The sequence below is a fragment of the Ictalurus furcatus genome, chromosome 17, assembly GCF_023375685.1.
Source record: "Ictalurus furcatus strain D&B chromosome 17, Billie_1.0, whole genome shotgun sequence".
Lineage (NCBI taxonomy): Eukaryota > Metazoa > Chordata > Actinopteri > Siluriformes > Ictaluridae > Ictalurus > Ictalurus furcatus.
In genome coordinates this window covers 17,110,224-17,254,402 of record NC_071271.1, presented here as the reverse complement: position 1 = coordinate 17,254,402, position 144,179 = coordinate 17,110,224, and the positions used below count along the sequence as shown (strand labels likewise).

General features: G+C 39.0%; 2 protein-coding genes across 3 annotated transcripts in view; both read right to left on the bottom strand.

Annotated features, from left to right (window-relative positions):
* The window catches only part of npas1 (neuronal PAS domain protein 1), a 45,852-nt gene extending 21,596 nt beyond the window's left edge, over positions 1-24,256 (bottom strand). The window contains exons 1-3 of the mRNA XM_053647201.1: positions 22,854-24,256; positions 14,416-14,591; positions 10,217-10,455 (exon numbers count right to left, since the gene is read on the bottom strand). Coding sequence (XP_053503176.1) covers positions 10,217-10,455; positions 14,416-14,510 — 334 coding nt within the window. The 5' untranslated portion in view covers positions 14,511-14,591; positions 22,854-24,256. The remainder of the gene's footprint in view (positions 1-10,216; positions 10,456-14,415; positions 14,592-22,853) is intronic.
* Positions 24,257-71,522: 47,266 nt separating this feature from the next.
* On the bottom strand, positions 71,523-143,648 carry arhgap35a (Rho GTPase activating protein 35a). Of its 2 annotated transcripts, XM_053646385.1 has the most exons (8): positions 142,838-143,648; positions 131,193-131,293; positions 97,883-101,999; positions 91,064-91,205; positions 81,546-81,623; positions 78,521-78,652; positions 73,247-73,352; positions 71,523-72,217 (listed from the first exon to the last, which is right to left on the bottom strand). In XM_053646385.1, exons 3-8 carry the CDS (start codon positions 101,612-101,614, stop codon positions 71,791-71,793), a joined length of 4,617 nt encoding a protein of 1,538 aa, XP_053502360.1. In that variant the 5' UTR covers positions 101,615-101,999; positions 131,193-131,293; positions 142,838-143,648; the 3' UTR covers positions 71,523-71,790. The 2 variants fall into 2 exon arrangements, with proteins under 2 accessions (XP_053502360.1, XP_053502359.1); XM_053646384.1 differs by lacking the exon at positions 131,193-131,293.
* Positions 143,649-144,179: the final 531 nt, after the last annotated feature.

The following is a 144,179-nucleotide window of genomic DNA, read 5'->3' as shown; positions in this document are numbered from 1 at the left end:
AACTTGTGGTAGCGAAAAAGTGAGAGATGATACAATCCATGCAGTCGTGGAATAAAGGTCTTCTCAGTAGCCCAGCAGTGGCTCTTTGGCAGTCTTTGGATTTGAACTCACAACCACAAGTGATCAGAGTAATGGTCTGGTCTGCACTTATATAGCACTTTTTTAACCTTAGCAGTTCCAAAGCGCTTTACACTGGTTCTCATTCACCCATTCACACACACACACACACACACACACACCAATGGTAGCAGAGGTGCTAACTTGCCATCGGGAGCAACTTGGGGTTCAGTGTCTTGCCCAAGGACACTTCAGCATGTGGAGTCATGTGGGCCGGGAATTGAACCTCCAACCCTACAATTAGTGGACAACCCGCTCTACCACCTGAGACACAGCCACCCATCTTGGAGCTAAAATTGCCACCTGATGCATGGCTGAATGGTGAAATGCGTTTAAGATTACAATACAAATTATTAAATCAGTAAAATTAGGGATGCACTGAGCTTATACTGAGTATCAGAAATGAGATTGTTAATAGGTTTGACATATTTTTCAATCTGCTGGTTGGATTGATATGGATGATATTGACTGACATGACATGGATCTCACACTTGAACATAAGACATAAATTGTGTTTTTGTCATCAGCAACAGACGCTCATATAGGTAGTCGACTCACTCACTGAGCAGGTGTCTGTATCAGTTCAGTACTGGCTATCAGCAGATATTCAGAGCTCTGTTATTGGTATTCTAGTGAAAATATAAAAAGGTGGGATCAGTTAAGATGATAAGAAAGCTGTTGTTTTCACTACAGGTTAGTTTAATTTGATGGAAGGCATGTTAAAGCATTTTTGAACACTTTTTTTTGTGCACAAGTATGTGCTAATGTAAGTGTATGCAGCCTTAAAAGGGCTAAATGTGTGATGTAAAAGGTTTAAATTCCTTCATGAATGTTCACTGGAAGACAGGCAATTCTCAATAACCTAAAGCTTACTTGGTTTTTGCCTAAGCCATTTAAACTTTAATCACTTTAATCACTTTACTAGAGTTCACTCTCACTACAGGCTGATAAGCCTTTTCGTAAAACACTTCACACAGTGCTTAACCTCTAAGCACAAATTTCCTGATAAACTCGTTTGGGAATAAAAAGGGATATAACTGAAAGTCAGTAACAGACTGACCTGCTCAGGAGAAACAGTAATGAGTTTTTTCTATTTTTTTTTTTTTTTAATTCCCAATTTTTCTATCACTTTTACAGAATGAGGCCAAATGTAAGTTTCTATATACAATAAGATAAAAAGAGACAACCAATTGGATCCTTTTTGGATACAAAATCCAAATGTGGCAATGTTATCTCAAGGCAATTTGGTGGGTTTATGTAAAAATTTCATACAAATTACTATAAGTAGAAATGTTATCAGTGCTAATCCTAGAAATAAGCCCAAGCTTACATCTGTAATATTTCATGCATCTTTGAAAATAGCTACAAATTTGCTAATGTCAGAACAATCTGTCTTTTCTTACAACTCTATTTTTTTTATTTTAAATCAACTTTGCATTCGTCCAAATATTGCAAGTGATCTGGTTGAAGAAAGAAATTTTACTCATGGTTTTCTTCATGAAGAAAAGTCACGTTACCAGTCAGTACTACTATACACAAATGACAATGTTGTTAACTGCTGTATAATGGAGAGTCAGTAGAGACTAAACTAAAGATAGCGGCGGATTTAAAGTAATGATTACAGGATGAGTGTCACCTAGAGAGACATTCCTCCAACCCTTCCTCATTCTGTATTCATTCTTTTAAATCCACCTCTAGCTTTAGTTAACAATGTGATCAGCTGTGATTTGAGAATGACAGGCAGAATTATTTTTTTATATATGTGGTTTACACAAAATTCTCTGAATGAATAGAAATGAGAGTAAAGATCCTTTTGAGGAATGAGTTTTGAAAATGTTCTTTATTTTGATTCATTCATATCAAAGTGTGGTGTATATTCTGTAGCCACTTTACACTTTTTCTTCTTGCAAATACAAAATAAAGAAATACACCAACAAATAAATAATGCAATTTTCTATATACAATGCCCTCCCTTAAGATTGGCACCCTTGGTAAATATGAGCAAAGAAGGCTGTGAAAAATTGTCTTTATTGTTTAACCTTTTGATGTTTTGTTAAATAAAAATTCACAAAAATACTCAATACTTTGTGCTACCTCCCTTTGCAAAGATAACAGCTCTGAGTCTTCTCCTATAATGCCTGATGAGGTTGGAGAATACATGGCAAGGGATCTGAGACCATTCCTCCACACAGAATCTCTATCTTCAGATCCTTCGAATTTCGAGGTCCATGTTGTTGGACTCTCCTCTTCAGTTCACCCCACAGGTTTTCTATGGGTTTCAAGTCAGGGGACTGGGATGGCCATGGCAGGACCTTGATTTTGTGGTCAAAAACCATTTTTGTGTTGATTTTGATGTATGTTGTGGATCATTGTCCTGCTGGAAGATCCAGCCTTGGCCCATTTTAAGCTTTCTGGCAGAAGCAGTCAGGTTTTCATTTAATATCTGTTGATATTTGATAGAGTCCATAATGCCATGTAGCCTAACAAATTGTCCAGGTCCTCTGGCAGAAAAACAGCCCCAAAACATTAAAGAGCCACCACCGTATTTAACCGTGGGCATGAGGTACTTTTCTATATGGCTACCTCTCTGTGTGCACCAAAACCACCTCTGGTGTTTATTGCCAAAAAACTCTATTTTGGTTTCATCTGGCCATAGAACCTGATCTCATTTGAAGTTCCAGTAGTGTCTGGCAAACTGAGACATTTGAGATTGTTTTTGGATGAGAGTAGAGGCTTTTTTTCTCGAATCCCTTCCAAACAACTTGTGGTGATGGTGACTTCAGATTGTAGCTTTGGAGATTTTCTGACCCCAAGATGCAACTAACTTCTGCAATTCTCCAGCTGTGATCCTTGGAGATTTTTTGGCCACTCGAACCATCCTCTTCACAGTGCACTGAGACAATATAGACACACGTCCAATTCCAGGTTGATTCATAGCATTTCCAGTTGACTGGAACTTCTTAATTTTTGCCCTGATGGTGGAAATGGGCATTTTCAATGCTTGTGCTATTTCCTTATATCCACTTACCATTTTGTGAAGCTCAACAACTTTTTGCCGCACATCACAGCTATATTCCTTGGTTACCTCTTTGGGTACTTCCTTACCCACTGTTATGAATGACTAAGGGTTACCTCATATTTATACCCCTGTGAAACAGGAAGTCAATAGTTGAACAATTTCCTGTTCCTAGTCACCCAGGTGTACTAAAATGTTTTCAAAATATCAATGGGAATTTACTTAATTTTTTCTCATATGAATTCAGAGGGGTGCCAATAATTGTTGTACACCTATATTTAACAAATATATATTTTTGGATAAACCTGTGTTTTTGTTAACAAAAGATCAAAAGGTTCAACAATGAAGACAATTTTTCACAGCCTTCTTTGCTCATATTTACCAAGGGTGCCAATATTAGTGGAAGGCACTGTATTCTATGCAATTCTATAAATTACATCCGACATACAAGAGTGACACCAGCACACACAACATGACAGCTGTGTTTTTAGCTAATCAGAGCAGTGTGGAAAATACAGCTTATGGAAATTCATATGAAAAGCTTATACTTTTTTATGAATATTTCACTTTGAGAAACGGTTTCATGCATTTGGAGATGTCTTGTGTCTTTTGAAAGCAGACACACTGAATCCTGAGTCAGAATCTTATTATCTATATATAAATAAATATCCACATGAACATATGTGTACAGTGAAATCAACAAACGGAATTCTATACATCTAATATTTTCCCTCTTATCTTCCTCGTCTATCATCCCCTCTAATCTCGTCCTTAACTATCTTTCCACTGTTCTCTCTCTCTCTCTCTCTCTCTCTCTCGCTCTCTCTCTCCCTCTCTCTCTCTCTCTCTCTTTCTCTCACTTCGTGTGAAGGTCATGCAATTGATTTTCCTCTGTCTATTCATTTTTCAAGACTGGCTTTGAAACGTGGGAAGCAGACAAAAGCCAGTCCCCAGCCCACCTCCCCCTCCTCTCTGCTGCACTCTTTCTGCCCCCTCCCACCTCGCCTGTGTGTGTGTGTGTGTGTGTGTTTGTGTGTGTGTGTGTGTGGATGGTGTGATGAGGTTGATGGGGGATGCCGCTACACACATCACCCCCCAGGGGGCTACCGGGGCTATGCTGCACCCGATTCCACATTCCTGCAGTGGAATTACAGCCATGCATCACGCTCAGTCCCCTCTCAGCTGTGCTCTGTCATGGTCCTCCATTGTGTCAGGCCAAGAGGAAAGTCTAATTACACACTTATGAGCTAAATTAAAGGAATACTTCACCCAAAATTACTCAAGCTAACAAAATCACTGAAAAGGCAAATTTCTATCAATTTTCTTGAACCTCTTAAGAAGGAAAAGAGTTCTGAACAAGAACTACACACATCCTGGACGGGTTTTTGGTTTGTATTGGCACTGTACTGCAGGAACCATGATGATTAAGTAAATTAACAAGTAACACAACTTGTAACACAAATAGCAATACAACAACGTATTGTAACTGTCTGCAACCGGAGCTGTTCTTTATTGTGTAGGATGTTGTATAGGATATTAAAATACACATATCATAGTGCCATTAGATTCTTGATTTTCCTCACAGGCTGTACACTCAATGGCCACTTTAATAGGAACATCTGTACACCTGCTCATTTGTGCAACTACCCAATCAAAGAATATCCAATCATGTGGCAGCAGTGCAATGCATAAACTCATGCAAGTCTAAAACTTCAGTTAATATTCATATCAAACATGTGATCTCAGTGTCTTTGACTGTGGCATGGTTGTTGGTGCCAGACAGGCTGGTCTGAGTACATAAGAAACTGCTGATCTTCTGGGATTTTCACACACAACTGATCTCCTGGGACTTTCACAGAATGATGCAAAAAAACAAACAAAAAAACATCTAGTGAGCAGTAGTTCTGCAGGCATAAATGCCTTGTTGTTGAGAGAGATCAGAGGAGAATGGTCAGACTGGTTCAAGTAGACAAGAGGGCTTTGTTAACTCAAATAAGCACTCTTTGCAACAGTGGTAAGCAGAAAAGCATCTCAGAATGCACAACACACCGAACCTTGAGCTGGGTGGGCTATAACAGCAGAAGACCACATCGGGTACCCCTCTTGTCAGCCAAGAACAAGAATCTAACGTTATAATGAACATAGACTCAGTGAAACTGGACATTTGAAGATTGTAAAAAACATCTCCTGGTCTTTTCCTCGGGCAGGAATTGCATGAAAGAGCAGGTGTACAGGTGATCCTAATAAAGTCATCTGTGAATGTACTAACTTCCACACGGACTTGTATGGCAGACACCCCACATAAACAGATTAAAACATATACACTGTTGCTATGGTGATGTTTTCTGTTTGTTTAGCATTTTGTGGAGGAGTTTCTATTGTCAGCTCTTTGTAACAGTCAGAGATAAAGCTGTACATTTAAAGTTGTGACTACACAGTAAAATCCCTAGTGTTGATTTAACACCCAGAGTGTTTATTTGAGTCCAGTGGACTTATATAAACACTGTAGGGTGTAAATACAACACTGTGGGTGTTAAATCAACACTGTTGATTTTGCTGTGTACAAAAGAACGGAATGTATGATGTGTGTTTCTTTAATAAATAAAAAAAAGGTTAATGTTGGCATATACCTGTGGTATAAGATGGATAAAATACTTCTGGTACTAATAATCAAAAATCAACTATAATCAACTTTGGGGTCGTAACAGTAATCGTGTCAAGCCAAATCACACCACCACGTTGTTGATTATTTTCCAATAACAGCATGCCCTATTATACTTATTGAACTTACCACTTGTGTACATTTCTGGATTGCAGAAATGTTCAAAAATGATGGTTGTGCTGTGCTGCATATTATATTAAGAAAAAAAGGCTTTAGAAATTAGCTAGATTAGCTAGATTTTAAAACGCTGAGTTAGAGAATTGACCAGTCTGTGAAACTAGAACTTGACCAATAAACAATGTTCACTATAGCTAGCTCTACTCCAGTGTTTGACAGAAACGTACTTATTCTGGAGCTGTATGTTTCTAGTAACTATAGCCGAGAAATTAAACTTGATCCTGCTTCCTTCGGTGGAACATATTGGAAGTTCCTGAGTTCCTGAGTTCCTGAAAAGATTCCAGTGATGTAAACACACCTCCATTTAGTGGGGACCATAATTCATAATCTTATCTGCATTCTGCTAACTGGCCTATGTTAGCTTTCATAAAACAAAATTGTAAAGAAACACAATGCGTTTTTAACAGGCCAAGATCCAGACTGATGTGTACGTTCTCAGCATCCTCTTTTTTCTTTACTTGACATTACATTACATTAACTGTGGTTTTCTTGCCCTATCCAATATTGTCTATATATTACACTGTCGATAATTAAGAGCCTAACGTGTATCAGAGACCAAAAGAACGAATGCTTTCATTTATCAAACTGGGGTCAGAGAATGAAAAGAATTCATCAGGAGTGTTCCATTTGTTATAACACTCCTACACTACACTGCTGGCAAATCTATGCACTACATCACAATACATCACCTCAGAGTACAAGTACCCAAGTGCACTTAACAGCATGGGGGTAAAGGCCATATCAGCTTAAATCCTACTCCCTTTATCTCAGAGCAGTCCTAGGTGGGGTCTCTGCACCTCTGAAATACTAATATCATAAGATTTTAGAGAAATAGGCAGATGTTGCACTATTATTTGAAAATAATAAAAAAAATGTGCTGCCCTGAACAGATAAGCCTATCACACTCACACAATATACAAATGCAGCCAAGTAACACACGAAGCAGGTGAGTAAATGAAAAGTTGGGGGCTTTTACAATTTGCATATTTTTTCACGAGGGTTAAACTAGATGCCAAAAATTTGTTAAGGTCCAGTTACATAAAAGTCCTTGCTTACCAAAGACCACATAAGCAGCTAACATGATTGAGTTGTAGCAGCATTTACCTTTCAGTTCTTAACCATTAATGATTAGTTTGTGGCTATACATTAGACAGTTCGTTTCATAGTGGTGCTTCAGATGAGACATTTCTGTCCGTTCGTATTCACAAACAAACCACGCCGTCAGTTCACTAATCAGACCAGAGAGGGTAAATAAAATGAAATATCAATGAAAGTCTGTGAAAACTCTCCCCTTCCTGACCTAATGTCTCGAGCCCTGTAGCTGTCTTCAGATAAATAATTTACAAAAAAACGCCACAACATTGGATCTGCTACAGAGTTGTGCTCGAGCTACAGAGTTTTTTCATGTTATTAGGCTCTGCTACAGTAATTTTCCAAGTACTCCGTTCGGTCTACTGAAATACTTTGCTGGCTGCACATCTGGACCACAGTCTGCCATAGGCTATAGGCTGCTGTAGGTGCTTCTTTATCTTTATCATCTATGCAATGTCAATTATTTTTTTAGCATAGAAAAAATCATATGGTCCTTTGGGTCAGTATAAGTATAAGATTATCATCTCTGTGAGTTGTTCTCCACAGAACGGACATTGTATTGGACAAAGAAATTGAACAAATGTGACTGACAAATAGGGAAGCTTTAAGAATAATAATAATAATAATGTCTGTGGTAGACTTAAAGCCTTTCAGCAGTTGAATTACTGACTTTGGCTAGACCATGAATGAATGAATCTGTTAAATCGGAGATCATGTATTAGCCTAGGCATGTATACCTCTGGCGTTTCAGCCAGACACCAACAGGAGAAAATGTGTTTGCTGTTGTGGCAGTAAACAATAAGCCATTCTACTGTTTTATTCAACTGAATAACTGAAATGGGCCAAGTGGCATGCTAATTTGACAGTATGCCTGGTGCTGAAATTTTGCCCCCTATGTACTGGAACCATCTCTCTGTCCCTGTGTCTACATGAAGCGCAGCGTGATCTAATAGTGACTGAGATCATGCGGTCCTGGGTTTGGCTCTTTAAGCACGCCTTCCTGTTTCTGTGAGATCAAGTGTTGGTAGGTATGTGATAATGAGGATAAGTGAGCCACCACTGTTAGCTTACTTTGTGTTTTTAGTCAATCGTCCAGGCATGCATGAAACACACACACACACGCAGTCTCACAGTCGGGTTTCCCTCTTTCACAAACACTAGAATACACACCCATGCAAGCGCACTACTAATTGTAGCTAAGCTGTTACACCTCTGTAATAATAGCAATTAAGCAACCCTTGTAATTATGCTCTGCTCATTACATAGTTAATGTCGGTAATTACAAATTGCACAGATAATTTTGTCCTCCTTTGGAGTGCTGTCTCTTTCTCTCCAGTCATTTTGTTTGCATAGATACGACGTATGTGAGTAAGAGACAGAGAGAGAAAGCAACGGCTGGCTATTGTTGCAGCTGTGTGGAGCTTTAATGCGACAGACATAATGAGGATCACACACAGAGTAAAACAGAGATGTTGCACATAAATAGACTCCTCTGGTCCAGCCACTTGTTAACAAGCTTCAGTGAGGACTCTACCTCTTTTGTCCAGCTCAGCCGGCTCTGAGAAATATCCGCCCACAGGAAGCGGTTAATTGGCTCTTAGATATATTGTTCAATTCACATTTGTGATGAGCTTTACAGAGCATGAAATGAACAATAAGTTGAATCGGATGAGCCCATGATGCCAAATGGTCTCAGAAATGAGTCCTCAAGCACAAAAAAAAAACACAACATGAAGGTGACTGTAGTTTTTGTTCCTCAAAAAACAGAGTTAGATATATATTTTTGTGCCACCTAAAGTTGCGAGTGAACCAGTAAATGCATTATTTCAGATGAGCCGTATTTAGCTCCGCATGACTGCAAGTGATTACTCCTGTGGCGCAATCTCAATTACTTTTCTTACTCTGTGTGTGTGTGTGTGTGTGCCTGAACGCCATCTCCCCACTCTACATTCTCTGCAATTTTTAAAGTGAAAGTATCCCCAGTGACATACACAGGCGACCTATAAGACAATAATAGCCTATTCCATTTAAATTCATAATTTAAATTAATAACGCATTTGTATTCATCGACAGCCTGCCACTGTCATGTTAGAATTGAGTTTGGCTGGAGCTTGCTCTCAGCCACCTCCGCTGTTAATAGCGCTCTCGTATGTGAATGGCTCTCTGATTGATGCTATTGTCAATAAGGGCTTCATACAAATCACAATTTCAAAGCAGATATTTAGAAATTCGCTGTGTATTTTCCGCCAATAATTCCACTGAAATATTTACATCTCAATTCGTTTCCCTACACTGTGGCACACAGAGAGATTTAAGTGAAAAAAAATGCACATACAATGCCAGCACATACAAATAATTCCTTACCCTTAATTCTTCTCAAAAACTAAAAGAAAGATTAAAGATGACAGACAAAATAAATTCCTTAAGATAGTTCAAAAATGGCTCACAGCCAGGTTCTGACCACTGAGGATGATGGATGGATGATGGAGTTTCAGACTGACAGGGAAATCAGCTACATAGATGCCAGTGGATGAAATGCATCTGAACATGACTTCAGGTGGTTTGAGCAGGTCTGTGTTGAAAAAACAGCATTTGCTGCCAGTGAGTTTATCTAATTTAAGATGTTTTTTTAAAAAAAAAAGAGCTTTTATATATATATATATATATATATATATATATATATATATATATATATATATATATATATATACAAAATGACAAAATATATAGACAAATATAGGCAAAATGACATTTAACATTTTTAACTTTTACAGAAACAGATTACTAGTTCTGCTTTTTCTGTATCAAATGAGATTAAGGATCGAGTTTGGATGCAGTTAGTAGCCTTTGAGTAAAATTTAGTCAGATTAAATTTAGATGAAGCTGATAATCTCGCAGGAAATTCTGGATTGAACATGCGACTAACAAGTGTTATTTCATCATAAAATCGATTTTTTTAAAAAAAAACAACAACAACAAACTATCAGGTTTCAATATGCCTTTGTAGCAACAATTGTTATAAATTGTTATATATAAAAAAAGGATTTTTGGATTATTGCAAAACTGTCTAGTTCTATGGTTTTCTTGTTTTTTACATTTTACAAATGTTATCATTGTGAAAAGCAGAGCTGTGAGTTGCAGTCAGTGCTCACCCTTGTTGCAGTTATTGTCCCCCTCCAGCAGGGGGCTCCAGGGTGGGTCTCCCTGACTGGCAAAATGCCTCATGTGCAGGTAGCTGATGGTCAGGCGGATGACCGAAGCCTTGTCCAGCTGGCTGGTGATGGCGCCAGGGAGAGGCAGCATTTTGGCCAGTTCAAAAAACTCAAAGTTCTCTTTACCGCGACGAGAGCGAGCCGCATTTCGGGACTTCTCCTTCCGCAGGTTTTGTAAACTGAGAGGATGAGAAGCATGGACAAAAATGATTAGAGAGTGTGAGAAAGGGTACGATTAGTTTGTTATATCTGTGAGTAGAAGGATGAGATCATACTACTTTTGTATACAGTCTACTTTTTTCAAACAAATGTTAGCAGTTTTATTTTATTTGAATTAGTTTCCTAAAAAGAAAAAAGAATCATCTTAAAAAGAATAATCTGCCTTGTTATTTCTCTAAAAGAAAAAGATTTCAACTTGAAATGTGCTCATCAATTTCGTTTCACACTCAGGACTTGCCATGGCATTTTCTATGATTTAACCAAGATTTAACAAATATTATTTGTGATGTTTGCAGGCTTTAGATGCTATTTAATTTCAATTTATATTCAGTTGGTTCATATACCCTCCCCCAGCTCAGATTTAACGGATTGTATAAGTAAATAAACAAACAAACAAACAAACAATCTGATGCCTAAACCAAGTAAATTATTCTTGTCAGTCTCACAAATATTTCAGCCCATCTTTCCCATCTAATGAGAAAATATGCTGAACTTCCTTGGAATATGTGGAACTTTTGAGTCTAAGAGCACTAAATTTCTATAAGGTTTTTAAGTGTGGTGAGAACTTTCCTACAATGTTTGCTGCAACTATTTAGGTCTTCTTCTCTTGCTAGAAACATTGCATGACCAGCCATTATGAAATAAACCATTATGAAATAAACCATTAATACAGCGGTTGTTTTTTCTCTTGAGGAAAATTTCAAGAACCGCCATCCATCAATTTTCCATACCGCTTATCCTACACAGGGTCGCGGAGGAGCCTGGAGCCTATCCCAGGGAACTCCCAAGGGGAACGAGGCAGGGGACAGACTGGACGGGGTGCCAACCCATACCGCACTGCACCGCACAGGGCACAATCACACACACACTACAGACAATTTGGAAATGCTAATCAGCCTACAGTGCAAGTCTTTGGACTGGGGGAGGAAACTGGAGTACCCGGAGGAAACCCCTGAAGCACGGGGAGAACTTGCAAACTCCACGCACAAAGGGCTGAGGGAAGATTTGAACCTCCAACCCCAGACGTGCGAGGCAGATGTACTAAGCTGGATCGTCTCTTTACATGGATGATTTAAAGGAAATTGTATCTTTTAAAAAAAATATAAAAATTCCATGTGACTAGAACACTAGACTGTATATTTCCCATTTAAGTTTTCTAAGATGTGTGGGAAGCCTGTTGCTTGTATAAATCCTTGGATTTATTTCTAAATGACTCAAGGATCACACAGTGAGATCAATGACAACAATAACAATGACAACAACATCAAAAACAAGAAGGTGCTATCAAAATGTATACCTCTCCTGCTACCCAGCTGTTTTTGAGGGTCCTTTAAAATCAGACCACTACAATTCCAATATAGTAAGGCACTCAGGAGCAGGTCAGGGGATAGAGGCTGAGAAAGCAGAGCTAACCTACAGTGGCAGCGAGGGAGCGATCAGACTGTTCACTGCCTGTTTCCATTAGCTGTGCCCTGTTCCACTCCTGCACTAACCTGAGATCAGTCAAGTCACCAGGAGGCTGCAGAAAAGGCTGGTCTTGGATCAGTTCTCTGGGGCTAATTCTCTGGAAGAATACAGACATTGAGCTCTTTTCACAGCCTGCCTCCTGGGTAGCAAGCCACAAGTCTTGATTGAGGGATCAATGGAGAAGAAGGAGCATCTGAGAGGTAGGCCAGGTAGCCTGTCACTCTGATTGGGTATCGACCTGCCCTCAGTGGGGCCTGAGTGGGGGGAATTATGTTGTCACGGCGACTTCACAATTTCTGTCTGTGCTGGAAGAAAGAGCCGACATGCCCCCCTCACACACCCATGTCTGTGACATTGATTCTCATTCTGGGGGGCTGTAGATATGTAACAGCAAAGAGAAAGGGGAGGAATTCAAAGAGAAAGGAAGTGTGTGTGCGTGCGTGTGTCTCACAGTATGCGTATAGAGAAGAAAGGAAAAATAAATGAGCCTTCAAAAAAGCTTCCTTTGTAAATAGTGGCTAGTAGCTAAAACTTCACCATATGCAGGATTCGAAATAATATAAGAGAAATAACACATCTTCCATAGGATGTCGAGTGAAACAGGATATTCAGGCAGGAAGAATTGTTAGGTTGCATTTTTGTTTAAGTCATCAGGATTTGACTGGATTGTGAAAGCTTATTTATTATTCATTGCCCGTCAGTGGAGTGTCCAGATTTTAGAGCATTGTGTGGACAGGTAAATGCACACTAAAGGGTCGTATCTGCTAACTATATACAGGTCAAAGGTCTTCTTGGTGTTGAATATAATGGCATTATTGTATTATCTTTACACTTTCTCTATTGTTTATTATTTTTGGCCAAAATACAAACTGTATAACACTACATTGACGTAAATAAACATGAAGTAGATATGAATCTCTGTGTCTGCTTATACCACAGTGCTGATGAATGCTGATTGGTTGATTCATTTTCAATAACAGCAGCTCGGACAGTAGTTTCCAGCTGAAAGATTTATATTAATGCATTTGTTTTAAATGCATTATTGTTTCGACAGTAAAAAATATAGTACATTGTTACTTGCATGCCAAATTTCTACACATAAATGGATGTTTAGCTAGTATTTTTGGAAAAAGTCTCCAGTGACAGCTGTAACTTTAACTATACATGTAACTATAAATCAATAAAAAAAATACGACGTGCCACTTTTTTAAATAAATACAGTTTCCAGTGTTGGCAAATTGCTGTGGTATAAGAGGAATAAAACACTTCAGGATGTGCTGTTATTGGAAAGTAATCAACTTCATGGCGGTAAGAGTACACACCAGCCTGGCACTGATTATTTTCATATAACAGTTTTATTCTTATATACTGTAAATTGCACATAAGGAGTAATCCTCTCAGAAATTTGATTTGAGATCAGAGCAGGGTTCATAAGGCTTATTTTACCACCACTTACATGTGCATGATAGTCTAAAAATCAGAAGACATATAGAGATGGGCATAGAAGTCGTTGCATTTTGATGGGTGAATATACTAAAATTAAGTTTTTCATGAGATTCATACTGATAAATTGTGCACATTAAACAGAACTAAGGCGAAAAAAAAAAAACTATTTCATGTTGTCTTTAAGCAATGTGTGTATCCGTGTGTGAGGGAGAATGTGTCTATTAAGCTGTCTCTTGAATCTTCTTTCAGTTTGCTAATAGCAGTTGTGCTGTGTTCTCTCACAGCCTGTAAAACAGACGTGTTCTGTGTGAAAGAGCCCTTTAAAACATCTCGTTATTACACTAGAATGTCTCTGGAGAGACACAATCAATATGGCACCATCGATTCAGAGTTTTATATCCACCTACAGACGAGGCGACGTTAATAATGCCATTGAAATTTCTTTAATGTTTAAGTAATGGAACCAAACACAGTCTGTAGCACACAGAGGCAAGTTTATCCATGCATGTGCACTATATTTTAGTGTATTGCAGCCTGACTGTGTTATGTTGTAGGTGTGTTGTAGTTAAGATTTTGTTATTCACCTTCTAATTAATATCACTGGGTTGATTAAAAATCAGGCTTTTACATTCATAACAATTCACATGACACAGTGTTCATAAAAAGTTACAAACTTTAAAGTTCAGAAGAGTTCTTAGTACTTCATTTGTATTGAACTGGAGGAAATCCAATGAGATTTCCCTTGCTAGTTCATATAAATTTGTGTCCTATCTCATTTCCCTTGAAGCAAGATTGTGTCTCGTTGTTTTAAAACATTCTGAAAAGTCTACTTTATTGTAATTACTATACAATAATAATTGTAAATAAGCTATAATTTTAGTGAATATAATTTTCCCATTCATGTTTATTGGACATGCAAATAGGTTAAAATACTATAGCAGAAATTATACAAATATGTTTATAAATGCATGATTTCTATGCATTGCATACAAGACAAACAGTCTCACCAGGGCAAGGTGGGTGGTTTAGCGAGGAGTCCTTGCAGGAAGTCCCACTCCACACTAACACACTTTCCCTCACTGACGAACGGCATGGCTGCCATCCTGTTCCGCACACGCCGCCGCTTCTAATGCAGGCTGCGATCGGCTGAGGCTATGTCAGACCCAGATCTCCCGCAGAGGGGCTGAACAGACGTGGAGATGGAGGACAAAAAGGAGGAAGAGAAGGGTTAGCTGACCAAGTAACAACCATCATGTTTTATTAATTACTTCAAAATGCATAATTGACCCAAGCAATCACATGTGTAGCAATACATGTGCAAAGTTTATATGAAAATTTGTATTATATTTCATTATATCTTATTTTATATGTTATGGGGAATGCAAACAATATTGATAGAAACAGACACACAAAACCCCTTTACGTGGTTTATATGACAGAATGTGCACCTGTGACATCTGAAAATGACCTCTTTCTCAAAATGATCTCAACATAATGCTGTAATATACATATGAATTATTTAAAATGACAGCAACCCGCGAATGACCATACAGAAAGATGCAAATACACACACATACACAGTCCTCTGGTCCAGCTTCCAGAGTTTCTAGTGCCATTTCAGTGGAATCCCCAGTGCTTGGCTAGTCTGTATGACATTTAAAGGGCTGGCTTGCCCTCCAGCAGCCTGGTGTCACCCCCACCAGTGCTCGCTGCCCTCTGGCCAGCCCTGGGTGCCACTCAGCACTATCGTTGATCTAAACCACTCTGGCATAAAGCCCTGGACTTACATCACCTCTCTGACCTTACCTGGCACACGCATAGACACACACCGACATCCGGGTGACCTCTGGTGTGAGTCGATGAAATCTATGACCTGACATTCAACCCAGCTAAACCTGAATTAGCAGCTGCTTAACGCTGGACTATCTGATTCATCGTGAGTGAGAAAAGCTTAGGGACTAAATAAGAGCATATGCATGATGTGGACTGAAATTATGTGGTTAATGATCTGAGCAGACCTGAGATAAGCTTATACACTGCTTCTGGTAGACATACCAGAGGTTTTCAATGGAGAGTTGCATGGGGACTACTGAATCTCTGTGGATGAGGAATTTCTTTGGTTCTGATTGAAGCTGCGTTCAACTTGTGTGACTAGGCAACCATGCAAATCTGTACTGCTTATCCTACACAAGGTCGCAGGGAGCCTGGAGCCTATTCCAGGGGACTCAGGGCACAAGGAGGGGGACACCCTGGATGGCACCCATCGTACACACACACTACGAACAATTTGGAAACGCCAAGCAGCCTACAACATGTCTTTGGACTGGAGAAGGAAACCCCCAAAGTATGGGGAGAGCATGCAAACTCCACTCACACAGAGTAGAGGCGGGATTCGAACCCTCAGCTCTGGAGGTGCAACTAAGCACCTAAGGTGCCACTAAGCCACCATACCCCCTGTCGTTCATATTTTAGTATTGTTAGTCAAAACAAGTCATTCTGAAAATTGTGTATCAGTGAGAGTATAGAGTATATACATGAGGTGGATTAAGAATTTGCCAGATGTTATCAGTTAAACGGAATCAGTGTGTGAATTATTCAATGCCCTTTGTGAAAGCCATTTTGCTATCTTGTATTTTAAAGTCTGCAGTTAACAAGATTCTAGCTAGAAAGTTCTTGTATGAAAGAAAGAACTTTACTTACAGTGACCAAAACAAATGTGAAATGCCTGGAATTAAAGGGGAACAAACATAGCTTAGCTACAAATAAGCGGATTGACCATGCTAGCTATGAGATATCAATTTATTTAACCAACTAATTTTAGTGGATAGCTAGCATCATATCGTCAAGCAACACTCTACACAAGTAACTGAATCTCTAATTGTGTGGTAAATGAATTCAGGGCTCTCATTCGTCTTACATGACTAAGTTAGCTAGCTAACTCACAAATATTTGCTCAGATAATAATGTTTCGCTTAACAACGAGTGAATATGTAATGAAGCAGTCAAGCTTGAAGTGTCTTTTTGACACAATAAATGAACAAACATATTTTAGCATGTACCCCAAACCAGTGTAATTGGCAGCTAGTCACAGATAGATTCTTTTAACTAGCCAAATCTGACTGTTCTTACAAAGTCTCTGTAACTATAAAGACATAATCTGTGAAAATACCAGCTATTACATCTCTTCTGTGACTGCTCATAGGATCAAAGTGAGATAAGCTACACTCCTAATCTCTCTCTCTCTCTCTCTCACTCTGTTTTTCTCTCTCCATCTGTCACATGTGTACTCATGTTATCAATCCTATCGAAGTCCTCTCTGGTATTTAGTCTATCTTTATCCTCCATCTAATCAGGTAAAATCTTTCTCTCCACCTTCACTAACTCTTTAGACATAGCGGAGGTGCATTCCACCATAATCATTTAATTAACTTTATAACCTCGTAGCTGGTTGTGTCACTATGCATGTTCTTTAAAAATGGACGTACTCATGAGCAAACACTGGAGCAGATGATCACCTATGATAAGATCTATTCAATGTAAAAAGTGTCACTTCTGAACTATGTCACTTCCATATTAGCAATATATGCACATGTTTATATGTGATTCTGATTTAGCAGCCAGCATGATTTAGTGAAGTGATACAATACAGTCAAGTGCAAAAGTTTGTGTACCCTTAGAACAAAACGAACAAATTGATATAAATCAAACATTAGGTGAGCTAGGGTTTACAGGGTCAGATCCTGTATATCAGTCCAAATAGTGCACATAGTTTATGTTAAGATATTAATATAGATTTTCCCCCTAATTTCTCTATTTGAATGTGATATAAATATTCTCTAATAACTTGCATGCCCACTCTATATCTCTTTCTGTCTTCTTCAAATCATGTCTACAGACTGAGAAGGTCTTGGCAAAATGTCTTTAAAACATTTTTTTTTTTTAGTTGATGAAAAGTCTTATGTTTGGGTTTGGTGTGTTGGTATGTAGCAAAATTTAATTTCTTTCTTTCTTTCTTTATTTATGTTAGCAATTGGGACTTCTTTCTTTTAGTAGGGGTACATTTTCCTTTTTGCCACTCAAAAAAGGTGGGGGATGCAAACTTTTGCGCTCAACTGTAACCTTTTAAACTGCACCCTGTGGGGTGGGAATTTTCATGCAGCCAACAATGTAATTTGATTAAAATGTTGTGCCATGATGTGATTATAAAACAATCGTTTACCTTGTTGTAAAATGACTTTTTCTTTTCTTTTCTTTTTTTTTTTTTACAAAATTTTATTATCTACATTATGACTTTTCTTGTGTTACCACTTGATACCTTTAAAATATATAAATTTCGCCCGTCAAGCAAAACACTAGGTGTGATATATGTCCAAAGTGTTTTTATTCAGAAATGTTTGATACAATTGATATTTTGGTAATGCATGTGCTTATGTAAATAAGATGTGCACTGATCCAGATGATACATCTAAGAATGTCTATTTTATATATACCATCACGGCACAATATTTAGACGTGGAAGAGAATAGACAATGCATTTATGCTCTTTGTTCCTATTCCTTTGGGATTTGTCCAATACAGTGTAAAGCTGTTCTTTATTTTGAAGACTAACAAAGTCCGCTATGCCTTAAACTCTTGGCCCTGAGAGCAGTAATGGCAGGTTCTGGTGGCCGATGGGTTCTCACTGTAGCTGGAACACAGAAGCACGCTGGGGCCGAGGCCACGGTTGGGGACGAGGCCAGGGTTTATGTTTGGCAGAGCTTGGGCTGTTTGTTTTCAGAGGGGATCATTAATTAGGGCCTCCAGCTGTCAGAGCTTCGTTAGCATGCTCCGCCCCACCCCTCAGAGAGGCCAAGCAAGGAAATGAACACATTAAAGCCACTTCGCACGCACACAATGCAGCAATTGAGCTTCAAACACACACACACACACACACACACACACAAATCCCAGCGTTATGCACCTCATATTTACATGCCAGATGTTACGCTGCCATTCTGTTTTTAAATGTCACACACACTCGTATGGAGATGACCACCGGATTTCTAGTCAGCTGTGTAAACATTTACTTTTTTTCAGGACCTTGACCTTCAGGTGGTCATTTCACTTTTAGCCAATTGAGTATGGGCAGGTCACATGGAATAAAGTACTTGTTTAATGTTTCTCAGTAACAACACTCTTTACTGAATCGAAAGAGAGTAATAACACTGGTGGTTACACTAAATTGTGATGAAACTCAGTGTGATCTTCTACTGCTATAGTTCATGGAGTTCATGGCACGAGATGTAAACATAGAACTAAGGCTTGAAATGAGCTTTGTATCTCACAAGCCACTGTGGCTGGTCATTATTAACATTTAGTATCCAGTCAGCAGGTTCACTAGCCAAATCCTGAATGGTCTTCCTGTTGTTGTTTTTTTAATTATTATTATTTATTTACTGTCTACTAATCACAATTGATGGTTTTCCCATATGTTTCCATTAACACCATCGGTCTTAACAAAATATTAGCCTGTTTACTGGTTCATACTCAAGCCACCTACTACAAATTGTCTATTCTCATTCAAGCGTATGCTTCTTATTTCACTTTCCCTCATCATTTTCTTGTGTGCTGTCTGTTCTGTCACTATTTAACTGGATGTTTTACACCAAATTTGGTCTAGCTAGTTTTCCATGCTGTGAGAACAGATAAACAGAAGACACAACAGAAATCACAATTTTCTTATCCAGCTGAGATAAGCTAGAGGAAGAACGCTCAGACTGTGGGAAGAGGAAGGCATATCAGAAGTGGTACAGACATTTTGTATGAATCGGAAGATCCATGTGTGTTTGCAAAAATGTAAATAACTCTGCAGCATTAATGGTCTATATGGTCTATACAATATATATTACCAATCAAAGGTTTGGATACACCAGATTGAATATTTTCAATCGCCGTAAAACATTTTTGATAAAGGCTTATAGTTGAAATTTTTAAAAAGTGTTCTTATAAAGGAGTTTTAACTTATCATTATTATTATATTCATGAAGCTGCCAAGAGTATTCAAGATCTATTAGAGATATTGAGAATTTTAAATATACAAATATTTTTTATTTATACATAATTGCATATTTCACAAACGGAAGTAAATAGTGAAAAAGAGAACCCTTTATGATGAGGTGTATCCAAACTCAGCTAACAGGTAAAACCAGATATTCAAAGAATTTCTAATGATAATTTCTCTCCTCATCTGAAGTGCATTAGGAAGTCAGGTGTAGTCTCATGTTCTCTGACTACTGATCAGTCAGCTCTGTCCATCTTGCTATCTCTCTCTTTTAAGTAGACTGTCCTCTTGTTTTTCGGCGCAAACTGCTATATTTTTTCATGTTCGACCTTGGCGGTTCGCAATCATTCCCCCTCCAAGGTTCCCCTCATCTCTCCGGGGCTGGAGCTCACAGCTTTGCTTTTCCTACACCATTAATTATCTAATGGAATCAATACACAGTTTGATTAGATCAAAATGACCCCGCCCCGCCCCTGACCAGCTACAGATATGATAAGGGTGATGCAATGGACAGCGAGAGTGAGACCCATCAGCATGTCGGGTCCCTGATCTTGTGTTTTTTCCTGCACAGTGAATGAGCAGTAACTTAGATGGTTGAAAAAATTATTTGCAGCTGCATATTCGCAGATGTTCATGGGTGACAGAGTAAAAGAAAAGCAGACGTTTTCAAACTTTGCCCATCAGTGCTTATATTTAATGCCTTTTATTAAAGCCTTCCTGATCTCTGAACGGAAACTCTTTCAAAGGAAAGCTTTCATATTTGCTAAGACATTCGAGAATATTTAGTATGTGAGGTTATAAACTTCATTTTCATACACATCGTTATAATGAATTTAGCAACAGTACAAATTTAAAGAACAGAAGCACACACATTACAAACAACCCCCAGCGACGATCACAGCAAGGATTCCCTTGAAGCACAGATAGGTTGGTGTGAGTATATTTCTTAGCATTAATACAGTACCTGTGCTTCATTATTTAATACACCTGATCCTCAATCTGAAGTTAGAATTTATGAATAAAATATTCTTTTTATTAGTTTTAATATTTATAGGTTATTTTAGATAAGTGAGCTCATTCATAAATCATGTCTGAAGACATAAAATGTGTAACACACCCATCCATCTATCTTTCCATCCATCCATCCATCAATCTATATACACAAGATATGAGACAGTTGTGTATATGTGACCGATCAGCTTTAGCCACTTTGATGCATTTCCCAGCCTCAAAACAAAGCTTCAGCTTTTTTTTTAAGAGGTTGATGTTTTGGGGGTACGGAGAAGCAGGATTGTGTATATGAAGTTTATAAAAAATATCTGTGTGTGTGTCCCTGCAGAGTGGGTTATGAATGGCAGAAGATGTTATGTAAGGGCCACAGCGGGCTCCAATGGACAGGCTGACCACAGATCAGGTCAACAGAGTGTGACACCAACAGCCTCTTCCTGACACACCGCTGACACAGTCTGTCACCGGACCTGTCCGTCCCCTTAGGTGCATATGTATATGTGTGTGTGTGTGTGTGTGTGTGTGTTGCACCGTAAACAGTCCTATTGCTCTCTCACCTCAGACTGTGTGTGTGTGTGTGTGTTTGTTTGTTTTGCACCGTAAACAGTCCTATTGCTCTCTCACCTCAGACTGAGTATGTGTGTGTGTGTGTGTGTGTGTGAGCTCATGACAGCAATAACACTCCAACAAGCCCCATGACAGTGCGTCTGTTTACATTTTCCTTTCCACTTCTGCACTTTCAAGAATATTTCCAGTGAACTTTGCATGATCAGTAGTGCTGGATATGTACACATATGATGTACCACTCCTTCACTGTATAGGAAAGCATGGAGGAAATTACATAGCAGAATACACTAAACACTCATGAGTCTATATGACCTGAAATTAAGGTCCTCTAGAAAACAGCATGTCAAAAAGAATGGCAAGTAAATACAGCATTTTGTGAATGAATACAAATATTTTTAGTTGATTTTAGGATTCAATCTCAGAAGCATTAGTGCAACCGGGATAGTTTTAAAGAAAAATACTAAAACAGAAAATGAGTTAAGGACAACACAAAGAGAACACACACACAAACACACACATCAATGAACGCTTTAATCTCAGATTAACTGCTTCAAGCTTTTTAAGTCTTTATCGCACCACTAATCTGTTCTCTAGCCCGCTGCTTTACAAAACTTTTCACCTAAGTAGTAATATTTATCTAGTATTTATCTTTATTACTTCGATCAAAGCAGGTCTGATCTATTTTTCAGCCATCTTCATATATTTCATCACACTTCATAATTCCCTGGAACAGGATTCACTTGGCAATAAACACTTATTCAGGAGGAAACTTATGAAAAAGATGTATAATGGCTAAATACTGTCACAAACTGATTAAAACTTATCAAAACAAATGGTCTAAAACATATATATATATATATATATATATATATATATATATATATATATATATATATATATATATTTGCATTTCAAACAGAGAAGCCAATCCATGGTAATCTATCTGCTATTTTTCGGACTTTGGAGGAAACTGGAGTACCTGGAGTAAACACATGCAGAGACTGAGAGAACAAGTAACAACTCCACACAGAGAAACAGACTAATAATAATAATAATAATAATAATAATAATAATAATAATAATAATAATGATGATGATGATGATGTTTGTTGTTGAACACAATGCTTTCTAGTAATGGTTTGTCTCATTATCAAGGGTAAAGTCACTTGTAACAGCAGCGAAGACTGAATCTAAATAGCTTTTAGTTTGTTACAGAAAAAAAAAAAGCACTCCTCATTCTTCAGACACTGGAATCAATCATCTCTTCACACAGTCGCAATGCTTAATAGAATATAAAAGTTCAGTTTTGTTCATTGCAAGCGGTAATATTTTAAATAGACTCGTTTAATCCAAGTGATTAAATCCACAGGCATCAGATAACAAAACCGTGTTATCCTCTCCCTCTTGGTAAGTAGCTTACACGGAAAGGGGCATCATTATAGAAGAGCTAATCCTATAAAATCCATTAATTAACAGAGACATAATGTAGAATAGCCGAGAGCAGCGGGCTGCGGTCATCACCCCAGTGTGTGTGTGTGTGTGTGTGTGTGTGTGTTCAGAAAAGTGCCGACGGTCCCAAACTTTCCCACCATCAAACCCACAGGCACATGGCTACTAACAAGTGCAGAGCAAAGCCACACAGAGACTAACACAGAAGATACGGAAACACTAAACCAGCAACACCAAGGCACAGGACTGGAAGGTTGTAATGTTATGAACACACATTAGTGACGTGCCACAACCACAACCAAGTGCAAAAGCACGTGCTTAAATGGTGTGTGTGTGTGTGTGTGTACACTTTCCAGAACAGAAAGTAAAAAGTGGACTAACCTGATGTGCATGTCCAGTGTTGAGCGGCTATGCTGGGACACACGCCTCTTTCCTTTCCTCTTCCTCGGATGCCCCTGCTTTGGACAAATACCTTACGCACGACCCGCACGTTCCAGGACCCTCACGCGCAAAGGCGCGCGCGCGCACAAACTCTCTCTCTGTCTCTAGTGGGTTACAAGGGGTCAGACTGGACGGAAAACAATCCAGATCACACAAAACACCAGGCAGGCAGACACACACACACACACACACACACCTCGCTATCCACCACGAGTATACATGCAACGCAGGGAGAGAGAGAGAGAGAGAGAGAGAGAGAGCGCGTGTGTGTGTTTGCGTCTGTGTGCGCGTTAGCAATGACAGAGACACCTGCGCGTCTCTCCCTCACTACAACTCTGTCGTTTTTCGGTCTCTCTGCACTTTCCTTCCTACTATCCAGCTCAGATACTTCTCAGATATGACTTGAGGGAAAAGAGTATACTCTCTCTCTCTCTCTCTCTCTCTCTCTCTCTCTCTCTCTCTCTCGCCCCTATCCTACCCTATCCTAGCAGGAGCTTTTTCTCTTTATTTCCTCTCGGGAAAGCAAGCTATGCACACCAGTTGTCTCTTCTCTCTCTCTCTCTCTCTCTCTCTCTCTCGCTCTGTCTCTCTCTCTCCCTCCCTCCGTTGGTCTCTGTGCCTCTCGCTCTCTTTCTTCTGCAATTGCTAGTAAATATAAAAGGCATGCTTGTACAGCCCCTGCCTCAGTCTCTCTCTCTCTCTCTCTCTCTTCCACTCACTTCTACTCCTCCCTCTCTTTCTCAGTCTCTCCCTCGCTTTCGTTTACCCTCCCTCCCTCCTCTTGACTGGCCCTTACTTTCTTTCTCACTGTCAAAGCTGCCTTTCAAATGCTGATTAGCACCCAGAGTAAAAGAGAGAGAGAGAGAGCGAGAGAGAGGAGGGCTTTGCCTAAGAACAAGGAGAGGATTCCATCACATTGAACCACAGTGTAAACCATTTCCTTTCACATTATCTCTCAGACATTACGCAAAGAAGTGAGCATCCTCTCACATCCATCTGAGGATCTCCAGACACAATCACACTCAAAAATATCAGCGAATAATCTCACTCTGGTAGTTAGTTAGCTTTTGCCAAACCTATTTCTCTCTCCTCCCCCGTTCGTTCCCCTTGCCCTCAAACACTACTCAGAATATTGATACATTGGCCCCCTCCTTTTTACCCTTCTCCATCTCTCTCTCTTTCCCTACTCCTCTCTCTCTCTCTCTCTCTCTCTCCATCATTCACTTTCTCCGCTGAATACTGATAGGCTGTCTACTTCGTGGTCTGGGTTTCAAATTTTCTCTCTCTCTCATTTTCTTAGTCTTTCTACAATCATGAAAAGGCCCAAAGAATCATAACGACTGGAACACGCAACAGAAGTTAATACACTGACTTCAACATAAATTCAGTTAAGTACCATTTCAATTTATAGACAGCTAAGATGGGTTATGAGAAGGGTCGATGAAGAAGAGACCCTGTTGACCCTGGGACAGCAAATGCAAAAAGGAGGGATGGGATTAGGACTTTAACGGTCATAAAGACAGATATCATATTTTAAAAATAATACTCTAAGATAATGGTGAGTGATATAACAAAAATATCTTATCATGATACTTGAAGATGTTTCCATGATGCACGATATGTATGATGATATATTCGGCTTGGTAACAAAGTGGCAGCAAAACAGTAGTGTTTCTTTTTAAAAATAAATAGTGAAAAACTGCATTTGATACTTTTATACAATGTCTACAAAAATAAATGGTTTAACACTATCCATCCATCCATTTTCCATACATACATAGGGGAGCTTGGAGCCTATCCCAGGGAACTCGGGGCACAAGGCGGGGACACCTGGACGGGGCGCCAACCCATCGAGGGGCATAATCTCACACACATTCACACACACATTCACACTCGATGGACAATTTGGAAATGCCAATCATGTGTTTGGAAGGGGGAGGAAACCGGAGTACCCAGAGGAAACCCCTGAAGTACAGGGAGTAAAGGGCGGAGACAGGATTCGAACCCCCAACCACCGTGCTCCCTTGGTTAAACACTAAAATGCGGAAAATGAGAAAAAAAAAAAAACGCACTGTATATACAGTACTGTGCAAAAGTACTGTGCAAAAGTACATGCAAAAAAAAAAAAAAAATGCTGTAACGCAAAGTTGCTTTCAGAAATCATGAAATTAAACATTTCTACATTTAAAAATACTATCAAGAGGAGTAAATAGTAATAAACTAAACAAAGTCAATATTTGGTGTGATTCTTTTTAGCCTCAGGTACAACTTGTGCAGTTTTATAAGGAAGTTTTACTAAGTATCTTGGAGAATCTGCCACAGTTCTTCTGGAGACTTTGCTAATCACACTTGTTTCTATTTTGCTTGCAAACCTAGCAGCCTTCATTATAATTTTTGTTTGAAAAGTGGTCTGTTACGTAATATGTTGCTTTTTTTCCCACATATTAAAACTCTTGTTATATTTAATATTTGACAAACATTTTTCAAAATGTTTTTCTCCTGACTCAGTAGTGCAGAAGTCATAAAATAAATATCTCTAACAAATTTTATGTGTGAAAAAAGAAAACAGGGTTCCTAACAATACTTTTGCATTGTATATTTAATCAGAAGTTGTAATTGTTATAAAAAAAAAAACAAAAACAAAGAAAAACAAAGTTGTAAAAATATATTGCAATATCTCACAAAAGTGTGGGCGCACGGTGGCTTAGTGGTTAGCACGTTCGCCTCACACTTCCAGGCTCCAGGATTCGAGTTCCTCCGGGGCCATGTGTGTGTGGAGTTTGCATGTTCTCCCTGTGCTGTGGGGGTTTCCTCCGGGTACTCCAGTTTCCTCCCCCAGTCCAAAGACATGCATGGTAGGCTGATTGGCGTGTCTAAAGTGTCCATGGTGTGTGAGTGTGTATGTGATTGTGCCCTGCGATGGACTGGCACCCTGTCCAGGGTGTACCCCGCCTTGTGCCCGATGCTCCGTGAGATAGGCTCCAGGTTCCCCGTGACCCTGAAAAGGAGTAAGCGGTAGAAGGTGGATGGATGGATGGATCTCACAAAAGTGTACTGTTAAATAATTTATCATAATATTAATATTGTTTTATCATATTGTACAACACACATACATACACAAATTCACACCTTGGGGCAATTTAGCATAGCCAATCCATCTAAAAGCATTTTCAGAGGTCCGAGGAAACTGGAGAACCTCTGAGGAAACCCATGAGGACATGTGAAGAACATGTGAAACTCCAAACAGACAGTAACATGATCTCAGGATCAAACTGGGGATGCTGAAGCTGTGAAGCAGCAATGCTACCTGCTGCACCATCATGCCACAAGCGATTCAATACAAATGAATTTTTTGTGGTATTCATGAGCCATCAGCTTAAAACTGCTGCAATTCCAGGTTGATGTGGGACCACACAATTATCCGCCTTAAAAATCTCAAAAAGGACAAAAGAAACACTTTCATACAAACACTTTTGATGGACAAATTTATGAGAGGTTTCCAGAATATGTGTTTTGCATAAACTCTTACTGTCTCTTACAGCTGATCTTAGACTTCCATTATGAGTGTGTTGTGAGTAAACAGGTTTGTTTTTTTAATACAGAGAAACGTATTGACATTTGTGCCTGTAGTAATCACACACAGTAGATAGAGATTAGGAAGAATTATCACAAAGTAGGCCAATCTATTCAGGTAAATGTGTATGCATGTGTGGGACAGGGGTTATGCTGATATTTACGTTTTTTGGATTTGTCTTTGTTTTTCCTTTCTTTTTGATGTAATCCATGAGTCATCTCTTTTGTTCTGAGGAGACACAAAGAGAAAAACCATGTGATTCTATACTTCTTTCTCAGCACTGCCCTTTTATTACTGCTGTCTGGAGATCTCATTATCATCTGTGTAATCTGTCTGCCTTTACCTGTGAGACACAGCAGTACATCACTACTTTTAAAACTTGCAATGTACTCATAAAAAAGCACTCATGTAGGAACTATGGTGTAAACATCAGAGTCTACAGTGTGTTCAGTTTAAACACCAATAGAACTGAAATGACCAAATTCAACAGGTAGGAATTTCCCAAAGTCATTTTAAATTGTTGGTTGTGAAGTGAAGTTGCTTTCAAACTTAAGGATGAATATATGCCAATATGAACTTCCTCCCACCTCCCGAAAACAGGTGGATTGGTGACTATAAATTGCCCCTAGTATGGGCGTGTGAATAAGTGTATGTGAGTGTGGATGGACTGGCATTCAGTGTGTATTCCTGCCTTACCCCCAGTGTTTCTATTATTGGCTCCAGTTCCACTGCGACACTGACAAGGATAACGCAATTACCGATAGACAAAATAAAATGAATGATATATGCCAAGAAATAAAAAGTAATATTCAGCACTTTTCACATATAGAGTGTATCTGTTCTTTTGGCTTTAATTTAATTCACTGTTCCAGCAGTTTTTGAAGCACAATTATAGAAACCACGCCATCTTATATACTTGAAAGACCATTATTCAAACAGTCTTTACTTTTAAAGTGACACACTTTAAACACATTGTAAATACACTCTTTTTCATTCATGTATATAATATATATATATATATATATATATATATATATATATATATATATATATATATATATAAAGGTTAAATCTGCTAGAACCCTTAAAGCTAGTCAGTTATCCTTCTAAAGGTTAAGTTTCTCATAGAACCACAGAGTTTAGTGCTTGCTCATCAGTGAGTGCTCTGAGTAAACCCATTTAGGAAGCTAGGTATTCTGAGCTATCCAAAGATCACATTAAAGGCTCTTCTTTAAAATTGTGTGCAACTCACATCAACAAATTTAATAATAACCCAATTATGATCTCAATCGTTCAGACATTAATAGACATTAATAAGCCAGTATTGCAGCAGCTGAGCTCGGTTGGCATCAGCCAAACTCAGAGGTTCTGGGTAATTCAGCTGAAAATATATGCCATGTACTGGACTGAAGTGAAATGGTATTCTTGAATGTCAAATTGAATGTCTTCTGTGACAGATGTGAACTGTTTTAATGTTTACTAAATAGCCTCACCATTGCTTTAGTAGGTCGTGCCTGGATGCTGTATATTTGTAAGAACTGCTGCTTTAATCATAAAGACTGTCCTGTGCCTATCCAGGAAATTCACAATATACTCATACTGAACATCCTTCAACAGTGCTGTATGCCTTGGCGTTTCTACACATGTATACTGTAATGATTTATAATGCCACTATATGGTACCTTCCCTTTTGAGCCTTCTTTTGGTTCCGCTTGATATTTATTTCTCATGCCATCACAGGGAGATTTTCATTGCTTGTTCATTAGGGATTTAAATCTACATCTGAATTTCTGTAAAAAGCTGCTTTGTGACAGTGTGCATTGTCACAAAGTGCAAATAAAAACATTCGCACTTTTTGATTAGTAAAAGGTCTGTGCATACAACTGAAGAATATATGAAGATTAAACAGAACATGTCCCATTCTTGCAAATTTGTAACTCATTACATGACTCAATTTTGAGAAGGTTAAGGTTAGGATTAGGGGTAGAGTTAGTATTTATACTTTTCTTACAACACCCTATCCTCATTTGTTCAAAATCATAGGCTGTTTTTTATTGAAATAATGTTCTTGGACTTATAAATAGGATGAAAACACTTTTTATTCAACATTTGTCAGCTTATCGTGCAAATAAAAAGTGAGGATTTAAAGGAAAATAAGCCGCCAACTTGACTGCTGCCCACAACATGAAAAAACGTCCATGCAGCCAAAGACAGACACGCTAAACATAGCACTTCTGCTAATTCTCCCTCTGATTCCTTTTATTTCGAATAATTTAGACCCTTCCCCCTAGTTGCACTCTCTCATTCTCTATTCAGCACTGACCCAGTGCTGTCCTGCGCCGCATCTCGTACCCAACTCTGTCAGCACAAAAAGTAATTACCACCATAATTTACTCTCGTCTTTTAGTGAACATGCCAGAGTGTGTGTTGTGCAATTTTGTGTCCGACTGTGTATGTGTGTGTGTAAATGTACATCTAAATGTGTGCTCATATTGCATGATAGTACCTGGCTAACCTCCCACTGGTCCAATTACCTCCGACCCAGAACCCCTTATTCTCGATCCCTTCATCCCCCTCTCACCTCAAGCACAAGCCCCATGTTCCCATGCGAATGCCCCCCTTCACCATTCCCTGACCAGGCTGCTCCCATGGCTGCTTCCTTACAAACCTGGTCCCAGGTGAGCTGACGACATCAGGAGGCTTATCAAGCTCTGAATATTAATGAGCTGTTTTAAATACTAACAACATGTGCAATTCAATGAGATGGCCAGTGCATGCAGACAGCGGCAGAAATCCGTCCAAATACATGACATGCAAGATCATCTCTGCTTAAATAAAAGGCACATCTATCAAATCCGTATTGATTTGTCAGCCATTATGGCGTGACACTGCTTGTGCCATCTTGGAAGAAACAACAACAACAACAAAAAAACGCACCACATTTTTGCACGGGTTCCTGTTGCTTTATTTATTTATTTATCTTGTCATTTTATGTGCTCTGACGATTGGTGTCTTCCTTCGTTCTTTCCTCTCTCCTCCCTCCTTTTCAACCCTCCCACCGTCCTTCTCTCTGTTCACCTACTCGATATGCCAGCCTTGTTCTCATGCAGTCTCCAGCCCAACTTTCTGACCCACTTCCTATTTCCTCCCTGGCCCTGTGATCAAAGCTTGCAGGACGGCATTGCCGTGGGCAGTGGAGAGCGGGAGCGAGGGATGAAGGGATCGATGGTGAAGGAGTACAGGAAGAGAGGGGTAAGCTGGGGGATGCAGAGCGAATAGAGAGATCACAAGGAGAGCAGAGCGAAGACCCAGGTGATTCCTCACTCCAAGGGCAAAGAGATGATTTCAGTTAGTCAAGCCACTGATTGGTAATTGGATGCACAACATACATGCTTTGAATCTTACTTATGGATTCCATGGAGTCTTACAGCACAGACATTCTTACAACCTGTAGCTTATAAGACACTAATAGTTCAAGTCCAAAGTGGAGCAAGTCAGTGTATTTAGACCATTGGTGCTAGAATATGGAGGACACTGTTATTAACTCCCTTTCATTTGAACAAGAACATTCTGGAATAATGATACTGGATTAGGAATTAACTGACAACAGCAGTCAGTTAACAGCAGATTAGAATAAATTGACAACAGCAGTCTTTACAATAGCTGATTCCCATTGGATTAAGCCTTTATAGGTGTTTATATACACTACCATTCAAAGGTTTAGACACACTCATTTTTTATTTAAATTTTTTTCCCCACATTGTAGAATAATAATAATAAAGTCATCAAAACTCTGAAGTAACACAAATGGAACTATTGGAATTATGTTGTGATAAAAAATCCTAAATAAATCAAAATTATTTAATATTTTAGCATCTTCAAAGTAGACTTCAAATTGTATTCTTGGCATTTTCTCAACCGGTTTCTTGAGGAATCCCCCGGAGATACTTTTTAAACAGTATTAAAGGAGTTCCCACCTACGCCGGACACTTATCGGCTGCTTTTCGGAATATTTCACTCCGAGTCATCCATTTAATAAAAAAATCTTTTTTTGTAAATAAAATGTTAGTTTTCTAATGTAAAAAATGAATATGTTGGCACGATTATATTTTTGTCTACAACACCGATTTCAAACATTTAATCATCCACCTTCAGATCAGAAGGTTTTTAAGATCATGAGAAACATTTCAGTCAAGTGTCTCCAAACTTATGACCGGTAGCGTATGTTGATGTAAGCTGTCATGAATGGATTATGTAGGCCTCATTTAACCTTATGAACACCACCCTCTAGTAAAGTATCACTGATAATGCTCCAAGGCTAAACATTACACTACAATCATGCCATTATACAATGTTATGCCAATTATGTTTTTAAAAATCTGCCATTTGACTTGATAAAAGCAGTCTATGCCAGCTGAGAACTGTTGGAATAAGCCTTCAGAGATGTTTATGTAGGTTTATCTCATGAAGGGCTTATGCTTTATGTAGGACAATGTACATTTCTCTTAAGCCAAGTTAGCTAAAGCCAATTTTCTTTTCTCATTGTTATGGCAGAAACTGGGCAATTTTCTCTGCATCCAGTTTGCCTGCAAAGTATTACGTAAATGTCAAAAAATCTTTTCTCCCTAACAGAGTTCTCTTCACTGTTTTTAAAAAGCATAAAGTTGAACATACACTAGTGTTAATGAAATGCAGCTGTGTTATTCTTATTATAGCATATTAAGAGCTGTCTTTTAGTGAAAAAAAAAAGCCATCCTTCTGTAATTGAGGAAACTACACACAATGTAGTTACATCACTCCAAAATCAGGAATTTTTTACTTCTAAATGTCACTTTTTTAATAGTTACACATCCAAGGTAGAATTCGTCATGTGTGATTCAGTCCCTTCAGGATTTTCACACAATATTCGCAAGAGCTTGCAATTTTTCAAAATTAGTGCAGATTTTCTGGCCAATATGTATCATGTGACGTCATCACAACATGCATTCAGCCAATGCCCCGTTTGAACATGAGTACAGCTAAAAGGTCTTATTTACCAACAAACATCACTGCGAAAGACAAAACAATTTAATGCAAATGCAATTTCGCCAATTCGAGGAGTTTTCTGCAAAAAAGAAAAACTTTACAACTTGCATCGCAAATTTTGAAAAAAGCCTCAGTAAAATCAAACATTTTGGCCGCAACAATCATAAAGAAACTCTCTGCAAAATCCTTATGGACCAGTATTTCAACCCATTGGTGATGAACACTGCTTTAAAACTTGCAGTGACATCGAATGGCATTTCACTACAGTTAACATCATAGTAAATTAAAGTGAAAAGGGTATGACTTATCAATGAGTTCCTCATGAAAGGTTTTGTCCTTGAGCACTCACATCTACTCACAGGTAATTGATTTCCAGCTTTTCTGTTTTATCCAAAGCCTTTTGAAGCTTTACATTTTTGTCCTTATAGTTGCACTGTCATCACATCAAAAGTCACCATACTACAATCTCACGCACATTTTAAATGACTTATATTTAATGTGACACCAATAGCAAGAAAGACAGATGAGTTTCAATTGTGTCCTTACATGGAAGCAGCATTTTGAAGGTATGTGCAGAGAGAGAGAGAGAGAGAGAGAGAGAGAGAGAGAGGAAAAGCTGAACCGGAATGAATGAGAGAGAGAGAGAAAGAAAAAGGAAAAAATAACGTCTGAGGTGAAAGAGAAGATTAGGAAGAGATAGAAAGGAGAAATAAACTTAAGTGCACTGCGCTTGAGGTGCAAAAAGAAGATATACTGTAAGAGAGAAGGAGAGGGAGAGAGAGAGAGAGAGAGAGAGAGAGAAGACTGGGCCATTTGTACTCAGGCAGAAGCAGCATGTACTTTAACATTCCCCCTGCATTCTGACAAAGAGCACTAATTATAAATAAATTAGGGACATGACACGGTGTGCCACAGGGGGACAGGGAGAGGAGCGGGAGAATGAATGAGAGAGAGAGAGAGGTGGAGGAGGAAGGGAGAGAGGTGGGGTGAAAGGAAAACAGGGAAGAAAAGAAAACAGATAAGAAAGCAGGAGGATGGGACACGGGAGCCACGGGCCTAGAATGTGAGAGAGACAGTAAACAAGACTGGAATAGCTAATAAAAATCCTGTCAATGCACAATACTAAATACACCTAAAATAATTACGTTAATCCAGGAACAAAATAAAATGTTTGAGACTGAGTGGGCTGCAGGGAGGTAATGTAATCATTTTTCGAGGAAAGAACTTGAAACAGTACTTCCACGTAATTCCATGACAAAACACATAGAGTGTAAATGGCATATCCTCAGGTATGAAGAGATACAATGAAAAAAACACTAAAGCAATGCTGTTATTTAAACATGAAAATCAGGGTTTATCTATCACACAATCTAAACACAGTAATAGAAAGGGAGTGTTTTGGCCAAAGCCACTGTCATTGCCAAATATTTACTTTCTGTCACTCATGCTTATCAGGGAAGAGAGACAGACAGTGAGAGAGAGACTTGGCGCTATCTAAATAGATCACACTTCAGGCCTCTGCAACCATTTCTCTCCACATTCGCATGTTCACAGAACCAATAAACCAAAGCGCAAGAAGCCCTTCTACAGAAACCCATCCCACTGTTCTATTTCTGATCCTACGTCACTGAAAATAAATAGGAGAAAAACTAAAGCTGAGAATTACTATCTATAAAAAAAATACATGATGTTGCTTTTATATAATCAAAACTATCAATATATATGTGTGTGTGTGTGTGTGTGTGTATTATGAACCTGTTTTGTCCTGTTGCTTCCTCTGAGGATAGAGAGGAGAGGTCAGAGGTGACAACCAGTGACACAGACAGCATAGGTCAAAAAGGTCACCTGCGTCTGCCCCCTGCTGACCTGCCCCAAGCGACCCGACTGTCACCATGGTTACTGACTCACAAACATGTATGATGTCATCCATGAGGATGGAGGAGAAAGGAGCGGGCAATAGAGGGCTGGGGGAGGGGTTGGGTGTGGAGGACAGCTTGGGCACACACACACACACACACACACACACACGCACACACACACACACACACACACACACACACTTCTTAAACACTTCTTAAATGTCTGTGTCCGCCACTGACCGTCCTGTCTGTGCCTTTAACACGGCCACTGATGGCCTCAACTTCCCAGACAGGAATAAAAAAACAGAAGCTGAAACAAAGGAATTAGCATTCCCAGAACGCAAGAGCTGTCTGGGTGCCTATGGCAGCGGAGAAAGAGAGAGAGAGACAATCACAATCTCTCTCTCTCTCTTTCTCTCTCTCTTTCTGCCAATGTCATTCCCACATAAATGGGACAGCCACTCTGAATACGTCAGACGACTACAGAGACTGCCAATAACACTGAGTCTATTGCCAAACACTGGACAACTGCTGGTAATTTATTACTGAAAACATTCAACCATCAACACTCTGGTTGTATAACAGTAAAAACCTCACTTTTATCCTATATCTGTTTGTATAAATGAAAATATAGATGCCAAAATAATTTAAGTTAAAATATGTAATGTCACACCATTGAAGACATTCACTCTGTGTATAATAATATATTGTTTGTAATACGCTGTAATATTGTTTGTAAAAAAAAAAAAAAATACAAGAAAGTGTGTGAAAACCATTTTTTCTTCCAATTCAATTCAATTGGACAAGCTTTATTGGCATGAGCGTATTCATGTACAGTATTGCCAATGCATTATATTATTAATAAACATATTAGTTATAACACTAAGTGTCCATATAGAAATATGGAGTTTTAGTCAGTGCCAGTTTTTAAACCAATATTAGTCACTGCCAGTTCACACCCAATAGCCAGTTCTCCCTTATCACACAACAGACACAAACATAAAGGCTAACGTTTTAACGTTTTAAATTTACTTACTTTACATGTTAAAAAAGAATATCTGCTGTATACATATAATATCATTAGAAATTTTAACAGCTGAGAAAAATGACCAACCAACCTCCTGAGAACAAGCTCAGTCGAGAACAAGTGCAAATGCACATTCAACTAAATGCGTAAAAAAAATAATTAAAAAAAAATACATTTACAGTAAAAATACAAGACATGAATGATGTATCAGCTAACTGAGAATGGGAGCTTTCAGCATGCTCTCTATCTACATACATATTTGTGTTCATAAAGTCAGCTAAATCTACTTTCACAAGTCAAATCTCTAGAATTCGCACATGACCAATGGCACATGACCAATCACAGACATTTTTCCATAGCCTGTCAGCAAACATAAGTTTATGCTTCACACAAAATGCAGAGACTTAGTGAAGGTTGAACATTCTGAAGGTTGGCCAGAAACATGTACAAAAGCTATCAGGCGCTTCTTATCCCATGGGCGGAGCATCTGAGACTGAGCATATCTACAATCTGGTATTTGCTTTGAATTAATGGCTCCCTCCAAGCCAGGTCTGTTGGAAGAACACAACATCTATAACATCTGCAGGAGAAGATTCCACTAGAGGCATAGCCTTACACCCATCCCCCATGCACACTCACTAAAAGGCCCCAGCTAATTAGACATCGATTGTCAAGACCCTCCAATCTCTTTTGAATATCTAGCTCATGTTAATTGAAGAATTTACTTGGGTGCATGGTTACCCTGAAGGGAAAGACAACAACACAGACAAATGCTTTAGTTCAAAGAAATACAATTAGAAACACGCAACTATGAAGCAAACAGCACTAAACACACTGAACACATCCCTTCTGTCTGATAAGATCAACAAAGCATGTCAAATATTTCACACCCAACTCTAAATATTGATTAAACTGAATTTAAGATATGGGAATTTTGTCCTCTCTAATAGAAACTACTGCAAGAAAGGACTCAGGAAAGAACATTTTGTAACATGAGTTAACTGCAATTAAGCTAATGGCTGCCAGAGGCAGGTAATACATATTCAATAAGAATGCAGTTGTGTGTCTAAAACTGTGTTCTATGCACTAAATAGGATGCCTAAATAGTATAGACACAACTGCATAATGATTTACTGTTTAATATGGTAGTACAATGTGACTATCACAATTACTTAGTACTAGAGACAAATGAGCAAAACCTTCCCTTTAATAAAAGCTTGTCCTAACATCCATCCATCCATTTTCTGTACCACTTATCCTTCAGGGTCGCGAGGAATCTCAGGGAGCATCGGGCACAAGGCGGAGTACACCCTGGACAGGGTGCCAATCCATCACAGGGCACAATCACATACGCATTCACACACCCATTCATACACTACGGACACTTTTGACATACCAATCAGCCTACCATGCATGTCTTTGGACTGGGGAGGAAACCAGAGTACCTGGAGGAAACCCCTGCAGCACGGGGAGAACACCCAAAGAGCGGTGGCAGGAATCGAACCCCCAACCCAACCCTTGCTGTGTGAGGCAAACATGCTAACCGCTAAGCCGCCGTGTGCCCTCTTGTCCTAACATTATCCGGTTAACTCACTACCATCTGCAGTTTTGTGCATAATAGATCCCTGAGTGCTGTGTTTGTGAATCACTGACCTGATTGCCAATGTTGATCTAGCTGTATTTTTATGTGCAATCAGAACACAACACAGAGAACCTAGCCTGCTAACGCTAGCTAGTTATCTAAGAAACAAGGCCTTGTTGAAGGGAAAGATCTGTCAGTGCGCTGTACATGCAGGCCGGTGGAGTGAATTTACAAGCTCTAAGTGGGTCTCTGTGTATCTTTGAGGCTGATTATCATGAGCTATCTGCTTAACATTTGCTAGCTAGCTAAAAGACAGCCTTGTTGAAGGAGAAATGCTTCTCTGTTTATGATGCCTTGGGCTCTGTGCAAGGTTGTACCAGAAATTTGGGAGCATGTCTTTGGTTTTACTTCCTTCAGGTGTGATGATGTAGGCTGCATCTAAGCTAGTATATAATAATTGTATGAAGTTGAAAGCTTCCAAATGCACACAGTGTATCTATGTAAATAACCTGTATTCACACAATGTAAATTTTAGTAATAGTATATTATATTGTATATTTTACAATATATTGTAATATTATATGTAATATTACAGTAATATTATATTGTATGTCAGCTGAATGTATGAACAGTTCTGAATGTGTATTATTATTACAGAATATCCAGAGAGACAAAGAGCAACCCAGGAACATCATGTTTTCTAGTAATTATTTTGTTGCCGATTCAATAATGATTGTATTTTTATTGTAATAAAACATTATAAAAAATGGGGGGTTTTTTCAACAAGAAAGTCCACCATAACTTCAAGTTTCGAGATTAGAATTGATCACAGAAATGCTAATCAGGGGCTTACACTTAACCTGTTGGAAAAAAGCACTCTGTCTTTCTCAGTCCCCCCTCCAACCACTACTCTTTTCCCTTTTCTCCACACATCAATCATGGTTGATCATCAGTCTGAGTGCCATCAGAAAGAGTACATCTGAAACCATGATGGATGACAACTTCCTTTTGCTTTCCTCTCTTCTGCCAGAACCATTAAACTAAAGGCATTTAACTGCTCCTCTGGATATCATTCCTCGGCCTATAATCTGTCCTATTCTACCGAGATGACAAGCAAACATTTTGACTGTGTGATTCCACAAAATACTATATATTTTGCTATAGCAATAGGATGGACAAAGCTGAGAAGTGTTGCAGTGTTTATGAGTTTTGTTGTTATACATATAGACAGTAATGGCTGCTTGTGATAATTAGACCTATCAATAGCTCAACAATGAATCTATTAGGTTTGAGCAATGCGTTATATCAAGAGGTCTCATCAGTGGCATAGCAAGAATGTTATGACACACACACACACACACACACACACACACACACACACACAGATAGGAAGCTGCATTTGTTATTTACATATATTTTTAAGTGTACATGACCATGCCATGTCTCTTCTGAATACCAAAAATGGTCAACTTTTTAAAAAAAATATTATTTAAAAATTATGTTGTTTGTCCTTTTGTGTACTTTGTTTGGTCAATGTATGCTTAGTCTATGTACTTTTAGTGTTTCCTCCAAAGGCATTTTCTTGGAGGGAAAAGGGATTCTCAATCACTGCTGAAGAAGTGTTGCAGTGGTTATGAGTTTTGTTGTTATACATATAGACAGTAATGGCTGCTTGTGATAATTAGACCTATCAATAGCTCAACAATGAATCTATTAGGTTTGAGCAATGCGTTATATCAAGAGGTCTCATCAGTGGCATAGCAAGAATGTTATGACACACACACACACACACACACACACACACACACACAGATAGGAAGCTGCATTTGTTATTTACATATATTTTTAAGTGTACATGAAGACCATGCCATGTCTCTTCTGAATACCAAAAATGGTCAACTTCTAAAAAAAAATATTATTTAAAAATTATGTTGTTTGTCCTTTTGTGTACTTTGTTTGGTCAATGTATGCTTAGTCTATGTACTTTTAGTGTTTCGTCCAAAGGCATTTTCTTGGAGGAAAAAGGGATTCTCAATCACTGCTGAAGAAGTGTTGCAGATGTGTCGGCAAAATGGGCAGAAAAATATTACATAATCTATCTAATCTATGTAATATCGATATAAATAACTAATCTAGGGGGCAATTCACTCCATGTACCTGAAACCTGACCTGTCACTGATGGGCTGCATGACTCTACAGTCTGGGCTTTAAAGAAATCTGCTCCAAACTTGCGTCTTCATACCATTCTGCATATGTTTCTTATATTTGGTGGTGCTGTTGCACTCGTTTCCACAAAAATCCAAAATTTTGCGCCATAACAATAAACAATTTTATGTGTATGCCAAAAATGAAACGCTGCTGTCTTTTTATCGTTGAAAGAGGGGGGCTTAGCCCTGCTTGCCTATTTATAGCAGCCGTCCCTTTTATACCGATGTTTTAAACGTATCGCTTTTACGTGCATATTTACTCACACACTGATGAATCAGGCCCAAAATGCCACAATAAGCATGTACAGACATAATACCGAACAGAATGGGGGACAGGACATTGCATGAGTCATTATTAGCATTGCGTGCTGTATTGTGTCTGGCTGGGATGCTGCTTTGATTGTATGTTATATGCAGCAAATGTGAATTGACATGGCTGACTGCTTAGCAATATACAAGGCAATTAACTTGATGTCCCTATCTCAGGCTAATGCTACCAGCCTGACTGGAGCGGTGACTCATACACGGAATACACATTCAGCCAGAGCACATGTAGGGGCTATTATTAGGCCATCACGAAAGAGAGGAAAGCTGTAGCAAAAAATACCATTCGTTTGCAGAAAATGATCTCAAGGTTGATTCCAGCAGAGGGAGTGAAATTTGATTTAAGTCGGCCACTCTATGGTACAATCAAATGTCAACATCACACAGCTAAGCACACTTTAATTTGTACAAGAACTCAGCCAAGCCCTTTAGGCCAAGGCTGTCTTGTTCAATAATAAAGTAAGCAAATTGTGGCAAAGGGAGACCAATTACATGCAAAACACAGCTAGATTTAAAAAAAGCTGACAAACAAATGATAAACAAACAGAAGGAGAGTAATGTTCCTGAGAGATGTGACCTGCTTTCTGCCCTCTACTCTAAAGTGGTGACTTGTTAACATCTTTCGTAGAAGAAACCACAGATACTCATAGCTGATATTCATTCTCTTAGCGTGCCCGTGAGAATGGGTTTCTGGCTCCATTACACAGCCCATAGTTCACCATTGATTTTGTGGCAATACAAAAAAAAACAACAATATGAATCTTTTCATTAAAAAAAAAAAAAACATTACTTGTTATTTTGATTGCATGGACTACATACAGAAATATTACTACAGTAAACAGTAATACAACTTACTGCATTAGCAAGGATTAATGGGGTAAAAACAGGAGTAAACACGGTTGCCCTTTTTAAAATCGTAATTAATATGAAAAGATGAATAAGAGGTAAAATATAGAATTTATCCTTTAACTGTATTTAAATGTAAATGTAAATATTGAGTATAAAATACTAAGCACTGGGGTTGTGCATATCTTACATGATGTAACTACACTGAAACCCACCAATGCCATCATCTTTCTACCCTTTAAGAAATTTTCCCAACGGTTTACTCCAGCTGTTTTTAGCCGAGCGTTTATGTTAAGAGGTTGTTGGGGGTTTTTTTACCATTTATTATTCACAACAGTGAGAAAAAAACTTGCTACCTCTTCAAATTTGATGTATTTCTTCATGAACATCTAAAATACGACCAAATCTGAAAGTGATATTCAGGTCATTCCTGGTCATTCATTTTGAGTCCCTGATGAAAACCATCTCATATTAACTGTAAGGCATAATTTCTACTTATGTTTTAAAAAGAATAATTTTTCAATGTTTAGTTGTATGTTTATATATAAAACAATTATATTAATATGACTAAATACCCAAGTGTAGAGCCGCCAGGACTGTCAGCATGGTGTGTGAATTCTGGCTTTGACAGTCCCACAACCTCAGCTCAAGTCCATAATTAAATATTAGAGATTTTAAATTATGGTCACTCGGTTATTATTTCTGTTTGTACTTGCCACCAATTTAATTCATTTTTTTTTAAATTGCTAGTTCTATTTCCCAAAATGTAAACAAACTAGTAAACTAATTTAAGCTACCATGACCAGGCAGTTACTGAGGATGAATGAATGTTCCTTTTATATGCATTTCACCCTGATCCCTGATAGGGAAAATCCACCCATCCATCCATTTTCTGTACTGCTTATACTAAACAGGGTCATGGGCAGCCTGGAGCCTATCCCAGGGAACTTGGGGGACAAGGTGGGGAACACCCTGAATGTGGTGCCAACCCATCGCAGAGCACAATCACACATTACACACTCATTCACACACTGCAGACAAGTTGGAAATGGCAAGGTCTTTGGACTGGGAGAGGAAACCAAAGTACCCAGAGGAAACCCCTGAAGCATGAGGAGAACATACAAACTCCGCATACGCAGGGCGGACACAGGATTCAAGCCTCCAACCCCGGAGGTGCGAGGCACATGTCCTAACCACTAAGCCACCGTGCCTCCCTGATAGGCAAATTCACCATTAATTTTAAATGCACAATCAGTTGTATTTCATAATTTTAAATATGTGAGATATGGATATTTAAAACAATGATCAAGGTCAAACATTATTCTACCACAATGACAAATTTTGCTGATACCAGGGCTAATTATGCTTTTGTATTTCTCCTTATTATATTCCACCCTATTAGTCTGTGCTTCCTAACTGTCACGATTTCTTCTCGCAGCACGCACTTCCGGGTTTCAGTGACACTGACTTTATTTTCTTTTGACGTGTGTGTTTTGTTATGGTTTGTTCTGTCTCCACCCCTGTATTGTCATTGGTTGTCTCCCGTATGTGTCGTCATTAGTCTCAACTGTTTTGTGTTTACCCTTGATTTGTCATTTGAACCCTTCGTGTCTCTTTGTACTTTGCGAAATATTGCATGAGATTTCCACATACCAAGCCTCTGTACCTTGTTCCTCATTTTTTTTCATAATCTTTGATCTTATTTCTGACCACGCTTTTGTTTCACGATTTGGATTTGTCTGCCTGCCTCTCTTTAATAAAGCTCTTATCTGCATTTGCATCCATCCTAACCTCCAAATCGTGACACTAATAGAGTGGAATAAAGCCATAACATCTTCTCACATCAGAAATATAATAATGGCATAAAATGCATTAACATGTTTTTTAAATATCTTGAGGTCCAAAAGGCACTGCATACAAGGAATGACCCATTTATCTAAGTCTCAATAATAAATAAAGCCTCATTTAATACACAGTGTATTCAACATAGCATTTTAGAATATAGTACTGTGATATCAGAGCCATACACAAAAAAACATTTACCTCACAAGTTGAGTATAAGCATTAATATATATCTGCCTTCATTTTCACAATATTCATGTATCACCACAGATATTATATATATATATATATATATATATATATATATATATATATATATATATATATATAAATATAGTCTATCTTTCACTGTAAAATAAAACCACACATACAGACTTTTACTTCCTCTACTACCCCATGTCTGCCCCCCCCTCTCTCTCCTGGCACTTTCTGTGTGTCAGATCAGAGGTTATGGTGTTACTGGTCCCTGGTGGTGTTTTGGCTCTGCTAGAGGCTGATCACTCTCTAAACCCCACTGATGCAGGTTTGCTCCTGGATTAAGGGGGGCATAGGACCAGGAGCACAGAGGGCATGGGGCAGGGGGTCTATGAGTTGTTGGCTGAAGGAGATTTGTGTAGTGAAGCAAGCAAGCAAGCAAAATTAACCCACAACCTAACAACACAAAATGCTCACAATACTTCAACATTAAATGGAAACTGTAAGAACTCTGAAGTTGTCCCAAGAATGAATGTTTCCATAATGTGAACTTGGTGTAATGTAATCACACAACTCTCTCTCCCCACTGACCTTTCTCATAAATAGGTCTTCTTAAAGATGGTCTGTTTATACCTTTTTATGACGTGATCCTGACTGGCCCTCCAATATCAATATATATATATACTCTATCTACATATATATTAATGGCTAATAATGCTAATGGTTTACCTCCAAAGTTCCTACCACATTATCTATGCCTGTGCACCTAGACAATTAATGGATAATTAACTTTTTATGGGGAGTAAGATTTATAAATGTATACAGAAACATTCATTTTGGAAATTATTCTAAAATACAGATTATGTTTAGCCATCAGAGAACAGTAGCTTATAATGATCTAAAATAATTACATACATTTATATAGGTTTATGAATCAAACAAGAAGGAAAGAAGGTCATTTCTTAGTCACTTCGAGTGAAGTCAGAATGATAAATAAATAAATAAATAAATAAATAAGAAGAAAAATCAGATTTTTCTTCCAATATTTAACCTACTAGACTGTGGCTCCAAGCAGGCAAAAATTTAAATTGCTTTTTGTGTTTCAAAATCCTTCTGAGATATATACAAGCCCATACTGTGCCTTGTCATAAAAGTGCCTGATGAGCTGAGTTTCTGTCATTTTACCTTTAACTTGTTCAGTATTTGAGGCTAAAGAAATACTGAAATGCAACTGCAAGGTATCTGTGAACATAATTCACTCACTTTTTATTCTTTCTGGGTGGTTCAGCAGGAAGAGGTATCTTCTATTGAAACCAGTCTCAATGTCTGGAAGAAATATACTATATCCAACACTGTTTGGTGTGACAGATGCAAACAGAATCATATTCAGATAAATGGCAAGTGAGGAAATAATAAAAATGATCAAACATATGAATGCAACAAGGGAAAAGGGGGGCGGGGGGGGGGATTATATTTGGCAAAGCTTATTCATCCGTGTCCCTAAGGACTAATGAAGAGACTTGCAAACAATATAATTACAAGCAGAAATGAAAAGAAAAGATAATACGGGATAAAAAAATAACATAAAAATAGATGACTGGTGATTCATTCACTTTTGTTTTTGTCTTAAGCATTTAACTGCTGCAAAATGAAGCAGGCTAATTAAGAGGACAAATTACTGATGTGTCATGTTGTCTCCCACTTGCCTTGAGATAACATACCTAGAAAACAATTTACACAGCAATTTGACAACATAAGCAGAAGCTAAACAAATGAGATGTATAAACAGAACAAAGGGTTTTTTTTTAAAAAATTATTTATTATTTTAATGAAGGCGCGTTTACTAGCACTTCTCACAATCTCTCAAAGTCTTGTCTGCTAATGTGGCCAGTTCTGTCCTGTAAGCACGAGCTCTTGCTTTCCCCCTGCACTCACACCTCTCTCTGCGTCTACTCTGTTCAGTGAGGGGCTGAGAGCCAGAGATTTAACAATGTCATGGATAACGAGACGCGCCCTTCATCCCCATTTACATCATTCATATGCGAATGTTTTTAGAATGCAAGACGAATGTAATGCAACATGTTTTACATGTAAAATAGTCCACGTTATTACAGCCTAGTTCTCTTGTTCAAAGTAGGTATAGTGTTCAGAAACATTTTTGATTATTAATGTTCCATACATGTCCATTATATAGTGTTATAAAAGTGATAAAAGTTATTTTAAAAAATCATAAAAGTTATGAAAAGTAATTTAAAAAGTACAAAAACACAAAAGCGAAAAAAAATCTATCTATCTATCTATCTATCTATCTATCTATCTATCTATCTATCAAAACAGATCATAGATTGGGTCTATATAGAATAGATAATCATTATACCTGGTCTCCTCCAATATGGGGGTGGGGGGGAGGGGCGTGCCACATGATAGGGGAGACTTGGGGGGGCTTTAGTTACAAAAGGTTGAGAACCTCTGCCTTAATGCCAACAACATTTTCCATTCTATCAAGGAGAATACTATGATCAATAATATCAAAAGCTGCACTAAGTTCAAGCAATACAAGCAAGGAGACCCAACCCTGATCAGTGGCCAGCAGTAGGTAATTGTGATGAGGAGGAGGGAGGGGCCAGGCTGTGAGGACGCATGCTTGACACTGAGTTGTCAAACAGTAGGAGAGAACGATAAATGAGGGGCTGGAAGCTCTGGTCCTCAGCAAGCTGGGAAGCGATCCCCCATGACACCGTGTGATGGCACTGGACTTCCTGGAGGACAGCAACCGCTCCTCCCCTTACAGGCAGACAGCAGAGGTTCCTCCACCTTTCGGTGGACAGCAGTACCTCTTCCGTCCTCCTGCTCCAGCACCACAGCATCACTCTCCCTCAGTGTTGCGATCCTCCCACAGCAGCAAGGGCTCTCTGACAGCAGGTCCCTCCTTCTTCCACGGTTTCGGCACCATTGTAACGAGCTTCAAAGACGGACAAGGAGGAGACGGGAACCGGCTGAACATCAATGTAAAGTTTAATCACGAACCAAACTCAAACGAAACAGAAAACACACAAACGAAACACAAAGCACATGTGCATCTCTCTCACTCTCCCTCTGGAGATTCCAGAACATCCATTATCGTTCTCTCCCACAAATTTGACAACTCAGTGCTAGGCGTGCATCCTGGCCCCTCCCTCCTCCTTGTCACAGTCATTTACCAATGTAACCAGTGCTGTGTCTGTGCTATGATGAGGCCTAAATCCTGACTGATACATTTCATGAATGTTATTCCTATGTAGGTATGAGCATAGCTTCTTTTCTAAACTTTTCTAAGATCTTTGAGATAAAGGGGAGATTTGATATTGGCTTATAGTTGGACAATTAACAGCGGCTGAGGTCCAGTTTTTAAATCAGGGGTTTGACAACTGCTAGTTTAAATGATTTAGGTACATAGCCAGTGCTAAGGGAAGAATTGATTGAATTTTTAGAAGGGGTTTGATTACTTCTGGAATTATCTGTTTGAAGAAACATGTAGGTAAGTGATCTAATATACAAGTTGATGATTTTGATGAGGAAATTAGTTAAATTAGTTCAGTCTCTTGAAGGGGAGTAAAACATTCTAATCGTTGATCTGATATTGTTATATTATTATCTACAGGGTTAGTTATAAAACTGTCTGGTTTTAAATTAATAGTCCAAATTTTCTGTCTGATATTTTTAATTTTGCCAATGAAAAAATTTAAATCATCGCTGCTATATAATGATTGTGTGCATTTTTCTGTTGTGGTCTTATTCCTAGTTAATTTTGCTACAGTATTAAATAAGAATCTAGGATTGTTTTTGTTATCTTCAATTAGGGTGGAGAGAGAGACTGATCTAGCAGCACTAAAAGAGTTTCTACAGATCAGGAGGCTCTCCTTCCATGCTGTTTGAAATATTATCAATTTGGTTTGACGCCATTTACATTCTAATTGCCGAGTGGTGTGTTTTAAGGTGCGTGTGTGATCGTTATACCAGGGTGCTAGCTTGTTCTCTATAATTATTTTTCTTTTTAGTGGAGTTACCTTATCTAGCATGTAGCAGAATGTTGACTCTAAGCATTCGGTCGCCTGATCAAGTTCTTTGGGATCAGACGGTGATCCAGTCATAGGTGATAACTCTGATTATTGATATTGGAGATTATTGATAAAACTCTGTGCAGAAGCTAACGTGAATGTACGTTTGATGCAGTAGTGTGGCAATGTGCATATATTATGATTACAACAAATTTTAAACGAGATGAGATAATGATCTGAGATAGCTTCAGACTGCAGAAATGTGACTATATTTTCTATATTTAATCCATATGTTAGTATAAGGTCAAGGGTGTGACCACCACTATGAGTGGGTCCTATTACATGCTGATTGACCCCTACAGAATCTAGAATGGACATAACCGCTGTTCTCAGAGGGTCTTCTGGGTTATCAAAATGAATATTAAAGTCTCCACCAACTAATGCTTTGTCTAAAGAAACAACCAGGTTCGAGATGAAATCTGCAAATTCACCAAGGAATTCAGAATATGGCCCTGGGGGTCTGTAAATAATAATTAATGGAATCGATTTGATAGACATATTTTTTGTGGCTATACATGTTATACTAGTATAAAGAACTTCAAAAGTGTTGAATTTATGACTAGGTTTTTGTGTGCCGCCTAGATTGTCATTACAAATGAGTGTGACACCTCTTCCCCTGCCAGTCAGACGGGGCTGATGTATATACCTGTATCCAGGAGGACTAGCTTTATTTAATGCTATGTACTCATTTGGTTTAATCCACATTTCTGTTAAACACAGTACATTAAACTCATTAACGGTTTCATTAACAGTAAGTGCTTTAGATGTAAGAGATCTAATATTTAACAGTCCTAACTTCAGATTAAAGGTGCTGGCTGTGCATTCAGTATGATCTAATTTTATGTTCATTAGGTTACTAAAATAAACTTTCTGAATATTTCTACATTTTTGTTTCACTTGGGGAACAGACACAGTCTCAATATGTTGGAACTTGAGTGACAAGTCAGTGCAGCTAGCAGACAGTCAGTTTTGCCTACTTGTATGCTCCCTGGCCTTGGCTCTGGATTGTCACTGATTAAGTAGGCCTGTTCTGAGACTATGTGCTATGCTGCAAGAAATGAGAGCAGTACCTTCCCGAGTGGGTCAGCCTTGCCCTCAAAACTACTCCAATTATCTATAAAGTCCACATTTTTTTCTGAGCACCACCTGGACATCCATCAGTAACCATAACCTGCTGTAAGCTACATCGCCATGTCACATTAGGATGAGGCAAGAGCATACTACTGCATTGTTACATTGCCTTTGCTAGTTAACACACCTCTACAATTTTACTCTTAGTAACCTCTGACTGATGAAGGCGTATATCATTAGCTCCTACATGAAAAACTATCTTTGAAAACCTATGCTTGCATAAAACCCTAAGATTACCTGTTATGTCTGGCACACTGGCTCTTGGTATACACCTAACTAAAGCTGCTGGAGCCCCTAAAGGCCTAGCTAATTTCACCTACCTTAGGATAGAGGCTCCTATAACTAGAGCTCTTTCAGGTTTCTCAGCGGGTGCTTCACTGAGGAGAGCAAACCTGTTGGACACGTCAAGCATGGAGGAGTGGTGCTCTCGTGGGTGAGCCTTAGCGTTAGCTTTGGCTTTGCAATTATGCCACCAAGTCATCACCCATTCACCCTGCTGTAAGAGCTCTAATTCCGGAGTTAGGGGATTGGTATCTCCGCCTAAGGCATTCAGACTACCCCCTACAGAAACTATGCTGCTCTCACTCTTACTAACCCTCTCGAGAGTCTGCATGCACACCTGTAATTCTGCAATCTTAGCACAAATAAAGCTATTACTAATGATGGAGGAAGAATGCACTCAACACACTGAACAAGCTGAACTCTATAGCTGAATGTGTTCTAAACAGATTCAACTACAGATACGAATAGGAGGTGGATTTTTTTTTTAGAAAGTTTGCCAGAAAGGTTCACAGGGCATCTAGGCCATGCCCACTTCAGGTTTAAATCCAAATCCACATAGTGGCATTGTGTTACATCTTTAGAGGAGATGCAGGTTTATGATGTGCTCTCACTTTTAAACAGAAACTCTGACTATCAACTGACATATCAAAGACAAATCTCAGACCATCAGCTTGGCCTGCAACAGAAATTCTCTTCTCTCCTACATTGAAAGTTGTTATGTGAGCAACGTTACCACATTGGAACTTGCTTTCCTTCCCCGATTTCAAAACCTTTTAGATATATATTCCTTTCATTAACCAAATATCAGGATCCATCCACAAAGACATTTACTGCCTCAGGAACAGTACGATTGATATGAGGCACCGGGGAAGGACAGATGCTCAGACGGACAGTTCCTTTTTATAACACGTTGTGAGGCATAAACAAGCTCAGCTTCAATGCCAGCAAGTTGTATTGCTGTGTGTAGTTAGTGTGTGTAGTAAGAGCACAATGGTCTTGTCAGATACAGTTACATGGACAAATTGTTGGATTGTGCACTGTATTACAGATCATCATGTGCAGGCATTGTACACTTGCTCCAGTATTGACATGACACTAGAAACTTAGGCCAGAGATTCGAAGCACATCATTACATTGTTGGATCAGTACTGTCGAGAGAGCTGATTGTCTTTACTTGATGGATGTGCTTTCAATACTCCATACAGAAGCTTTGTACAGTCACTAAAATAAAAAAATCAGCTTATGATAAGAGGACCATCACAACTTTTGGTCATTTTGTCAGATGTCCAAAGAAATCCACTATTTGTGTGGGTTGGGATCCCTCTCCCACCCTCAGAGGTGCTATTGCCCACAAATGTCATTTTATGTTAAAAAATAAAAAAAGCAGTTTATCCAGGTGGTTCAAATGCTTCTGTCTGATCTTAGTATGTAACATATAGTAATCAACATAGGCTGATTTCAAAATGATTTCAAAATCTAGCTCCAACTTTCAAAGTAGAATATTTAATGTGTATTTAATATTCTTAAGAGAAAAGGAAAACTTAGTACAGGTCCGATCATGTGACGACGTAACTTCTAAAATGTAAGAACACATCTTTTTAGTTTATTTTACCGATTTCATTTGCACTACCTTTATCATGCCATTTGATTAATCATTGCTGTCTTATAACAATCCATATTAGTGTATGTTATGTGGGCTGAATCAAGGTTTGATTCATCTAAGGTGGTGGCATCGTGCCGCTTTTACTGTGGTAATATCATATATTCAGGTAATTCTGGTCAATAGCCCTAACCCTAACTGCACACCAAACTATTTTAACACTACAATTGAGATTGAGAAGACTTTTGAATACTGACATCAAAATAAAAGACAATTGATTCAGAGATAGTAGAACGTTTTTTTCTCTGTATCTCTGAAATATTCGGGATTATTGCTAAAGTGTGTAAAAAGTGTTAAAAGTTTGATATGATCAACTTCCTGATTTCAGTAGACTAAACTGATTAGGTTAATTTCTCATTTAGAATGAATTAGAACACAGCATTACAACAGTAGCTCCTAAACTAGTTGTACAACACCAGCCAGTTTGTAAAACACCCACTAGCTGGGCATATTTAACCTCAAATTTGTAATGAACATGTAATGGATATTTAATTATGATATTATTATATATCAAAATTGATACTGAAAGAGGAATAGAAAAAATGGTAATTAGACACAATTATTGTACAGTGTGAGAGCAATGCTCCAAAAGGCATTTTGAAGACAACATATGGTGAGGTACTCAGTTGATTTTACTGGACCATGGGGAAAGCTAGCAACTACTTGGAAATGAGTTTCCATTTTAGCATTCGAAGCACAAAAATCAATCAGTCAGTATGTTGAGGTTATGCTGAATCACTCCATTTCCTTATAGGTTGTTACAAGCGGACTGACAGTATGTAATCAGAACCTGTGCTAACAGAGACTCTGTAGTAGACTTAAGGTAAGAGTGAGTTTTGTTAGGATACCGATGTTGCTCCCCTTCAGCTGGACTAACAGAATATCATTAGGCACACTTCTGCAAAAACTAACAACATTTCTGACCTTCAGGATCCTGGACCTATACGCCTCTGGAATTTTTCATCAAGTCCTTATTACCAGCGGTTTTAGGACATTTTTGTTTAACCATTTCCACTAGTGGTGCTCTTATCTTCTTTTAAGTTAACTTTCATAAAATGGTTCCAAATAATCTGCTGCTCTACAGCTAACCTGAGGCAAGGCCACAAAATCATCCTGGTCCTCCTCCATATTGACAGATGTATGAATTTAACACACAGCTGGGCCTGGTTTATCAATATAACTCTAGTGGTCTGAAAGTGGATTTTACACTCTTACAGTTTCTTGCTGTATTAACAACATGTGCTTCTTCTTATTTGCTCCCAGCACAGATTCACACAAAATGTAAGAATTCTTCATAAATAAATAAAGTCCAAAATAGCAACATTATTTTTGTCAGATTTATTAAATAGACTAGTCCAATGTACAAGGGACGTTTTTGTGATGCACAGATTCACACACAATTTGAGTGAAAATAGGCAAGAAACAGATTAAAGCAGTAAATAAGATATCCATAGTAGGTAGTTAAATATTGCCTCTAGTGGCCCTTGTGTGTGTGTGTGATCAGTTTCTCTGGTTTTTCTATTTATGAGTGTGGTTAAATTAAAATTTTTGTTTCATTCTATAAACTACAGACAACACTTCTCCCAAATTCCAAATAAAAATATTGTCATTTAAAGCATTCATTTGCAGAAAATGACAAATAAAAATGCAGACCTTGTCAGACTTTGAATAATGCAAAGAAAATAAATAACATAATACTAATGTTTTAACTTAGGAAGAGTTCAGAAATCAATATTTGGTGGAATAACCCTGATTTTCAATCACAGCTTTCATACGTCTTGGCATGCTCTCCACCAGTCTTTCACATTGATGTTGGGTGACTTTATGCCTCTCCTGTCGCAGAAATTCAAGCAGCTCGGCTTTGTTTGATGGCTTTGATGACAGTCTTCAAATCTTCCTCCATCTTCCTCTTGATCACATTCCAGAGGTTTTCAGTGGGGTTCAGGTCTGGAGATTGGGCTGGCCATGACAGGGCCTTGATCTGGTGGTCCTTCATCCACACCTTGATTGACCTGGCTGTGTGTCATGGAGCATTGTCCTGCTAGAAAAAAACAAACCTTTGAGTTAGTGAACATTGTCAGAGCAGAAGGAAGCAAGTTTTCTTCCAGGACAACCTTGTATGTGGCTTGATTCGTGTGTCCTTCACAAAGACAAATCTGCCCAATTCCAGCCTTGCTGAAGCACCCCCAGATCATCACCACCAAATCACATCACAGTGGGTGTGAGACATTGTGGCTTGTAGGCCTCTCCAGGTCTCCGTCTAACCATTAGATGACCAGGTGTTGGGCAAAGCTGAAAATTGGACTCATCAAAGATGATGACCTTACTCCAGTCCTCTACAATCGAATCCTTATGGTCTTTTGCAAACCTCAGCCTGGCTCTTCTTTGCTTCTCATTGATGAAGGGTTTTTTTCTAGCTTTGCACGACTTCAGCCCTGCCCCTAGGAGTCTGTTTTGAACCGCCCTCGCCATGCACTTCACCCCAGCTGCCGTTTGCCATTCTTTTTGTAGGTCACTTGATGTCATCCTACGGTTGTTCAGTGACATTCGAATGAGTTGGTGGTCAGCCCAGTCAGTGGAGAGACGTTTTTGCCCTCTGCCGGTCTGTAGCTTTGTTTTCCCCAGTGTCTGCTGCTTGACTTTGTTCTTATGAACTGCCGTCTTTGAAAGTTTAAGGATGGAAACAGATAAAGCCAGAATTGAACCCTTCTTTTCCTCAATCAAAACTTCCTTTTCAACTCTTTTGGCCTGGTCAATAGTTATTTTTTGATTCCAATTACTTTTGTGGCACTACTAGCACTGTCTTTGCCATCCAGCTGGTCCAATTGCAAGAGGACAGTGGTGACCACAGCAGGGGTTTTTTGTATACTTTTCCTCGTTAAATAAGATTTGGTTCAGGTGATCACCTAATCAATACCTCATTCAGTAGAATGAGGTGTGCCTGTGTTGGAATTCAACAGACACTGTAATGGAATTGCTGCCAAACACGTAGAGATGCTGATTTAAGGAAAATTAGCAGTGGTCTCTTAATCTTTTTCCAAAGCTGTGTGTGTGTGTGTGTGTGTGTGTGTGTGTGTGTGTGTGTATACACGTGTATATCTATCTATCTATCTATCTATCTATCTATCTCTCTCTCTCTCTCTCTCTCTCTCTCTCTCTCTCTCTATATATATATATATATATATATATATATATATATATATATATATATATATATACATACACACACACACACACACACACACACACACACACATATAAATATATATAAAACATATCTGTGAGTGGCAAAAGTATGTGAATCTCTAGGATTAGCAGTTAATTTGATGGTGAAATTAAAGTCGTGTTTTCAATCAATGTGATAACAATCAGGTGTAAGGGAGCACCCTGTTTTGTATAAAGAACAGGGATCTATGAAAGTCTTTTCTTCACAACAAGTTTGTGGAAGTGTATCGTGGCATGAACAAATCAGATTTCTGAGGACCTCAGAAAAAGAGATGTTGATGCTCATTAGACTGAAAAAGGTTACAAAACCATCTTTAAAGAGTTTGAGAACCCAGAGTAACTTCTGAGCAACTAAAGGCCTCTAATTGGCTAATGTTAATGTTCATGAATCCACCATCAGGAGAACACTGAACAACAATAGTGTGCATGGCAGGGTTGCAAGGAGAAAGCCACTGCACTCCAAAAAGAACTGCTTGTCTGTAGTTTGCAAAAGATCACATGGACAAGCCAGAAGGATAACTGAAATATGTTTTGTGGATGTGGAGACCAAAATATTTGTATAAATAATATTAAACCTTTTCGGTTTAAATGAGAAGTAGTATGTTTGGAGAAAGGTCTCCAGTATCATGGTTTGGGCCTGTTTTGCTGCATGTGGGCCAAGACAGCTGGTCATCATTGCTGGAACAATGAATTCTAAATTATACCAGTGAATTCTAAAGGAAAATGTCAGGACATCTATCTGTGAACTGAATCTCAAGAGAAAATGGGGCATGTAGCAAGACAATGACCCTAAGCACACAAGTCATTCTAACAAAGAATGGTTAAAGAAGAATAATGTTAATGTTTGGGAACGGCCAAGTCAAAGTCCTGACCTTAATCCAATAGAAATATTGTAGAAGGACCCAAAGCAAGCAGTTCATGTGAGGAAACCCACCAACATCCCAGAGTTGAAGCTGTTCTGAACTGAGGAACGGGCTAAACTTGCTCCAAGCCGATGTGCAGGACTGATCAACAGTTACCAGAAATGTTTAGCCTCAGTTATTGTTGCACAAGCGGGTCACAGCAATTACTGAAAACAAAGGTTCATATACTTTTGCCACTCAGAGATATGTAATATTGGATCATTTTCCTCAATAAATAAATGACCAAGTAAAATATTTTTGTCTCATTTGTTTAATTGGGTTCTCTTTATCTACTTTTAGGACTTGATGGGACTTGACAAATTTGATGTGGTTTTAGGTCATATTTATGCAGAGATACAGAAATTTCTAAAGGGTTCACAAATTGTCAAGCACCACTGTAGCTGAGGTTGAGGCCATGCCCACTTTGGGTCTAAATCTGAAAACAGGTACAGATATGTGGGACACTAAAGGGGCACAGACACCTAAACACTGTGAACACTTGAGCACAGGCAAAGTACAGATAAAAGTACAGATATACAGTATATATATGCGTTACACCGTATATATCCTTTAAAATAAATATACAGTATATAGGATGATGCTTGAGCACTATTAATTGGCACTGTCTCTTCATATGCATTGAATGGAATAAATATTGTACATCTAAGAGTGCTTACATGTAAGATTTCAAGATTCAAGAGCAGGACCATTGTACACTGTCAGAAGTTTCATTTTGCAGCAGTCAACTGTTGATATATGTGACCTTCAATTAGTTTCATACAGTGCTAACTCTTCCTCTCACTCTTCCCACGAAGAACCCAAATCCTTCAAACAGCAGAGCCCAAATTTTTAAACGAGGGCTTGAGCCTGCTTAAGATTTTACTCGCTCTCCTCCCCTCTTATTTCCTTTCCCCCACTCTCTCTTCTCACCCTCTTTCATGAATTAAAAGGTCTGCAGGGAGAAGCATAGTTAATTCCGATCAGATCTCTTCCTTCCCCCTACACCCCCCTCCCAAGGCAGCTCTCTTGGGCTGACAGACGGAGATGGGATCTGACAGTAAACAGCCAGGCGGATGCCTTGTGCGTGATTGACACGCGGGCAGGTCGCCCCACTCCTAATCCTGCCCTGTCAGGTCTAATTGGAGAGGTGGAGCCCCGTGTCACAGGGCCACTGATTGGCAGGACCCCGGCTTTGCATAGATATGAGCGGCAAATGAAGAGTAGGGTGCCCACTGTACTGCTAATAGAGATACAGGAGGTGATACGTGCACTCATACACACAGTACAAACTCACACAGAGCAGGTTAGAGCTCTTTAAAGCACGCAAATGCATTCGAATATATGCTCAGAGAGTGAAATGTAGGTCCATGACCTTAAAGGCAGCTAGAGGTTGAGAGTGGCCACATTTACAATGGCAGGGTGAGACTCTAAGAACTCTATGGTGGCCTGTTAGGGACATTAAAGAAAGCAGGTCTAGGGCAGAGGCAGAGGATGAAGAATGTTTGCGAAATCTGTGTCTCTGTCAGCATGCTCTCAATTACTATTGCATATGTGTGTTAGGTCTGGCAGAATTACGTTTACTGTTCAAATACTGTTCAGATATTCACAATATTAACTTTTTCAAAGGTCATCAAATCTGTAGTTCTGATCTCATGTTCCACTTTTATTTTCTTAACAATTATTTGAAGCTTTTTTTTTTTTTTACCAAAATGGCTAAACATCACTTGTTCATGACATGCTGTTTTTTCACATATTTAACCAAGTATACAATTTTAAAATAAAAAAATAAATAATAAGAATGTGTTGCAAAAGTGATATTACATGTAAGTAGGTAACAATTTCCAACAGGTACTAACCGGAGTCACTTTTTCGGTGGCTGGTTATCAAGTGCCCATTGGGCAGTATGTAGGTTCTGTACCACCTTTATTGTATACCCTATGTAGTGAGTACATAAAGTGAATAAGAAACCATTTGCACAAGACAATTTTGCTCATTTTGTTCTGCAGTGGGGTTAAAAAATGATTCCAATGTAATCTCAAATTAAAGATGATCAATTTGTATGTGGATCTCGTGTGAATTTGTTATTTCTTTCCTTACAGATGCAACATAATCTTCACCTTCCGTGGTTTATTCAATATGAATGCATAGTGTAGTGTTGCTAATGTTTGTCTTTGGCAGTATAAAAATGCAGGTTGATTAATATTCAAAGGCATTCAAATACTAAACCTTTTAAGTAATTAAAATGCATGTGTGTAAGCAGTGTTTGCTTTATATACTTAATGTGCTTATTTTATTCATGTTAATCACATGTGCATATTGATCCTTTAGCAACATGCAAACTGCAATATTTTTAATATACCATACATTAGTGTGTGTTTAAGTATATACTGTATGTCTGTATGTAAGAAAATGCATCTTGCCTGGACTGTGTGTGTGTGTGTGTGTGTGTGATTGACAGCTGCCACTGACCTGCACCAGTCAGAGAGCAGCGGTGGAGGTCATCAGGTCAGACAGTGCAGCGTTGCCCGGGAGACGACCTCAGCCCCTTATTTGCATACAAGCCTTCATTAGTGCAGCCACATTGCCTGCATAACAGCAGCATAAATGAATAAAGTAGATGCAGGAGAGAGGGGGATACAACATCTAATTGGACCAGGTATATTTTCAAAACTCGCAATCAGGTATGTCATACACAGTAGATTAGTTCAGGCTAGTTTGGACTAAAATGTGTTAAAAGTAAAGTTAAGAAGTTTCATAATTAGATCCTGCATTATTTTTCACTATCAGTTCTTGCATGTAACACATCTGGAGGTGAATGTGTATGTTTCTCCAAGTTCAAAGTCTTCCAGCATAACCTTGCATTCTGGTGTGTTAATGAATTATTAACATGTTAGGGGAGAAAGTGTATGTTTTTTTAGAGCACTGCAGTCTTATGCATCATCATTCTGCCCAGTTTATTTTTCTGCATTCTGCTGACCAGTAATGATACCGTATGAAAAGTATTTTTCATACATGCTTTTAAAAGTTTGCAACTTTCTGTGCCGACTGTTACACACACTGCATCACACCATGTACATATCATATAACCCAGACCAACAGTGAAAAGAATATTTCAGATTGTGTATCTTTTGTGCCTGTGTATCAATGAGGAGATTCGGGCAGTAATTTGATTACTCTGATAAGAGTCTGGTGCCTTTTGGCCTAAATATGGCCAACAACCACCTACTTTCACAGCAGGAAGCCATTTGACTAATCTTTTAATAGCCCACCATGAGTTAGTAAACAGTAGCTGATCAGCATTTATCAGATCAGAATAATCCAAGCATGTCTTCCCTGTTGGACTTAACATTGCGTGCCTGATGATGTGTTCCAGAATGATGATGCAGTAGCATTTACTGATCTGCATGGCCATAACAATTATCTCTCATGTTGGTGGAAATCCTTAGGAATCCTTACAGAAAAGTCACACAAACTTCACATATGAATAATCACTTAAGTCATGATCCACACATGAATTTTACACATTTGTTAGACATTTCACATTATGTTATGTTTTGATTATGTTTCACATGACTACATCTACAATATTCTGACATGTTAATTTTTTACACATGTTGGGCATGGAGGGGCACAGTGGCTTAGAGGTTAGTACATTTGTCTCACACGTCTGGGGTTGGGGGTTCGATTCCCGTCTCCGCCTTGTGTGCGCGAAGCTTGCATGGTCTCCCCGTGCTTTGACGGTTTCCTCCCCCAGTCCAAAGACATGTGTTGTAGGCTGACTGGCATCTCTAAATTGCCCAGAATGGGTGAATCTGCAATGGGTTGGAACCTAGTCCAGGGTGTCCCCCTCCTTGTGCCCCGAGTGCCCTGGGATAGGATCCCCACGACCCCATGTAGGATAAGTGGTAAAGAAAATGGATGGATGGATGGATGATTGATGGCCATGTGGGGTTCATTTTTCACGTGACTACATAGTAATCACATGATGTCCCATTTGGGCCAGTTCTTTCTTGTGAAGATTTGAAAGAAACACAGGGTGGAAAAACACCCTAAACTGTACTGATAATATCAAATAGTGTTACTTCCCTTGACACCTTTATACATCACCTTTTCTCATTTGTTGCATTTGAGAATGGATGCAGTATAGAACAAAGATTTAATTATCTTTCTCTGAGAAGGCATTAGAGTGGTGTTAGGCAATCTCTCCATACAAGGTGCATGAAATTTTGTCCACACAGTGCATGTACTGTAAAAAAAAAGAAAGCTCCTAACACTTCTGGTAGACTGTTGCTTAAAGTCTCAATGATATCTTAATGAAACACGTGAGTACTAATCTTAAATACATACAATAATTGCAAACGTTCTATGTACAAAGTGCACTGCCAGCTGGTACACTCTTATATACCTTCTAGACAGTGTAACTCTGAATGTAACAGAACGTAAAATTCTGATCACTCTCAGTGTAGAAAAAAAAATCTGCTCAATGAGCAAAAATCTGTAGACTATATCAGAAGTCAGTCAGAGAAGAAGTGCATAGGTACACTGCAGCTTGGAGCTATGGGCAGTGCGCTGTGCCCTGGAGGAAATTCTCAGGGCGATCGATGGTGGGGATTAAGGCCAGGCTTTGGGGCTCAAAGGCCTAGATCTTGCCTCTATCCTCCTTAGGAGCCCTGGGACCAGAGGAGGGGAAAGAAAAGCTAACCTGGAACTGTCAAGTGCATGCGTGCAAAGGGCTTTGGAAATCCAGGCAGGACATTTGCAGGGACCGCTTCAATGCGCAGTGCTGCTTGCATAAGCTCAAAACAGCATGGCAACCTTATTCAATATTCTATGGAAGGCACAGAAGTGCGAGAATCAGAACTCGAAGAAGAAGCTGTCTCAGAGAAGACTAGGTGTGCTCTCTTTGCTCCGTGCTTCTTAGTATAGCATTCTACAGTATGTGCCAGGCATCCATATTGGTGTTTTGAATATCTGGTCATTGCAATCATTTCTACTCCCAAGTCCCAAGAGTGAACTTGGCGCTCAGATTCATGGCTCATTACAAAATGAGAGTGAAATAAATAAATAAATAAATAAGCATGAGAAGACCACTGGGAAATTACAGCAGAGCTACGGTGGATCTCAGAATTAAACAGCATAATTAATCATGCTAAGAAACAAGCACATTGCTCATACACTTACTAATAATTGCATTTCTTTTCCACATCAGGAAATGCAATCAGTTAACATATTAGCAGACTGAGTAATCTGTGCCACCCAGCTGGTAGGCCAATCAGGTGGCAAAAACTACTGACCTGAAGACATATTCTATTAAACGATGCATATCAAAGTGAGAGTGTTTCGGTATAAGCTCATTTAATTAAAAGTTGTTTCTCTGTTTTTCTTAAAAGTGTAAATAAGCTAAAAACTGTGTAATTCAGATCACTTTAACAGACTATATGTCAACTGGCACTGCAAGAGGAAGCCATTAAAGGAATACTCCAGCGGTTTTACAGCTTAATCTTTATCTACTGCCTTTGTAGCTTATGTGTGATTAACATGCTCAATAATTTTGACACGTTTCTCTGTACTGAAACTCACTGAAAATTGAAGCCTGAGGAGGTTGGTAAATTCTACTAATACATATTTAAAACATGCAGCTATGTAACAAAACAAACTAAATTCATTTACAAACACCTCTGACTAAACTGAATTCATGAAAACACTCCAAAGAAAATATGCTTGACATAAATCAGGGGTGTCCAATCTTATCCGAAAGGGCCGGTGTGTGTGCAGGTTTTCATTCCAACCAAGCAGAAGCCACACCTGATTCCACCTGTTTTAATCAGTTGATCTTGGCTTTCAATAGACTCAGGTGTGGCTTCTACTTGGTTGGAATGAAAACCTGCATCCACACCGGCCCTTTCCGGATAAGATTGGATACCCCTGACATAAATGAACTGGACCTAGTGTGATTCAAGATTCAAAAAAATGTTTTTTGTCTTTCCTCCATTTAAAAAAAATGCAGTACAATTATACACTATAGTAGACTGAAAAAACTTTGAAATATTTATTTAATTATTTAAAAAAAAAAAAAAAAAAGTGCTTGTATAAGTATTCACCCCCTTGAACTTTTCAATATTTTGTAGTATTACAACTTGGAACAAAAATGGATTTAATTAAGATTATATATCTCAATTAAATCCATTTTTGAATCTACACAAAAGAACCCATAACATTAAAAAGAGGGGAAACTAATACAGTGTGAAAAATGATTTACAGTTAAAATATGTAAAAGTTGTGATGACATAAGTATTCATCCTCATTGTTGTTGAAACCCCTAAATTAGTTCTTGTGCAAGTTGTCACAAAAAGTCACATAATTAGTTGAGTGGAGCATACCTGTGTGCAATTAAAGTGTCACACGATCTCACATCACATGATCTATCCTGTGAAGGCAACAGAGTAAAGGTCAAACTTGAAAAAGTATCAATCAGGGTTTTTTATAATCCTAAACTTTGAACATCTCCATAGTGCATGGGGATGTAAAGATGTATGTAAATGTACATAAGCGCAACTGCACCTGCCAAAAGGAGGCCGTCCACCATCACTGACCAGGTAAAGTGAGGATTAGTCATAGAAGCAACCAAGAGAGCAAGGGTAATGCTCAACATGATGCTACCACCACCATGCTTCACTGTTGGAATTATGTTCTCAGGGTGATGAGCAGTGTTGGGTTTCCAGGGTTGGGTTTCCAATGTTTTGTGCCTTGGCCAAAACTTTCAATATTGGTCTCATCATACTAGAGAACCATCGTTCCTCATGTTTGCTGAGTCTCCATCATGGCTTTTGGTAAACATACGCTCCCCACTCTTCCATAAATCCTGGGTTTGTGCAGCATCATGTTTATGATTGTCCTGTGAACAGCTTCTCCGATCTGAGCTGTGGATCTCTCCATCTCCTTCAGAGTTACTCATGAGCGCTTTCTTGCTTCTCTGACTAATGCCATCTTTATCCGGAAACTGACTTTTGGTGGAAGTCATGTTTACATTTTAAAGAAATGGATATAATCATGCTCCACAAGATGTTCAAAGTTTGGGACACACACACACACACACACACACACACACACACACACACACACACAGTCTGTCTTCAGGTCCTCATTTAAAATCATGGTTTAGGCTATGCCCACTTATGGCTTCAGCAGCTCTGTGCTAAACCCGTTTATAAAGACATTCATCAATTTGACAATCTTACTTTCGAATGATCAATATTGCATCTTTTAACAGCTCTGCCATCAGTGTAGGTATCAATATCAAAAGACCACAATCACCCAGACAATCAATGGTGGCTTCAAGGCACAACAGGCTGAGTGTGATCATAGCGTTCCTGAACTTGGCTGCTCTCCTGCGTCTGAATTCAACTGACAAACAAAGTGTGAGACTAGACAAAGACAAAGAAACATTTCATGTGAGACTGAAATGTCTGGAACATGCACTGGCTGGACAATGTGATCTAAAATACAGGGTGTCCCAAAAGTCTCCATACATAGGGGACTATGTTTTTGGCAGCACCACGTCAGTTGTGCCTTCGTCAGTGGATGTCCATGGATGTCCACTTCTCAGTAGTTCTGCAACACTTCCAGTCTTTTTGAATTTGTTTATAAGTTTGTTGTGTGGTGTGTTTCCTGTTGAAGTCCATCGCAACCTTGTGACAGTTCCCCGATCCAGCCATGAAAATTTTTTCAGTGTGTTCTTGTTTAATTAAAGGCATTCTTAAAATCTGAAGAAAAAAATCTAGATAACAATATAAATTAAGAATGAAAAATTTTGTAAGACATTTTGAAGAAAAGTATTCATTTCCCATATGTATGGAGATTTTTGGGACACCCTGTAAATTATTTTAGATATTAAACATTACTGTTTAAAAGACTAGCTGACCAACTAGTCTCTGGTGGTAAGCAACATATAGGAAGTTAGTAGTATCAGATTTTCAAAATAAGAGATGGGGGCTATTTACTTTCATTTCATTTCATCACTGTTTCACTACAACATTATTTATGAAACTATTTTAATTGTGTTGCTAATATTAAGCGTATTCAGATTATCTACACCTTTGCAATACTTTAATAATAAACATATACAACCATAACTACTTGGTTTAGTGTGAGGGTTATCTAACCCTATGAAAAATGCAAAGTGAGACAATTCCACCCCTACCAGAGGAATTAATATGATACAAGTGCGCCGCCTAGTGGTAAGAGATTGTCAACACAATCCTTAGAGCTGTACCAAGCCCTAATAATACAAAAATTATTAGTTTGGAAGACAAATAGATCCCCCAGGAAAGCAGTGGAAATCACCTGCTTCTACTCACAGGTAGTTACAGGCTCCTGAATTCTTCTTCTTATTATTATTATTATTCTTTTTGGAAAACAGTGCAAATTTTTACTTTTTCTTTTAATCCTCAGGATATTACATTACTGAAAAAAATACTTCTAATTTATAAAGCAGTCATTTTATCTTCTTTCTGCAGTACTGTCTATGAGGAAGTCTACTCAGAGTAAGATGTCTACCCTGATTATTAATGCACTCATTTTGGAGGATTTTCCACTGCAAGCTACGTTCACATCAAGTATGATCTGTTACTGAATAATCAGCTTCGCATTTGAGATAGTAGTTTTCAGTACAGTTGTGCTCTCTGCCCAGAAAATATAGAAAGAAAGCAAATTAGCAAGCAAGAAAGCAAGCAAGAAAGCAAGCAAGAAAGAAAGAAAGAACAAAAGAAAGAAAAATGGATTTTTAGAAGAATCAAATTTCATTGTCATACATCAAGCTGGATACTAACAATATTTTTTTCACAGGAGCTTTTACACAAGAAATTTATTCATGTATTCATGTTGTCAAGTTCTCAAATTTGTCAGGTTCAAATCACTTATTTATTTCCATATTTAAACAAATTTTATGAAAATTTTGTGAAACTCAGTCATTTCATATTAATGGCTTAAAAATAAAGTAATCCAGAAAGAAACACATAAATTACGATAATTAGTACAAGCCATTCAATTAGGACAAAAGAAAAGGCACCCTATAAAAGGGTGTGCGTGTGTACGCGTGTGTGTGCGTGTGTGTGTCTACTGATGCATTGCAATGACTGAGCTGCACTAATGGAAGATTCATCATCTGCCCTTAGAATGGAACAAGCATGGTTTTACCACTTAGTAGAGCAGCTGGTAGTCCAAGCTGGATTTCTGACCAGGGCATTACATTTCTGTAAAAATAAATAAATAAATAAATAAATAAATAAATAAATAACAATAGCAGCAAACTTAACTTTTGTGTGATAACTTTGATATTATTATTATTATTATTTTGTCTATGTGTTTTTTGAACGCCTGAAGTAAATGTGTGTCTCCACTTTGCATTGAAAATTGTGAGATTTGCTTTTTATATAGTTTTGTGGGTGTCACTAAAGCTAAATCAGCTGTGCCCCAAGGTCATGTTTTTCTCTCAAACTAGCTTTTAACCATAGCTACTATGACTTAGACATAACTGGAGAGAAATCCATCTTCCATTATAGTTAACTACAAAATATTTCTGTATAACACCTGAAAAATAATACAGAATACCAGAATTCCAGAGTGAAATTATTCCAAGCACTGCAGCTAGCTAACACTACCATTTGGTTTACACTAGCATGCTAATATCACTAAATATCAATAAAAATGCTAAACATATAAAGAACCATTGGAAATTAAGATGATTATGATTAGTTTGTCATAGTCAAACAGTAAAAACATATGCACTGTTCAACTACTGACAATGTACTGACATGACCGAACATACTGCTCCAAGTAACTAGGTAGCAAACTAATTTAACACCTGTTATAGAGACTTTTAGTACAGAAAACCTAAGTGACCATGCAGTATTCATTTTTTTTTCCTGTTGTTTTCTCGTGATCTCGACATAACAAATTGTTTTCTTACCATGTAATTTTATCCTGAGAAAATCTTGCGCTTTGTGAATGGGACTGGTGTTACATGCACATTGGCATCTTCGCCATCATAAATGTAATAATTGCCCACTGTAGAGATGGCCTTTAACTCCGCATTAAGAGAGATGGATCGAGTGTCTGACGGTAATGTGGAAGTCGTCAGTCCTGCAGGGATGAGGTATTTTTGTAGGCCACCCCGGAAGTTAGCATCACCCTGATTCCCTCCACAAAAAGCCAACAGGATTTTAAATTGGCTTTTGGATTATTGCAGAAAATAATCTGTGTCCAACAAAAGTTTATGATTCTTACATGTTTCGTTCATTAAGGTAATCTTCACAAATGAGCACAACTTTTATGAATTTTGATGCCTAAATACAATCGCCAGAAGTAAAAGCTAATGTTAGACTATAAACGAACTACACCACGGTCGCATGACTTCAACGTCACCACACACCTAGGCTTCTGACAACTCTTTCAATCTTTATTTAAAAAACACTACAATTGGAAAATATTATAAATTGATACATCTAAAGTTGGAAAGTATGAGTTGGAATAGTTTGCAAGAGCGCGAGTATAAACACAACGAGGCTGCACTAGATGAGATTTCCTGTTCGGCGTAATGACGTATAATGTACCCGACAACCTCCGTAGTCCCATTTAGCCACTTATTAGCAACTTTTTCAAGACACGCAAAAGCTTTAAAAAAAAAATCACGAGTGAGGTCGTATAATAAAACGTAAAATTATCTTGAGCTTGTGTTAACCACAGACCTTATTTCAGGCATTTAACCAAAAACCCATTGACTTTGGGATGATGGATGTCAAGTACATAGAAAAATTAAGTCGAGATCACGAAAAAAAAACAAAGAAAAAATGAATAATGAATGGCGGCTTAGGGCTCCCGTAGCCTATTTTAGCGAGTCACTAGCGTTTTTATTTGAGGTACACACTTGGCAATGAGCGAAACAAAAAGACCAAATCTAATTAGTGTCTTTCTTTTACTGGTGTTGCGGGACCACTTCTTTTATGGTGCCTTTTGCTTTCTCTGTTTTTGTTTCTCAGCCCCAGATGGATATGTGCTACATCATAATCTTCAAATGGCACATATTTATCTGAATTCCATCATCCTTCTGGTACCATTTTAATATATATATATAAGATGTAGGGAATGTAAGATGTAAGGAATTATGAAGCAGTAGTATTAGCCAATAAAAAAAACAAATATCATGCTAAGGAGGGGGCCACATATAAATTATGTTCTAGCCCGAACCCAACCAGATATATACTATAAAATATTTATGCATATGTTATATTTTATATTACCTATTCTGATACAGACAAAAAAACTAAAACAAAAAAACAAACAAACAAAAAAAACCTTACTTACCTGGGTAAAATAAACTGGGAGCTGGAGAAGACCTGGTCCCAGTGTAGGGCCCCAAAGACTGGATAATATTCAGCATACTGAAGGAAAAAGGAAGCTCATCATGTTCTGCAGTGCAAAGACTGAAGTTATAGCATGTATATTTGTACAGGATGTGTTTTTCAAAATGTTTTACTCATATGACCAGCAATACAGTTATCTTTGATAAGCCATTGCAACGGAAGGGTTTTTAGGTTATGCTTATATCTGATCACCGTTCAAAAGCTTAGTATTAGGTTTCTGAATAAAAATAACCACACTATACGTTAGATTTGCATTCCATGAATAAAGGATAGGAGGATTGGCAGGCTACAGGCAGGCATGTCATGTGCCAGTGTTGCCAGACACTAAAGTAAAGCTGCTCGCCTGTGTCCTGACTGTAAACAAACAGAACAGGGGGACAGATGGTCATCCAAGACCTGGTCATTGTCTCCTGACCCCCATTAAGAGATGCACTAGGTCATAGCATCAGATGATGACACTCTCTGCCAATGACAGCAACTTTGTCAGAGGTACTTACACCTTTTATAGAAGGATAACTTTTTAAAGGAATCATCTTCCTTGTTTCCATAACACCAATTACATACTGTGTTGTATGGTGATTTTTAAAAAACACTTTCTGTACAAGTACACAAGATAATTATAGTTGTCTCTCAGAATGGATGGGCTAGATCATGCAATCACAATCCACTTTTCAGAGGCCTCTAGCAAGACCAGAAGATATTTGTAAGATGTTTGTTTTTGGACTAGAACAGAATATCTACTGCATATAGACAGGTTGAAGGTCTTTGAGGACTGATTAACATAGTTCTAATAGCTAATAGTCCTTACTGCAGCATTAGCATAGTGTATAGCAAATGTTATCCTGCTAGCTATCTTTTACATACAGCTAATATTTTTGGGACATAACTGGAGAAAATTATAACTATATAAAATGCTAGAGGAGCATTTTGAATTTTTAATTATTCTTTTTTTTTCAAATGTATAAATCATATTTCACTGTGCAACCAAACAAAGGACTGCAGGAATGTCTTCTTAAAGGAATGCCAGTATGTTTCAACCTATCTACTCTAGCTCTATCTACTGCATCTGTAGCAGGCACATGATTACCACAGACAAAAATCCTGACACCATTTCCTGTACTACGAAAACAGTGGGAAACCGGTTTACTTAAAACTCCTTTAAAATGGAAGTCTATGGGCAATTGTTGAGAGTCAATAAGTATTTGTTAATAATGTATTTCAATTATTCCGGTAAAGGTATTTTGCATTCAAAAATCACGTGAATTAGTTAATCTTTTCAGAGATCTGACTCCTTGCTCAGAGCAAAGAATTGTGATTATACATTTAAAAGAGTAGCTCAGGTATTCCCCAGTTGCATGCAGACACCACAAAACCTTAGGATGTTTTCCTATTCTTTTCTCAGTTCAAGGACGTGAACTGAAATTCTCACCTACGGCAATTGCACATAAATTAAATAAAATTATTAAGTGCTACTTAAAAAAAAAAAAAATACACATGCTGTATTTATCTGGATCAAGTAAGCACAACATAAATCTCCTTAATCTGAAGTGAACAAGAACTAAGTAAGCCCATTACATTTGTTAGGTTTGTTTTATTCCTTGCATAATTCAGCTAATCGTAAATTAATGAACACAGGGGAAGCACAAAATAAATATTGACATTCAGTCAATAGTGATTAGCTTGAATAGTGCTGGATTATTCATTTAATATTCCCACTTTTTGCCATTTGTTTAGTGTCATATATGCAGAGATAGTATGTTTATTTTTCCCCCTGAAAGAGCTTTATGTTTCAAAGTACTACTATGAGATCTTCAACATAATCTGCATGACCAAAACAACTTCACAAATCACTGAATTGCTATTAAAACATTTTCCCCATGTGGCATTAGTGTTGGATTTTAAACAGCATATTCTGAAGCCATAAAATAGTGCATTATAATATTTTTTTAATTATATATATATATATATATATATATACATACATACATACACACATACATACACACAGTGCATCCAGAAAGTATTCACAGCACTTCACTTTTTCCACATTTTGTTATGTTACAGCCTTATTCCAAAATGGAATAAGGGATGGCCAATACCATCCCTACAGTGAAGCATGGTGGTGGAAGCATCATGCTGTGGGGATGTTTTTCAGCGGCAGGAACTGGGAGACTAGTCAGGATCGAGGAAAAGATGAATGCAGCAATGTACAGAGATATCCTTGATGAAAACCTGCTCCAGAACACTCTGGACCTCAGACTGGGGTGAAGGTTTATCTTCCAACAGGACAACGACCCTAAGCACACAGCCAAGATCGCAAAGGAGTGGCTACAGGACAACTCTGTGAATGTCCTTGAGTGGCCCAGCCAGAGCCCTGACTTGAACCCGATTGAACATCTCGGGAGAGATCTGAAAATGGCTGTGCACCGACGCTCCCCATCCAACCTGATGGAGCTTGAGAGGTCCTGCAAAGAAGAATGGGAGACACTGTCCCAAAATAGGTGTGCCAAGCTTGTAGCATCATACTCAAAAAGACTTGAGGCTGTAATTGGTGGTAAAGGTGCTTCAACAAAGTATTGAGCAAAGGCTGTGAATAGTTATGTACATGTGCTATTTTTGTTTTTTATTTTTAATAAATTTGCAAAGATTTCAAACAAACTTCTTTCATGTTGACATTATGGGGTATTGCTTGTAGAATTTTGAGGAAAATAATGAATTTAATCCATTTTGGAATAAAGCTGTAACATAACAAAATGTGGGAAAAGTGAAGCGCTGTGAATACTTTCTGGATGCACTGCATATATATATATATATATATATATATATATATATATATATATATATATATATATATATAAATAAATAAATAAACACACACAGAGTATCTCACAAAAGTGAGTACACCCCTCACATTTTTGTAAATATTTGATTATATCTTTTCATGTGACAACACTGAAGAAATGACACTTTGCTACAATGTAAAGTAGTGAGTGTACAGCTTGTATAACAGTGTAAATTTGCTGTCCCCTCAATAACTCAACACACAGCCATTAATGTCTAAACCACTGGCAACAAAACTGAGTACACCCCTAAGTGAAAATGTCCAAATTGGGCCCAATTAGCCATTTTCCCTTCCCGGTGTCATGTGACTTGTTCGTGTTACAAGGTCTGAGATGTGAATGGGGAGCAGGTGTGTTAAATTTGGTGTCTTCACTCTCACACTCCCTCATACTGGTCACTGGAAGTTCAACATGGCACCTCATGGCAAAGAACTCTCTGAGGATCTGAAAAAAAGAATTGTTGCTCTACAGAAAGATGGCCTAGGCTATAAGAAGATTGCCAAGACCCTGACACTGAGCTGCAGCACGGTGGCCAAGACCATACAGCGGTTTAAAAAGTACAGGTTCCACTCAGAACAGGCCTCGCCATGGTCGACCAAAGAAGTTGAGTGCACGTGCTCAGTGCCATATCCAGAGGTTGTCTTTGGGAAATAGACGTATGAGTGCTGCCATCATTGCTGCAGAGGTTGAAGGAGTGGGGGGTCAGCCTGTCAGTGCTCAGACCATACGCCGCACACTGCATCAAATTGGTCTGCATGGCTGTCGTCCCAAAAGGAAGCCTCTTCTAAAGATGATGCACAAGAAAGCCCACAAACAGTTTGCTGAAGAAAAGCAGACCAAAGACATGGATTACTGGAACCATGTCCTGTGGTCTGACGAGACCAAGATAAACTTATTTGGTTCAGATGGTGTCAAGCGTGTGTGGCGGCAACCAGGTGAGGAGTACAAAGACAAGTGTGTCTTACCTACAGTCAAGCATGGTGGTGGGAGTGTCATGGTCTGGGGCTGCACGAGTGCTGCTGGCACTGGGGTGCTACAGTTCATTGAGGGAACCATGAATGCCAACATGTACTGTGACATACTGAAGCAGAGCATGATCCCCTCCCTTCGGAGGCTGGGCTGCAGGGCAGTATTCCAGCATGATAACAAGCACTGCCTTGTTAAAGAAGCTGAGGTTGAAGATGATGGACTGGCCAAGCATGTTTACAGACCTAAACCCTATTGAGCATCTGTGGGGCATCCTCAAACGGAAGGTGGAGGAGCACAAGATCTCTAACATCCACCAGCTCCGTGATGTCGTCATGGAGGAGTGGAAGAGGACTCCAGTGGCAACCTGTGAAGCTCTGGTGAACTCCATGCCCAAGAGGGTTAAGGCAGTGCTGGAAAATAATGGTGGCCACACAAGATATTGACACTTTGGGCCCAATTTGGACATTTTCACTTAGGGGTGTACTCACTTTTGTTGCCAGTGATTTAGACATTAATGGCTGTGTTGAGTTATTTTGAGGGGACAGCAAATTTACACTGTTATACAAGCTGTACACTCACTACTTTACATTGTAGCAAAGTGTCATTTCTTCAGTGTTGTCACATGAAAAGATATAATCAAATATTTACAAAAATGTGAGGGGTGTACTCACTTTTGTGAGATACTGTGTGTGTGTGTGTGTGTGTGTGTGTGTATATATATATATATATATATATATATATATATATATATATATATATATATATATATATATATATATATATATATATACACACACACACACACACACACACACACACACATTTTTACAAATATTTTTGAAACGTGTAAGACCAGATTTTATGTTTCTGTGGTAAGTGGTGGAAACTGTGGAAAAACAAGAGGCAAGAAACATATTACAAGATTGATTTATTAACTATAATACAGCTCACATAAGGCCTTACTGTTTATACACCATTCCCACTGAGACAAATGACCAGAGCAAATAATGTCATGATTTTTGTTTCTTCTCAGTTTACTTCATGATTTTTTTTTTTTAATCTTTCATTAATGCAGGTTTTTTTTTCTCTCTTAAATACGAAGAGTTGAAGGTTCCAGCTCCCAGACTTGGAGCTGAATCATGCACTACATGATGTGGCCTTTACACCATTCACAAAATTGTTAAAAATTGTCTTTTTTTTAATTATTAAAATAATACATAAAAAGAAACCTTTTTTTTTCTATCACCATTGACTACAGGGCAAATTGTTAGACCCCCTAACATACAAATAAACAACCATTTTGAATATAGTTTTGCTTGTTTCTCATTTAACTTAACAATTGGTCACCACTGTTGCAAAAAAAAAAAATAAAAAAATAAAAAAAATAATAATAACGCAGCCACATAAGATTGCTGAAACATCACATTTTTAATTCCCATTTGATGCCCTTCCTTGACTTTCACTCGCCCTTTTTGCACAGTCTTTGGCCGCTAAGGATCAACTCTGTATTGAGACACTGACATATGATTTACACTGAGAACGTGGCAAGACAGCAATCAACTGCAAAGTACCAGGAGAGCATGGATCCTTCTCCCTATTTTCCCAAAAAATACCACGTTAACTGAAAAGAGAAGAAAAATAGCTGAGGTGCGAGTCGGACTGGCTGTTTGAAATCTCGACATGTTTTCTGCCCACACTTAAAGCGCACGAGTCTGGGCAGAAAACGTGTTGGGATTTCAAACAACCAATCAGATGCTAAATGGGACTTTGACTGGCAGGGCAGAAGTAGTGGGCAGTTCAGGTCAGAAAGATTCATTACAGACCTACACTATGAGAAATGTCAATTAAAAATGTCTACTTCTGAAGTCCTAAAAATCCCTGTTTAATTCCAAAACTCAGCCTTTTGAGTAACATCAGCATCACGATTTTTTTGCAGAATTCTCTCAGACATGACAATAACATTAATGAAGTCGACAATTAGGAAGAATTGATAGTTAATGAGCCATTATCACAGCGGTGACCTGAGAATTAAAAAAAACAAACAAACACAAAAAAAAAGTAGAAGATGAAGTGCTGAGAAGTGTTGCTGAGTAAGGTTCTTCAGGATTTCTCTATGGTGATGCTGTGTGAATATGAGCCATGATTTAAAGTGCATCCAGCACTTCTATGACGGGAAGGGAGGGGGATCCGAATGGACTCCGTGTCCAAGGTAGATCATAAAACTGAAGGCTGAGTCAGTCAGAGGTGTAGTACCTTGTTGGCACAGCAGATGGCAGTAGCACACCCAAATAAGCACAAAGATGAAAACTACACAGCAAAAAAAACAAAAAAAAAAAAAAAAACAGGCACGGTCATCCCTTTAAGGTTCTCTCTTTCTTTCTACTCTCCTTCAGACAAAAAGACATTTCTGACTGAGTAACAGTCGATTCAAAATCTTTTGGAAGTCTAAATGGAATAGTGCAGCAGAGTTTGGACTGAGTGACGCAAGTGTGTTTTTAGACGAAGCAGCTTTCCTTTCAGTGTTAACACACAGACAACCAAAATCACCAGCCATATATTTCTAAACACAACCTTCACATCTCTTTTTCCCCTCCATCAAAAACCCATCCGTTGGACACACTTTTGGAAGCTGCCAAAATCTCACGGTGACATTTCACAAGCATAAAGTGTTACATTCAGGCAGGCGCACACACAAACGCATAATCGCACATACACATTTAATGTTTCAGCTCACTAGTGCATTATCTTCGCATCTCTGTTCTAAAGAAGAATCTCACCGAGATCCGTTACCAGAGTGGAGCACAACTGAACCCTGACTGACGCATCAAGAAAACACACACTTTCTTTTTTTCTTTTTCTTCCAGAACAGAAATGGAAACAAGTCTCCTAGCATGGTCTTGAGATTCTGGCTCATTGTGAAGGCAGAGAGATGAACAGAGATGCTGAGAAGACTTCAAATCCCATAATGCTGTGCAAAAAAAAAAAAAAAAAAAAAAAAAAGTACCAAAGTTCACTGTAGTCCACTGCCAATGAAACCAGATACAGTTCGTCAAGTTCTTGTTTGGGCTGTTTTCTTTAAACATGTTCCTCTGTAAACAGGACTCATTCAGACAGGGAGGAAGAGGAATGCGGCTGACAGAGTTGTCGTGTCTTCAATTGCTGGAGCAAGTCTTTAAAAAAAAATGTGATAACAATAGTGGTTGAAAGATAAAAAAAAAAAAATGCTGAGAATGCTAAGGATGGCTTCTTGCCACATTTAGCTTCATTCCTATTGGTGGAGACAGGACAAGGGCCTGGGAGGTTATGTAGAGCAGATAATTGACTGTGTGGAGAGTTCAGTTCAGATCTTTTAGTCCAGACCTCACACATCAAGTCCATTTCTACTCAGTCACCTCTCACATAAATCAGGATTGGCCAGGTAACAGGCTTCAGCACACACTCCTATTATCACATCTGTCCTGTGCTGACCCAAAGAGAGCACGCTCTCAGATCTATTTGTGCACATGTGCAATATATATATATATATATATATATATATATATATATATATATATATATATATATATATATATATATATATATATATATATATATATGCAAGAATGTGTGTATGCTTTTCAATTATATGAGTGCAGTGATCTATAACGAGGAGCACAAGATGTTACTGGAGTGTCTCACTGCTGAAGTGGCTTGACCTTCTTGCTATGTCGAACACTCTAATTCTTCCCTCACTGCATGCTCTGTCACCTGCAGACATACTTCCTCAATCATTTTCTCTAAGAATCACTCTCCATTCATGTAATCTCTCTTTCCTGGCTTCAGAACTTCTCTTTCACGTTTGCACTCTCTCTCTATACATCCTTCTCTGCTTCACAGCGTGTGTTGTTCGGTTGATGCATGGTGCGGGTGCATTGGAGGCAGCAGACTCTGGATAGGTGACTGTGGCGTTGGGGGAGGAGAATGGGGTGGGGACTGCTGAGCTTGGCTGAAGGGTGTGGCTACGTGCTGGACCGGGGTGTAACAGGATGAGTAGGCGGAGCCGGACATGGATGTTGTGGAAGACAGGGTGGCAGTGGGGGATCCTGGGAGCCCAGGCAGGCCGCTCGTGGTGTCGACCAGGGGCTGATTGTAGAAAAAGAAAGCACACTGGTAGATGAAGGTCTCGATGATTGTCTGGTAAGTGCGTGTTGCTGTCAGCGCATCCATTGTGGTGAAGTCAGGGCGCATCAGTGTAGGCCAGAAACAGATGGATAGGTTATCACTGGTCATCAGATTCACACGACTGTTCTGGCTCACCCTGAGACAGAGAAAAGCAGAGAGAGATTCAGATGGAATGTAACAGAAAATAACACAATCATATTATAGACTGTAGACATTTTCTAGGCTGACAGATTCTTTTAAAACTGGCAGGGATCCATTATTAGAACATATTTGCATATTAGTCCCTCTTCACTAAACACTTAAACGAGTGCTAAATCTGCATAGTTTATTAAAAAAAAAACTTGTACTGTCTTCTTTACTCATGTTTTAGCATCATGGTATTCTTGGACTATTCTAAGAATATTTTCAACAGAGACCTCAATGCTTTTCTGTCACAAGTTCACTCTTGAAAAGAGTATCTGCTAAATGCTATAAATGTGAAGGTAAAATTTGCCTGTATATCTTTATAGCCATATTTCATAAGGCGAAATTATATAAAAGGTGAAAATTGTGTGCTTTTCTTAAGAAAGAAAAAATCTTAAATTGTGCCCACAGTACTTTAAAACTTGCCTTTCTTAAATGTCAGCCCCCTCTGACAGTAGTAATCTGTTCCAATTTAGATGCTCACTATACATGCTATAACACACACACTATATAAGCACAACCTAATAGTACACTACATTCTTGATAGAATGCCAGTTGATATTCAACCACAGGAAAAGAGTGAAATATTGTTGGAATTTACTTAAATATAAATGTAATATCACTTTTAAGACACATTGTTTTTAATTATAAAATTGGTACAAATTTTTTATTAAAATTATGTTAAATAAAAAAATAAACGTACGACATTTCCCTGACCAGGATAAAGTTGCTACTGAAGATGAAGGAATGAACAAACTAACTAAAATAAGAACATGGAATCTTAAATATTTTTGTGCCTACAAATATGAAAGAAAATCCTAATAGTACTTATTAGGATAATAAACAGAACTGTGAAAGCTATTCTGAACACTACTACAACTCTGTTATTGAATCGTTTATATAGTGAGGAAAACATGCCGGTGTGTACGTGTTGTGCATATCTAAGAGCACGAAGTTTAGAAGTTGTGAAGTAATAACGCACTTGTTCAGGTGGCTGATGACGTATTTGAAGACATCGTAGTTTTCTCGGGGGAACCTGCGCAGCACGTCCTTCATGGTGAGGAACCGCTGCTCTCGATCATTGATCTCTGTGGGAGGTAAGACAGAGATGAGAATGAGAACGAGACACACAGAAAAAGGGACACAAAAATAGAGACACCTCCAGACACAGCCTCTTGGGACATCAACACGAGTAATGACTCGAGCAAGCAGCCGGAGGTGAAGGAGAAGAGGAGATAAGGCAGACAAACAGAAAACAGCATGACACACTGCGTGCATGCACAGTTCACCCCGTAAAGACTTCATGTTTAGCCTTCTTTCATACACACGCAAAGAAAAATACCTCCTAACATATTTGTCGGAAATTCTATGAGCTATTAAATGACAATACAGTTACAGATAAAAGCGTCTATTTGGATCTGATTTTACAGAAGTGACATGTGTGGCAATCAACACAATTTAGATCAGTTGTTTAAAAAAAAAAAAGTGTTTTAGGATGTCATGTTGACTTTTCTTAATTCACATACACAAATAATGCAAATGAATTAAAATTGCACTTGTATTTTAAAAATAATAACTTTTAATGTTGATTGCATTGTAATTTCAAGGCTATAGTTTACACTCACAGTAAATTGCAAAGAAATGCACAACCAGGCAATAAGGTAACAATTGTGCATATAAGGTACTGTCCTTGATTTATTTATTTATTTATTTATGCACGCAGAATTAATGTGTCAGGAAAATTTACTTGACATGTAGAATCCACTTGAAATGTCTGCCAGGTTTCACCAGTGTCTCGAAGCATTTAAAAATATATATTTAAACCTCTGACACAGTTAACCCGAATCCCAAATTGCTTTCTATTAACTATAAACTCACCAGACAATTTAATAGGAACACCTGTAGGCCTGCTCATTCATGCAATTACCCAAACAATCAACAATGTTACAGCAGCTAAAAGAATGAGAATGGCGCAAAATAGCAAAAGATATCCAGCAGCAGTTCTGCAAGCAGATAAGCCTTGTTGATTAGGTCAGAGGAGAATGGCCAGACTGGTTTGATCGGACAGGAAGTCTACGGTAACTCAAACAACCACTCTTTACAACTGTAAAAACAGAAAATCATCACAGAATGCAACACACATTGAAACTTAAGGAGGATGGACTACAACTGCGGAAGACCACATGAGGTTCACTGAAGCTTCACAGGTTTACTGAAACTGGACAGTTGAAGACTGGAAAATGCCACTCATTCAGTGTTGTTTGTTTTTTGCACTATTCTGTGTAAACTCTAGAGACCGATGTGTGTGAAGATCCCAGGAGATCAGCAGTTTCTGAAACACTCAAACCAGTCCATCTGGCACCAACCACCATGCCACAGTCAGACTCGATGGGATCACATTTTCTCTCAATTAAGGCGTTTGATGATGAAGCTCTTGACCTGTATCTGCATGATTTTATGCATCGTGCTGCTGCCACGCGAGTGGTTGATTGGATAATTGCATGAATCAATAAGGATAGAGGCATTGCAATTTAAGGGGCCTGCGAGTATATATGCTTACTGCATAGGCCATCATGTAATGATGTTGTAAACCCTACCTAATGCATGATATGTCCAATGAAATTCAGCTAGAGAGAGAGAAAGAGAGAGAGAGAGAAGTTTGCTCATGTCAAGCATTTATTTCTAGAGGGAAGCAAAATTTGCCAATAGAATAAGAAAACTACAAGCTTGAAATGTGTAATGTCGTCTAGAAATAGGTGTAATGATCTTATAATAAGAAATACTAGATAAGTTGGACTATATTCAAGATTTTTTCACTTACCAAGATGAGTTTTTTTTTTTTTGCAGTGTGGTTTAACTGTGTTAAATCATTAGCACAGATTTCTTTTGCCTTTGAATACAAAATAATTTAAAAAACGAGCAGTATTCAAACAGTCAAATTTGTTCCGACAGCCCTGGTACACACCCAAATGAAAGGTCAGGCGCCAATATTCTGCACTAGCAATGAGAAAGGGTGGATCCTTCTAGAACTGCATATGGTGCCTGACTTCCTATCACTGTCATCAGGGGAGACTGAGAGATGCTTTCAGGATGAGGCAAAAACCATACAGCGCGCACACACACACGTGCACACATGTGCGTCCCCTGGGTGCTGCAAGAACGATGGATGCACTGAGTCAGATCGACTTACATCAGCCCTCAGAGAGCTCTCTATCAGGACACGTGACCACTATGGCAGATGTGCTGCTCCTGAGTATCACACACAGACTGATGTCAGCATCTCACATGCAAACACTGTCAGTTTAACACTCCAGTATTCCTCACACAGACACACACCCTCACACATCCACTGATGCATCATTTAATGGAGTAACACCAGAGCAAACCTTCCTAGCACCTCATGCTGAGGCAACGCGATGATTTAATCTTCAAAAGATACTAACAGCCTGTAGTCAATCAAAATCAGATCACAACAGACAACCCTCACTGTACGCTCGTCTGCTAAGGCAATTCGTCTATGTTTAATGCAATATGTCAAACTCCCAATCTGGAAGTCCCTCGGATAACATATCCGTTATTCGAGGCCAAAGGTATTGAGTAAATGCCAGAACAATGCAGTCACTTTAGAGATCTAGCTTCACAGCCACTGACACTGAACAAGTCTGCTGCATTGTTGCCATGACGCTCGGTGACAGACGGGCAGGCCTGGAGCTCCGCCCACCACCTGCAGGGAGTGACTCTGCAATCATGTAACCTGCCGTCTGTCCATTCCCCTTTCATCATCATCCTCCCACCCAAAAAATAAAATAAATAAATAAATTCAAGAACACTACAATCACTTCATGCGTGGTTTTCTCTCGAGTGTTCAATGCTTGAAAGGTGCATATTTCCCTCACTGTCTCCTCCTGAGTGTTGGAGTAGTAAAAATCTATAAAGGCAGAAGTGCTGCATTTACTGTCTCAGCTCGACTAGCTTCTATTACCTTAACATATAGTAAGACATCCATGACAGCATAAAAGCACTGGAAGTAAAAATGCACTTAAATCCTGTCACATTGCTTGGGCTTGCTTTCAGTCTTCTACTTGGCAGAGTGATATAATGCTGGAGTGTCTCTCCAAAAGGACTGAAGAGTTTCAGAAACATGCTTAAATGCTCCCAAGTAGCAGGCTAACTACAGACATGGGCTGCAGTTTCAGTCTAATTGTTGGTGCATCCTGAGGTTGGAGGAAAGCCCAGAGCCGAGCACAGAATTTCACACTGCATGAGGATGAAGCTCAGTGCTGCGTGAGCAAAACAACTCCCCACTGCAGATAGTCTACTTCACACAAAACCTTGCCCTTTCATTTTTCATATACAGCTCTTTGAACAAGCCAGTACAGAGCATCTTTAGACCATGACTACGCATGTGGATGCAGCAGCTACGCAAGAAGCATTGTACTGCATTGCTATTTTTGTACAGATGGGGGATTCAAAATCTATGTCCATTATGCAGGGAGGGTAGAGCTCACAAACCTCACCTGCACTAGAATACCTTTTTTGACCACTTTCTCTGATTCTGTACAACAAGGAAGTTGGGAAGGCTTATAATTAGTAGCAGCAGCACAAACACAGATGGTATATTAGGCTATTAAACTAATCAGGTTATGAAAGCGAAGAGTATACTGTAGTTCTCATCCTACTAATGTAGGAAATTGGTGGTGGCAGTGGTAGCCCAGTGGTGACAATGTTGGCCTACTGATCAAAAAGGTCATGAGTTCAAATTCCAGCATTACCAAACTGCCACTGCTGGGCCCCTGAGCAAGGCCCTTAACCCTCAACTGCTCAGTTAAGTAGTAAGTAATGAATTACATAAGTCACTCTGGATAAGGGCATCTGTCAAATGCAATAAATGGAAATGGAAAGTGACTACAAGAGGCACCATTGCGTTGTTTTATATACTGCACTAACTGGAAATTAATATACAGATCTTGTCATTGAACCTAACTACAACTGCCTCAATAAACATAACCATCCATTTTAAAATCCAATATGTCTAGTATATACTATATACTGTGTGTGTGTGTGTGTGTGTGTGTGTGTGTATGTATATATATATATATATATATATATATATATATATATATATATATATATATATATATATATATATATATATATGGCAAATGAAGAAAAGCGACAAAGCCAGAGGGCAAAGAGAGAAGGAGCTATGAAAAGGTAAAAAATTTTGTTCGAAATTTAGTTCTACTGTATATTTTATAACAATTCTCCAGCTGTGATCCTTGGAGATTTTTTTGGCCACTCAAACCATCCTCTTCACAGTGCATTCAGACAATATAGACACACGTGCAATTCCAGGTTGATTCAGGTGCCAATAATTGTTGCAGATCTCTATTTAACAAAGATTTCTTTTTAATAATTGTGTTTGCAATTGTTTGATTTCCATGAAAGCAGAGTATTTTTGTGAATTTTTTGAACAAATGATCAAAAGGTAAAACAACAAAGACAACTTTTCACAGCCTTCCTTGCTCGTATTTACCAAGGGTGCAAATATTAGTGGAGAGCACTGTATACTATAGGCTTCAAAATTACATTTTGTGTAGTACAATGATTGGGGTCTCTGACTATCCACATTATCAAAATTACTGCATTTATTACTGATCATTTGAATTAAAATAATGTCAAATAATGTCTACTGGAGTCTAACGTGTTCCGTTGGTGCATAGTTCAGAAATTAAAAATGCTCTATGGCTTCAATAAATAGCCATAGAAAAATAGAGCAATAAATCAAGATATTGTTGCACATGTGGGGGTTGGGGAGGGGGTCCTTCCAATGTTATGTGACATTTATTTTACTGCAAAAAGAATTACATTCCCTGTCTTAGTGTATCAGCTATTTAGCTAAATATAGACAACATTGTCCACTAATAGCATCGCCTCTTCTGCTACATAGTGCAGGCCAAGACCACCAAATGGAAAAAAAGTGTCCAGCGCTCCACACTTAACTTTTCAACGGTCCTCTGGGCATTAACAGTACTCTATGTCTCACTGATTTCTCCAGTGTGACACCAAGATTCCAATAAAGTATGAGAAGTATGACAATTGAGAAGCAAAATGGCTGCAATGAAACTATGGACAATAATTATTTCCTTTACAAATAAATGATGAAACAAATGAAATTCAACTATTACCCACCTCTAGTACACACATGAGCTTTTCTGAAACCATACAGCAATTTTTACTCTTTAGCAGTACTTACTAAAGGCCTCCACCAGCTCCACCTGCATGTTGTAGGGCACCAGAGGGTCTGGCAGCTCAGAAAAGAAGCTCTTCATGGCTCCAGCTACAGTGTTCACAGAGAAGTCCTTTTCCACCAGGTCCAGGTTGGAATCTAAGAGTCAGGAATCAACAACAGTCAGATAATATACACTGATTTCACCATTTCACAATTCCTCACACACAACCTACATGAAAAGAAGCTGATGTGCTAATTTGAAGAAACAACCCACTGGCTGAAAAGCCATTATAAACACCACTTCTATTTCAAACCTGTTCCATTCACAACCATCGTGTCCAGTGCGGTCTCTGTAAATCGCTAAATTACCCATATACCCATGAAATACATGTTTAATTGGAGGAATCTCATACCAAGCAAGATGAGTCTGCTGTGTACGAGGAACAATAGAAACAGGGAGGAAAAAAAATTACAGACGCAAGGACAAAGAAAAGCGATCTTATTAAAACTATACAGCGAGTGTTATCAAAGCATTGGCATGCACTGCAAGAATATACTTTAAATTCTGCAGAAGGAAGAAAGAATCAATGGTGTGAAGCTGCTTACTGATTGCAGAAGGAAAAAAAAAAAGCAAAACTTAATTAAAAAGTTGCCTTTTGATTACAGTTTGTTGCTTCTCTTATAGAGAGGGAGAACAGAAGCAGTGCTACTGAGAGAGATAGAGAGGTAATGATTTTCTGGTTTTTTTTTTTTCTTTTTCTAGTGGATAAATTATTCAGTGAACATTAAATATACAGCATTGTATAAGGTCAGAATATGTCGCATGGTCAAAATTGACTGTGCATCAATATCTGTTCATGGATGTCTGCATGTTAGTGGCTACCTGTATGCTGCAGTTTCATTCCTGTATGCTAGGGCCTAATCGATTAATCTCCTATTATTACTCCGATCCACATCTCCTATTAGCTCACTCCAGACGGAACCAACCCTGACAGAACCCAGCAGTGCAGCAGTGCGTGTTTGTGCACAAGCTTCATTACCTAAACCAATACGCAAGTAATTAACTGACCTTCTCTCCCTATTCTCTAGACACAGAGGTGCCAATGCACAGTCAATGCACACAACAAATATAAACTGATGCAGAAGCAGAAAGGTCTCAAACTGACAATTAAATATCGGTACTGTATTGCATTCACACACTCAGATTAACTAGTGCATAGAATCCACATAATAAGCCATCTAGACTGAGCTGAATCGATAGCTGTACATAACTACAGGTTTATTAAGCAGAACAGCTGCACAGTGCTCTTATCGATATAAATGTGATTTGTTCAGAAGCCTTCAACTGCAGATACAGGAGATTTCAAAAATGCTTTGGTCAGATTATACCGAAGTCAAAAAGCAACCATATGCAGTGCGTGCACGAGTCATTTATTCTAACAGATCAAACTCAAGCACTTCAAATCTGCCATTGTTGAGCTGTTGAACAAGCGCCTTATCCCTCACTGCTCCAGCAGCGTCCACGGCTTCCTTCCAAGCTGTGATAAATATTTTGTTGTACGGAGCACATTTTATAAGTATAATCACAGCAAAAAAAGCTGTCTTTCTGGCAATTACCGTTTATGACAGGAGAATAGTTTTTGGGCTGGGATGATAGAATTTAACAACACTAGGGATCTAACTAAATATGAATACATTATTGGGAATGAACAGATAATGTATACTAAATGGATACAAATACAAATACAAATACAAATATGAATAAGAGGCACACTAGAAAGCTTGCCAGAATGGTTCACAGTGCAGCTGGTTGAGAATAGAGTTGCATCATTCATTCATTCATTCATCCTTAGTAACTGCCTGGTCAGGGTTGTAGTCGATCAAAACTACGCTACTAGTTTGTGTATGTTTTGGGAAACAGGACCATTTCTGGTGGGTACAAACAAAAATAATAACTGTGTGATCAGGATTAAACAAATAAGTCCCATGCATCCCTAGCTGAGTTTGAGGAACTGTCAGAGTCAGAATTCACACACAATCATGACAGTGCTGGCATTTCAACTTCTTTTTCCAGTGTTTCCAGGGGCATAGGTGTAGGGGTCATATATTGCATATACGGTACATATTCTGTAATTTAGAGGGCACCAACTCTCTTCCTTGAAATCTATCTTACTGCAGGTTTCATCTCTAAACAAAATCTAACATGCCTGTTTTAGTTGATCAAGACCTTCTTAAGACAATGATTAGATGGTCAGGTGGGCACGATTATGGTTGGAGCTAAAGTTTTCAGGAAGTTAGAGCTCCAGGAACAGAGTTGATGACGACTGCTATAGTTAATTAAAAATAAATAACTAAATAAATAAAAAAAATGCACCACTTGTGTGTTGTTTAGGGTTGTAACACAACACCACTATCTATATCTGTTTAGTGCTCCAAATATCCATATCTATATTTAGATTCAAACCCAAAGTGTGACACATTTGCTAAAAGAACAAACAGTAAAATGAAAACGTTTCAATACCCAGCCGTGTTTACTTTTGTTGCTTAAGTGATGCTGTGCACAAAGGTGAACCTATGGACATTTCCGTGCTTAATTAGCACAATGATGTAAAGTACCAAGATGGCAAGATTGACGAAAACTATAACCAAATAGATTATTTGATGCAACTAGAGGAGAAAGTCTCATCATGGATACCAGCCTTTGACATTTTAATACAAAATATATTAAGCTTACATTATAATAAGAGAAAACAATTCAGGTCACAAAATGTTATATGAGTATACTTATTATTTTTATTTGTAAAAGCCAAAACAATTGTAGGTTTCAGTTGATAGGTTTCGGCTCATAGAATACACACCACAAATGGCTATAACAGGATGCATGCTAAAAGCAGTTTGTATGACAGCTAGAGTAAACTACTTATGAGAGTCTACTTGCTCTCCCTTATATCATGTTTTTAAGGGATATTTGCAGGGCACTTTAAATCAGTTCTCTTAAAAAGTTGACTGAGAATGAACATGTGAAATGGTGAATAGTAGCATGCCTCACCTTGGTCAAATTGCCGCTGAATGCTCTCCATCTCAGCCTTGTTGCCGCTCACCCTGTAGATTCCCTCTGTGCTCAGACCTGAAAGAGAGTACAAAAACAGAGAGAAAGCATTAATTTTGCTGTGGTTGATGTGGATCTTGTTGCAAGGCAGGGATACACACTGGACTGGATGCCAGTCCATCGCAGGCAATCACACTCACTCACACCTTGGGGCAATTTAGAGAAGCCAATCCCCATACTAGCATGTTTTTTGAACAGGTGAAGAAACCTGAGGATCTGGCAGAAACCCACACTGACATGTGGAGAACAAGCAAAACTCCATACAGACCGAAACCGGAGCTCAGTAACAGACCTAAGACCCTGGAGCTACCAAGTTCTCCCCATTGCACAAAAGAAGCCACTTGGAAGGGCAAAGCCCAAATGTATGAAGCTACATCTTTTTTAGAACTCACCATGCTTGGAGAAGTGCGCCAGCTTCCATATTTTGTATACACGAGTTAACAGATACCCATGATTGGCTTCTATTGTTCTGATGACAAGGAGAGTAAAGAATTTCCTACCACTTGCTACAGCTAATCATGCTCACCTGGACTCTCGGTCACAGATAGCAATGGCATCAAATCTATTTAAGCTAGATGACAAGGCAAACACTTAGACAGCATTAATTCAGGAGTTTAAATAGCACACAGTATGCATTCAACTTCCTCCTTGTTTCTGTCAAGCACTACAGATGCTCAAGCTTCCTATTACAGGAAGGTGATACTCTAGAATGCTCCATTCCTCTAATCACAAAACGCCTGTAGTGTTTAGCCAATCAAAACGCATCAATAAAAAACATGTCAACCAAAACAGTACACAAACATGATATCATTTAGTGTTTATTCTCCCAGGCATGCACAGCCTGGACCCTCAGGTGCCGACAACACTTCCGGAGTGACAGACAGCTCAAGACAAATTCAGAAACAAGGCAGCTCGGTGTAGTAGTGAAGTACATTGATTTGCCACCTGCTCCCAATTGACTTTCAATTTCTATGGAGCCTTGGGGCAGGAAGCCTATGAGTTTGTGTATGAGCGACCTGATGGGGTCCTTTCCACACCTCTATATATCATAACAGAAGACAACGGGTAAAAATGAGTGGGGGGGGGAAGGAATGTAAGAGAGAGCAAGACAGTGACAGAAAAAGCAGTCTGAGGTGAAATGCAATGGAAAATATCAGTGTGAGTCACTGTGGCAAAATAACGCCCAGCAGGGTGAACCAACCATGACATTAAGATCTGACTGCTTTTTATGTTCATGTGATGTGATTACTAGACTGGATGCCAGTGCAGCTTACCATGCAACATGAAGTCACACAAAGCAATACATCAGTGAAAGGAAGAAATAATATGCCAGGACATAATTTGCCACAATGACTAATTCACAGTTCATTATCCTGTATTTTCATTAATGAACATTTCCTCTACTGATTCACATACTCCAGATCGTCCTGTCGAGCTGAATTAGCATTTTAACTCTTAACGTCAGCCAAAACTATTATAAACCTGAGGTGACGTGGAGAAAATTACAACAAACTCTGCCTACACCAACTGATGGTCCAAACTTTAACCATCCTTTAAACAAGTTTTAGCAGGAAATGTGGTATAACAGTTATGCGATGTCTGGGACACAAACCAAAGAAAATGAGAAAATCCCACACAAAGAATGACGCATTTAACTTTTTCTCTGCTGAATTGTCTTTTAAACATCAACCCTCCACACTACGAGTATTGTTGAGATTAAAAACACCACACACTGTCAGATTATGCTCACCAGAGTCCAGTTCAGTTATCCTGACACTGAAAGGCAGGGGTTTCATAAGTTGTTGTTTGTTTGTTTTTTGTAGAATTCCCCCTTCAGATCAAAACTCCTGTGGACCTGAGAGAGTTCTCCTTAAAGCTCAATGACCAGCCTTTCTTATATGGAAGATTAACTGTCTGCCTGCATTTCTTTACCATCTGACATGATGACATCTAGACACTCCAGCAACAAGTAAATGTGTTAGTTGACCAGTCTATGCAACCCCTACAGCTCGGCTGTCATTTGTTATCCATCTTTCACGCGTGCTTCAAGCCGTTTTTTCTCCCCATATAAAGGTCTGTGCTTCCCCCACTTCCGGATGTTGAATCTTTATTATTGAGCATGGACTGTGAGACCATAAGACTGGATTTTATACATCTCACACCACAGGATAATATAGGAACAGTAATTGTTTAAGATCAGCCTAAAACTGGGACACCTCTTCCAACAGAGAGGAATCTCATCTAGTGTGCGCCAGGCAAGAAGAGTTTCTTAACGTTTTATAAGAGAGAATGGTGTTGCAAGGAAAATTAACACGCACAAAAAAGTACTTGGCTGAGTGACAAAAATTAACCATAAACTCGGTTTCCCCCTTCTGCAGTCAACTAAGACATAGCTTTTAAAAATAAAAAAGCCCAATTCAGATGTTATAACTACTCATATTCCTCTGTATTTTCATCACTATCCATAACAATTGGTATTTCCTGAAGTTTCAGGAGTAGTTCTCAGATGCTTAACTATTCTAAAAAGTGAGGGAGAGAGAGAGAATGGAGGGGAAAAGACACTGCATCCTGCTTGAAACTGTCGGCCTGTGGACAATACAAGGAAGTCCTCCTTCATATCTCTCTCTCTTTCTCTCTGCGAGTGATTGTCATAATCAAGCACCATTATTCTTGAAATATCAGCGAATGTAAGGTCACACAGAGACAGAAGGAGAAGTCTCTGTGCTCACATAGGGGTCAGAAGCTCACTGTGCCCTTAGCACCACTGATGCACAGCTTCCTGAGCAACACATATAACCCTCAAATCGAGGTCATTTCCTGTGGCCATGTTATGCATATCCTCCTTGAACTATGCACTATACATGGCATTTCAGCAGTATCAGTGAGCAAATGCTGATAAATAAGCAGTGTGTTGGCCCATATCTGGAACACACAAAATCCACAACCTCTTCAGAAGCACACTCAAGCGTACGCCAATTCTTCATATGCAAGAGTGGACTACTTTGCCGCTTCCTTTTGCCACAATGACATCCTGCACTGTAATTCAGCCTACGTCTATGGTCCTGTTCAGTCCTGGTATTAAATCACAAGTAGGTAGCTGAGAGCTGTTTATACCTGGTATTTTCATGTGCAGCAATTGTGTCCTCTGGGATCGGATTTCACAAATAATGTTGCTGACCAGTCAATCCTTCGACATTTTCCTCTTTCCTTCATTACAGAAGGGCATTTCTTTCAGTAGCTGAATCCCAAATTAAAGTCTATTCAATATATAGTGCACTGTATACAGATTCTATAAACACCACTAAATTGTTATACCCTATGCAGTGAACATGTAGCGTGTAAAGAAATTTGGAGCATAGTATAAATGTATATGAGGAGCTACAATTAAACAAGATATACTAATCTAATTATATGCATCTAGACAAGCTGAAGATGGAAGATTACCACTGGTAAATTAAAACAAAAATTTATAATATGATTAGAATTCTCATTATTTTCTTTAGTTACAAATAAACTGTCATGGGGCAGTGGTGGCTGGGGGGGGGGGCGAGGGCACAGTGGTGGCTTGGGGGTTAAGGCTCTGGGTTACTGATCGGTAGGTCGGGGGTTCAAGCCCCAGTTCTGCCAAGCTGCCACTGTTTGGCCCTCAAGCAAGGCCCTTAACCCTTTAAGCTCCAGGGGAGCCATATCATGGCTGACCCCGCGCTCTGACCCCAACGTTCTGGCATGCTGGGATATGCAAAGAAAATAATTTCACTGTGCTGTAATGTATACGTGACTGATAAAGACTCTATCATCATCATCATTATATAAAATGATTCATGTAAACACAGACTAACTCAAATATTAATATAATTAAAACTCTGTATAAATGAGTAATGTCCTATTTTAAGTAGTCCCCAGTGGACACTTTCATACTCTTCCTCAAGTTGTTATTTGGATATCACATTTTTAAGGTAACAGTACATTTGCTTGAGAAAGGTTTTTGGGACTCTATCTTTATGTGCTTGGCTATACGATTTCCTGACCCCATCCAAAACATATTACTAAATACACCTGTACTTACCACTTGCCACTTCTGATCATATCACCTGACATGCACATTAATACAAAGTCTAAGCGGCGTCCAAATGTTATACTCTCTCAGGGTAGCACTCCCATTAGTAACAAGGTCACCATGCTGAAGGAATGGCAAAGCCTGCTGGCCTTTACGTCAGCCTGTATAAAGCATGCCAACACATGATAGAACATGTTGATAGAAAGACAGTAAATAAGATGAACTGAAGGGAAAAGGGAGGAAAAGCGAGAACAAGAAAGGAGTATAAAAAAAAATAATAAAACAGGAAGCTTTAGGAACAATTGGTAGACAAAGCCTTAGTAGTATGAAAGAGAGGGGCACTGATAACCAAAATAAAAGAAGTAAAACTGCAACACAGCTTCTCCTTAACATGTACGTCATATTAGAAGTCATATGTCAGATAAAAAATAAAATAGTATAGTCCAATCTTAGGGTGAAGTAATGTCTCAATACCAGGGTCTGTGCTTACTTTCATAATGAACTAAAAGAGAAACAGTGCTGGTGTGTGTTAAAAACAAACTTAGTCACAATTGTGACTAAGAACATCTGGCTACGAAATCCTGATCATTAAGAAAGGGCAATCAGAGGGGGTAATGTGGTTTGCTTGAATGATATGGAGCAAAACACGGGCCATAGAATTAAATGCACATTAATCATGATCTAATTTGCGTCCTCTTTAATTAGTTAATTGTGAAACATCTGAATTATTTCCTACCATATGGATGATTAAATAAATAAATAAATAAATAATTAAAAAAGTAGAAAGAAAGCTTTAAAAAAAAAAAAAAACAGCTTCACTGAACATCACTGAACTTTTGCTAAGCGTGCTGCAAATTTCCCACACAACAATGCTTTGTTTTTCTACACGCATTCATTCTGAAATGTATTCATTTACAATCACGACAGCCAGAAGGATGTCTGCTTCTGTCACAGTCATGGAAGTGCCATGAACCAATTTAAAATCCCATCTAAATAGCTTGTAGTGATATGAGGAAGATGTGGTAATTAAGAAAGCAAGGAAGTGTATTTAAGCGAGTGCGTCGCTATCACTATTACCAGTGCATCAGAGTGTGGCCGGTTGTAACAGTGGGCTCCACCCAATGACTCCAGCAATGAACTGAGACCGAGATTGGGCTCATTTCTGGCTCTCAGATATTGATCTCTATGGGGAAGCTATTGAGCAGAAAATTACAGCACAAGGCTCAGCATCCCACTACTATTACAGAAACACACACAGAAATACACATACATACACACACGACTACATTGGAGAGAAACAAAACCACTCCATATTTCTTTATGCCCCCTAGTGGTAAAAATGGCTTGTTCCAGTGGGTGGGGTTTACATGTGATTCACAGGCAAAACCACTCAAAATTGAGATTCTCTATTTCCAGTCAGAGATATATAAGGTGATAGCAGACTATAAACTATGCATGCAGCTGACATTTAACCAGAGAGTGTGGCATATCATAATAGTCTATGCGCCAACCACAAAAACACTGTGGAGCAACATTTGTGCATGGCTCGCTATTTACTACTTTATTTTAGATAGTGTTGGACATCTGCCTTCCCAAAGGAACTGCGATCTGTTCCCCCAACACAGAGAATTACACTAAAGGCCCATGTGTGTGCCAGTGAACTCATTACCCATGGACAACCCTAATCCCTGCAAGCTAACCACGCTAAAGCTACTGACCCAAATCATATCTCTGCTGTCTGCACACAAAGATGTGATTAACACATGTCCATCCCAAACCGAACGCTACAGAAACGCAGCATTACTACAGAGCTCAATCCGAGAGGATATATATCACTCAAAATCTCAGAACATCCTACACCATAATAATCAGATCTCACTGTGACTAACCACTGAATTGCTGGTAGTTTCGATCCTTAGCATGTCCATGAAACAGGTTTTCACAGAAAAAGGCTATTTAAAAGAAAGAGACCAACCGCAGGCTGCAGTTCGAGTGACGAAATGGAAGGTGACTGTGAAAGAGGCTCACAACAAAAAACAAATCACAAACATCTGGATACATCATGGCTTGCTATTATCTTGAATTCACACTGGATGCGACACGTATGCAAAACATCTGCATAGTGCAAGTGACTGTTCATCCATTTTGCACCAGCATTCTGTACTGCACGTTGGGCCAGCTGTAATTACCATACAGTTTAACAGTACATGAGATAGTGGGACTGAACAAACAGCATATTTATGTTTCTTGAGTATTTGAGATTTAAATAAAGCTTTCACTTGACCCAAGTGCACAGGTTAAAAAAAAAAAAGAAAAAAAGAAAAAAAAGAAAGGTGATTTGCACAGAGGTATAATAATAATAATAATAATAATGATGACTATTTCCACCTATCCTGTAGTTTGATTAAGTCATCGATCTGGAAGCATGAGACTTGTTATCAAACCTGGTTACTATTTTACACAACGTAATAGTCAGCCTAATATTACTCAGCATGCTAATGATTTTCACTACTGGTTTATACAATAAAATAGTCAGCCAAATGTTAATTAGGCTGTTGGCAACTTAGCTACTGGTTTACACAATAGAATAGCTAGCCTAAGGTTAGATAGCATGCTAATGGCCTTTGCAACAGGTTTACAAAATATAATGTTAGCCGTCTCACTAGTGCTTGGTTTTAATTAGACTGTATAATGCTTAAACTAAGACTAGCTAGTTTGTTAGCAAATACTGATAGCTACTAAAGCCAAATAGCTACTGCTAGCAGCATTAGCACAGTGCTCTGCTTTGGTAGTTGGTAACTTAGTTAATGCTGTTAAACAAAGGATTTGCGAATGTTAGTCATGTACACTTCTATATATTGAAAAATAGCTATACTGTGTGGTCAATGCTATTGTCACCCAGGTGCAAAGAGACTGAAATGAAAGGAGGAAAAAAAAATAAAAGTAGTAATCAGCTGCATGATGAATATCATATCCAATGGAAATGGTCTCAATTGAATGTTAAAATGGAAAGGCATTTGTTCTGTGATATGCCACATGACAAAAAAAAGCACTGTGTGAACTAGCCTTCAGTCTCTCAAGTAAGACTTCCAGTCCCTTTATTTTGCTCTGAAAAAGCTTATTGTTGTCAGAATGTTAAAAAAATTTCCTAAGGGACTGATAAAACCGGGGCACAGAAGTGCGTACACATGGAGGTACGGACAGCCAATGACATTGTAACTGGCACAGCTCTGAATATAAAGTGCCCTCGACTAATATCGGCACCCTTTGTAAATATGAGCAAAGGCAGCTCTGAAAAATTGTTTTTATTGTTTAACCTTTTGATTCACAAAAATACTTTGCTCTCATGGATAATCAGTCAATTGCAAACACAACACAGGTTTATCAAAAAATAAGAAAAATTGTTAAATATAAGTGTACAACAATTATTGGCACCCCTATGAATTCACATGAGGAAAAACATATTTGAAGTATATTCCCCATTGACATTTAACAAATTTTTAGTACACCTAGATGACTAGGAACAGGAAATTGTTCAATCATGACTTCCTGTTTCACAGGGGTATAAATATGACATAACACATAGGCCAAATTCCCTTCATCATTCGTAGCAATAAGTAAGACCAAGGAATATAGCTGTGATCTGCGGCAAAAGGTTGTTGAGCTTCACAAAATGGGAAGTGGATATAAGAAAACAGCACAACCATTGGAAATGTCCATTTTCACCATTAGGGTAATAATTAAGAAGTTCCAGTCAACTGGAAATGTTATGAATCTACCTGGAATTGGACGTGTGTCTATATCGTCTCAACGCACTGTGAAGAGGATGGTTCGAGTGGCCAAAAAATCTCCAAGGATCGCAGCTGGAGAATTGCAGAAGTTAGTTGAATCTTATGGTCAGAAAGTCTCCTAAACTACAATCTGAAGTCACCATCACCATAAGTTGTTTGGAATGGTTTCAAGAAAAAAGCCTCTACTCTCATCCAAAAACAAACTCAAGCATCTTCAGTTTGCCAGACACTACTGGAACTTCAAATGGGATCGGGTTCTATGGTCAGATGAAAGCAAAATAGAGTTTTTTGGCAATAAACACAAGAAGAGGTTTTGGCGCACACAGAGAGGTAGCCATATGGAAAAGTACCTCATGCCCACGGTTAAATATGGAGGTGACTCTTTAATGTTTTGGGGCTGTTTTTCTGCCAGAGGACCTGGACATTTTGTTAGGATACATGGGATCATGGACTATCAAATATCAACAGAAATTAAATGAAAACCTGACTGCCTCTGTCAGAAAGCTTAAAATGGGCCATGGTTAGATCTTCCAGCAGGACAATAATCCAAAATATACATCAAAATCAACACAAAAAAACCATGGCCATCCCAGTCCCCTGACTTGAAACCCATAGAAAACCTGTGGGGTGAACTGAAGAGGAGAGTCCACGAGCATGGACCTCGAAATTTGAAGGATTTGGAGAAATACTATATGGAGGAATGGTCTGAGATCCCTTGCCATGTATTCTCCAACTTCATCGGGCATTATAGGAGATAAACCTGTGTTTTGTTTGCAATTGTTTCATATCCAAGGGAGCAGAGTATTTTTGTGATTATTTTTTAACAAAAGATCAAAAGGTTAAACAATGAAGACCATTTTTCACACCCTTCATTGCTCATATTCACCAAAGGGTGCCAATATTACTGGAGGGCACTGTACATCACACAATGCAAAAAGAGAGCGTCTGAGGCTGACTGACCTAACTGAAGACATTGGCAGTGTGAGAAACAGACTCACAAATTAATGTGTCAATAAACCATGAAAGAAAGAAAAAATGAAAAAGACATGGAAAAAGAAATATATAGGTTAAGACATGAAAGGCTAACATGACATAACAGACAGGAAGAAAAATAGCTATAAACAGGTGAATGGAAAGTCAAAATCACTCCAATGAGAAACCTGACTCTGAGAGAAAGGGGAGGAGGAAATGAAATTATATGCAAACATTGTTATCCATAGAGTAATGGTCCAGCAAGTACTGTATCCTCATCTCCATCATCGTGTCTGAATGGAGTTTCAACACCATCTACTGTGTCACACTGCCTCACTAACCTTGGCAGCCTTTACCTAATCAGCAAAGTGCTAATCTCTGATATACCCTTTCATGCCTACTTGGACAAGATGCAGCTGTTCATAAATCAACACCTTGAGACATTTCTTAGAAGTTTGGAACATTTTAATGTATGATGATAAATAAACTCTGGATAACATGCTCAGCTGAGCAAAGACGGGGAAAGCCTCCTCTTTCTTACAAGCTCCATCTTTGCGGTGTAATCTTCGTGCTGTCAGTATGAGTAATGTGATTGAGCCTGCTGTTTGTGGTTGCAGTTAGGGATAAAGGGGGCTCACCAGTAGCTTCAATGTAACGGATGCACTTCTCAATGAACAGCGGGATGGGACGCTCAGCTGTGACCACGTTGACCAATGGCACACCAAAGTAGTTACTCTCCAGTTGTTTAGAAATGGACTGGCGAGGCTTTGGCCTTGTTTTCTGCAAAAAATAAAAGAGGGAGAAATGTCTTTGACTGAAATAGTGTCCAGCCTATGAGCAGAAAGATATTCATGACACAACACTAGCCAAAAGATAAATATTAATGGATACAAAAAGTACATCTGCGATATGACCAGAATTCACCTTTCTTAGTTGCACCCAACTTGTCATGCATTAGAGGAGATCAACTACCACTATATACAAGTGCATACTAGAAACTTAACACTAGCTGCGTTTACATGGACAACAATAATCCACTCTTAATTCGATTAAGACCATACTTTGATTAAGAAACTACCATGTAAACAGCAATTTTTACTTACCTTAATCTAATTAAGGTCATAATCGAATTAAGCTCTAATCGAATTAAGACAGGTGGAGTACTCCTGTTTTAGTCGCATTATGGACGTGTATTACAGACATGTAAACACCTTAATCACATTATGAACATCGTGTGAGTTTTCACCGCATTTTACGACAGGACACGATCACACACGGCAGTTTTACGTTTTACGGCGAGCAAGAGAGTTCAGCCGCGTCCCAAACCGCATACTTGCCTACTATAGGCCTGTAGTGGGGAAAAATACATGTATCTCGGCTACTATACAGACGGTAATTACGCGGTTTGAGACACAGACCACAGCTTCAAGCAGTTGTCTATTAGCACGAATAGCATGACAAATAATTAACTGCACTTAAAGCGTTCGTAAAAAAAATTCAATAAAAACACCCAAAACTGTATACGGTACCATAACGAAGACGAACTGTATGTTGATACGTGAAATTCTGAAGGGACGTTGGACAGCGTGGCGCGGTGATGTAATGAGGCGGGTTGTTAATCTAATTATGTTCTAAAACATGTAAAACGGGTACACGACAGGAGTATTCTAAAAGCGACTCATTTAAACACCTTATTCACATTATTATCTTAATCAGAGTAAGGTCAATAATTAGATTACTGCTGTCCATGTAAACGTAGTCACTGTTAACTCAACATGGACTTCTACCAATTTAGCAGCAAATTACAGCTGGGAGGGATGTACATCAATATAGTATTGATCCACCAAAGTAGTTTTTCAATTTTCTATATAATATCAATTTCAGAGCTCTGAGAATTGGTTGATACCTGATACTGATTTAATATTGACATTTTCTTAGCATACAAGCTCACTATAAATGCGTATTGAAATATTATATATTTATATACACACACAAAAAAATTGTGATCAATTAACAATATACATCACATCTGATCAAGTGTTTCAGGTCAATATTGTCTCCAATACCAAGACTCATTACCAGACTAGCAAACAGATAGAATTATAAATATTTTAGCCAACTAAGGGTAATAATGTATAGACGGAATCATTAGAGAAAGACCTAGAAAATTGGGAACACTACATAAAAGCACTATTAGAGAAAAGTGAATTAATGAGAAATAATTTTGTATAATGCTCATCGCTTTGCGACACCAATCAAATTCCATCACAGACAGACAGACACACACACACACACACACACACACACACACACACACCGTTATCTCACAGAACAATAAACTAACCATGTTACCTCTAAACCAAACATGTTACGATAAAAATGCCTTTACAAAACGATTTCTCAACAATCTAATCTCTAATGTATATAATTTGTACCCTGCCTATGACAATACGTTGTAGGAATGAACGAGTGCACCGGAAATTCTCCACCATGTTGTTGGACACTACTAAATACCACGAGAACAGTGCACTTTACAGTAAATCGGGCATCATTTTGGAAACAGTGATACTGATACAGTGTCTGGACAACACATGTTAACATCCATAGCTATAGTCAGTTAGCATTGTGTAAATTCAACATTTGAGGTTCTGCAGAGAAATGCACTGAATGTCCAGTTCTCCCTCCGTCCTCTGAACACTCTGCAGTGGAGTGTCACGGTGTGTCTGCAGCACTGTCAGTCAAAGGGACAGAGGAGGACAGAGAACACGAGAGCCTGATGCTTATCAGGCCAGAACCTGCATTAACAGTCTTTGCTGCATATCTTCTGCTCAACAACTGTGCCATGAACTGAGAACAGCCGACCCATACATCAGTGATTAGGACTGTTAATCCATTTTCATATGCACCATCAAAGAGCACTCTATGCACTCTGTTTCCTCTAGTGGTCTATGAAGTCAGTCCATCTCACGGTCTCATTTTAAGAGAACAGTAAAATAACTAGTGCAACTCCAAGCCATTATAAGAGGGGTCATCTACTTGAGGACCCAGGAAAATATTTCAGCAGACTGAACCCTCAGTTCTGAATACAGAAAATACTCTAGCAGTTGATAATCATTTTTTTCGGAGGTGTGGGGGAGAAAAAGAACGGAAAAAAACCCCAGCCCCAGTTCAGCAACTCTTTTTCGTTGTTGCAGCTTATCCAATCACATGCATTGTTGTACATTATTAAGCTGAAGGCAGCTCATCTAACTAGAGACTAGCTGCAGGGCAAAAGATATTAGTTCAGAAAGGGGAGAGTTTTCACAGTTTTTTCATGTTATTTACCCTCTCAGGTCTGATTATCAAGCTGACAAAAACAGAATTAAAAATTAATGGACATAGCAATGTGTTTATTCTCTGCTGTGTAAATGTCAAAATGGAATGCGTCTCGTCTGTGGTGCTGGTCAAAACAACCACTATAAATCTTATTTACAGCCATAAAATAAGCACTAACGGTTACGCACGAAAAAGTAAAATGTTGTCACCATTCAGTCAACTTAGTCAGTCCCTCCAGGATTTTGCGATTTCAGAAATGAATGCAAAATCAGGGTAACTCTGCAATATTCGCAGGAGCTTGCAATTTGCAGATTTTTCCCACAGGTTTGGGCCAAGACATGTCATATGATGTCATCACAATGCGCATTCAGCACCCCCCCCCCAACCCCCTGGTTTCATGTGTGTCAAACATGAGTACAGCAAAAAAGTCTCAATTACCAACAAACATCACTGCAAAAGAACATGCAAAAACAATTTCGTGCAATTGCATCACAATTTTATTTATTTTTTTAAATTGCAGCATTTTTGGCTGCAACAATCATTAAAAAACCTCAGTCAAATCCTATATGGACTGCTTAACTTTGAATCTGAACCATTTTAAGCAATACATTTTTATGTACCTAGACCATCACAGATTTAAGTTGAATAAACCTGCCTCACTGTTGTAATTCTGACTCACTGGGAGTATTGCTGGCATCATGATATAATGTAAAAATAAGGGCTGCAAAATTAATTGCGTTTTTATGGTTATCGTGATGTGTGGAGGGCGATTATTTATTTATATTTATACAAGTAGCAGTGCACTGTGGTGACTCGCACTGTTGACATGTTTGTGTGTGCACGCATGTAGACGAGTTCATTATGGTAAAATCGCAGAGTTAAATACACACACGCACACACACACACACACACACACACACAAACACACGCTATTATTTGCTATTAGACTATAAAAAGATGAGGTCAAATGCTGAAAAGATTATGAGCAACCATCATGTGTATGAGGAAGAATACTGAATCTCAGGGGCAAGTCTGTAATTTGCTTTTAAAGGTGAAAATCTCTGTTACAATTAAATAATTAACTTAAGCAAATAAGTCAAATAAATTGTATGAGTAGTAGTACGAGTATGGAGAGTACATTTTGCTCTTACTTGAGTCAATATGTACATAGCCTATATAAAATGTACTTCAGCCATGTTAACATTCAGCTCTTTTTCCACGACTGTTTTTCTGTGGCTGAATCTCAAATGTAGTGTAGCTACGTAGGATGTTCAACACCATTATTTTATACCCTAGCATGTAAATGTTAAAATGCAAAACGTTTGGGATTTGCCTAACTACACTGTTATTTAAATAATAAAAAGACCACTCTGTGAAACCTGTTGGTGCCTTGATGACGTTTTTATTATACACTTTGCACTGTAATTTTGCTTTCTGCTTTAAAAAGATAAATGTTAGCATTCATTTTCAGGATTTGCATCACATCCACATGTGTAAGACACATTAAAATAGTTTAGTCTTAATTTCTCACATATCACATCCTCATTGTGATATCCAACAACTAAGCATATGGTTTTTATTGTCCATATTGTGTAGCCCTAGTAAAAAGTGTGTTTACAGAAAACAAATATCGAACTCGATGTTACAAGATCATGAAAATCACGCAGATATTCAAATCTGGCACATTCCAAAAATTTGAATACATTTCTGCAGGGGTGAGAAAGTTCACTTTTTAAGGTCTCTCAGCTGCAGCCATACTAATGGGGAATTAGTGTGGAACAAGGAGATGCAGGAATTTAAAACATTCCCCTGGCTGGGTGAGGAGATTTTAAAGGGAGCGAGAGAAAAGCAAACATTTCCGGCCTATCAGGAGGGAGATTAAAGGGGGGGGGGGGGGTTGAGTGAGCGAGCAAGCGAGCAAGAGCGAGTGTGTGTGTGTGTGTGTGTGTGTGTGTGTGTGTGTGTGTGTGTATATAATGACAACCCAATACAGGAAAGGGCTTAAGGGGATGGCTGAATAGTTTAACCCAGTACAGCTCTCCTTAAGGCTACTGGCCTTTTTTCCATAGGGTATTGATGCAACAAACACGATTTAAACAGTGGCTCAATTATAACCCCACTGAAGCAGAATCGAGGAGGAACTGGACATTACACTGTTCTTGGCCCTCTTGTTATCACCAAGGCTCACAGCTATATGAATCATTGCCATTTCTTTTGGAAAACACAAAAGATATGACTGCAACAACATACACATTATACTTGTAACCGAATTCCATCATATCCCAGATGAATGGAGGGCACGTCGTGTCACAGCTGTTTCAAATGATCTCGAAAAATAAAATCTGCTTCGAGCGTCAATAACCATTTTTGAGTTTTGTATACAAATTCAATTGATTCTTATTCAAATCACTTCACTCTTCCTCCTCATTTCATTCAACTGATCTCCTCAGGCAACCTGAAGCATTGTCAGAGTAACAACTACAACACAAAACCAGGGCTAGTCATACAATGCTCACCACACTAACAAAACTTCAAGCCAAGCCTAGAGAGAGGCTTGACTGGGCTGGACACAGGCACAAAGTCTGTCAAACCAGTTCTAGCATTCAAATGTGTTCCACCTTAGGGACATTTAAAATGGCAGTTGGTTTGCTAACGTAAATTTGGAGGGAAAACCATCAGGCTACCGCTCCAGGTTTGTAATTTGTGATTAGAACATGGGTCAAAGCTTCGCCTTAATCCAGGATAAAAGCAACACAGTTTTGTGTGTGTGCGCGCAAGAGAGAGAGAGAGAGAGAGAGAGAGAGAGAGAGAGAGAGAGAGAGAGAGAGAGAGAGAGAGAGGCTTGCGTTTTAGGGGTGTAACAATACAGGCTTCACAATTTGATTCAATTCTATTTAGAACATTTGAATGAAGAAAATTATGAATGAAATCATAAACAATGCAAAACTACATACATTTATGTCTGTTTAAAGTGTACCATTGCTTTAACTGTTATAACCATTGGGCTATCTGTCACTTCACAAGTGAAGATGATTACTGGAAATGGTGCAGGCTCTCGATGAAAGAAGGCAATCATGTGACCAGCACGCACTCTATATATTATAACTCTGAGATGTCCAGATTGAGACCATTCATGTTCAAACAGTGCAATTTTATTAAATGCATAATTAATAAAATGCTAATATTGCACATTGCCTATGTTTTTGCACTGCGATGTCTCACTACACCCATACTGCTTTTAGTAAAATAAATATGAAAAATAATAATAATTTTAAAAATGTATTCATTAAAAGAGTTTGGTATTGTTGGTCATGCTGGCAGAGCTGCATTTGAAAAGCAGAGTTCAGTAGAGTGACCCAAACAGCTAGATGTCATCATGATTATTTTTTTAAACAATTTTTAAGACAACAAAGTTTTAGGAATAATGATACATGTTAAAGATATGCAGCTTTGCCCAGCATTTTTCAGGGCAGATCCCTATTTTATAAACATGACTCATGATTATTCAGGCAGAGTACTTTAATGCATAAAGTAAATATAAGCCACTATAATATGAATAAGTGTTCATGTCATAGACTAGGAAATTAACAAAGGGAAATTAATTTTTATCACTAGACTGTTAACAGAAATGTTTAATATTAAAACCTGAGACACTAAATCTACTTATATTTTTGTTAATTTCGCTATGAGGCTATGCAACCTGAAACTGCAAACTGTAACTTTCTGTATAAGGTAATGAGTAAGGATAATGCCTTTTAATTCAAATATAATGCTAGCATTAGTGCACTCAAAGCCAATATCCAGATTCCTGAGGGGAAGGGGAAAGCATTTAACCTCGTCTTTACTTTCATGTAAACTCATAGTAGAAATGTGTCTCGACTCAAGCTTAGGCTAATGAGAACATATGGAACAAAGTAACTGATTATGTTGGGTATTATATGATACAATTTCCATTTCAAAGCTACAAATTGATTTCACCAATGTTCAGAAAAATACCTGGCTTAATACAAGCTGCTGCAGTGTACAGCTTCATCAAAACAAAAGGAAACATGGAATGTTCTTCTCATAATGGCAAACATTAAAGAGCAGAACTCATTTATTCAATCATAAAAAAAACTCCACATATGCAGGTTGAAACTTACTTTGCCAGGTCTGCGCAGACTCCTCAAAATTTTGTTTCTCTTAGGGTCCTCACATTCTTCATTCAGAGAATTGTCCCCTTTCTGTATCCCCATCTCGTCCTCTTTGGTTTTGGGTGGACCTCCAAGCTCATCGTCACTGCCAATGAAACTTGTGCGGAAATTACTGAACTTGCCCAGTCGCTTAGAGCGATCACGGTATAATCGTGGCTTAATTCCAACAGTAGACAAATTGCGCCTGCGCTCTAGTGAACTGTTGTCTGCCTCACTGTCTGAGCCATTTCCCCCACCATTAGAATGACTCTTATTTGCATTGCGAATGGTAATGATTTTACCCTGGGTGCTATCGTGTGGGACTGAGTAAATGTTTTCCTCTTCTGTGGGGCGGGGCTTAGGCACAGCGTCCACTGGCTCAGAATAATCAGAAGGATCATATCCACCATCACTGCTTGGTGGCCATGTGACTGAAGGTAATGAACGTCTGTTACCTCCATGGTCCATGTAGGAGCCAAGACTAACTTTCCCAAATGTAACTGTAGGCTTGGGTCGCACCTGTGGTGGAACTTTGTTGTTAAGCTTGCTTTCAAAGGTGCTGATTTCAGAAATGACACTGAAGGTGTCGCTACTTTCCAGGTCAGAAAACTTAAAGCCATGAGTCAAAGTGCTATCATCTCTATACATGGGGCAAGGTGGTGAGGGCTCGACATCATCTTCAGAGTCCAGCATGGGGACACTTGGTGACCCGCAACGAGGCGAATGGACACTCTCATTGGTACTGCAGGCCTCTGCTACATTGTCATACATATGTGTGGCCTCTACAATGGTCCTTTTTTCAACTACCTCCTTTAAAAAGGGCTGGAAGAGATCTATTCGATGCAAACCACCCACTACCCCACCAGGTCCACAGACAACAGAACTGAAACGGCCCTCAATTTCATGAGCCAACTCCTCCCCTTCGACCAGTTGATCACGGGCTACCTCCGATTCTGTTAGCTCTGCTTGAGTCTCCCCAACTGCCAGCAGCTGCACAGGAATAATGTCTTGCACTTCACAAAGGAAGGCGCAAAGTGTTTCTAGGGACGCCTTGCGTTTTGCCGAGTATACTGCAATGTATCCGTGCACTAAACGGCTCTTGCGTAAAGAAAAAGTAGAATGATATGATAGCACAGCTAGGTCAATGGTTTGCCTTTGGCTACCAATAGTAAGGTCTAACAACACTGATGTGCCACTAGATAGGTTGGCAGAAGGTCTACAGTGCTGAGAATGTAAAAATGGTGATAAAAGTTGGTCTACATCATAAGTATCTCCACACATGATGCACATAACAACATGTAAATCAGCCTCTGAAGTTTGTTGAGCATGAGAGTCTCTAAAACGGGCACGTGGAGCCGGTAAAGGAGGGGAGCTACTTCCAAGACTGCCAAGAGGTCTCTGTACATCCAAGAGGCTTTTTAGGACTTGGTTGATCTGCTTTTCATTTAGATTGCGTGCATAGCCTGCACCTGGGGAAGCAGGATCCAAGTAAGCGCACTGCAGTTTCCCAGCAACCTGCTGCCCTTGTATTATTAAACTTTGGGCAGTTTCTCCCCCAATATCCCCAATTGATCCAACTCCTCTCTTGGTGACCAATAGGAGTGACATGGGGAGCAGTGCTAAGCTGTTATCCCTTCGTCCAATGGTTGATTCTCGAAGTTTCTCAATGCTTTCAACAACATAGGACAGCGATTCTTTAGAGTTGTAGAGACACAGGCATCCGTGTGGAGTAAAAGTAGGTGTGTGAAAAGAGTTAACTGGTAAACGTACATTGCCTTCTATAGGCCGCAGAGCCAGCTCATATGTCTTTCCATCCAGTGTATATCGGTCATCACTGGTACACATTGCTCTGATCTCATTGGCTAACTCCCTTGCAAGTCCATCTTTTCCAAGGATTACAAGATTAATCCTATCTACTTTTCCCTCACCATACTGGGACTTCAAAGTGCCATCAAATGCATACCGAGTAGGAAATCTTGTGGCCAAGATTTGCTCAATCTTGCTGTCCACACAGTAAGGACTATTAGGACAGGTCTCTTTTGTTGGGTGGTAGACAAAATGTATATGCTTGAGAACTAGTGCATCCCTCTCTGCTTGAAGTTTTTGAAGGGCCTTAAATCTCTGTTCCTCTCCAAGAACCTCTTGAATGGCACCCATTTTTTCTTTACTGGGTTTAGCATCCACCTCAAGCTCATAGAACAGCTCAGAGTACTCCAGCAAAAGCTCCTGGAAGTCCTCCTTGGCTTGGTCAATAATCTCCTTCTGATGCTTGTTGTACATATCCAGATACTCTGGTTCCTCCAGCCACTGGTAAAACTCCTCATTCATTATAAAGCTGCGGGCCTCCTCCCAAGGCTTGCCAGGAGTGACAAATGGTGATGCAACCAGTTTCTCTTTGAATTCTCGACGCATTTCTGCTCGTTTTCTCTCATTCCTCAGGTGCTCTAAATGACTTTCATAAATGACTTCTGCAGCTGGGGTTTCCAAAAGATCCTGGGGTATTCGCTCATCTTCCATGTTATCTATATGTGGAGTAGTTTCCCATGGTGTGTCATCTAATATAACAAACCACTGTGAGAACCCACGCTTTGTCTCCAGAACCTTCTGTACCCCTGACCAGCTCAAGTGGTCAATCTCGTCTAAATCTGGTACCAAAGTACACAGAGCCTGTGGAAGTGTACTTAGATAAATCCTGCGCCGTTTTTCTATGTGGTCCTGTTTGAGCCTGTGCACATGTTGTTGAAATAATTTCTTGGCTTTGGAAGTACCCTCAAGGAAGACGTAGTCTTTGTATTCAGGGGAAGTTTGCATTCTACGGTTGATGTTGGGCCATGTTTCATTGTGGTTCTTCACAATGCAACTGACAAGCCACTCATAGCGGTCCTTAGCAGATGCTATCTGCTGACTCTGCTGCTTCAGAGCCTCAAAGTAGGGGATGATCTTCGGTTTTCCTCGACTCTTATCTATCAGCTGCACTAGGGTGAGGAAGGCAAGGTCAACATTCACATTAGAGCGTGCTGAAGTCTCAACTACCTGCAAATTTTTCTTGGCTAGAGCAAAGGTGTGAGAGTCCTTAATATATCGCTCAACTCCCTCATCACACTTGGTCAAGACAAGTACAACTGGTTTCTTAGTCTTTGCTAACTGGTTGTACAAGTTGGAAACAAACTTCATCTGGTCATCAAAATTACGGTTCATTCCCCTGCTTACATCAACACAGAGAAGGAACCCATCTACAAGAAGCTTTCCTTCAGGCATTTGTTTTTGCTCAAAGTCCTGTTCAAGACCCAGCTGATCGGTACAGAAATACATCAGCTTTTCAGCAGAGGCCAGTTTGGTCGAAGCTGCCCTCTTAATGTAAGGCTGAAGTGCAGTGCTTCGATGTGGCTGAAACGTTTGGTCATCAATGAACTCCGTCTGCTCCACCACATGCATTCGGCATTCAGGTCCCTCCTCCAATGGTCGTGATGCCTCACCCCAGAACAAAAAGTGGTCATTGTTTACCACTCGACCACCAAAGTCACTAGTGCTCAGAACCGAGGTGTGGTCCAAATAAAAATCATCAGCGCTGGGGCGTACAAAGCGATTACAAAGACAGGATTTTCCTACCCCACACTGCCCTTTCTCTTTCTCAGTCCCGGACAAACCTACTACAACCAAGTTGTAGGTTGGTGCCCGAGCATCATGTTTTTTTGCCATCATTATCGTTTGAAGCCACTCATCTTGCCATTCCCAGAAGCTCTAGTTGGAAAGCTACTGGGTTGCTATTCCATCCAAGCACATCCAGGACTTAAAAAGGTCCTCAACTTCCTAATTTTTGAGGATGGGGAGTGTGTATTCAATACTCTTAGAGGCCAAATCTTAAATACAGAGTCATTTGTGCACTTAGCAGAAACACCTCAAAATGCAGAATCTTTGTAGGGCAACAATGCAAAGGGTCTGTAGGTGGTTGGCAATTTGGGAGGAAGGATAAGGTCTGATGTGAATTTAGAAAGGTGTGATAGCGGCAGAACCATCCCAGCCCATCTCTTCTCAAAAGTTCCGTAACACAAACAAAGTCTTGGGTTTGTCCACCTGGAATATATTCCTGGAAGAAAGAAGAAGAAGAAAAAGTATGAGTAAATTTTCATCATGCTGTCTTGTTTTGTATGATAGTGCTGCTATTAACCCAGAAGGTTCTTGCCATAATCATAAAAACAAAAATGAAATGAAGAATACTAAAAACATTGAATTGATGCAAGTGTGTAAAAGATAATTAAAAGACATAGTCATGGCTGTTGTGAGGAAATTTGTTATAGGCTTTGAATGGTCTGTGTATAGAGTGCATACACACATACACTGATGAAAGCTTTCATAAGCACTTTAGAACTAGTTGTTAATTAAGCGAGGGAAGCCAAATGGCTTTTCAAAAGGCAGCACTGAACACTGGATGCTTTACAGCATCTGAACTCAAGAATTCATTTTCAGTAAATTCTAACAAATGAAAAAGTAACAGCATACATCATATGTGCACCAAACTATCTGCAAAACTAAGAATGTAGTGTTATGAAATTAAAACTATGTTTAAATTTAAGGAAACATACAGTGCCCTCCAGTAATATTGGCACCCTTGGTAAATGTGAGCAAAGAAGGCTGTGAAAAATTGTCTTTATTGTTTAACCTTTTCATCTTTTGTTAAAAAAAAAAAATATATATATATATATATATAGTGCAACAATTATTAGCACCCACTTCCCATTTAGTCAATACTTTGTGCTACCTCCCTTTGCTGAGCTCTGAGCGTCCTATAATGCCTGAGGTTGGAGAATACATTGCAAGGGATCCAAGACGATTCCCCCATACAGAATCTCTCCAAATCCTTCATATTTCAAGGTCCAAGCTGGTGGACTCTCCTCTTCAGTTCACCCAACAGGTTTTCAATGGGTTTCAAGTCAGGGGACTGTGGCAGGATGGCCATGGCAGGACCTTGATTTTGAGGTCAGTAAACCATTTTTGCATTGATTTTGATGCATGTTGTGGATCATTGTCCGGCTGGAAGTTCCAACCACGGCCCATTTTAAGCCAATTTTTCACACCCTTCTTTGCTCATATTTGTCAAAGGCACCAATATTAGTGGAGGACACTGTATTTTCTGAAACCACTAGCAACAGTATGTGTTTAAGATAATGCAGTTGAATTTGAGCTCTCTACAAAAATTAGAAGGATAGATAGGGAAAAAAATACGTAAATGTAGGTAAATGTCATTAAAATATTCCAACCCAATTCTTTTCTTAAACAGAGTCCTTTACAACAATCCTAATGTGTATTTCTACCATCTGATGGGATAAATGGAAAAGGTTCACCACAGACATCAGCAATGGCGACAAGTTGATCATTTCTCTTCTAAGTAAACAACAAATGAAAATATGGTACAATACGGTACACAACCAATTCTTAACAAAAGGAGGCAGTACCTGATCAGATAAGTTATAGAGTTACAGAATAAAAATAGAATAACAAAACCTGTGCTGTGAACATCAGAATGACTGTGGGGAAGTTCAAAGTGCTACTGAGCTTGCAGCACCATCTCTAAAAATACAACAGACAAATTACCAGGAACCAACCAACTCTGAGCAGCAACTGGTTGTATGTTTAGCCTATGTATAAACTTTTCTTATTGTCTACTGAGTTTAATTTAAATTATGTGGCACCATAATTTCACTGGAATTTCCACTAAAACACCGTTTGCCAGTTTTGGTCCAGCTCAGCACTAATACAGTTTGCTTGGAGTTAATATTTTTGTAGTTCTTATGTTGTTTATGATACACTTCTTTGTGATACAAGATACAAGAGTTACTTACTGCTGACAGTCATCACATGAGCTTTCCATGACATAAGTCTAAATCTCAAAATCAAGAGAGTTATGAAATATGAAAAACCCCATTGTTGTAGCACAGCTTTACAGATGTGCAGGTGTTCGTATAGATTAGGGCTGGGCGATAAAACGATATTGATATTTATTGTGATTAAAAAAAACCACGATATCGATGATAAGCTTTTGAGTAGTTATCAAAATTTAACCTATATTCTACCTTTAGACAAACATCAGCGGAACCTTTCTTCAGCGTCATCATGCACCAGACAGACTGCTTTTGCGGGTGAACCGCCTTCTCGTTTATTGCATCTTATCAAAGTAAACAGATTCCGCGGTTCTCCCACGAGCAGGCACTCGGTCGGAGCCCCCCCCCCCCAGGTTGCATATAAACCCGTGTTGCCTATTTTCCCCCCACACGAGTGGACATGATATTCTGCATAAGTTAACGTGGTTCCAGAGCGCCTTTATACCATAACCTTCCTCCCTTCTAACTTTAGCTTTACTAATAGTTAGCTTGTTACGAGCCTTTCATAATAAACAAAGAGATTATTTGTTCAAATTGCATGAAAATTATTCAGGAGATGTCATAGATGACAAGGAAAGACAAGAAAAATTACTACAGTAATAGATAGTCATGTCTTTCTCACTTCAAGTCAAAGATAAAAATGGACCACTCAAGCTTTTCTAAATTTTCTCTCCCCTGAACTTCAATACAGTATCATTCCTCTTAGCTTCTTAGATATCTGAATGTAAATATATCTGAAAACATATTCACATACTAGACTGCTCTTATTAAGCTTTAAAACGTTGATCTTATCTTTTAATAGTCAGATCCAACTGCACTCGATTAACTCTTTTTAAAAAAAAACAAAAAAAAACAAACACACTTTTTTGGTACACTTCAAACCCCATTGCTTTGACAGTCTCTGGGCCCACAGTGCAGTTCTGAAGAGACTGTCCTGACTGTTTAAGATTGATCTTTCTTTTTAAAAGAACTATGGCTGGCAACTTGGAAATTCCAAAAAAAAATGTGCAATGTACAAATGTAAATGTACACCATGATAAAGATCGATATCAGCTCTAGCATAGATCCCTGCATTTGTTTTAAAATCTCGTAATGTGTGTGTGTTTAGTTTTTTTTGTGAGCAAATCATTCATGTTCAGCCTGAATAGGCCTTTATACGACGGCTGAAGTCACAACAGCCTCCGAGCTCAACAAAAAGCTGAACACCACAGACAAGGGGTATAATCACTGAATCACTGAGTCACACAGAATCAAGAATCTATACCCTGTTGATTATTTGTTTAGTGAATATTTCATTAAAACCGCTGTGGATTCGTGATGCACCGAAAGGAAAATTCTGGGCCGAAATCGAAAATTCAGGACGTAATTCAAAAAGTTTTTTTGTAGAATTGTATTAATATTAGACTCTTTTTTTTCTTTTTACTTTTTTTTTAAAAATCAAATCAATTCATCACCACTTGTATGCACGCGTTTCTCTGGCACACTTTGCTCTGTGCTGCGTGTCGATCCTTCAGAAGATGTATTCATCACCTCCAGCTCTGCCTGCATCACTTCCCACGGACGCCGCTTTTTCTCTGTGTCAAAGTAACGTTCTTTAAATTGCGGCTCTAGTAACGTTGCAATGCATCGATAACCGTCGGCTAGATCGAGAGTGAAATCCGAGCGCTGAGCACTGAGGGGCGGTCGCGGTGCCATACATTTTCTATACATTTTGTTTTCAGCCTTTCTTATCTTTCGAAATTTCGGTGCATCCCTGTGTCCATCATGAATACAGCTTTACAATAGGAACTGATGGTTCAGAACTTAAAAAATAATAATAATACACAAAGTAGAACTGTGTGTCATAAGCATTCATCTCAGAATAAAAAATGTAGGTTGGCTCGACAGTGAAAACAATTTAAAATCTAACATCCATATTAAAACAAGCAAAAAACTTAGCTGGGATTGAAATTTTGGAACCCTGCTGGAAACCGGAAGAGAATTTCTTACACCATAATAAATTTAGTATGCAGTGTAGACATTGCTATTTATAGAGAGTACTTCAGTGCAACAGAAAGGAAAATCTATAGCAAAAGCAGCCACTCAAGAGTTTTGGCATTTATATGCACATGAACCAAAAAAATTTAATCAAACATCCTGCAAAATATTGACAAGCCCTTTAACAAACCATGGCAATCTGCAGGTCAATTCCAGATTTGTCTAAGGCGAAGGGATTCATGGTTTATTCACACAGGCCTCCCAACAAAGCTTTTTAGCAGTCTTGTGCTGCTGTGCAATCAATGAGCACTGAGCAAACACAAAGTAAAGCTTTCGCGGCCTCACCTGCAGAAGTACGACTGAAGGCCTGTAAATGCAGTTCTACTGCCTCCACCCACTCCCTGGAGAATAAAGGAGAGGCACTTCCATGTGGTGCAGTATCAAGGGCGGGTCAATCCAGTGTTATCTTAAGAATGCAGGTGGGGGAAAAAAAACCCTGTATGAACGCGACTGCTGACAATTCAGCACTCTAGCTTGTCTGGTGAGAGATTCATGAAAATACTAGAAATAATCAAAACAGTCATTGTTAGCCCTGTTATAATAATTGCTGGTCCTTTTATAATCCTTTAACTGCCACTTGTAGGTTTTTTTTTTTCTAAATCCTAACCTATTTGAGCTCTGGTAACAGAAAGAACACAGCAAGCTAACATTTAAATCTGTTCAGCTCAATAACCTCCTGCCACTGAGACCACAAATCATATCAGTGCCCATTTTCTTCTCTCCCCTACACAACATGACCCACTTCTGATCCACACAGAGACTGCATTTCATAAATCATTTAATTGTGATCACAAATTTCAGCTTCCTTAATTAATTAAGCACAGCCCGCTGTGTCGCGGGTGCGAGCAGTCGAAGTTATCTAATTGGTTAACTAAATATCAGTGTTTATTGATTCTGACATGTTAAATCACAACCCCATCATACTTGTGTTTATGCTGTCTAACCAACACAGTATGACAGTTTTACAGTTACGGCAAAACTCAAGCTCACCAGACAAGTACGCATGACCTGCAACAGCACTGATTTCCTACTGTGTTGATATTTGAAAAAGAAAAAAAAAAATTACAAAATGATTAATAAGACTAAGGATCCATCTTATTTTGAATCAATAGGTTATACATTTGAAGGAGTTTTATAAATATGTTTTCGTTAACTTAAATGATAAGAGAAAGTGCAGTAAAACTATTTAGTTTCCTAATTTGGCTGAATAATAGGGATGAATATTTATGATTATCATTTTAACCATCAACATGCAGCACTAGCAAATATATTTCATAAGAATTCCATGTTTATCCATTACTAGGCATTAAGGATTTGATTATATCATCTAGACAGATTGAGGGCACGGAAACGCCCTATTGTGTGTCATTTAGCAGGAAACAGGTGGCAGCGCTGCCACTGATTTAAGAGATGTGAATAATAATAAAACACGTATAATGAATCATATGAAAACGCCTCCATTATTATAGTGAGCTCTAGCAAGAATGACACACTAGGAAATGGCTACAGCTACTTGACTGCAGATTGGCATGGTCATGTGAGCAACACACACACACACACACACACACACACCCCAGCTTGTCGGCCCAGCCTAAATATGAGAGCAGTCAATTAGGGCAGCCAAAGCAGCAATCCATGCGATGCTCACAGGTTCACAATTAATCGAGCAAGTCATTTGTCTAATTAACGAACCCCCTCTTAATCATCTGTCATCCACAAGTGAGGTTCGGGAATGCTTGTTCGGTGTATGCAAGCACGGTCACATCTGGTTGATCACTCCCAGTCGAGTGTTTGCACGGTTTTCTGCAACGTTCATACTTGGCATCCAAAGCAATACTCAGGAAATTTTATTAAATGAGTGCCAAACAAACATCTAGGATCCTTTATTCTGTTTTGTTTCCACACAAAGACAGTAAGAAACTTAAAGACACAATTCTATCGGGAAAATTCCACAATAGGAAATTAATATCCAGTAATACTTCGAGTAATTCTGAATGATCTATTGTTTGAAGACTTGCATATGCCTTAGTTCTGTTAAATGCATATTTTGTGGATTACTATTTGGATATAGCTGAACTGTATCTGGCCAGCCATAGATAGGCTGACAGGCAGCTGGCTGACCTGAGGCTTTTTGAGTGTCCAACAACCTCAGACACGTCTGCTAGCGGATGACAGTAGCTTTGGGCTAGCAAACACCTGCAGCTCACCTGCAGAGCAGCAAAGGGAAAGGGACTGGAGTGTTTCACATTTCTGGCTGGACTGTGTCCCTGGAGAAAGAGCCTTTGGACAAACTAGCCACGTGTGGCCACAAGCAAGCTGAAAACCAGAAATGACGAGTAATAATAGTGAGGCGAGTTTGTGCTTAGCACTGGGCATCAGGATTAATAGGTGCTAAAATTTTGAGAGGAAAATTTGACGCAGGATCAGTGCATTCCATCAGGTTCATCAAAGGAACCACTGGTGTTTAGGACACAATAAAGACTTGATCATAGAGACAACTCCGGACGGCCTTTGGAGCCTTTGGCTGCTCTTAAACACGGGTCACATTCCATACGCCTCAGCCTGGCCTGCACATGTGCATGAGAGCTGTGAAAATGGCCGAGGCTAGTGGAACAGAGGCTGGAATTTGCACACACTACACTCCAAGTCATCGAGGTCATGCTGTTCGATGACTGGGCTGGACTCCACACATGGAGCTGGACTCCACTCATGGAGCTGGACTCAAATTCTGACAGCTTGAGATGAGTACCTTGTGTGAGAGCTTGACCCTCCTGCTTTAACTGACATGAAAGAGAGGAATTAAATGCACCGCAAGAGTAAACAGTGCATTCAGATACCATGAATGACTGAATAAGTGAAGTAGAGAGAAAGCGCTAGAAGAAGACTTAAGAAGAATACGAGCAAATCACAGGATGGATAATAAAAAGGAACTCAGTTTATTTCTCAATATGCTCGACAATTCCCAATTCCTCAATACTTAAGATTTATTGCAATTTAAGCATCTGCTTTGCTGTTAAATTAGACAGCTGTGTCCACCATCAGGATCTCTAATCTGCTCAATTCCATAACACAAATTTATTACCATTTGCCTTGCAAGTAAGTACTTATGCTTCACATTGATATTCACAATGATTAAAAATCACAAATTTTATGAGCTATTATGAGCTGAATGGATGAAAAAAGGAGAGAGACATAGACAAAGGCATCTTTGGGTGGACTACTTCCTAATAACTTCTTAAGACAAAAACTGTTTCAAGGACTATAATTATACCAATATCAATCTGATAAAAAGTACCGATATGGCTGAAAACTACCATTCATTTCCTGTTAAAGGTCTGTCCAAACAAACACCTGCCAACATAATCACAGAAAAATACTAGGATGTCAGTTTAGTCTTTGTCCACCTGAACAAGTGGTGAAGCATCAATAAAACCAATGGAGTATATTGTAAAGGTACTGAGGAAGTCAGTGCGAATAAGAGGATATTAACATATAGTAATAATGTGCTGCTTGGGCCATTATCCCCAATAACATATCACTGTAATAAAACGATGACGGTATTGCAAGTCATCAGTTTGTGGTGAAATAGTGCCAGCACCTGCTCGGCGTTATCTTCTGGAATATATACAGTGTAGAAAATGAGATGCCATTCAAAACACTCGAGTGGCTCCTTCCATTTCCGGCCTGTCCTTGGCAATGCTATATTTCATAAAAGAATCTAACCAAAGATGATCCTGATGATGACAAACTAAGGCAACAGAAGCACAAACACACTTTAGCTTGATGGATGCTTCTCTCCAGCCCATTCCTCTCAGTAAATCAGCACTAATGTGGTGGTAAGGGAGGATATTCTCTTATTCCATTTCTCGCTCACTCTCCCTTTCTCACTCTCTCGTGTGTGCACTCTCGAGAGACCTGGACTCCATTAGAGTGTTGCCAGGGGCAGTGAAGGAATGGAGCCCTCGCACAGACAACACTTGCTGCACGAGAAGAGGTCTCCGTTTAGCGAGAAAGACGGAGAGACGTGAATGGGGGAGGGGAAGAGAATAAGAGTGAGGAATGGATTTTTAAAAGAAGGCATGAAATATTCAGTGCAGCTGTAGAGGGTGTAAGTGGAGAGAGAGACACAGTGTTATTTATATGCATGTCAAGGAGACCAACACCTTATTGTGCTATTGAGGCCTACAACAAAATGACCCTTTATTCACGAACACAGCAATTCATTAAGCACTGGTACTATTACACATGAGACAAACGATAAACTACAAGGTTACAACCAACAACGTGACCCTAAACATTAGAAAACATCTTTGTGATTACTGGCGTGTACAGGCTAGTCAAAGTGTGAGCAAAGGTGGCTAAAGATACATGGACTAGTGTTTATGAAAAAGACATTAATGTAATGTCTCAGTTTTGGCATTCACATCAGATTATTTACTGTTAGGAATTTTTTTAAGTGGATTATTTTGGACTTGAAACAAGGTCATAACTGAGGCTAGGGCTGATATCTTTCAAGTCTAGACTGTAGATTCACATAGCCTGTCAGTGACGGTTGTGTTAGGTCACTACACACAGTGAAACAGCCTCTGCATAGCAGGTCCACTAGCGAGTGTAATGAATGAGAATGAGGTGGATTATTTACTTTAACATCATTCCCCCCCAAAAAAATGACTTTGGAGAACAAAACTTAAACTTGACAGACTAAGCACACATTGTCCAATCAAAATAACTAAGTGCATGCTTTTTTTTGGGTTTGAACTAAAGTGTCACACTTTCCTGCTTGGTATTTAAAGGAAACATGACATGAAGCCAGTACAGCACTATATGTCTTTAAGTGTGTGCAATAGTCTGCTCCACATCATTCTTACCAGTTTTTTGTGATTCTTGCGGCCAAAAACGTTTTTTTCAAAATTTGTGATGCAATTTGCAGAGCTTTTTTTTTGTGGAAAACTACCTGAATTAGCAAAACTGCAATTGCATGAAATTGTCTTTCGCAGTGATGTTTGTCAGTAAACACAACGTTTTAGCTGTTTTCATGTTCAACGCACGTGAATCGAAGAGGGCTTTGGCCGAATCAGTGTTGTGATGACGTCACATGACGCGTCTTGTCCAAAATCTGCGGTAATTTTGAAAAATTGCAAGCTCCACTGAATGTTGCTCCACCGAAGTTTGCTTGATTTTCATTCATTTCTACGATAGCAAAATCCCAGAAGGACTGTCTTACTATGCCATTGATGAGATCTCAGGATATAATAATTTCTCAACCCTAAGAGTTTCATAATCCACATCACATGCATCACTCACGCACCATCATAAGCGTTACACTCCTGTGTCAGATGGCTAGCTAGACTGGGGACAGTTGTTGCCTGGATTATCACCATGTCGGGATTCAAAAATGTTTGTGTCTGTCTATCTCCGGCCCTGTGAAAGATTACCTGAATGATATGAAGTTCCACAGAGAAATGCGGCACTCATGAGAACGGGGCCAGAGATTTTAATTCAGCCTGACTTCTCTGCCAATCCCTTCACCAACAAGAGACACTTTGCCCTTTTTCAAACCTCAGCACATATCAGTGCCCTCCTGCTGCTCGTGTAACGACAGAAACGTTCAGTCGAGTGGGCAGTTCGGCGCACAGGCAGCAGCACGGGTTCATTTCCTCATGCTGAAAAGTTGCAGTGATTGGAGCGGATGGTGTTTTATCCATAGATTTGAGATTGTTGCCTCAGCTAAGGCTGGCTTCTTTCCAACATCCTTCTGACACCTCCCCCTCCTCCTTTCTATTGTTTTTAGCAAATGTGTTAGCATGATCACTCTCTAATCTCTTCCAATTGTTGCAGTCTTCCTTTTACACTGGAGGGGAGCCTTATGCCAGGTCAGGTATACCATGGCAAACAAAAAGTCTGGTTTAAACTCAATTCAGCCCAAGGCCTGGGAGAGGCAGAGAGGTACACACCAGCCTGGCCTGCTCCGACAAGCAGAGAAGGAGAAGAGAAGACAGACAGATAATGACACTGATCAAGAATGAAAGAGGAAACCACAGAAAGCAGGCTCCTACCCTTTTTATCCTAACTCCCCTCAAGCATGCCATATTTACCCTGTTTAATGAGGTTAAGATCTTAATGGTGTGTTAGTTGGTACTTTTACTGTGTCTGCGGTTGTCGTATTCATCCTAATTTTTGTGTTAAGGTTACTTTTTACACACCTCTACTTTAAGTTCTATTAGTCTTGAATAGCCCAATTCTCAAAACAGTATATTTTAACTACTCTGTGATAATAGTGTCACGTTAATGCAACAAGTCTTTCTCAACTTGAGGGAGAAAGATAGTCCAAAGGCCAGAGCAGGCAGCTACTACCTGGTTTAACTCAGTTGCACCACTGTGGCACTTTTGTGATAAGGACACTAAATATAACTCCACGGGGAGAGAAGCGCGACGACAGCCATTAATCCGTCGCACCAGTGCGTCGCGCCTTGTAACTGATAGCAACCGAGGCTCCGTCTTTCAGCTATTAGTGGCAACCTCCACCACTTCACAGCATCACACCTCACACTTGTCACGACCTTCAACCTGTTGCATACTGTATGCTCTTTATATCAATGCAAGTCTTCCATATGTTTCAGTTCACTAACCGTAGGCCGCGACAAGACATCAGAGCTTTCAAGCAACAACAGCAACAAGGACGCGATGGAGGCTGGAAGAAAAACCGAGCTGTGGCGCACATGTGATAATTTGTTAATCGTTCAATGAAGTCAATGAGCAATTTGATCCAAGACACATAAAATGTATCCATGTTTCTGAAGATACAGTACAATGTAGCAGTTCAAACCCTTCCTCTGAGATTAATTTATCTATTAACGCATAAAAGAATTCTTCTCTTGATTTTTTTTTTAAACTAATTTTCTTAAGCCAACAAAGGCCGTCAAACACTCCGACCACTCTGCCATAGTGTTAGAGTTGTTTCTTAGTGACTTTGGTTTCCACGGCTACGTCATGAACAAAAATTTCATTCCGGTTACCATAGCTGTCCCTACAGCTGTCCTTGCTTAAGGTCCCTATTAGCTAGCATGCAATACATGGTTATGGGAATAGTAGGGGCAGCAGTGAAGAATCTTGGGAGTTTTCTTTCTGGATCATGCGCTTCCTCCGTCTGAGGGGTCTGTTAGTTTATCAAACAAACAGTGTAAGTCTCCTTATCCTACAGTGGAGAAACACTTTGCAGGTAGTCTGGTGTCTAAATAACAAACACACTCCTCTCCCCAAACACACACAAAAACACTGCCTCAACAATGCAGGTGCAAGCACAAGAACACATTCACTACTTGAAGTCTCTTTCTCACACACAAACACACACACACACATCAAAAATATACACAATAAGATGCAATCATGACAGCTTTGTCCTTCAGAAACAAACACTCAACTCCCAGCTGCCATTTCTCATGCTTGTGGCAGAGATTAAGGCTAATTGGGCTGTTAATTGGGCTGATGGTGCAGGTGTTTATGATCTACATTTACACTTTGGATTGCCAAGCACAAGCACACAGGGGTCACTGGTTACTACATGGCTACATCACATCGGTCCAAAATATTAACCCACAAAAACTGTCACTATGTTAGTCACAAAAATGGAAATTGGAATAAAAGCTGCAGACACAAAACAGACAAATATACAAAGCCAAGTATTCTATGTAATAAAAATGCCTGCTCAAAGGCACACACCACTCTCCGACAGATGGCCTACACACAACACACACACACACACACACACACACACACTACACTTATGCCATAACATATGGTCAAGTAGTGACAGCAAACCTACACAGGCACAAGACATCCACACTGAAACAAGTCTCGTCAACACTTAACCAGAGATTAAATTACAAAACGTGTACACTCACTGGCCACTTTAATAGGATCATTTATGCAGTTATCCAATCAGTCAATCATGTGGCAGGAGTGCAGTGCATAAAAATATGCAGAGCTTCAGTTGCCAAACATCGGACTAGGGAAAAATGTGATCTCTTTGACTTTGAGTGTGGCATGATTGTTGGTACCAGATGGGCTGGTTTGAGTTTTTCAGAAACTGCTGATCTCCTGGGATTTTCTCTCACACACACACACCCCTCTAGAATTTACACAGAATGGTGTGAAAAAAAAAACCTTCAGTGAACGTCAGTTCTGCGGGCAGAAACGGTGTGTTAACGAGAGACGTCAGACTAGTTTGAACAAATAACCATTCTTTACAAACGGGGTGAGCAGAAAAGCATCTCAGAATGCATTAACATGTCAAACCTTGGAGGTGGACCTTCAACAGCAGCGGACCACATCAGGTTCCAGTCCTCTCAGCCAAGAACAAGAATCTGCGGCAAAACTGGTCATAGACTCACTGAATCAGGACCGTTATATTTTTGCTGCCAGATGATTGGTTGATTGAATAAGTGCATGAATTAGAAGATGCACAACTGAAGTATTATTCAATAATAATAGTATTATTCTACTATTAAAGTAGTCGGTGAGTGCTCTACCTAACATGACCTTGGCAGAAAGCCTAGGTAAGCATAAAGAGTACGTAAAATCATTTGGGGGGAAATATGCTTATGTTTTCCTAATAGAACAGTGAAAGTTACAAGAAAAGAAATTCTAAATATGTGAATGCATGTGGACATGTAACTACTGGTGAGGAGTGCATTGTCATGCATTTTTATTGACAGAGTAAGATCTCTCATTGAAACTGAACGTTTGAGACATCCATTGTAGTAGATCTTAGAGTGACAAACCAAGATGATTATAAGACATCACTGAGCTTCGATGGCCAACCTCTACCTGTAGCTTTTATTCTACATTTCGCACCAGTTGGCCCTCGTTAGCACTCAATCACAGAATATCTTATTTGGTGTCAGAGGCTGGCTGAAACAGAGGGTAGACTTCAGCTAAGGGAATCAGTGCATCTTAGAGTAATCCAAACAAGCAAAGTAAGCAAACCACATACACACCTAGTTTTACTCACCTGCTTGTGCTCATCTGATATTACTAATATTGCTAAAATAAATAAGTAATATGTAAAATTACACACTAATTCGTTTCACACTAAACGCTGTTAATGTACGCTGAAATATTATTCCCCCAAAACATGTGCAATCACAGAGTGACAGATGCGCTCTAGACACACTAAGATGCTCTAAAACAATTCCATTACAACTCAATATTCTGTATCTAAGAGAAGGCACATGGGTATTATTAAAAAAAAAAAAATCAATATTAATGTGCCATGTGAATAACTGCAGCTACTGCAAAAAAACAAGGCTGGTTTAGAGGAAATTATGGCTTTCAGATGTCTCCATTGATATAGCTATCAAATTCTCTGCAGTGGTTATGGGCCTTAATCTCATAACCTGCATACAAAACACTGAGAGACTTAAGTGTAAAAGTAAAACTGGTGTAGACCAGAAACGCTTATGAGTCAATACTGCACTTGCTTGGTCAAACCAAAGTTTAATTCTCTTCCATCTCCTATTAAACCAGCACCAAATAAACTCGTCCGTGATCAACTAGTTCAGCATGAAGAAGGGTGCCTGGTGTTACACAGAAAGGTGGACTGTATTACTCCAGAGAGGTAAACATAAACCCAATCTTAACTCAATGGACCAAACCCAAGACCACCATCATGGTGTGTTCGTTATATTGCGTTTAAGTTTAAATCCACCCCCACAGAGCGGGTTTAATACGAGTCTTGAATATCTTGTTTTGAAAAGAGAAAACCCTGTCTGTCTGATACTTTGCATTATACAACAGTTAGTTCTGGTCCACTAATCTGCTTGTATTTGCTCGCCACATAAAATTCCACTTCCTAGTTCGAAACCATCACTACAGTACTCTTTGCGACATCATCAGCGGACATGGCAAACGATACTTTCCAGGAATACAACTTTTGATTTAAAATATGAAAGCTCGTCAGTTGAAGATTAAAAGGATGAAAGGATTTTAGGAATGTACAAATCAATGTGAGCTAGCTAGCAAGCTAGCCAACGTGCTATAAAGTGAGCGTGGCTTCTTCGGGATCCATTTCCTCTAGCGGAGCAAAATTTAACAGAACATCTGGCCATAGTCTGTCCAAAATGTCACTCAATATTAATTTATTGTTGATAGAACTGAAAAGCAATATCGCACTCGCAATCATGCGATTACCTACGGCCAGATCACAGCCGTACTGATATTCGGTATAACCGCACTTTTGCTCAGTCCAGGTAAAGCAGGATCGGTACTTAATTACAGTGAACCAGAAACAGCACTTTAACACACCTGCCCGAACTCATCAGCTAATTATCAGGCTCTTCATGAGTTCATTCAGATGTGCTGAAGCAGGGAAAACATCACACTGTGTAGTGCTATGGCCCCCAAGGCTAGTGCGTGACACCCCTGCTGTGGAGAGAATAGGAGTCGCTGAAAAACAGTGTAGAAACTGAGTCGGGTAGGAATAGTGAGCACGTAATGATCTGAATGGGGGTTAACGTGGCTTTAGGAACAGCTGAGCAGCAGCAGCTCACTAATGGGCCTTGGCTCCTTAAAGAGTGTTGAGGGTTGTGAGAACATGTCCGGACATGCTGGCAATATAAAAGCCATCAAGCACACAAATGGTCAGAATGCACGCAAATAAATCACTCTTTTCATTTGTGAGATTGTTGAAAGCATACAAAAAGGTCATTAGATGAACAAATCCTGCACAAAAAGCAATGAGAAATGAGAGTATGAGTAAAGCTTTTATCGACTGATCTAAGTGCCTGATGATTAAATTAGGAAATGCCATCCAATGGCTAAATATAAACAGTTTTCATTTGGTGTTGGTTTGCAATTTTGGGTTTGGTTTTAACCTGATGACTCGTCAGATTTGGAAACCCTTGTACTGACAAAACGCAATCACGAGTCATCAATGGAGACGCATGAAAATATCAGGCGTGAATGGTTATCCGTCTTGGCTGTTCACTTGTGACTGGGTGTGATCGAGTACCAAGTCTAAAGAGGGCCATAGTTCAAGAGACCATTTAATGCTAACATAATAAGAGTTAAGATCAGTGCGAGGGGTTAAGAAAGGGGTGAAAACGTTTAAAAGCAAGCGAAAGATGAATGAGTCATTCTCGTGAGAGAGAGTGCAAGCAACACAACTGAAAACACCTTAGCTTACCACAGTGTCAATTAAAGATAGTGACTTTTTACTTGTTGCCACTGTAACCATCTCTTACTGCAGATAGCTGCAGAAATGTTTCCTATTAATTTGGTTTAGAGAATGAATCATGCAGGAGAAACAGATTTTTTGCTTTATTACATGCACCGCATTTATACATTTTGCTGTCAGAAAGAGAAACTAAAAGCGAAAGGGCAAAAATAGTGTGTGTGTAGGAGTGTGAGAGTTTCTTGCTCTGCTACATTAGGCTCTGGCTTCAGCTGTTGCAAAAACTGCCCTGTGGCAACCAGAGGCTGGAGGTTTTTTTTGTGCTTGGTTGTCCATTTTAAATGGGCAGTCAGATGTGGAATACCATTAGGCCCATCTGCTGTCTCCTTACCACAGGAGAGCAGCTGCCCACAGACTTACTGAAACCATTACCACCACTCCAAATCAAATCTTTACCACCCTAGCAGAGGACAACATTAACAAGATGGAAGCCAATTAGAGAATCTCAACTTTCCATGAACATCGCAAGTTTAATAACAATGCCACTGGTATCAATCTCACATGGCTAGATCCCCAGTGTCAACAGCGTTAAAACTCACCAGAATGAAACCCAGGCAAACGAGACTGCTCTTCAACTCTGTTCAAGCAGCAGGATTCTGCCACAAACCCCCACTTCATTCTGACCCAGAGAAATAGGAAAACAGTTGGTAACCAACACACTGGAGGTTTCTCGAGAAAGTGCTGCTTTTGAGTCCCTGAACTTCCAAACAGAAGGACTTGCAATTTACACTTTGTAAAGAGACTTACTACAGAAAGTGCAAGCTTTGCACTAGTTAAAGTAGGTCAAATGTGCCACTACTGGGAGGGTGGGTGAAAGATTTTGCCACATTTGTAGGATGCGAGTGAGTACATGAAAAAAATGACGTGTAATTTTAGTGTTAATCCAAGGTTTATCCTGCTAAATTCCTTTGCATAGCTTTAGTAGGTCTACCTTAATTCTATCTAATGTATGACTGGCACTGCTTCCCACTACCACCAATTTTCCCAGGCCTTTTTTTAGCCAGGCTGTCCACACCTTCTTCGCCTCTTCAGCCAGTCAGTATGTTTATGAGGCAGGGTTTCTGACACCTTAACTAAAATGTTCAGATTTGTAATGACCATCATGAAGGAGGTGGTCAAAAACATTTCATACACTGATAAAGACACCCATACAAACTCAGTGTCCCTCAAAGACCCAGTGCTTCCCAGAAGCTAATCGCATTATATCTTTTGTGCGCTTAAGAAGCGAGAAATGTAAAGCTGTACAGTAACCTTCATCTGTTTCTACTGACCACCGAGAGACCCTTTCGGCATGAGTCTCCTCCTTAAAAGTGCTGTAAAGTGACAGCGCGCAGTGCGCAAGCTACCTTTTCACATCTCTCTTCAATTGACCTGCATTCATTGGCTTCCATTGTCCCCCCCGAAGCTGCTATCCTTTCCATAACTAACCTCTCTCATAGGCAGTAATCATCACGGGGGATCTAAAAGGATTACGCTGATGGCTGTCAGAAAGTTGGGTGGGTTCCGGCAGTGGTGAACAGTTTATGTCCAGAATCTGATACGAAGTACCACAGAAAGAGGAGGGATAAGAAAGGAGTTGATTTCTAGATTTTTCCGGAGATACAGAGAAATTCTCCTAAAGCCCTATTGAGCACAGTGACCTTGGAAGGCTATTTTTATAGTGTCATTCATATAAGGGAGGAGAAAAAGAAGCCAAGCCTTTGAAAAACCTTTACACATACTGTCTTTTTGGAGTATAAACATCAAAGGGAAGTGGAGAGTGAGAGCAGCAGAAAGACTGGTCCAAGTTCTCGTTTTGCCATTACTGTTCCAGAGCAATTATAGGAAAAGAATGAAAATATGAAGGTTAGAGAGAATGGAGGTGTGCTTTAGAGGATAAGGAGAAGAAATTTAAGACAGAAATCTTGAGTTTTAGCAAAAGCTATAAAAACCTACAAAAGCCTAAGAGATGTCAGGTTTAATAGATATAAAGTGAAGATTTAGCCCACCTGGTGGGTGCTTGATTGCCTTTTGGTTGTTATATTCTCTGCTCGCTTTCAAATGCTTGTCAGAATCCGGTGCAGTATAATTTAACCCCCGCAGAGCACCAAACAGAAAAAAAAAACCCAAACCTTAAACTTAACTATATTACAGCTGCAAACGTGATTAAACATATGCCTTAAGGTGGGACAGCAGTGGTGCAGAAAATGTAATCAAGCAGGAACCAAACCCAGCAAAAACTGTTCTTTATGGTATTTTGGAATTGAATGTGACTGATATTTTATATGCATAGTTAAATCCAACTTCAGAAGTGGTCACTTTAGCAAAAATGGGCTGCTCTCGCTGAATCTATTAGATACAGCTTTTAATAAAGTTAACCATGATATTCTCCTGGCCACCTTCTCCACCTTGGTTTCATAAAAACTGCACCGAGATGATTTAAGTCGCGGTAAGTCAGGAAACCACTGCTATACCTTCAGGTTCTGTGTTTGGCCCGCTCCTCTTCTTTTGAACACCAATTTGTATCAGTTTTCCATCCACGCTGATCACAGTATTCTGATGATACTTTGCTTTAAACTCCCTGTGAAGTGCCTTGACACACGTAGCCTTATTCAATGTCCATGGAAACAGGAAGTCAGGGTGGGACATATCGAGTGGCTCCTCCCCCTTTTTAAATAGCCAACAGCATTTAGCTTACCTCATAGCTAGAAAACTTACAACAGCTGGGGGTGGGACACTTCAGAGTCTAAAGAGCATTTGATTGGACAGAAAATCTGATGAGAAGCCAAAGTGGAGAATGAGGTCATCAAAATGGTTGATCTGTATTGGCAGTAGAGAGACTGTCAATTTAGAACGCAGATATCTTCCAAATGCAAATTTTATCATTGTTCTTCCATTTTGATTTCATGGGGACTTTGTCCAGTGTCCATCCTCAGGAGAATGCCACGGTCTCAGCACACATTTATGTTTGCCTTACAGCCAAAACGAAGGATCTCCAGATCAAACAAACAAACCAAAATCAATCCGCTTCTGATAAAGCATTCCAGACCAGTACTGGTATCTTTCTGAAAAAGCATTCCAAGCCAGTACTGCATCCCCAACTATGTATCTTTATGCACTGGTCATTTCTATTAAATCAGTCATTGGCTCCAGAGTGTCTGACAGATGAGGTTTTTATTTGGTCAGGGTGAACTGAAACTTGCCATTTTGAAAGACTCCAGAAAGAGACATTTTACAAATCAGCAGTATGGGTTAGTGCTCAAGATGATTTGATTGGCAAGTTAAACCATGGCATGTCAGTACATGCCATGGTTTAACTTGCCAATCAAATCTATAACCGATTTTTATCTTTTTGAGAAAGAAGTTCATATTCATATTCACAAATATGCATTGTGCTAAAGGTCACTGCAGCAGGAGAGCTGAAAAGTGTGATCTGTTTTACATTCTTGCCATAGCAAAAAGTCAGTGCAAGCAGATAGAAGGCAGCAATAAACCCTCTGGCAGAGATGGAATTGCAACATTAAGTCCTTTTTAAGTATTCTTTTTTTAAATATATTTCCCCCCCCCACGTTCTTGCCAGCCTTGTCCATCAAACAAATCTGACACAAAATTGTGATAGTTGAACTCAGATCACTTTCAAAAGACTCTTAATCAATACTCCTAATGAAGGCAACCTTAGGTAACAATCGATGATCGTCTTCGACAGACACATGACATTTTCTCTGAGAGCACTTGAATATGATTGTAAAAACACCCACAACCCTTTCCCTTTGAGTGTCTATGTATATATTTGTCTATCCTTATGCCTTATGTATTGAGATGCAATTACCATTTAATGTAAACCAGCACAAATTACAGTTACTATAACTGTGCATACATTACTATATTTACTGTTCTTATTATTATTAAGCATTATTAACATCATGTGTAGTTCAACTGATTGCTTCATGACTAATATTAGTAGCATGCCTTTGTACTCGCACTTACTCCAATTGTCTTTACTTGCCATTTCCTCTTCAGTTCTGAGGCACTTATATTGATGCTGGCTGTTCAAACAGCTACAGTGCCCTGCAGACTTATTAGCACCTACATGAAAATGAGCAAGAACTAATATACAGTTGCAATCAAAATTATTCAACTCCCATTGCCAATCAGGTTTACTGAAGCTTTAGTGTCATTGGACCTTCCAACAGGACAATGATCCTAAGCATACCTCAAACTCCACCAAGGCTTGGTTGCAGGAGAAGTCCTGGAAGATTCAGGGCCATCAGGTGACTGTGACTCGAACCCCATAGAAAATCTCTGGTGGGATTTGAAGAAGACTGTTGTAGCACATGGGAATTTGGGGAAACCACTTGAAGCATCCGTTGTGTTGAACTATTTCAGTTGCTTTTGTTTGATTTGTTCATTGCAAACAGCTGAAAGTCTGTCAATTTTGACAATAAACCTGATTTGCAATGGAGATGGAATAATTTTGATTGCAACTGTATAAAAAAAAAAACAAAAAAAAAAAACACGCACACAAAATAAGGGATATTTTCAGCTTCATCATACAGGAACTTTGTATAATTAATATTTTGTGATGCCTGCCAGGGAGAGAATAAAAGCACTGAGTGTCTTCTAAAGTCTAATAAGGTTGGACACACATTTATAGGAATCTTGGTCCATTTCTCCATGCAGAACATTTTAGGGGGCGTTCACGCTGGCACGTTTATTCCGAAACGGAGCACGGTTTGCATGCGCACCACGGTACCGAACTTAGACTAGCTGTGGGAGTTGGTTTGAGTTCGGTTGCACTGGAACTGTGCTGCGATTCCTATGACTGTGAACTCAACTTGTACTCGGGTCCGCACTTGGTCAGGAAGTAAAGTTACCTGCACATGTTTTAGCCGATGAGAATGACATAATTCATTTCTATAGCACACGTGTACCATGAGTGGCAGGGGGACGTTGTGGGATACAAAAGAGGTCCTTTGCTGCACATAATATCTGCAGCGCATAATAGTACCAAAATAATTTCTTAAAAAAAAAAAAAAAAAAAAAAACAACCATAGTGAGTAGCGTCGTTTTCTCCATGTGCGTTTATGATGACGCATGATGAACAAAAATGCAGCAGAGTTCAATAGAATCAAGTAAGTCTGAAACCAGACCAACGCTGCATGAGGCACCAGGAACAATCGCATTCATTTTGGAACCACGGTAAGGTTCAAAATCAGAGACTGAGCTAGGGATTGCGAAACTTTGAGTTAGTGTGTCTTTAAGCATTCCGGTGTTGATTTGGAAGTATGTTTGGCTCATCGTTTTGTTGAAATTTTCATAAGATTTTCACTGACTTAATGCGTATGCAGGGTATAACATATCTGAATACCGATTGCAGTATTTGCATACTGGTGCCTCGAACGGCTAGTCTGGTATTCAAATATCTTGCACTGAGAGTTATCAAGTTCTGAGAGGTCTAAAGGCTATAAAAATAACTAATGTCTCAAAATCACTGACGAGCCTAAAGGAGATCCTTACAGAGTTTTTTTTCGAACACAGGTAACAGCAGAAATATTAGCCAAACCCTTGCTGGCAAACATAATAAGACTGTACGGAGTCACTGAGAGATCAACGCCACCCCTTCCCCTGTGAACTCCAGTACTATATTACTTGCTTATTTTATCGGTCAAGCTGTCAAAAAGACAGAAGACACAATCCAATTTTGTTATATATTTTTATGTCTCACTTTTACTATTCAGATTCATATGGCCCTTCATATTCAAGTCGCCGAGGGAAACTTCATAATTCCCCAGAGCTATAAATAAGCCCTGACTGCAGCAGTAATAAGCAATAAGACACTAAAACTGCTTGAAAATGGATTTGCCTACCAGACAGTGTTATAGAAAAGTTCTGATTTATTAACACAAACAAGCTCCTTTTTTTTTTTTGATATCATCTCTCATGGAGATTCTTGTAATACAGAAAAGGAAGAACTATAGACATGTAGAAGAGAAGAATTTTTGAAAGTGTTTGAAGAAATTTTTTTTAGAAGGAAGTCAGTCGAGTTCACATACCATTTATCAATGCACACAGCACACACCTGGACTCGATAAAAAAAAATAATTATGAGAAGAATTCAGTATAAATTCCTACTAGGAAAGCAATGCATTTTCTCTATCTCTCCCTTCTCCCACCTCTTTTTTTTTAATCCTGAGACCATAGCATATGCATCACACGGGTCCTTAGGGAGAAGGCAGGCAGAATAGGAGGAGGCTCTCGGATTTCTTGCCATGATCCTGCTCATTAATCACACTGAGTGAACCTGTGCATGGGCTTCTGTTCGCCTTTGGGTGATCAGGGTGGTTTCTAGCAGTCCATCATTCATAAGGCTGCGGACGCCAAAAAGGAACACAGACTAATTTCAATGCCGCATAACCAACCCCGGAAAGTAAATGTGCGGCGGGCAGGGGCTGTAATTGAGATAGTTCCCATTCATATAAACATTGCAACTTATCTGATCAAATGGTTATATCCACAGGCGCTAGAATGGGGAGAAATGAGTGCTCAGATCTAAATAGTTCTGCCCAAGTACAAACAAACAAAGAGTTGCTCAGATGAAAACACAAACACACCCCCCCACATCGAGCGACGACGTCTGGCTGTATTGTGCGGAGACACGGGCATAAAACATACACCACAAAAGAGCTGAACCTGACTGTGGTGACAACGCTACCATTCATCAACCACAGCATGCCTGCCTGACAGCACCTCCCACTGTGTCTGTGTGTGTGTGTGTGTGTGTGTGTGTGTGTGTGTGCGCGCGCGCATCAGTGAGCGAAGGAGCACTGAATATTTATTCATTTGCATGCAACGGCATTAAACGATGTGTGAATCTGGCTTGGATGATAAGGCTTTCTTTCTTTGCAGACTTGTATACATGAGTGACAAACACACAAAATAGGAGAATAGATAATAACGCCAGACTGATGTTCTAATGTTCCACATGGGACTACAAATTGTAGAGGGGGATGATGAAAATAACACTGCAGATGATACAAACTAGGACATCTTAGCACCATGTGTGCACCATAAGGCTAGCTAATCAATATTACCAGCACCACTAATTAAGCATTTAGAAGAAACTTTCCCGAACCCCCCATCTCTCTCTCCAGCACTTTAATAACTAGGAGTATTAAAAAAGCAAAAAACTCACTTCGCTCATCGTCATCCATAAGCAGAGCTCTCCATCACTAGGGGTGGAAATAACTCGGGACTTCTCAATTTAATTTGATTTCAATTCAGGATGCCACTATGTGAATATAAAACGATTCTTTATGCACATTTATTTCTTTTTATAGTCTGCATTATGATTTTTTGTTCCTACGTAACTTGCTGCTTTAAAAAAAAGAAAAAAAAAGTACCAAGCTTTATATTTGCATTAGGGCTTTCAGGATATGTTTCACTGTTCAAATGTTTTTAATATTCATATTTTTAAATCAATGTTCAAACACTTAAGATACCCATATTCTACTTTTCCTTGCAGAACACAGGCTAAGTCGATCAAACCATGAATTTCTCAATCATTTGTGACTACATGACACTGCTTTCACTATGACGGATCAATGGTGAAGGCTCTGGGTTACTGATTAGAAGGTCAGGGGTTCAAGCGCACTGCCAAGCTGCCACTGTTGGGCCCTTAACCCTCTCTGCTCCAGTGGCACAGTATCATGTCTAACCCTGCACTCTGACCCCAGCTACCCAACAAGCTGGGATATACAAAAATCTATCTATCTATCGTTGCATAATCAAATTAATGATATAAATACACTAAATCTGGTAAAAAATTTTGCGCATTTTGAATACACTTAATCTAAGTAAATACACTTAATGCAATGAAGTAACCGAAATTTTTTAATAGCATGTATTTTTCCTTAGAAATTTATGCATAAGCCCATGTAAAAGTCTAATTATGACATTCTGTGCATGGAGGAAGCAGCATTCAAGAGAGAAAGCAATGCATCTAAGGATTTTTCCTCTCCCAATCCAAATGTAGTCTGAAAACATGGCAGGGATTCCAATTTTAATTGTGGCCAATTGCTTATGCGCCTGAATGAAAAGCAGAGATGAACAAGAGAAGCTGAAAAGTTAGCAGGGATTATGCTTTGGCAGGGTCGAGAGGACGGCTTGTAGAAACCGTAAATCAGCCCTTAGTGGGTGGATAATAATCTCAGGGATAATGAGATACATGAAGACAAGCTTATGAGAGGCAGCAAAAGGTGTGAGCGCCCTAAAACAGGTGGGACCTCGAGGGAAAGATCCGATACGCATGCATCTAGCTTTAGTCTCAAAGGTTTCAATTGAACTCAGTCACACTAACAAGGCCTGTCTGAAACGTGTCAGCTCTGGAATGAGAGGAAGAGATGAAGGTTGGTTGTTGCACGAAATGTCTTCTTAAAGTTCAAGTTCAACACTACACACACACACACACCTCAGTACATGCAGGTGTGTAATTCGGTTAATACATATTAACCTGAACGGTGGGCAGAAAAGCGTAGCAGTAAGCAAACTAATTATGTTGTAATGGTGTATAAAGTTGAAGGTTAGGGTTAAAGGAAAGGGGAATAAACTGCTATTCAAAAACATCTTGTACATTCTGGACATTCAAAGGCATATCCAGGGCTTCCAAAATGTAGGAATGTCTTGGAATAAGATTTTGGGTGTAGGTTAGTTTTAAACACTAATTAGATATTTTGTATTGAATGAACTCTATGGCCAACATATTCACAAGTATTACTGTAAAACTGTATTTTCTGACTGCCATTTGTCTCTTGAATATAGCAAGTCTTGCGGATAAGCTTTATAATAACTGTATCCATACAGTTATATAACATGTAACGTATAAGGTTACAAACCAGATATAAGGTTACAAACCAGAATTTGGCGACATCAGAGATACAAGTCACCCATTTTAAATCACAGGGGTGAACAAAAATTTGTTAGCTAGTACACTGGGATCCATTAAAGTGCTGCCCAGTCCCATGTTTTGACTGCCTGGAAGCTTGGCTAAAATGTGGTGCCCAAAATATTATAACGTATAGTAAGCTAGTTAAATGCATTAATACAAACTAAAGGATTAGAACAAATATACTAATGTTTATTACCTTCTTTTAACAATGTTTCTAATGTTGCACATCATGTTTGCACCCTAGACTAGATGTCAGCAAGTCTTGATTTGTTGTTCTGTCCTCACATCACATTTAAATTTATTATCCGAGTCTGACCAGTGTCTTTATTTTCTGCCAGCATGTTTAACCACGATGTGACTGCGACTGTGGTGTGCTGTGACTGCTTTGCTCCGAACTTTATTTTGCTCGGTTGTGTCAGTTTCCACACATCTGCATGGTTCTGATTCTGAAAGGATCATCGTCGTCATCATTTGTGCATGCCAATTAAATACTAAATTAAATAAATAACTAAATAAATAAACAAACATTCCATCATCAACTTGATCTCACATCAGCCTTTGTGTGTAGCGCAGCAGGTCGTGGGATTCATATGCGTGCGCTATAGTTATAGCACTGATGTGAGTCACATTGCCGTAAAGCATGTTAATTATTCAACATACATACTGAATGAAAACTTGTTGGAAATTTTTTTGTGAAAATCCATCCATCCATCCACCCACCCATCCATTTTCTATACCGCTTATCCTACAGGGTCATGGGGAACCTGGAGCCTATCCCAGGGGGCACTGGGCACAAGGCAGGGTACACCCTGGACAGGGTGCCAATCCAACACAGGGCACAATCACATACACATTCATACACCCATTCAGACAATTTGGAAATGCCAATCAGCCTACCATGCACGACTCTGTACTGGGGGAGGAAACCGGAGTACCCGGAGGAAACCCCCGCAGCACGGGGGAAGAACATCCAAGCTCCGCACACACAGGGCCGTGACAGGAATCAACCCCCCAAGAATGGAGGTGTGAGGCGAACGTGCTAACCACTAAGCAGTCATGTGCCCTTTTGGTGAAAGTCAATAAGGAAAAGTTTTTCCTGATTAAACCTACTGTTCGCTCTGCCAATTATGAATAGAAACAAATAGCCCAGACACAAATTCTGCTTTGTCACTTGTGCTCAGGCTAGAGATTTATCCACCACTGGATCAATGTGCTGATTTATTGCTTTGGCACAGAGTACCTAATATAAAGCAAAATAGCATATATACATAGGGGGGAAAAAAGTGAGAGTCTAATACCAAATGTGTGAAAAAACCTGGGCAATCCTAGACAGCATTCAGGGAATATATAAACAGACATGTGCCTGCATGCTTTTTGCTTTTATTACTTTACACAAATAAATGTCAGATTCTAGCTTTTCACTCTGTATTGAAGTCAAAGCATATGGAAATGGAGAGAATTATCAGCTTTTTCACAAGGCTAAAAAGCACACTTGGATATATAAAAAAGTGAACCCATTCACTTCCTCAGTTTAAAGAGCAGGCAACCAGGTGTTTTGCTGAATGCAGATATGGCTTCTGTCCACTCCTGGAAAGGTTGCTTAGTCCTCCAGCTCTGTGATCAGAGAGGTCACTTTCCCCAAGTCTTTCTTCAAACGGCACTCATCCCAAGACTGTGGTCCATTCACGAGCCAAAGAAAACAGCCCTAAGCGCTCTGCAGTCTAATCAACCACTTCCAGCCATCTCTCTCTCCCTTTCTGATCCCTACAGCCTTTAGTCATGTGGGTATGAAACCCTGTATGCTTTTATACGAAAGAGGAGAGACAGAGAAAGAGCAAGCAAGAAGCAATCTGAAAGTTTAAGAGAGAGACGGGGAGGGAGACAGGGAGCCATTAACATTAAAAGCTCCGTTTACCTTAAGTAAACATTTTGTCCAAGAGAGATCATGAGCAAATAATCTGCAATTAGGCCGAGCCACTTATATTCTGAATTAACGCATCGTCTAATCTACAGTGGCTTATCGACTCGAGAAAGCATTACAATGCCTGGTCCATTGAGCCTGCCACAGGTACTAAAATAACATGGCCTGTAATGAAAATTAGTGTCTGTGTCTTTACTGCTACTATTACAGCAGAACAGATGCCAGGGTAACATTTAATGTGCGCACATTATAATGTAGTAATGTCCATTAGTAACTGGACATTGACTTTTGTTGTCACTGCCCAATACTGGATTTGAAGAACACAACGCAATGAGGATAAATGACAGACTCTCAGTTTTGATTGGAGAGCATTTACATCTGTTTTGTACAGCTGGGCAAGACAATAAAATATAAATATTGTGAGAAATAATGGAAAAATACACTTTAACATGTACTGTCATATCTGTTTCATTACATAACATTAAAAGAACTTTACAAACTCTGATTGGAGGCAGCTGATTTTATCTTTATTTTTCACTCAAATTAATTTTTTTCTCCATTTCAGTTTTATGAAAATTTATTTTTGTAAACATTAAATACAAGTATCATTAAACTTCTAAAACCTGATCTTTTTCTATTTAATAGATGGATTTTTTTTTAATGCAACACTGTGCTAGCAGTCCTATATATTGCGTGCATATCATTTATTGTAGAAATGTCTTCAAATATTGTGATGGTATTTTTGGCATCACAATATTGGCCACCAGATGAATTATATATGGGTCACCACTGTTTTTTTTTTGTTTTGTTTTTTTTTCCCATTTAACACAATGACTATAAATAACTGGATATATTATCCACCTTAAGGAAAATTGCTATCTTTTTAGTATTTCCTTACAGATCAAATGTTGGGGATCTCCACAGTTCATGGTCTTGCAATCTATTTTTGTTGTTATCTTTAGTAAGTGAAATGAATTGCCATTTCGGTCAGGTTTTGACAATACAAAAACTATAGCTGCTTTTGCAGTATCTTTCAGTCCCTGGCCTGCTGAAGATGAAGTATTATCCATGAAGATGTGGGCCATTTGTTTGGATTTGTGTTTCGAGTTAAAATGCTTCAATAAAATACTCATTTCAGAATTCATCCCGCTGTTGCAGTTGGCAGTCACATCAATCACGCCAAGAAATCCTGATCCACCAGCCACCAGACATGATCATGCTACCAGTGTTTCACAGATGAAGTGATGTTCTTCGGATCATTGGCAATTCCTTTCGACTTTGGATCATTCTAGCTGGTTGAGAAACAGCCAAGCATAAACGCGTTCAATTACTTTGAAATCCTTTATTTCAGGAAGCCCTAAGTAAATTACCCGTAAATTAAAGGTAAAAAAAAAAAAGTCACCTTTAAATTGAAGGATAATTACATTTTTTACATAAGATTCATTCAGCCTAGGAGAAATGGTATAATCAGTGTACAATTACTTACAGTCTGCACACTATGTTATGCCCTTGCATTATAAAGCTCTCAGCTAAATGTCATAGATGGGTATTATTACAGACTGACATGTACTATATGCCAATTAGATGAAACATTGAAGAGTTTGACTTTTACAAGGACATAACAATGAATCGTGGAATAGTTGATAAATCTCTATAATACTGTGTCGCTGAACAAGGTATAGAAGGTAAGAAAAAGGTATAATATGCAGGCAGATTATATAAAATGGCACAGTCTGGAGAATGGTATTACCATTTGAGTGAACATTCCAGAAGCCATACAAAATCATCCAGGGGTCCTAGAGGTGGAACATCCCCCAGCCACCCACATACAAACGCAGAGTCCTCCCGCAAGTCGATAATCACCGAGTGAATACGATCTAGGTTATGTACGTACAAGGACACTGGGATGGCTGCGGTCAACACGAACTGAGGAATGTGGGTAAAAGTCAAGGGGTATGGGTCGGCTGAAGCTCACTGGAGCAAGAGTTTGGCAGCAGAACATACACATACGCAGAAAAATATGGAAGGGGTACCAGTACAGGGGGACAGTGGCACTGTTTAAAGCGTTATATAAAAGTGCCTAATTTTGTTTTACAGGTCTCATACAATAGGTTTACATGCATCCAAGGTAAAAAAAATACACTTTAATTTTCTCATAATCTACATTTCAGCATTACCTCTTTTTCTCAGTGTCACAAACGGCTCGCTCAATGATCCGTTCACTCTAAAATCCTCCTTTTAGGGAGCCTACTCTGCTCTGATTGGTCAGATCTCCCAGTCTGTCGTGATTGGTTTACCGCTGTTAGCACGTGTCAGAAAGGAATCGCCCATCACCATATCTGAATTTCAGCTTAGTAATGATGTCAGTTTAACCTTATCAATAACCATATCAAAATACATAAATAATTAATTAATCATACTTAAAGGTTGTGATCCAGAGGCACAATATGGTCAAAATAAAGTGGGTACGGCCCAGTCTTTAATGAATAATCGTTTCGCAAATCCCGTGTTGACTTCGGCTAGATTTGAGAAGCAGTTGTTAGTGAAATGACGGGAACGCAAACGAAGGTCGGAGTTGAACTGCTGTTGTAACATTTAAAAAATGAATTCTAGCCACTGATGCTTTATCCTGATCCTCATCCTTTGAGAGTCCATGCAAAGTGGTTTTGCTTTTGCAGTGCAGACAACAACGTCTTCTAGACATGAACCTAACTTTCAAGACGCAACTACTGTAGTGTTTGAGGGAGGGTCAAAGTACACGTTGTTCACGAGCAGCCAATGAAGACCAGAGGTGGGGTTTGTACAGGAAGTCTGGAATTCCTGACGAATCAGTTCCTTCGTTTGGGAGTCAATAACTCGTTTGTCGTGCACTTCGATTTTTTTTTTTTAACTTTGCAGATTTTTTTTACATTCACAAACAGCCTCATAACACTACATGAAAGGTAATATGTGAACAAGCAAAATAGGGGTGCTTTAATAGAAAACACTTTACAGCACATTCCCAATAAATTGACAGTTTTATACGAGTTTTATACAAGAAATGGCTGTTTCATTTAGTGCAAACCAACCGACAAGAAATATGAAGACCTGTTCAATTATTTCATTGAAAATAGATTAACAATATCTAGTAGTACTGAAGAAACAGTCTATATTGTTTTAATACATCAATTTATAAATATAGTGCAGACTATTAAAAGGGGAAACAATGTAGTCAATAATTATAATAAAAAAAAAAAACTTAACTCTTTACAAGCTATCCAATTTAAAAGGAAAAGACACTTCCATCTTACCAAGAGCATCATATTAAACTGATCCAACATGAAGACATGTGGCCTGCTTCACGGTTTGTTTCAGTGAGTGAGCTTTCCAAGCCTCCCTCAATCTCTGAAGCCTGTTCAGAATGAAGAATAAATCAGGCACCATTTAATGCCTAATAAGTGCAATTACCGCTATTTATTCTGTAGTCACAGGTTTGTGCCTGAGCTTTTAAGGTCGGCAGTTTGAATCTGCATTTTGGGATGCAAATATGAATCTAATGCAAATAACATGATTAGGACTGAAGGGAGGGAAAAGCATGTGACAATATACAACAATCATGGTTTAAGAAACATTTGGTTTAAAAACATTTGTTTCTCTGCCACACAGTCAGTGCTGCCAAAACGGATTCTGAATCAGTGAGAGGAGATTGATCTTGTGTATAAAGAGACATTAAAAAAATATTCCCCCCCACCCTGGTGCAGCGGTCATAAAATCACACAACATGCACATGTATATGCAGTTGGCGATCATTTCAAACATGTCTGATCCCATACAGCAGGACAAAATCTGCATGTTTAACTTCATTAGCTATGCGTCAGTCAGAGGCCTATAGATTATGGCTAATTAAGCAGCTTAAGATGGCTTTAAACCCACACAGAAAAATTATCCATCATCCTGCTAAAGATTTAGATCCGACTGCCTTGTATTTATTTATACACGTTTGTACAAGTTCTCTCTTTTCACATCAGTTGAATCCTAAAGATTAGCATAATGCACATACTAGACAACTATTACAGACATGCCAAAAGGCTTGTGTCTCTGAAACCAGTGGAGACCAAGGGGAGTGCCAAAAGATGCTAAGACATACAGTATTAGCATAACATATCAGCATTAGTGACACAACAAGAGGCCCATTGAAGAAATGGTTCTCTGCTGGAATGTTTAGGTGGTTCAGTACAAAATTATGATTTGTAGCAATACTAATCTTTAGCATTGTACAAATGTTATAATGACACTAAGGATGCTCATGCTTAGCATGTCATGTATTGTTATGGCTTGCCTTAATGTCGCTGAGAAAACAGTATTTTGATATGCTGAAAGACAACATGATATGACATTTTAGCACAATTTTAGCATTAGCAACTGAGAATTGTTTCCCTATGAGGAAACATGATTTCGTACACTGGAATGTGTAGTACAGTCTGCAATTATATATTTTATACACATATACACACACACACACACATATATATAAACACATATATACACACACACACACAAACAATACACCTATTACTTAGAAGTGTACAGGTGACAGCCAGGATGCTAATGATAAGCATACTATTAAGAAAAAGTGATATTTCAATGTGTAAACACAGCCGAGTGAATGGACGCTCACTGTGTGCTCAACTGTAATTAGACCAACTTTAATGGGCGGTGATGAACAACGCACCTTGCTTCCCAGAGCTTCCGTCTCATGCCATTTCTTCTCTGGGAAAACACAGGCAGCTTAATTCGTTTTGTCCCGGTAAGTGACAATGCTCTTTCTTCACAGGTTTTGCAGGCAGTTTCGGCTTAGCCTGTTTGCAAAAGCAGCCGAGATTCCTATAGAGTTTGCTAAGGCGGGTGTTAACAGCAGAACAGCTTTAACCACCGCCTTTAGCACAACAGCACAGTGCCTGCTGACATCATGGTGAACAGAGAGCAGGTTGGCTGTTTTGAAACCGGTTAGTCTTGCTGGCTGACAGTAACTGCCAGAAACACACAATCCAACATGAAAATGTAGACATCTAGGAGGTGTTTCTCTCTGATTAGTGCTTTCAATCCTGCTGTCAGAAAAGCCTTAAAGTGCAAGAAAACAAACATGGTTAAAAGCGAATTTCATCTAAAAGAGAGAGACTCTAATAATTGGCACTTTTATGAATCAGGGCTTTTTCAGTTTGTCAGCTGAATGACTAGACTGCAAATATATCACAGTCACAGTTGCCTGTGAGCATTCGCAAGACTTATGTTGAACTTCTCTCTGCCAAAATGTCCAGCTTACATCATCAGTGTAGGTCATAGAAATCATCGAGCAAACAGGGTTAAAGCTTCGTCTTCGTTCTCACACAGCACATCATCAATCTGTGCAATATTGCTATGCTTGGAACAGTATTGACCCACAGATGAAAGGGAACTTCTGTACATGGGGAACAATAACACCATACACATGGCATGTGTCATAAATTTAACAATTTGACTCTAGTAGGGAAGTTGTAGACCTTCTGTTTTGAGGCAAGCGTGATGTTTTTCATAGTGTTGTGAAGTCCAGTGGTGGAAAGATACGTGCTTTCATTGCTTTAGGCAGCAGACTACTGGCACCAGCAGAGAACCTTTAGTCTGTCACAGTATCATTCCCCTCCTCTGTCTCTACATTCCTCCACGACACGGTTAAAAAGACCCGTCATGCCAAATCTGCCAGGTATTACTAGTGAGGGTGTGTATGGGGGTGTGTATATATATATATATATATATATATATATATATATATATATATATATATATATATATATAAATATAAACATTCAAATACACCTAATAAAGGTCCCAGAATCTGACAGAAATTTTAAACAAATATGAACAAAAAAGCAGAGCAGAAGTGGCAAATCGTGGTGAAAATAGCTACAGCTGCACAGTCAAAGGAGCCGGGAGAGGACACAAACTGGGAACCATTTTTTTAAAATCCGAGCAAGTACCATTGGGAAACGAGCTTTCCGGTAAACAAAAGTCCCATCAAGATCCAAACCCAAAACCAGAGATTTATGCCTGGGTTTTTACATTGATGTGGAAAAAGCCCCAACAAATTCAGAACACCATGTTTATTTCCTCCTGTTCAGCCCTAATCCCAGGACAGCTAGCCGCCTTCGGAATAACTACAGGCCCACTGCGGACACAACCATCAGCTTTGACCTCTGAAGCCCCGATCCAGGATCTGCTGTGCAACAAGGTCTACACTATGGGAGACTACAGGAAGTGTGAGAGATTAGAGTGTGTGTGTGTGAGAGAGAGAGAGAGAGAGAGAGACAGCGAGAGACAGAGTGTTCATATTACTAAACGTCAGCAAATCTTTGGGTCACAGAAAGGCTGGTCACAATCACTGTGAGAAGAAAACTACATGAAGACAACATGGCTCCCAAACTCGTGTACTGTAACTCCTCTGACCTAGCCCCGTTTCGTCAACACACACAGCAGGCAAGTTGCAGCATCAAACTGACAGCAAGGAAGACAAAACCAGTCAGAAGCATGAACACTCTGGACCATCAGCATTCTAGCGCTGACATGTTTCTTGTGGGATTTTTTTTTCCTACTTGATAAAACGCCTCTGTTCCTCCCCAAGACACACAACTATAATTTAGTAAGTGTGCTATGTGGCAAACTTTACTTTAATTCCTCTACTTGACTTAATCTTGACTCATGAGACATACATACATCTTGAGACTGGGTTTAGTCGTGAGTTTGATCTTTGACTCACTTTTTAAAATCTTTTTAATATCTAAGTAAAAGTAGATTATAGTAAGAGAAAGAACAGTAAGCTAAGTAAGACAAGTAAACAAACAACAATTAAAAAAATAAATAAATAAAAAATACAGGAAATATCAGGTCACCGGGTGCTAAATATTAACAACTGATTTGTTAAACCGAAAACTTAAATGATTTTTCATGCATCGCACATAATTCATGCCTTTTTAAACTCTTGATAGAGCAGATACAAGCTCTCTTCCTCCGACTTTAACATTAACAAACTATAAAATTATCTTCAAAACTAAAAGGTATGAGACATAAATGATGCTTTCCCCCTGACAGTCTTGCACACAAAAATGAAAAGAAAAGGTTCTGGTGTACAACAGCCTTAAAAAGAAAGAAAGCAAGCTGGTCTTTTAGTTTTTTTTTTTAATAAACATGATGTTCCTCGCTGCAGTTATAAGCAATAAATCATTCAATTCAATTTCTAGATGAAAAAACAAATGATTCTGAAAAGAAACTGCAATTTATTTGTTTTAAAGTCGATTTCTTTTGCAGAAGTGTCCCTCTTGTGATTGTTATGAATGCAGTAAAGCATAGGTGAAGGCTACAGTACTTTAAAAGAAGCAGCACAGTACACCATATCAGTACATAGTCATGTTCTTTTCTAATTGTTCAACATAATTGTTGTGTCTAGCAAAATAATCTATATGCTGAACTTCTCCTTCACTCATTTCGTCTCCAACATGCATGGTGAAGATTGGGTAGTGATTGTGTCTTGCGCAAAGAATAGCCCATCTCTTCGTTTCTACAGTAAATGTTTTCCTCTAATTGAAATAAGATACACTTTTGAACCTTTTCGATTAAATTAATGAGTAAATGTTTAACTGGTAAACCTTTAAGTGACAGTAATTAGGTTTTATGTTCAATTCTAAAATCATGCAAAGTAACAGATTGATATTTCTTTTCAAAATCCTTTGGGGTCAGTCGCCCACAGGCGCCAGTATCTATACAGCTTCAATATAACATACTAGGTGTTTCCTGGTTGTTTTCACTTTTGTAATAGCTTTTTGCTGTGCTGTTCTATAAAGCCAGACAGGTCACCCAAACAGCTGTTTAAAAAATAATAATAAAAATAACAAAAAACAAAAAGGACATACTGTATCTGGACCAAGTCACTGGGGGCAGGATATGGCCATGCAAGAGAGGCAACTTCAAGCCGATTGCAGAGATAACATTTTAGCAGCTAATGGAGGTGGAACTAAATAAACAGGAATCTATCTCCTCTTGCCCTGTTGGAAGAAATTGAAATATATATATATATATATATATATATATCTCAAAAAAGAGAGAGCAAGAGAGAGCGAGCAAGAGAGAAGCATTTCGCCAGTCCGGACAGTACTTGACTCCTTGCCCTATATGAAGCCAATGCATCTTCGCTTGCCACTGTTCCTCTCCGTTTTATGGCTGCTTTCCCAGATTGCCCATGCCAGTGAGTTCATCATTAGCTATATGGTGCCAGGCTGACAAGCCATTGCTGAGTCGATCGATGCTGCCGTGCCTGGCACCCTTACACACAGCCATGCTTAGTCATTGACCAGTGTCCTAGACGGGCATGAGATAAGAGATGTGTGAAAAATATCTCTCATATGTGATAAGAGAGAAGTGACAAATGTACGCAGATAGTAGTCTCTTCTGGAAACTTTCATTCAAAGGTGACAAATGTGTATATTTTATATTATATATATATATATATATATATATATATATATATATATATATATATATATATATATATATATATATATATATATATATATATATATATATTCTCTCTCTCACACACACACACACACAATTGCATGTATAGATCCTTCCTAGTCCTCCTTATTGGATTAAATTGTGGTCTCTTGAGAGGTTGTTTTTATACCATGCTGATGCAACTACTCCACCCATGTGGTCGCTGAATTTGCGCAGAAGGCACTGGCAGTGTTAAAGGACACCACAGTGGTAAAAGGATGCCTGAAACTGAGACCAGCCCAATTGCTTCTGACAAGTTATCACTCCTCAGCCTGGGTACACGCTAAAAACCAGAAAAGTGGAGATTTTACTTTTAGGGTTTGGAATGGGATGCATAGGCTGACCCTGCATCATTTATAAAGGGAAGTGAGTAGCTCATGTCATTTTTCTTTTGTATGCGTGTAGCGACTACTACGGTTGTCATTTGTGCAATGTCCAACTTTTTTTGTTTGTTTGTTTCATTGAAAATGGCTCCCAACACTCTCTATACTTTCTTAAGATGACTAGTTTCTTAAACACAAATTAAATATGCTTGGTATACTTATTAAATATACTTAAACACAAATGAAATAATGCACTAATCAGTGTGAAGATTTGGTTGTTTGAGTTACACGGTACGTGCTGGGCTTCATACTAGCTTCATTGGAAGATTAGCAAAACAAGTTAAGTACACCCACCAAATACACTAACAATCTCTGCAATTTCCTAACAAGCTTTATTTTTCTTCATAATCACTCTCTACACATTTACATGACTTTGTTTTTTTTTTCTTCATTTTTGCACATCAAACAGTAAATGGGAATTAATTGCAGTTAGAAACTAAGGTTTTGAGTAAACTGAAGAAACGTCGGACTACAAACAAAATAACTGGTCCGAGTTCATTCGATCGTTCAGTCCAATCATTTGGATTTGCTGCTTTACCACACTGTACCTAATTTGCATAGAATTAAGAAAATCTCAGTTCAAATGTTGCTCGCCACTATCACTGAAATCATGGCTCTGTATCGTGCATGTACAGAAATCAATTCATCTCCGACTATCACGTGCTATGGTGAACATAGGTTGAGAGATGTGAGAAGCTTCACAAACATTTCCAAAGCCTTTATTCTCATGTATATAATATTTTCTCGTCTATACCCCCCCCCCAAAATCATCATCATGCAACTACTTTCTATCTACCAGTAATGAAACTTGCCATCTTTAATTACACTCAACTACTTCATTCCCACCATGTTCACTCACACAGGCAGGTGGGAGTGACAGTCACAATTAAGTCATCAAACTCTAGAGGTAAATATGTGAATTCTGCACAGCCACTGTTCATCTCCATCAAATCAAAAATTCATCACTGATTAGAAATGAACTGTTTACCAGGCAAGATGGAGAATCCAAACAACCCTCGGCTTCACAACATTTCTTTTTAAATAAGATCACCATTTTGAGGAAAACTGAACAATTTATTTTCAGAGTCTTCACTGACTGGTATCATGTTGAAGTATAAAGCACAGAGATGAACAATAATGTTAGTTACATCTCCCACAGAGAGTGCTAGATCCAGCTAAGTCTCTCTCATACTACAGTCTGAACACTGGCTCACACACTGTCTCTCTCCCACCTCCCCTTACCAGGGGCATCATTGGTGGACATCCTGCAGGAAATGGTGGCGCTGAAGGGGGGAATCCCACCAGGAGCAAAATTACAGGAGCAACTCAAGAGGAAAAGGAGGTCAAGGGGAGAAGAAAGAAATATTGCAGGAAGAGAAAGAAACCATTGCAAGAACACCATTGAACAGCTTTCTAAAGAACTTAAACATTAAACAGAATAATACAAAGCCTAAGCAAATCACAGCTGTTATACCCTAAGAACAGGGTGGAAATGGGAGGTGGCCATGACAACAGTGCATTCATACCTCATCACATTTTTGGCGTGAGCCAAATTCCCAACACACCTGCAACAGAGATCTATTGCATGGGGTGGAACCAGGGCTCGGCCTGTGCCTGAACATATCCTTTTCTCCTTCACTCCATCTCTGCTCTACGTTTCTTCCACTCTCGCACTTTCTACCCATTAAAGCCCCTCTTGTACACAGGTAAAATGCTGAGTCACTATGAGAGACACACAGTGCCATCAAGTGAATGCAGAAGGGACAGATTATTGACAAAACTCATCATCCAATCCAGTGCACCAGCACAGCTTCAGGAAATGGGAACACAGAAAGTGTCTGTCTTTACTGCCCTCAAAAGCACAATCACTGCGTTTAGTTTTTGGCCTGTACATGTCTCTACGTCTTGGCTGCCACCAGTTACAAGGAAAGCAGCACTGCAAAGAAGGCCATAACTACACAACGTCCACATGTCCTGCGAGCACATCACCATGGACACCATTCTTTAAAACAACGTGGCCCTCCATTGTCGCGAAGACCGATGGCGGGTGATTTGAAACACTCCGACAATGGATAGCCACTTTTCTTTAGAACACAGAGTGCCCTCTACCCCTCCCCCAAAAGACCAGTGCAGTGCAGATGTGATCATTTGTGGTGAATTCGTACACCAGCTCTAATCTGGTCTTCTGGGACTGTGATACCCATTAAAACCGTATGACCATCGTCGTATCGATTCTAGTGTCCTCGGAGCTTTCTAGTAGCCTTTTCAGAGCAATATCAGCTGTTAATGTTGGTTCATATCGAATCCCCTTGTTGCACGGCACTCCCTGGTAGTAATGTGTTCTCAAAAGATTTGAGGCATGAGGAGGTGTCAGGAGAATCCATTCAACTCCACTAGATTTCTTAATGGAAATTCAGCTCCTCATTACAAAATGCAAGCTTCTTTCTAGTGTAATCCACTCATGAACAAGGCACCCATTCAGAACATGACCAGTGTAATCTGGGGTAGATATTCTAAAGCGGCTAAAATTAGGTCCTCGCTTTATCAAAACACAAGCGCCCAATTAAAATCATATCTGTTAAATTTTACATTATGTAAACCCACAAACATTCCTGTGCATAATAGTATATATATATATATACATACACTTAAGAACGTCTGATGTTGATGGAAGTCTATTAGCAGAAGTGTTGTTAAACTCTGGATGAAATTGAGACTAGGCAAAGACTGTGTGAGGGTGCGGTCAAGACTTGTATGAACTAGATTCACAGGCCACCACCTGCTTTCTCAGAATGAAAACCGAATGACTCCCTGACCTGAATGAGGCGGCTCTGGCTCACGTGGAGGCGGAATGACAACACCTAAAACAGTATTAAATATGTTTGAACCGCTCCAGTAATTATAAGACATTAAGAGGTTATGGATAGCCAAAAGAACAATATAATTCTAAAGTAACCAAGTAATGAGTTAAGTGGTAATAAGATAACTCGGATAAACAGGCAGACATTAGATGAGGTAAATATCATAGTAATAATGCTTTTCAGGATTATTCACAGATCATTAGGTTGTTGGATGCACCAAGGCAGCTTTTGCCTCTGCAAATGGCTTTTTTTTTTTTGACGAATATGGAAAAGATCCATATGCAAGCCAACAAATGGTTTAATGAATGCTTAAATCAATCCCTAAAGCCTTAATATTTGACTCATTATGACAAAGTCTTTTACAGCACTAACACTACTCCACAAACTGAGCAACTTGGTTGTAAACACTCAAATCCGAGTTGCCTGGGTAACTGAAGTGCACACAAGCAGGAATAACTGTAAGCAAGGTACAGATAAAGCCGAGGAATGAGAGATTAAACCTCACATAAGCCCCTGATTCCTTTTATCACGCATTTTCATCAGGCCACTCAAAGAGAAAAACTGTTCTTAGAACACTGATTGCAATTGTGGATCAAGTAATGCTTAAAAAAAACAAACAAACAAAAAAACACACTTACATTCCCTGCTGAAATCTTTTTACAACTACAGCTGCTTGGAAAATCTCTCTTCTTTTTTTTTCTTAAATGAACACGGCGTACAAACTATGTGCAGACCTGGAAGGTCATTCACAATAAAACAGAAACATGCTGTTAATATTCCACTTTCATGGCTCAAAGTTGTTTGCTGTATCACGGAGATCCAACCAGACAAATAAGAGATATGGCAGAAATATGCCAGTGGTAAACAAGCTTAAATTTTGCTTTGAAATTTAGATTAACCATTTCAGCCATATGTTGTTTGGTTCCTACTCTACAGAACATGCCAAAAGCATGGGTGTGGTCAAGTAACACAGATCTACACCTTGTAAAACCAACTCAGCACAGAATATTGAAGAGGCAAAGAACTTCAGTAATATTCCAGGGTCAAATAATAGCATATTTGCAAATGGGCGATCTAATTTAAGGTTGTTCATCATATTAATCATGATGGGGGGAGGGGATACCCCCTGTATTGCTGGGAGCAAATCTTTGGGTTTTGTATGTGCATGTGGGAAAACTAATAGAATTAAGGAAGAAAAAAAAAAGGAGATGACAAACTTGCTGTATCCATCTTCATATTGATACTCAAGTAAAACATGCTGAATATTGCCCAATTATGAATTTGGTGTATGTAGAATGTACAAGCGAATATTTTCTCTCTTTCCACACTGATATTACACCTATTCCAACACCTTATGTTGTATCTTCATAAAATTACATAAGTGCCACAACAGTTTTTTGTTTAATGAATGCTTCGCCAGATGGAAGAATATGGTTAAGCAGTCTCACTGCACACTCGCACACATTTATCTTATGAACAACAACAGAGGAACAAAACTAATTAACAGTATCTGCATAAAAAGGAACTAAATAGTAACTGCTCTTTGTGGATATTTCCCACCAATGAACATTTAACATAATTTACAATTGCACAATTGAAGCAAAGATCGTTCTCTCCTTCTGGTACACATGCACTGAGCATACTACTTGTGAAAAAGTTTGACTGGGCAGACATTCCACTCTCCCTTATCCGTCATTCCCGATTTGATAAACTTTTGACAGCATGACCTTAGCCGAGGAACATGGACTCGTTTCTGCTCCGTTAATTTTGGTCAACAAATTCCTCAGACTTTGACGTGCAAAACTCCTCTCCGTGTTCCCTCAGAGTTGCAGGGCTGCCAGTAAACCATATTTAGATACTGTGCAGGCCAAAGAGTCTTTAAAATGACACGAATGCTTACAACAACATGACACTCATTCATCCTGTGCCAACTTTTGGACCAAATACAAGTTATTAACCAACATCCAAAGTCTAAGGCCATGCTATTGAACACTAACTTGAACAAACACCTGTATGTAACATTGCATAAAACATGATTAGACTGAAAATGTTTAGGACAAGAAAATGTCGCACTTTCCAAGACACAGACTGTGACCTTGCTAAGTGAAAGCAGGATATTATAATTTTGTGGCCTCTGTAGAAATGAGACTCGCTCGTGAGTACCTTGGCGAAAGGAATGCACCCTTAACACTTCATCCAGAAAAGAAAATTCCTCGACCTTTCTACTCCCTTAAGATTGATTTCTTTCACACAGAAACTGAGTGAAACCTTTTCAATACGTATACAGAAGGATGTGGAACTCTGACAGAGAAAAAGAGTTTGCCTTTGCAATTGACAAGACAGTTCAGATCGTTGACAGACAATCCAATGTAATTCTGTCTTTCCGACTTTGACACACTGATAATCGTACAAAGCCAAAAAAGAAATTTTATATATATATATATATATATATATATATATATATATATATATATATATATATATATATATATACACACACACACACACACACACACACATACATATACACATGATATGGTCTGTTTTTTGTTTTTACAACAGGGCTGGAAAATGATATATATATATATATATATATAGATAGAGGTTTATCTATGCATGTGTATACATGTCTATACTGAGTTGACAAATCCTGAATAATCTTATAACTACAGTATATCAGCATGGTACTAAGTGAATGGACTGTATTAGAAATAACAATGGCAGTGCAATGGGCTCTTGCCTTCTCCCATTAGTACACATGACAGCCATGACTGAAAGTAACACTAGTGCTGTTCTTTAAAACACTCAAACGAACCAGATCTAACAAAGAATCGCCCTACACTTTAACAGGCACACAGAAAGGAAGTAAAACAGCCATAAAATGCGTTAAAGGGCCTTGCAAAGCCTGCAGGAAAAAGGAATTACTGATCCCAATCCCATAACACACTTCTCTCATGTGCACTACACACACATTCACTTTACTAGTCCACTTCTCTTCATAGGACCTGGTGTACAAATTCATTGTAATGGTGAACTGCTCAATGGGAGTTTATACTTTTGTTTGTTGAAAAATTTTTTTTTTTTTTTTTAAACAGAAAGAAAATGAAGAAAAGGAAGAAGACTGGTACATACCACAGCATTCCTGTCTGTCTTCTCCACTCCTCGACTCTTTCACTCGTTTTTCTCTCCCTTTAGATTCAGTAACAGCAGAAATAACTCTTCTCCCCTAGTCACATTAATTTCATTATCTCCCTTTTTTCCCCTGTAGCTGTCCGTCTAACAATACTCTTCTCACAATGATGAATCCATGAAACAAAGTTTTCAGAGCGTTTTAGTGCCTGTGTTGCTGTTATTGTTAGTGAAACAGAAACAGGCGAATCAAACAGTGAAGAAAAACAAGCCGGAATGTCCGGATCTCTCCCTGTGTTTCTGCTGGGAAAGGAGGGGGGCGGAGAGAGAGAGAGAGAGAGAGAGAGAGAGAGAGAGAGTGTGACTGTGAATGTGTGTGTTCCCTGCGTCCAGCACGCTCTTTTCACCACTTCTTCTTATTTCCTTTGTTGTGCCCCAAAAACATCCCGACTTCTCAGTCTCCTCTTTTTTGTTGTTGTTGTTGTTGTTGTTGTTAAACGTTTCAGTCGGACACTGCACTAAAACTCTACAGCGACAAAAGCGCAGATTTTTATCCGCAGAAAACAGATCCGAGCTGACGCGACGCAAAATACACTCATTTGTGGCGGAGTGTGTGTGTGTGTGTGTGCGTAAGTGCGGGGTTTTTCAGCTTCCCAATAATGGCGGATCCTCTCCCGTTCCCAGCCTCTCCTCCCTTCAACCACTCCGACACACACACACACACAGAATAGGCAACGACGGCGCAGCCTCAATGTGTGGCACACAAACACACAAATACACAAAGCCAATTAAACACTGCATATTTTCAAAAAGCTTACGAAATGGACCACCTACAGAACATATTTTAACAACAACAGCAGCAATAATAATAATAATAATAATAATAATAATAATAATAATATGCTTCTAAATACATTTTCTTTTTAATTATTTGCAGTAGGCCTAGTGTTAAATGTCATTTTCGCTGGCGTGGTGCCTTTATCTTTTGTAACTTTAATGAGTGTATAGTTTTTGAATATTTTTCACTTAGAACTGTGGATATATTGTATCTTTATGGGCTGTAAATACATTACAGAATAAAGCTTTAAATGTACGTTATATGCACCTTTCCTGGTAAAATGAGTCAAATGAGGTTATTACTAAAGTGATTAGGATATCATTATTAGTATTAATAATAATAATAATAATAATCATAATAATAATAATAAAGACATCAGTTATAGTATTGATGATATGTCTACTTTTTAAATTTTGTATTATTTGCTATTTTTATTTATGTACATTTGCATTTTAATACATTATGAAATGACTGCAATTGTACTATGGATTTTACTTTATTCTTTTG

Bases quoted from the DNA above. Each gene is read 5' to 3' on its own strand.
- arhgap35a (XM_053646385.1), bottom strand. From the start codon at position 101,614: ATGATGGCAAAAAAACATGATGCTCGGGCACCAACCTACAACTTGGTT. The intron at 81,624-91,063 runs GTGAGCCCCCTT...ACTCTCTTTCAG, and splicing joins CCGTTACATTGAAGCTACTG to GTCTGAGCACAGAGGGAATC. The intron at 72,218-73,246 runs GTGCGTTATTAC...TCTCTGTCTCAG, and splicing joins GTCATCAGCCACCTGAACAA to GGTGAGCCAGAACAGTCGTG.